At 35.7% G+C, this 144,179-nt stretch overlaps 1 non-coding gene and 1 pseudogene across 1 annotated transcript; both read left to right on the forward strand.

Moving 5' to 3' along the window:
- The first annotated feature begins 91,352 nt into the window (after positions 1-91,352).
- LOC136386995 (small nucleolar RNA U3) lies at positions 91,353-91,425 on the forward strand (annotated as a pseudogene).
- Positions 91,426-94,940: 3,515 nt separating this feature from the next.
- On the forward strand, positions 94,941-95,014 carry TRNAV-CAC (transfer RNA valine (anticodon CAC)). The gene has a single exon. It is a non-coding gene; the product is annotated as a tRNA-Val (tRNA).
- Positions 95,015-144,179: the final 49,165 nt, after the last annotated feature.

The following is a 144,179-nucleotide window of genomic DNA, read 5'->3' on the forward strand; positions in this document are numbered from 1 at the left end:
TTTTAAGGTATATTGCAACTTGAATTGTGATTTTGAGCAGAAAGAGGTTATTTAGGAGTTAATTTCCTTACCTTCAAAAAAGGGATTTTTAGTTAATTTGTATTACTGTTTACAATATTAAGTGTGAGGACAACAGGAATTATACCTTATATAATTTCTAAAGTTAGAGGTAATAGAAACTCGCTTGAAAGAACATAAAGGATTATCTGTGGTAAATCTTTTCCAAGTGAGCTTCCCTGCTGCCACCTCGTGTTCACATTGGGAATAACAGCTCAGATAAGTTCATCTAGATAAATACATCATTGGGTTTTGTGTGTTATCTATCAGAGTTGAATCCAAGGCTATCTCTAAGAAAGTTTTGTAACTTCCAAATATAACGAATTTCTATTTACAGCTACTAATTTTTTCAACCTTAATTGTCATGCGAGCAAGAATTATTCTTGGTGTCATTTCAGTGCTCTGATTTTGGCTGGAATTTGCTCCATAGCACATACAATAATGGACTCTGTTACATGGGCTTTTCTGCTGCCACCTCATGTCCATCATTGGAAACAATCCTCAGTAGAGGTCCAAAGAATAGTTTGGTATAGAGCAATTTACATAAACATTGATTCCAATTTGCTATTTCTGTAAAGGTTTTGTGTATGCTTAGTGGTTTTTTTTTTTCTGAAAATCTCTCGGTTCAACTTATTTTTCTTCTTTACTTCAAGCCGTGCTTTCATAAAGCCTTTGAAAATGCCCATCTTATACCGGGAACTGCCCTAGGAATTCATATCAGTGCACTCAATGCCTTTCCAATCTACTCTCTTAATTTCTGTCTTTAGAACTTCTTTTACATAAATCAACTTCTTGTATTGTAAAATAGGATGTGCTTTGACTTGAAAAGTATTTGGAATTTTAACAGGTTTTTTATTATAAAAAAGGGTTCTTATAACAGATGTGCAAGAAAAATGATCACAAAAACAACAACAAATTTTCATACAGATATATCTACTGTTAATATTAGTACATTTCCTTTTCATATTCTTTGTGTACCTATTATATTTCTCTATGTATATATACTCAGGTACGTTGGGTGTATGTACATCTGTGTGCATAAATGTGTATTGCACATGAGCATAACTCTCTGGGTCAACAGTGTTTTGAGTAGTGGATATCAGTGTACATATGGAAATGACTATTTACTCTTTCATTAAGGAATCTCTTATTGTATATGATTAATTGCAAAAGACTGTGCTCGACACTGGTTGCCTATATTGAATGAGACAGTCTTTTAAATACTACAGTGTAATGGGGTAGACAGAAAGAGAAAAATATACATAAATAAAATAAACAAAAGTTTAATTAGCACTTAATTGGTAGTGCAATATCTTTGGTGCCATTATGATTTGTTGTGGTGAGGATCGGTATATCAGTTTCTCAGACGGAAGAGCTGAGACATAAGTCTCGGTTTTTAAGCAATGTGGGTTCTCAGTTATAAAATGGAGAAAATATTGAAGTATTGAACCAAAGACCCTGGGAGGTGTTCTCTGAGCAAAAGAACCTAGCTTCTATGTAGTGACCAATGCTCAGGTAAGTTAATGATGTCCAAAGCTACGGAGGTCTCTCAGTCTTGATTGCTGCCTCAGTACATGAGAAAGTGCATGTTAGGAAAGGGGTCACTTTGTGCTAAACAATTAGATATATTGATTATGCCATTGAATTTCAAGAGCTAATTAAAGTCTTGTGGTGTTGGCAACACAACAGACTAGATTGTCATTTTATTTTATTTACCTCTGGTTTTCTCCAGTAAATTTATTCACCAAGAGACAATGGCTTGCGCTCACCAGAGAGCTCAGTAATCAAAGCATCACACCGATACGGTAATATCATAGGTTTGCTCCTGCGTCAAGGCACATACAATAGCAGATTGATGTTTCTCACTGTGTTTCTGTCTTTCCCCCCCTTTATCCTGCCTCTAACATGAATAAATATATAAAAGAACAAATGAGAATGGATTTTTTGTTGTTTTTTTGCAGCTTAAATTTCATAGAAGAATGAATTATGTTTTACAAAATCTCACCCCAAGAGGAAATAAATTGTAAGGTTGTCAAATACCATATTTCCCCATGAATAAGAAGCTTCCCTTTATAAGACTCACCTTATTTGGGGGGCTCAAAGTTTGAGTAAATTATAGATAATGTGAATAAATTAGAAATGCAATAAAGATTCTACAACCACTGTATAAGACACACTTAGTTTTCTAACCCACATTTTTCAAAAAAGATGAGTCATATTCATGGGAAAATATGATATACACTCACCAAATGTCTCTGTGAACATTTCCTCTTTTTTTTTTCCAGAGACAGGGAGAGAGTTAGAGTGAGGGATAGATACCGACAGACAGACAGAGAGAGACTTCTTATTATGTGCCAAGTCACAGATCAATCATCAGTTTTTCATTGTGACCCCTTATTTGTACATTGACTCTTGTCTCATATGTGCCTTGACCACGGGCTCTTTGTCATAGACTGACCGCTTGCTCTAGATATCGATCTCGGGCTCAAGATGGTGAGCTCTGCTCAAACCTCATGAGCCCACGCTAAAGATGGCACCATTGGGATCACAAACCTTAGTCCACAACATTCCAGGCACTTGCTCTAACCACTGCACCATCGCCTGCTCACGCTGCGAACATTTTTTCTTTTACTTTCTCTGGATTTTATGTAGTATCCTGGTTATTAGTGTGGGAGGAAAGGCTGTGTGTTTTGAGGTTTTCTTGCCCCAATATAGATTCATCACTCCGTTTTTTCCATAGCTTTCCTTAAGTAGTTTTTATTTCCATTAATTTTAAGGTATTTTGCAACTTGAATTGTGATTTTGAGCGGAAAGAGGTTATTTAGGAGTTAATTTCCTTACCTTCAAAAAGGGATTTTTAGTTAATTGGTATTACTGTTTACTATATTAAGTGTGAGGACAACAGGAATCATGCCTTATATAATTTCTAAGGTTAGAGGTAATAGAAACTCGCTTGAAAGAACATTAAGGATTATCTGTGGTAAATGTTTTCCAAGTGCGTTTCCCTGCTGCCACCTCGTGTTCACCTTGGGAATAACGCACAGATCAGTTCATGTGGGTGTTGTGCGTTATCTATCAATGTTAAATCCAAGGCTATCTATAAGAAAGTTTTGTAACTTGTAAATATAACGAATTTCTAGTTACAGCTACTACTTTTTTCAATGTTAATTGTCGTGAAAGCAAGAATTATTCTTGGTATCATTTCAATGCTCTGATTTTGGCTGGTAAATGCTCCATAGCACATACAATAATGGTCTCTGTTACATTTGCTTTTCTACTGCCACCTCATGTCCATCATGGGAATCAAGCCTCAGTACAGGTCCAAAGAATAGTTTGGTATAGAGAAATTTCCATAAACGTTGAGTCCAATTTGCCATTTCTGGAAAGGTTTTGTGTATGCTTAGTGGATTTTTTTCTGAAAATCTCTCGGTTCAACTTATTTTTCTTCTTTACTTCAAGCCATGTTTTCATAAAGCCTTTGAAAGTACCCATCATTACCGGGCACTGTCCTAGGAATTTATATCCGTGCACTCAATGCTCTCCCAACCTATTCTCTTAATTTCTGTCTTTTGAAATTCTTTTACACAAAAGAACTTCTTGTATTGTAAAATAGGATGCGCTTTGACTTGAAAATTATGTTGAATTTTAACAGCTTTTTTATTATAAAAATGTATTCTTATAACAGATGTGCAAAAAAAATGATCACAAAAACAACAACAACAAATTTTCATACAGATATATCTACTGTTAGTATTAGGACATTTTCTTTTCATATTCTTTGTGTACTTATTATATTTCTGTATGTATACATACTCAGGTACATTGGGCGTGTGTACATCTGTGTGCATAAATGTGCATTGCACATAAGCATACCTCTCTGGGTCAACAGTGTCTGTGATTTGTAGACATCAGTGTACATACGCAAATGACTATTTATTCATTCATTCAGGAAACACTTACTGTACATGATTAATTGCCAGGGACTGTGCTCGACACTGATTGCCTATAGGGAATGAGACAGTCTTTATAAATAGTACAGTGTAATGGGGTAGACAGAAAGAGAAAAATATACATAAATAAAATAAACAAAAGTTTAATTAGCACTTAATTGGTAGTGCAATATCTTTGGTGCCATTATGATTTATTGTGGTGAGGTTCAGTATATCAGTTTCTCAAAGGGAAGAGCTGAGACATAAGTCTCGGTTTTTAGCAATGTGTGTTCTCAGCTATGAAACTGAGAAAATTTTCAAGCGCTGAACAAAGACCCTGGGAGTTTTTCTGTGAGAAAAGCACCTAGCTTGTAAGTGGTGACCCAGGCTTAGATAAATTCTGATGTCCAAATGTAAAGGGATCTCTTAGTCTGGACACTTTTGTTGCTCATTGACTGCTCTCTCATTGTGCTTTGACCAGGGAACTACAGCTGACCAAGTAACCTCTTGCTCGAGCCAGTGAGCCCATTGGGCTAAAGCTGGTGAGCTTTGCTTAAACCAGATAAGCCCACGCTCAAGCTGGCGACCTTGGGATCTCAAACCTGGGTACTCCGCATTCCAGTCAAATGCTCTATCCACCGCGCCACCGCCTCCTCAGGCTGTGAAAATTTTTATCTTTTACTTTCTCTGGATTTTGTTTAGTATCCTGTTTCATAGTATGGGTGGTAACATTGTGTATTTTAAGGTTTTTTTTTTCACTAAAATGTATTCATCACAACATTTTTCCATAGGTTTTCTTATGTAGTTTTATTTCCATTAGGTTTAAAGTATTTTGTAACTTGAATTTTGATTTTGAGCAGGGGTTATATAGGATTGAATTTCTTAACTTAAAAAAGGAAGGGTTTTTTAGTTAGTTTTTATTACTGATTTCTAGAGTAAGTGTAATGATAAAAAGAAACATGCTTTATATCATGTCAAAGGTTTGAGGTAGTTGAAATTTGTTTGAAAGAAAATAATATATTATCTGTTGGAAATGTTTTCCATGTGCGCTTTTCTGCTGCCACCTCGTGTTTACCTTGGGAGTAACAGCTCAGAGCAGTTCACCTGAAAATACACAGAATTTGGGATTTTTGCTTTATTTATCAATGTTGAAACCAAGACTATTTAGAAGATACTTTTATAACTTGTAAATATAAGAAATTTTCAGTTACTGTTTGCTACTTGTTTCAACGTTTACTCTAGTGAAAGCAATAGATATATTTGATATTATTTCATTTTTCTGAAGTTTGCTGAATCTTGCTGCATAGCGCATACAATAATGGTCTCTGTTGCATTGGCTTCTATGCAGCTACCTCTTGTGCATCTTTTGAATCATGCTTCAGAACAGATCCAAAGGAAAGAAATAGTAGAGAGGGTTGTCAACAAACGTTGACTCCAATTGGCCATTTCTGTAAATATTTTGTGTATTCTTAGTGATTTGATTTTTGTGAATCTATCAATTCACATTGTTTTTCTTCTTTCCTTCCAGCAATGCTTTCATAAAACCTTTGAATGTTCCCATCATATACCAGGCACTGTGCTAGGAACTGTATGAGTAGTTGGTGCACTCAATGTCTTCCCATTCTACTATTTTTACTTCTGCTTTTGGACTCCTTTATTTAAATATTCTTAATGTATTGTAAAATAAGATGTGCTTTGATTGGAAAAGTATGTTGAATGTAACTGCTTTTTTATTATAAAAACTGTATTCTTGTTACAGAAGTGCAAGAAAAAATGAAGAGAATACAAAACAACAAATTTTCATTCAGAGATAACTATTGTTAAGATGATGACATTATCTTTCCATATTCTTAGTGTACCTATTATATTTCTAAATCTATATGTACTAAGGTACATTGGGTGTGCATACACTTGTGTGTATATATGTGCATTGCATATGAGCATATCTCTCTGGGTCCACATTTTTTGTCATTTGTGGATACCTGTGTATGCATGTAAATTACTCTTTATTCTTTCATTCATTAAACACTTATTGTATTTCTATTATGTTCCATGCACTCTGCTCTACACTGGTTGTGTATAGTGAAAGAGAAGACTGTCTTTATGAATAATACACTGTCATGCTGTAGACAGAGGAAGAAAAATGTACATAAATAAAATAATTATAAGTTGTGAGAATCACTGGATATAGTAGTGCAATGTCTTGTTCCCAGTTTTCATTGATCGTGGCGATATTCTGTATGTCCGTTTCTCTAAAGGCAGTGCTGAGACCTAAGTCTCAGTTAATTCGCAATGCATGTTCTCAGCTATAAAACTGAGAAAATTCTCAAGGGCTGAACAAAGACCCTGGGAGGTGTTCTGTGAGCAAAAGAACCTAGCTTGGAAGTGATGACCCAGGCTCAGATAAATTTTGATGTCCAAAACTAAGGTGTTCTCTCAGTCTGGACTGCTGCAGCAGTACAAGAGAAAAGTGCATGTTAGGAAAGGGGTCACATTGTATTAAACTATCAGAAATATTTTTTATGCTCCTAACATTCAAGAGCCAAGAAGTCTTCTGGTGTTTTCAACACAGCAGACTAGATTATTGTTTCATTTTTAATTACCTCAGTTTTTCTCTAGTAATTTTTCCCCTAAATAGAATGGCTTGCTATCACCAGATATCTCAGTAGATAGAGCATCACACTCATACACTAATGTCATAGTTTTTGTCCTTGGTCTAATAACATACAGTAACACATTGATGTTTCTGACTATCTGTCTGTCTCTTTTCCCCCGTATTTTCCCTTTAACATTAAAAACTAAATAAAAGAAAAATGACAATGACTTTTTTGGCTGGTTTTGCAGCTTTAATTGCTTAGGGGAATGAATTATTTTTTTTCAAAATCTCACCACAGGAAGAAATAAGTGGTTCGGTTGTAAAGTACCAGATCTCCCCGTGTATAAGTAGAATCCCTCTATAAGTAGCACTTTAATTTTGGGTAACAAAATTTGAGAAAGTGATAGGAAATGTGAAGAAACAGAAAATGCAGTTAAAAATACAACAACCACTGAATAAGTTGCACTCAGAATTCAAACCCCACTTTTTTAAAAATGATGAGTTTTATACATAGGAAAATATGGATAGAAACTCTAAATGTCTCTGTGAACATTTCTTTTTTTCCTTTTTTTCTTTTATCCAGAGTCATAGAGAAAGTGAGGGAGAGGGATAGATAGGGACAGACAAGAATGGAGAACATTTTTTATTAGGTGCCAGGTCACATATCAATCATCATTTTTTCATAAGGACAACTTAGTTATTCATTGACTGCTCTCTCATATGTGCCTTGACCAGAGGGCTACAGCTGACCGAGTGACACCTTGCTCAAGCCAGCGACATTGGGAACAAGCTGTTGAGATTTGCTAAAACGAGATGAGCCCACACTCAAGCTGGCGAATTTGGGATCTCAAATCTGGGTACTGCGCATTCCACTCAAATGCTCTACCCACTGTGCCACTGCCTTGTCAGTCTGTGAATATTTTGTTTCTTTTACATTCTCTGGATTTTATTTAGTATCCTGGTTCTTAGTATGGGTGGAAAGGCTTTGTATTTTAAGATTTTATTCCTCTAAAATATATACATCATTATATGTTTTATAGATTATCTTATGTAGTTTTTCTTTTCATTAATTTTAAGGTATTTTGGAACTTATTGTGATTTTCAGGGGGGGGGTTATTTAGGAGTGAATTTCATTACCTAAAAAAAGGGATTTTAGTTAATTTCTAATACTGTTTCGTATATTAAGTGTAATGACGACAAGAAACATGCTTTATATCATTTCTAAGGTTAGAGGTAGTTGAAACATGCTTGAAAGAACATACAGAATTTACTGTGGAAAATGTTTTTCAAGAGCACTTCCCTTCTGCCACCTCGTGTGCACCTTGAAAATTACAGCTCAGTGGAGTTCACCAGGAAAAACACAGCAGTTGTGTGTTGTGCGTTATCTATCAATGTTGAATCAAAGGCTATCTAAAAGATACTTTCATAACTTGTAAATAGAAGGAAGTTGTAGCTACTGTTTGCTACCTGTTTCAATATTAACTGTAGTATAAGCAAGAGATACACTTCATATCATTTCAATTTTCTGAAGTTTGCTAGAACTTGTTCCATACCACATAAAATATTGGTCTCTGTTACATGTACTTCTCTGTTACCACATGGTTTGCATCTTGGGAATCACACTTCAGAACAGGTCCAAGGAAAACTTTTGGTAGATAAGATTGTCTACAACCATTGATTCCAATTAGCCGCTTCTGTGAAGTATTTCTGTATGTTTAGTGGTTTGTTTTCTGGGAATCTATCGTTTCATCTTGTTTTTTTTTTCCTTCCAACCATGCTTTCATAAAGCCTTTGAAAGTGCCATTTGTATACTCATGTCCCTGCACTCAGTCACTTCCCATTCTACTATTTTTCCATCTGTCTTTTGAACTTCTTTTATTTAAATCTACTTCATGTATTTTAAATTATGATGTGCTTTGATTTGACAAGCATATACTATTTAACAGCTATTTTTTATAAAAACCATATTCTTACTGCAGAAATGCAAAAAAAATGATAAGAAAACAAAACAACAAATTTTAATACATAGATATCAACTGTTAACTTTAGCCATTTTCTTTTAATATTCTTTGTGTACCAATTATATTTCTCTATGTATATGTAGTCAGGTACATTGGGTGCGTGTACCCAATGTGTGCATAGATGTGCATTGCACATGAACATACCTCTCTGTTTCAATAGTGTCTGTCATTTGTGGATATTTGTGTACATATGCTAATGAATATTTATTCACTCTTCCATTAAAAACTTATTAAATTTTCATTATATGCCAGGCATTGTGCTCGACACTGGTTGCCATAGTGAATGGGAGAGACTCACTTTCTGTCTTTATGGATATTACACTGTCATGGAGTAAAAAGAGGAAGAAAAAATATACATAAAAATTAAAAGTTGTGACAAACACTGGATTTGGTAGTGCAATACCTTTGGTCCCAGTGGTGATTGATCATGGCATGGTTAAGTATATCAGTTTCTTGGAAGACAGAGCTGAGTCATAAGTTTTGGTTCTTCAGGAATGCGTGATCTCAGATATAAAACTGAGAAAATTTACAAGTGATGCAACAAATACCCTGGGAGGTGTTCTGTGACCAAAAGAACCTAAATTGTAAGTGCTGACCAGGCTCAGATATATTCTGAAAACCAAAGCTTATGAGGTTTCTCAGTCTGGACTGCTGCCACGGCACAAGAAAAAGTGCACGTTAGGAAAGGTATCAATTCATGCTCAAAATCAGGAATACTGATTGTATATGCCCCTGACTAACAGGAGCCTAGAAAAGTCTTCTGATGTTGTCACCACAGCAGAATAGATTATTATTTTAGTTTTTATTTGCCTCAGGTTGTCTCTAGAAATTTTGTCCCCCTAGAGACAATGGCTTGCATACATCTGAGAGCTCAGTAGTTAGAGCACCACACTCATACAGTAATATCATAGCATTGCTCTCATTTCAAGGCACATACAGAAACAGATTTATGTTCCTGACTATCTGTCTGTCTTTTTCCTTCCACATCCTATCTCTAAATTTAAAAATTAAATAAAAGAAAAAATGACAATGGCTATTTTTCTGTTGTTTTCGCAGCTTAAATGGGGTAGAAGAATGAATTATGTTTTTCAAAATCTCACCACTAGAGAAAATAGGTAGTAAGTTTGTAAAGTACCATATTTCCCCATGCATAATATGCCTCCCTGTAGAAGACGCACCTTCATTTTTGGGCACAAAATTTGAGAAAATGATAACAAATGCGAGGAAACAGGAAATGCAAGTAAAATATACTACAACCACTCTATAAGACGTACCCAGTTTTCAAACCCCACATTTTTCAAAAAAGATGAGTCTTAAATGAGGGCAAATATGGTATACACCCGCCGAATGTCACTATGAACCCTTTATTTCTTTCTTTCTTTTCTTTTCTTTTTTTTTTCCAGAGACAGTGAGAGAGTCAGAGAGAGGGATAGATTAGGACACACAGATAGGAAGGTAAAGAGTATTTTTTTTATTATGTGCCAGTTCACAGATCAATCCTCATTTTTTGTTGTGACACCTTAATTCCTCATTGACTGCTCTCATTGTGCCTTGACCAGTGAACTAATGCTCTTGCTCGAGCCAGTGATCCCATTGGGCTAAAGCTGGTGAGCTTTGCTTAAACCAGAGAAGCTCACGCTCAAGCTGGCGACCTTGGGATATCAACCTGGGTACTCCGCATCCAGTCAAATGTTCTATTCACCTCGCCACTGCCTCCTTAGGCTGTGAAAATTTTTATCTTTTACTTGCTCTGGATTTTGTTTAGTAATCTGTTTCATAGTATGGGTGGTAACCTTGTGTATTTTAAGGTTTTTTTCTACTAAAATGTATTTATCACAACATTTTTCATAGGTTTTCTTATGTAGTTTTATTTCCATTAGGTTTAAAGTATTTTGTAACTTGAATTTTGGTTTTGAGCAGGGGTTATTTATAAGTGAATTTCTTAACTTAAAAAGGAAGTGTTTTTTAGTTAGTTTTTTTTACTGATTTCTAAAGTGTAATGACAAGAAGAAACATGCTTTATATCATTTCAAAGGTTTGAGGTAGTTGAAATCTGCTTGGAAAAAAAATAAAGGATTATCTGAGGGAAATGTTTTCCAAGTGCGCTTCTTTGCTGCCACCCCGTGTTTACCTTGGGAATAACAGCTCAGAGCAGTTCACCTGAAAAAACACAGCAGTTGGGAGTTGTGCTTTATCTATTAATGTTGAAACCAAGATTATTTAGAAGATACTTTTATAACTTGTAAATATAAGGAATTTCCAGTTACTGTTTGCTACTTGTTTCAACGTTAACTCTAGTGAAAGCAATAGACATATTTTATATTATTTCAATCCTCTGAAGTTGGCTGAAACTTGCTGCATAGCACATACAATAATGGTCTCTGTTAAATTTGCTTCTCTGCTGTTACTTCGTGTGCATCTTGGAAATCACGCCTCAGAACAGATCCAAAGGAAAGAAACAATAGAGAGGATTATCTACAAACGTTGATTCCAAATGGCCGGTTCTGTAAATATTTTGTGTATTCTTAGTGATTTGATTTTCGGAAATCTATCAGTTCACCTTGTTTTTCTCCTTTCCTGCCAGCAATTCTTTCATAAAACATTTGAATGTTCCCATCATATACCAGGCACTGTGCTAGGAACTGTATGAGTAGTTGGTGCACTCAATGTCTTCCCATTATTCTATTTTTACTTCTATATTTGGACTCTTTATTTAACTTTTCTTAATGTATTGTAAAATAGGATGTGCTTTGATTTGAAAAGTATGTTGAATGTAACTGCTTTTTTATTATACAAACTGTATTCTTATTGCAGAAGTACAAGAAAAAATGAATAGAATACAAAACAACAAATTTTCATCCAGAGATAACTACTGTTAATAATATGACATTATCTTTCCATATTCTTAGTGTACCTATTATATTTCTATATCTATACGTACTAAGGTACATTGGGTGTGCATACATCTGTGTGTATAGTTGTGCATTGCATATGAGCATATCTCTCTGGGTTCACAGTTTCTATCATTTGTGGATACCTGTGTATTCATGCAAATTAATATTTATTGTTTCATTCATTAAACACTTATTGTATTTCTATTATATCCAGGCACTGTGCTCTACACTGGTTGCCTATAGTGAAAGAGACAGATTGTCTTTATGAATAATACACGGTCATGCTGTAGACAGAGGAAGAAAAATGTACATAAATAAAATAATTATAAGTTGTGACAAGCACTGGATATAGTAGTGCAATGCCTTGTTCCCAGTTTTCATTGATCGTGGCGATGTTCAGTATATCAGTTTTTCGAAAGGCAGAGCTGAGACCTAAATCTCAGTTCTTCAGCAATGCCTGTTCTCAGCTATAAAACTGAGAAAATTCTCAAGCGCTGAAACAAATACCCTGGGAGGTGTTCTGTGAGCAAAAGAACCTAGCTTGTAAGTGGTGACCCAGGCTCAGATAAATTCTGATGTCCAAAACTAAGGAGGTCTCTCTGTCTGGACTGCTGCAACAGCAGAAGAAAAAAGTGCATGTTAGGAAAGGGGTCACATCATGGTAAACAATCAGAAATATTTTTTATGCTCCTAAGAGTCAAGAGGAAAGAAAAGTCTTTTGGTGTTGTCACCACAACAGACTAGATTATTGTTTTATTTTTAAATACCTCAGTTTCTCTCTAGTAATTTTTCCCTCTAAATACAATGGTTGCTATCACCAGATATCTCAGTAGATAGAGCATCAGACACATACATTAATGTCATGGGTTTGGTCCTTGGTCTAGTCACATACAGAAAGACATTGATGTTTCTGACTATCTGTCTGTCTGTTTTCCTTCCTCTTCTTCCCTCTAGCATTATTAACTAAATAAAATAAAAATGACAACGAATTTTTTTGGTGTTTTTGCAGTTTAAATTGCTTAGAGGAATAAATTATTTTTTTTCAAAATCTTACCCCAGGAAGAAATAAGTGGTAAGGTTGTAAAGTACCATATCTCCCCTTGTATAAGTAGCCTCCCTCTATAAGTAGCACCTTAAATATGGGGCACAAAATTTGAGAAAATGATAACAAATGCAAGGAAACAGGAAATACAATTAAAAATACAACATCAACTGTATAAGATGCACTCTGGACTCAAACCCCAGATTTTTAATAATGATGAGTTTTATACATAGTAAAATATGGATAGAAACGCCAAATGTCTCTGTGAACATTTCTTTCTTTACATTTTTTTCCCAGAGTCAGAAAGAGAGTGAAAGAGAGGGATAGATAGGGACAGACAGACAAGAATAGAGAAAATTTTTTTTATGCGCCACGTCACAGATAAATCATCATTTTTTGGTAAGGACACCTTAGTTGTTCATTGACTGCTCTCTCATATGTGCCTTTACCAGGGGGCTACAGCTGACCGAGTGACCCCTTGCTTGATCCAGCGACATTGGAAACAAGCTGTTGAGCTTTGCTAAAACGAGATGAGCCTATGCTCAAGCTGGCGAATTTGGGATCTCAAATCTGGGTACTGCGCATTCCAGTCAAATGCTCTACCCACTGGACCACTGCCTTGTCAGTCTGTGAACATTTGGTTTTCTTTACATTCTCTGGATTTTATTTAGTATCCTGGTTCTTAGTATGGGTGGAAAGGCTGTGTATTTTAAGGTTTTATTCCTCTAAAATATATTCATCACTACATTTTTTATAGATTTTCTTATGTAGTTTTTTTTCATTAATTTTAAGGTATTTTGCAACTTATTGTGATTTTGCGGGGGAGTTATTTAGTAGTGAATATCATTATCTTAAAAAAAGCGATTTTAGGTAATTTCTAATACTGTTTAGTATATTAAGTGTAATGACGACAAAAAACATGCTTTATATCATTTCTAAGGTTAGAGGTAGTTGAAACATGCTTGAAAGAACATACAGGAGTTACTGTGGAAAATGTTTTTCAAGAGTACTTCCCTGCTGCCACCTTGTTTGCACCTTGGAAATAACAGCTCAGAGCAGTTCACCTGGAAAAACACAGCAGTTGGGTGTTGTGCGTTATCTATCAATGTTGAATTGAAGGCTATCTAGAAGATACTTTCATAACTTGTAAATATAAGGGAGTTCTAGGTACTGTTTGCTACCTGTTTCAATGTTAACTGTAGTGTAAGCAAGAGATACACTTCATATCATTTCTATCTTCTGAAGTTTGCTGGAACTTGCTTCATACCACATAAAATATTGGCCTCTGTTACATGTGCTTCTCTGTTACCACCTCGTTTGCATCTTAAGAATCATGCTTCAGTACAGGTCCAAAGCAAAGTTTGGTAGATAAGATTGTCTACAACCATTGATTCCATTTAGCTACTTCTGTGAAGTATTTCTGTATCCTTAGTGGTTTGTTTTCTGGGAATCTATCGTTTCATCTTGTTTTTCTTTTTTTCTTTCAGCCATGCTTTCATAAAGCCTTGGAAAGGTCCCTTCATATTCTAGGCACTGTGCTAAGAACTCATGTCCCTGCACTCAGTCAATTCCCATTCTACTATTTTTACACCTGTTTTTGAACTTCTTTTATTTAAAGCTACTTAATGTATTTTAAATTGTGATGTTCTTTGATTTGACAAGTATATAGTATTTTAACAGTTTTTTTATTTTAAAGACCGTATTCTTATTGCAGAAATGCAAAAAAAAATGATAAGAAAAACAAAACAAAAAATTTTCATACATAGATATCAACTGTTAACTTAAGATATTTTTTTCCATATTATTTGTGGACCAATTATATTTCTCTATGTATATGTACTCAGGTACATTGGGTACATGTACCCAATGTGTGCAATGATTTGCATTGCACATGAGCATACCTCTCTGTTTCAATAGTTTCTGTCTTTTATGGATATTTGTGTAAGTATGCAAAAAAATATTTATTCATTCTTCCAGTAAAAACTTATTAAATTTTCATTATATGCCAGGCATTGTGATCAACACTGGTTGCCATAGTGAATGGTAGAGACTCATTTTCTGTCTTTATGGATATTACACTTTCATGGAGTAAAAAGAGGAAGGAAAAATATACATAAAAAATTATAAGTTGTGAAAAACACTGTATTTGTTAATGCAATACCTTTGGCCCCAGTGGTGATTGATCATGGCATGGTTAAATATATCAGTTTCTCAGAAGGCAGAGCTGAGACATAAGTCTCAGTTCTTCAGGAATGCCTGATCTCAGCTATAAAACTGAGAAAATTTACAAGTGATGCAACAAATACCCCGGGAGGTGTTCTGTGACCAAAAGAACCTAAATTGTAAGTGCTGACCATGCTCAGATAAATTCTGAAAACCAAAGCTTAGGAGGTTTCTCAGTCTGGACTGATGCTACATCACAAGAAAAAGTGCATGTTAGGAAAGGTGTCAATTCGTGCTCAAAATCAGGAAGACTGATTGTATATGCCCCTGACTGACAGGAGCCTAGAAAATTCTTCTGATGTTGTCACCACAGCAGAATAGATTATTATTTTAGTTTTTATTTGCCTCAGGTTGTCTCTAGAAATTTTGTCGCCCTAGAGACAATGGCTGGCTTACACCAGAGAGCTCAGTAGTTAGAGCATCACATTCATACAGTAATGTTATAGCATTGCTCCCCTTTCAAGGCACATACAGAAAGAGATTGATGTTTCTGACTATCTGTCTGTTTTTTTCCTCCCACTTCCTCTCTCTAACATTAAAAATTAAATAAAAGAAAAAATGACAATGGCTGTTTCTTTGTTGTTTTTGCAGCTTAAATTGCATAGAAGAATGAATTGTGTTTTTCAAAATCTCACCACAAGAGAAAATAGGTAGTAAGGTTGTAAAGTACCATATTTCCCCATGTATAATATGCCTCCATGTAGAAGACACACCTTCATTTTTGGGCACAAAATTTGAGAAAATGATAACAAATGCAAGGAAACAGGAAATGCAAGTAAAATATACTACAACCACTGTATAAGATGCACCCAGTTTTCAAACCCCACATTTTTAAAAATAGATCAGGCTTAAACAAGGGCAAATATGGTATACTCCCGTTGAATGTCTCTGTGAACTCTTTATTTCTTTCTTTCTTTTCTTTTCCTTTTTTTTTCCCGAGACAGTGGGAGAGTCAGAGAGAGGGATAGATAGGGACAGACAGACAGGAAAAAAAGAGTATTTTTTTTATTATATGCCAGGTCACAGATCAATCATCAGTTTTTTGTTGTGACACCTTAGTTGCTCATTGACTGCTCTCTCATTGTGCCTTGACCAGGGAACTACAGCTGACAGAGTAACCTCTTGCTTGAGCCAGTGAGCCCATTGGGGTAAAGCTGGTGAGTTTTGCTTAAACCAGATAAGCCCACGCTCATGCTGGCGACCCTGGGATTTCAAACCTGTGTCCTCCGCATCCAGTCAAATGCTTTATCCACCGCGCCACTGCCTCCTTAGGCTGTGAAAATTTTTATCATTTACTTTCTCTGGATTTTGTTTAGTATCCTGTTTCATAGTATGGGTGGTAACCTTGTGTATTTTAAGGTTTTATTCCACTAAAATGTATTTATCACAACATTTTTCATAGGTTTTTTTATGTAGCTTTTATTTCCATTAAGTTTAAAGTATTTTGTAACTTGAATTTTGATTTTGAGCAGGGGTTATATAGGAGTGAATTTCTTAACTTAAAAAAGGAAGGGTTTTTTAGTTAGTTTTTATTACTGATTTCTAGAGTAAGTGTAATGACAAGAAGAAACATGTTGTATATCATTTCAAAAGTTTGAGGTAGTTGAAATTTGCTTGAAAGAAAATACAGGATTGTCTGTGGGAAATGTTTTCCAAGTGCGCTTCTTTGCTGCCACCTCGTGTTCACCTTGGGAATAACAGCTCAGAGCAGTTTACCTGAAAAAACACAGCAATTGGGAGCTGTGCTTTATCTATCAATGTTGAAACCAAGACTATTTAGAAGATACTTTTATAACTTGTAAATATAAGGAATTTCTGTTTGCTACTTGTTTTAACGTTAATGCTAGTGAATGAATTAGACATATTTGATATTATTTCAATCCTCTGAAGTTGGCTGAAACTTGCTGCATAGTACATACAATAATGGTCTCTGTTACATGTCATTCTCTGCTGCCACCTCGTGTGCATCTTGGGATCCACCCCTCAGTACAGATCCAAAGGAAAAAAATTGTAGACAGGATTGTCTACAAACATTGATTCCAATTTGCCAGTTCTGTAAATATATTGTGTATTCTTAGTGATTTGATTTCTGGGAATCTATCCTTTCACCTTGTTTTTCTTCTTTCCTTCCAGAAATGCTTTCATAAAGCCTTTGAGTGTTCCCATCATATATCAGGCACTGTGCTAATAACTGTATGTGTAGTCAGTGAACTCAATATCTTCCCATTCTACTATTTTTACTTCTACTTTTGGACACCTTTATTTAAATCTTTTTAATATATTGTAAAATAAGATGTGTTTTGATTTGAAAAGTATGTTGAATGTAACTGCTTTTTATTATAAAAACTGTATTCTTATTGTAGAAGTGCAAGAAAAAATGAATAGAATACAAAAGAACAAATTTTCATCCAGAGATAACGACTGTTAATATTATGACATTATCTTCCATATTCTTAGTGTACCTATTATATTTCTATATCTATATGTACTGAGGTACATTGGGTGTGCATACATCTGTGTGTATAAATGTGCATTGCAAATGAGCATATCTCCCTGGGTCCACAGTTTCTCTCATTTGTAAATATTTGTGTATGCATGCAAATTACTATTTATTCTTTCATTCATTAAACACTTATTGTATTTCTATTATGTTCCAGGCACTGTGCTCTACACTGGTTGCCTATAGTGAAAGAGACAGACTGTCTTTATGAATAATACATGGTCATGCTGTAGACAGAGGAAGAAAAATGTATGTAAATAAAATAATTATAAATTGTGACAAGCACTGGATATAGTAGTGCAACGTCTTGTTCCCAGTTTTCATTGATCGTGGCGATGTTCAGTATATCATTTTTTCAAAATTCAGAGCTGAGACCTGTGTCTCAGTTCTTTAGCAATGCGTGTTCTCAGCTATAAAACTGAGAAAATTCTCAAGCGCTGAAACAAAGACTCTGAGAGGTGTTCTGTGTGCAAAAGAACCTAGCTTATAAATGGTGACCCAGGCTCAGATAAATACTGATGTCCAAAGCTTAGGAGGTCTCTCAGTCTGGACTGCTGCAACAGTAAAAGAAAAAAGTGCATGTTAGGAAAGGGGTCACATCGTGCTAAACAATCAGAAATATTTTTTATGCCCCTAACAGTCAAGAGGAAAGAAAAGTAATCCGGTGTTGTCACCACAGCAGACTAGATTATTGTTTCATTTTTCATTGCCTCAGTTTTTCTCTAGTAAATTTTCCCCCTAAAGACAATGGCTTGCTATCACCAGAGAGCTCAGTAGATAGAGCATCACAACATACACTAATGTTATAAGTTTGGTCCTTGGTCTAGGCACATACAGAAACACATTGATGTTTCTGACTGTCTGTCTGTTTCCACCACTCTTCCTCCCTCTAACATTAATAATTAAATAAAAGAAAAATGACAATGGCTTTTATTTCGGTGTTCTTGCAGCTTAAATTGCTTAGAGTAATAAATTATTTTTTTCAAAATCTCACAGTAAGAGGAAATATTTGGTAAGGTTTTAAATTACCATATTTCCCCATGTATAAGTAGCCTCCCTCTATAAGTAGTACCTTAATTTTCTGGCACAAAATTTGAGAAAATGATAACAAATATGAAGAGACAGGAAATGCAAGTAAAAATACAACAAACACTCTTTAAGATGCACCTAGGTTTTAAACTCCACATTTTTAAAAATGATGAGTTTTATACATAGGAATATATGGATAGAAACTCCAAATGTCTCTGTGAACATTTCTTTCTTTCCATTTTTTCCTTTTTCCAGAGTCATAGAGAGAGTGAGAGAGAGGGATAGATACAGACAGACAGACAAGAATGGAGGAAATTTTTTATTATGTGCCAGTTCACGATCAATCATCATTTTTTCCTAAGGACACTTTAGTTGTTCATTGACTGCTCTCTCATATGTGCCTTGACCAGGCTGCTACAGATGACCAAGTGACCCTTGCTCGAGACAGTGACATTGGGAGCAAGCTGTTGAGCTTTGCTAAAACAAGATGAACCAACACTCAAGCTGGCGAATTTGGGATCTCAAATCTGGGTACTGAGCATTCCAGTCAAATGTTCTACCCACTGCGCCACTGCCTTGTCAGTCTGTGAACATTTTGTTTCTTTTACATTCCCTGGATTTTATTTAGTATCCTGGTTCTTAATATGGGTGGAAAGGCTGTGTATTTTAAGGTTTTATTCCTCTAAAATATATTCATCACTACATTTTTTTATAGATTTTCTTATGTAGTTTTTTTTTTCATTAATTTTAAGGTATTTTGCAACTTGAATTGTGATTTTGTGGGGGGGTTATTCAGGAGTGAATTTCCTTACCTTTAAAAAAAGAATTTTTACTTAATTTCTATTACTGTTTACTATATTAATGTAATGATGACAAAAATGCTTTATATCATTTCAAAGATTAGAGGTAGTTGAAACCTTCTTGAAAGAACATACAGGATTATGTGTGGAAAATGTTTTCCAAGAGTGCTTCCCTGCTGCCACCTCGTGTGAACCTTGGAATTAACAGCTCAGAGTAGTTCACCTGGAAAAACACAGCAGTTGTGTTTTGTGCGTTAACTATCAATGTTGAATCGAAGGCTATCTAGAAGATACTTTCATAACTTGTAAATATAAGGGAGTTTTAGTTACTGTTGGCTACCTGTTTCAATGTTAACTGTAGTGTAAGCAAGAGATACACTTCATATCATTTCAATCTTCTGAAGTTTGCTGTAACTTGCTCCATAGCACATAAAATATTGGTCTCTGTTACATGTGCTTCTCTGCTGCCACCTCGTTTGCATCTTGGGAATCACACTTCAGTACAGGTCCAAAGGAACGGTTTTGTAGATAAGATTGTCTACAACCATTGATTCCAATTAGCCATTTCTGTGAAGTTTTTCTGTATCCTTAGTGATTTTTTTTTCTGGGAATCTATCGTTTCATCTTGTTTTTCTTTTTTTCCTTCCAGCCATGCCTTCTTAAAGCCTTTGAAAGTGCCCTTCATATACCAGGCACTGTGCTAAGAACTCATGTCCCTGCACTCAGTCACTTCCCATTCTACTATTTTTACACCTGTTTTTGAACTTCTTTTATTTAAATCTACTTAATATATTGTAAAATATTATTTGCTTTGATTTGACAAGTATTTAGAATTTTAACAGCTTTTTATTATAAAAATGGTATTCTTCTTGCAAAAATGCAAAAAAATGATAAGAAAAACAAAACAACATATTTTCATACATAGATATCAACTGTTAACTTTAGCCATTTTCTTTCCATATTCTTTGGGTGCCAATTATATTTCTCTTTGTATATGTACTCAGGTTCATTGGGTGAGTGTACCCCATGTGTGCATAGATATGCATTGCACGTGAGAATACCTCTCAGTTTCAATATTGTCTGTCATTTGTGGATATTTGTGTATGTATGCAAATGAATATTTATTCACTCTTCCAGTAAAAACTTATTGAATTTTTATTATATTCCAGGCACTGTGCTTGACCCTGGTTGCCAGTAATGAATGCGAGAGATACACATTCTGTCTTTATGCATATTACACTGTCATGGAGTAGAAAAATGAAGGAAAAATATACGTAGAAAAATAATATGTTATGACAAACACTGGATTTGTTAGTGCAATACCTTAGGTCCCAGTTGTGATTGATCGTGGCATAGTACGTATATCAGTTTTGCAGAAAGCAGAACTGAGACATAAGTCTCAGTTCTTCAGGAATGCGTGATCTCAGCTATAAAACTGATAAAATTTACATGTGATGCATTAAATATCCTGGGAGGTGTTCTGTGACCAAAAGAACCTAACTTGTAATTGCTGACCCAGGCTCAGATACATTCTGAAAACTGAAGCTCAGGAGGTTTCTCAGTCTGGACTGCTGTCAGGGCAAAAGTAAAAGTGCATGTTTGGGAAGGTGTGAATTCGTGCTCAATAATCAGAAATACTGATTGTATATGCCCCTGACTGTCAAGAGCCTAGAAAATCTTTTGGTGTTGTCACCACAACAGACTTGATTATTATTTTACTTTTTATTTGCCTCAGGTTTTCTCTAGTAATTTTGTCCCCCTAGAGACAATGGCTTGCTTACACCAGAGAGCTCTCTAGTTAGAGCATCACACTCATACAGTAATGTCATAGGATTGGTCCCGGTTCAAGGCACATACAGAAAGAGATTGATGTTTCTGACTATCTGTCTGTCTTTTTTCCCCCACTTCCTCTCTCTAACATTAAAAATTAAATAAAAGAAAAATGACAATGGCTATTTTTTGTTGTTTTCACAGCTTAAATTGCATAGAAGAATGAATTATGTTTTTCAAAATCTCACCACAAGAGAAAATAGGTAGTAAGGTTGTAAAGTACCATATTTCCCTATGCATAATATGCCTCCCTGTAAAAGACGCATTTTCATTTTTGGGCACAAAATTTGAGAAAATGATAACAAATGCAAAGAAACAGAAAATGCAAGTAAAATATACTAAAACCATTGTATAAGACGCACCCAGTTTTCAAACCCCACATTTTTCAAAAAATTTGAGTCTTAAACGAGGGCAAAGATGATATACACCCGCTGAATGTCTCTGTGAACCTTTTATTTCTTTCTTTCTTAATTTTTTTTTATAGAGACAGTGACCGAGTCAGAGCAAGGGATAGATAGGGACACACAGAAAGGAATGTAAGGAGTTTTTTTTTATTATGTGCAAGGTCACAAATCAATTATCAGTTTTTTGTTGTGACACCTTAGTTGCTCTTTGAATGCTCTCTCATTGTGCCTTGACCAGGGAACTACAGCTGACCGAGTAACCTCTTGCTCGAGCCAGTGAGCCCATTGGGCTAAAGCTGGAGAGCTTTGCTCAAACCAGATAAGCCCACACTCAAGCTGGTGTCCTTGGGATCTCAACCTGGGTCTTCCGCATTCCAGTCAAATGCTCTATCCACTGCGCCACCGCCTCCTCAGGCTGTTAAAATTTTCATCATTTACTTTCTCTGGATTTTGTTTAGTTTCCTGTTTCACAGTATGGGTGGTAACGTTGTGTATTTTAAGATTTTTTTTCCATTAAAATATATTCATCACAACATTTTTCAATAGGTTTTCTTATGTAGTTTTTATCTCCGTTAAGTTTAAAGTATTTTGTAACTTGAATTTTCATTTTGAGCAGGGATTATATAGGATTGCATTTCTTCACTTAAAACACGAAGGGTTTTTTAGTTAGTTTTTATTACTGATTTCTAAAGTAAGAGTAATAACAAGAAGAAACATGCTTTATATCATTTCAAAGGTTTGAGGTAGTTGAAACTTGCTTGAAAGAAAATACAGGATTGTCTGTGGGAAATGTTTTCCAAGTGCGCTTCTTTGCTGCCACCTCGTGTTCACCTTGGGAATAACAGCTCAGAGCAGTTCACCTGAAAAAACACAGCAGTTGGGAGTTGTGCTTTATCTATCAATGTTGAAACCAAGACTATTTAGAAGGTACTTTTATAATTTGGAAATATAAGGAATTTTCAGTTACTTTTGCTACTTGTTTCAACGTTAACTGTAGTGAAAGCAATAGACATATTTTATATTATTTCAATCCTCTGAAGTTGGCTGAAATTTGCTGCAACAACAACAAATTTTTATACAGATATATCTACTGTTAATATTAGGAAATTTTCTTACCATATTTTTGTGCAATTATTATATTTCTCTCTATATATATATATTCAGGAATATTGGATTTTTGTACTTCTGTGTGCATCGATGTGCATTGCACTTGAGCATATCTTTCTGTGTTCACAGTGTCTGTCATATTTGGATATCTGTGTATGTATGCAAATGATTATTTATTTTTTCATTAATTCAAGAGACACTTATTGTATTTCTGTCATGTGCCAGGCACTGTGCTTGAAACTTATTACCTGCAGTGAGTGGGACAGACTCATTTATGTCATTATGAATACTACACTGTCATTAGGTAGACAGAAAGAAAACAATATACATACATAAAATATTGGTAAGTTTAACAAGCACTGAATTTGGTAGTGCAATATCTTTGGTGTCACTTATGATTTATTGTGGCAAGGATCAGTATATCAGTTTCTCAGAAAGCAGAGCTGAGACATAAGTCTCAGTTTTTCAGCAATGCGTGTTCTCAGGTTTAAAACTGAGAAAATATAGAAGCTATGAAACAAAGACCCTGGGAGGTGTTCTGTGAGCAAAAGAACCTAGCTTGTATGTCATGACCAATTCTCAGATAAATTCTGATGTCCAAAATTAGGAGGTCTCTCAGTCTGGACTGCTGCCACTGCACAAGAGAAAGTGCATGTTAAGAAAGGGGTCATTGTGTGCTAAACAATTAGAAATAATGATTATGCCCCTGAATTTCAAAAGTAATAAAAAGTCTTCTGGTGCTGTCACCACAGCAGACTGGATTAAAATTTTGTTTTTTAATTACCTCTGGTTTTCTTTAGTATATTTTCCCCCCAAAATACAATGGCTTGCTCTCACCACAGAGCTCAGTAGTTAAAGCATCACACCCATACACTAATATCATAGGTTTGCTCTTGGGTCAAGGCACATACAAAAACAGATTGATGTTTCTGACTCTCTGTCTGTCTTTTTCCCCCTTCATCTTGCCTCTAAAATGAATAAATAAATAAAAGAAAAATGAGAATGGCTTTTTTGTTGTTGTTTTTGCAGCTTAAATTGCATAGAAGAATGAATTTTGTTTTTCAAAATCTCACCCCAAAAGGAAATAAATGGTAATGTTGTAAAGTACCATATTTCCCCAGGTATAAGAAGCCTCCCTGTATAAGACACACCTTAATTTTGGGGCACAAATTTTGACAAAATGATAACAAATGCGAATAAATGGGAAATGAAAGTAAAAAATACTACAATCACTGTTTAAGATGCACCCAGTTTTAGAACCCCAAATTTTTCAAAAGAGATGAGTCTTATACATGGGGAAATATGGTATACACTCTCCAAATGTCTCTGTGAATTTTTTTTTTTTACAATTATAGGGAGAGAACCAGAGTGAGGGATAAATAGGGACAGACATAAAGAAATGGAGAAATTTTTATTATGTGCCAGGACACAGATCAATCATCAATTTTTCTCTGTGACCCTTTACGTGATCATTGACTCCTATCTCATATGTGCCTTGACCAGGGGGATACAGCTCATAGAGTGACCGCTTGCTCGAGGCAGCGACCTTGGACTCATGCTGGTGAGCTTTGCTCATACCACAGAAGCCCATGATCAATCTGGCACCCTTGGGATCTCAAACCTGGTTCCTGCGCATTCCAGTAAAATACTCTAACCCATGCGTCATTGCCTGTTCAGGCTGTGAACATTTTTTTTTTTACTTTCTCTGAATTTTATTTATTATCGTGGTTCTCAGTATGGGTGGAAAAGCTGTGTATTTTAAGGTTTTCTTGCCCTAAAATATATTCATCACTACATTTTTTCATACGTTTTCTTATGTAGTTTTTATTTCCATTAATTTTAAGGTATTTTGCAACTTGAATTGTGATTTCAAAGGGAAGGTTATTTAGGAGTGAATTTACTTACCTTAAAAAAGGGATTTAAGAAAATTTCTATTACTGTTTAATATATTAAGTGTAATGATAACAGGAAACATGCTTTATATCATTTCTAACATTAGAGGTAGTTGAAACTTTCTTGAAAGAACAAACAGCATTATCTGTGGTTAATGTTTTCCAAGTGCGCTTCTCTGGGGCCACCTAGTGTGCACATTGGGAATAACTTCTCAGATCAGTTCACCTGGAAAAATACATCAGTTGTGTGTTGTGAATTATCTATCAATATTGAAGGCAAGGCTAACTAAAGTAAAGTATTATAACTTGTAAATATAAGAAATTAATAGTTACTGCTTGCTCATTCTTTTAACGTTTATTGTAGTGAAAGCAAGAGATACACTCATTATCATTTCCATCCTATGGAGTTGGCTGGGACTTGCCCCATAGCACATACAATAACGGTCTCTGTTAAATGTGCTTCCCTGCTGACATCTCGTGTGCACCTTGGGAATAACGCGTCAGTACAGGTCCAAAGGAATATTTTGTTAGAGAGCATTCTCTATAAACGTTGATTCCAATTTGCCATTTCTGTCAAGTTTTTGTGTATTTTTAGTGTTTTTTTTTTTTTTTAAATCTCTCGGTTCATCTTGTTTTTCTTTTTTCCTTCCAGCCATGCTTTCATAAAGCCTTTGAAAGTGCCCATCATATACCAGGCAGGGTTCTAGGAACTCATGTCCCTGCACTCAATGACTTCCCATTCTACTCTTTTAAATTTTGTCTTTTGAACTTCTTTTATATAAATCTACTTCGTGTATTGTAAAATAGGTTGTATTGATTTGACAAGTATGTTGAATTTTAACAGCTTTTTTATTTTAAAAAATGTATTCTTATTGCAGAAGTCAAGAAAAATGATCTCAAAAGTAACAACAACAAATTTTCATACAGATATATCTACTGTTAATATTAAGACATTTTCTTTCCATATTCTTTGTGTACCTATTATATTTCTTTATGTATATATACTCAGCTATATTGGGTGTGTGTACATCTGTGTGCATAGATGTGGATCACACATGAGCATATCTCTCTGTGTTTACAATGTCTGTCATTTGTGGATATCTGTGTACATATGCAAAATATTATTTATTAATTTGTTTGGGAAACACTTATTGCATTTCAATTATGTGCCAGGCACTGTGCTCGACACTTGTTGCCTATAGTGAATGAGACAGACTCACTTTCTGTCTTTATGAATACTAAACTGTCATGGGGTAGGCAGAAAGAAAAAATATACATAAATAAAATAATCATAAGTTTAACAAGCACTGAATTTGGTAGTGCAATATTTTTTATGTCAGTTATGATTTATTGTGATGAGGTTCAGTATATCAGTTTCTCAGAAGGCTGAGCTGAGACATAAAAGTTTCAGTTTTTTCAGCAATGCATGTACACAGATGTAAAATTGCGAAAATATAGAAATTATGAAACAAAACCCTGGGAGGTGTTCTGTAAGCAAAAGAACCCAGCTTGTATGTGGTAACCAATGCTCAGATAAATTCTGATGTCCAAGGCTTAGGAGGTCTCTCAGTCTGGACTGCTGCCATGGCACAAGAGCAAGTGCATATTAGGAAAGGGGTCACTTTGTGCTAAAGAATTAAAAATAGTGATTATGCACCTGAATTTAAAGAGCAAAGAAAAGTCTTCTGGTGTTGTCAACACAGCAGACTAGATTATCATTTTATTTATAATTTCCTCTAATTTTTTCTAGAATTTTTTTTTCAAAACACAGTGGCTTGCTCTCACCAGATATCACACCCATATGCTAATGTCATAGGTTTGCTCCTGGATCAAGGCACATACAGTAACAGATTGATGTTTCTGACTATCTGTCTGTATTTTCCCCACTTTATCCTGCATCTAACATGAATAAATAAATAAAAGAAAAAATGACAATGGCTTTTTTGTTGTTGTTTTTGCAGCTTAAACTGCATAGAATAATGAATTATATTTTTCAAAATCTCACCCCAAGAGGAAATAAATGGTAAGTTCCTAAAGTCCCATATTTCTCCATGTATAAGAAGCCTCCCTGTATAAGACGCACCTTAATTTTGGGGCATAAATTTTGAGAAAATGATAACAAATGTGAAGAAATGGGAAATGCAAGTAAAAAATACTACAACCACTGTATAAGGCACACCCAGTTTTCTAACCCCACATTTTTCAAAAAAGATGAGTCTTATACATGGGGAAATATGGTATACACCCTCCAAATGTCTCTGTGAACATTTCTTTTTTTCCTTTTTTTTATGGAGACAGGTAGAGAGTCAGAGAGAGAGATAGATAGAGAAGACAGACATAAATGGGCAGAGTTTTAATTATGGGCCATGTCACAGATCAATCATCAGTTTTTTGTTTGTTGGCCCTTACATGTTCACTGACTCCTGTCTCATATGTGCCTTGACAAGTGGGCTACAGCTGAACAAGTGACTGCAAGCTCCAGCCAGCGACCTTGGGCACAAGCTGCTGAGCTTTGCTCAAACCACATGAGCCCATGCTAAAGCTGGCGCCATTGGGATCTCAAGCCTGGGTCCTCCGCATTCCAATCAAATGCTCTAACTATTGCATCATCTCCAGCTCAGTCTGTGAACATTTTTTTTTTACTTTCTCTGGATTTTATTTAGTATCCTGGTTCTTAATATAGATAGAAAGGCTGTGTATATTAAGGTTTTCTTGCCATAAAATATATTCATCACTACATTTTTTCAATAGGTTTCCTTATGTAGTTTTTATTTCCAATAATTTTGAGGTATTTTGCAACTTGAATTGTGATTTTTAGGGGGGGGGTTATTTAGGAATAATTTCCTTACCGTCAAATAAGGGATTTTTAGTTAATTTCTATTACTGTTTACTATATTAACTGTAATGACAACAAGAAACATGCTTTATATCATTTCTAAGGTTAGAGGTAGTGGAAACTTGCTTGAAAGAACATTCAGGATAATCTGTGGTAAATATTTTCCAAGTGCGTTTCCCTGTCCCCACCTCGTGTGCAACTTTGGAATAACAGCTCAGTTCTGTTCACCTGAAAAATATATCTGTTGCTTGTTGTGCAGTATCTATCAATGTTGAATCTAAGGCTATCTAAAATAAACTTTTATAACTTGTAAATATAAATAAATTCTAGTTACTGCTTGCTACTTTTTCAATGTTAATTGTAGTGAAAGCAAGAGATATACTTGGTATTATTTCAATCCTCTGAAGTTGGCTGGAACTTACTCCATAGCACATACAATAATGGTCTCTGTTACATGTGCTTCTCTGCTGACACCTCGTGTGCATCTTGGGAATCACACCTCATTACTGGTGTAAAGGAATATTTTGGTAGACAGTGTTGTCTATAAACTTTGATTCTAATTTGCAGTTTCTGTAAAGATTTTATGTATCCTTACTGGTTTGTTTTCTGAAAATCTCTTGGTTCATTTGTTTTTCTCTTTTCCTTCCAGTCATGCTTTCATAAAGCCTTTGAAAGTGCCCATCATATACTAGGCACTGTGCTAGAAACTCATGTACATTCACTCAATGTCTTCCATTTCTCCGCTTTTAACTTCTGTCTTTTTAACTTATTTTTTTTCTGTATTTTTCTGAAGCTGGAAACTAGAGAGACATTCAGACAGACTCCTGCATGCGTCCGACCGAGATCCACTCGGTACGCCCACCAGTGGGCGATGTTCTGTCTACCAGAAGGCGATGCTCTGCAACCCCGGGTCGTAGACCTGTTGTGACCAGAGCAACTCTTGCGCCTGGGGAAGAACCAAGGAGTCATGTCCAGAGCCCGGGTTATCTTTGCTTTAATGGAACCTCTGCTACAGGAGGGGAAGGGAGAGACAGAAAGGAAGGAGAGGGGAAAGGTGGAGAAGCAGGTGGTCGCTTCTCCTGTGTGCCATGGCCGGGAATCAAACCCAGGACTTTTGCACGTGAGGCAGACACTCTAGCACTGTGCCAAACAGCCAAGGCTTAACTTATTTATATACATCTACTTCGTGTATTGTAAAATAGGATGTGTTTGATTTGAAAAGTATGTTAAATTTTAACATCTTTTTTATTATAAAAAATGTATTCTTATTGCAGAACTGCAAGAAAAATGATCTCTAAAACAACAACAACAAATTTTTATACAGATATATCAACTGTTAATATTATGACATTTTCTTTTCTTATTCTTTGTGTACTTCTTATATTTCTCTATGTATGTATACTCAGGTATATTGGGGTTGTGTACATCTGTGTGCATAGATGTGCATTGCACATGAGCATTTCTCTCTGTGTCCACTGTGTCTTTGATTTGTGGACATCTGTGTACATATGCAAATGATTGTTTATTCATTCATTCATTCAAAAAATACTTATTGTATTTCTATTATGTGCCAGGTACTGTCCTCAATGCTGGATGTTTATAGTGAATGAGACAGACTAACTTTCTGTCTTTATGAATACTACACTGTCATAGGGTAGACAGAAAGAAAAAAATATACATAAATAAAAAATCATAAGTTTAAGAAGCACTGAATTTGGTAGTGCAATATTTTTGGTGTCAGTTATAATTTATTGTGGCGAGGTTCAGTATATCAGTTTTTCAGAAGGCAGAGCTGAGACATAAGTCTCAGTTTTTCAGCAATGCTTGTTCTCAGGTATAAAACTGAGAAAATATAGAAGTTATGAAAGAAAGACCCTGGAAGGTGTTCTGTGAGAAATAGATCCTAACTTTTATGTGATGGCCAAAGCTCAGATAAATTCTGATGTCCAAAGCATAGGAGGTCTCTCAGTCTGGACTACTGCCAAGGCAGAAGAGAAAGTACATTTTAGGAAAGGGGTCACTTTGTGCTAAGCAAATAGAAATAGTGATTATGCCCCTGAAATCCAAGAGTAAAGAGAATTCTTCAGGTGCTGTCACCACAGCAGATTAGATTATCATTTTATTTTGTAATTACCTCTGGTTTTCTCTAGTAAATGTTTTCCCCAAAATACAATGGCTTGCTCTCACCAGAGAGCTCAGTAGTTAAAGCATAACACCCATACGCTAACCTCATAGGTTTGCTCCTGGGTCAAGGCATATACAGAAACAGATTGATGTTTCTGACTCTCTGTCTGTCTTTTTCTTCCTTTATGTTGCCTCTAAAATAAATAAATAAATAAAATAAAATGAGAATGGCTTTTTTGTTGTTGTTTTTGCAGCTTAAATTGCATAGAAGAATGAATTATGTTTTTCAAAATCTCACCCCAAGAGGAAATAAATGGTATTGGTGTAAAGTACCATATTTTTCCATGTGTAAGAAGCCTCCCTGTATAAGATGCACCTTAATTTTAGGGCACAAATTTTGAGAAAATAATAACAAATTCCAATAAACAGGAAATGCAAGTAAAAATGCAACAACCACTGTATAAGACACACCCAGTTTTCTAACTCCACATTTTTCAAAAGATATGAGTCTTATACATGGGGAAATATGGTACACTCTCCAAATGTCTCTGTGAACATTTCTTTTCTCTCTTTTTTTTTTAAATAAACAAGCAGAGAGTCAGAGAGAAGGATAGATAGGGACAGACAGACAGAAATTGAGAAATTTTTTATTATGTGCCAGGAAAAGATCAATCATCAGTTTTTCTTTGTGACCCTTTATGTGATCATTGACTCCTGTCTCATATGTGTGTTGACCAGGGAGCTACAGCTGATCAAGTGACCACTTTCTCAAGCCAGCGCCCTTGGACCAATGCTGGAGAGCTTTGCTCAAACCACAGGAGCCCATGCTCAAGCTGGCGCCCTTGGGATCTCAAACGTAAGACCTGCGCATTCCAGTTAAATACTCTAACCCCTGCGTCATCACCTGTTCAGGCTGTGAACATTTTTTTTTTTTTTACTTTCTCTGAATTTTATTTAGTATCATGTTTATCAGTATGGGTGGAAAAGCTGTGTATTTTAAGGTTTTCTTGCCCTAAAATATATTCATCACTATATTTTTACGTAGCTTTCCTTATGTAGTCTTCATATTCATTAATTTTAAGGTATTATGCAACTTGAATTATGATTTTAAAGGGAGGGTAAATAGCAGTGAATTTGCTGAAATTAAGAAAAGAAATTTTTCATTAATTTCTATTACTATTTACTATATTATGTGTAATGACAACAGGAAACATGCTTTATATCATTTCTAACGTTAGGGGTAGGTGAAACTTGCTTGAAAGAACATACAGGATTATGTGTGGTAAATGTTTTCCAAGTGTGCTTCCTTACTGCCACCTCGTGTGCACATTGGGAATAACAGCTCAGATCAGTTCACCTGGAAAAATACATCAGTTTTGTGTTGTGAATTATTTATCAATGTTGAAGGCAAGGCTAACGAAAGTAAACTATTATAACTTGTAAATATAAGGAATTACTAGTTACTGTTTGCTCCTTCTTTCAACGTTCATTGTAGTGAAAGCAAGAGATAAGCTCATTATCATTTACATCCTATGAAGTTGGCTGGAACTTGCTCCATAGCACATACAATAACGGTCTCTGTTAAATGTGCTTCCCTGCTGATATCTCGTGTGCACCTTGGGAATAACGCGTCAGTACAGGTCCAAAGGAATATTTTGTTAGAGAGCATGGTAGGAAAGGGGTCACTTTGTGGTAAACTAATAGAAATACTGATTATGCCCTTGAATTTCAAGAGCAAAAAATAGTCTTCTGGTGTTGGCACCACAATAGACTAGATAATCTTCTTATTTTTTAATTACCTCTGCTTTTCTCTAATAAATTTTTTCACGAAAAGACAATGGCTTGCTCTCATCAGTGAACTCAGTATTTAAAGCATCACACCCATATGCAAATATCATAGGATTGGCCCTGGTCAAGGCACATTCAAAAACAGACTGATGTTTCTGAACTGTCTGTCTGTCTTTTCTCCCCTTTATCCTGCAAATAACATGAATAAATATATAAAAGGAAAAATGAGAATGGATTTTTTGTAGTTGTTTTTTCAGTTTACATTACATAGAGAATGAATTATGTTTTAACAAATCTCACACCAAGAGGGAATTAATGGTAAGGTTGTAATGTACCATATTTCCCCATGTATTCGAACCTTCCTTGAGTAAGTTGCACCTTATTTGAGGGGCTCATAGTTTGAGTAAATGATAGCAAATGCAAATACACAAGAAATGCAAGTAAAGGTTTCTACAACCACTCTATAAGACGCACCAGAATTCTACCCTTACATTTTTCAAAAAAGATGAGTCTCAATCATGGGAAACTATGATATACACCCACCAAATGTCTCTGTGAACATTTCTTTTTTTCTTTTTTTTTTTTCAAAGACAGGGAGACAGTCAGAGAGAGGGATAGATAGGGACATACAGACAGAGAAAGAGTTCTTCTTATGTGCCATGTCACAGATCAATCATCAATTTTTCTTGTGACCCCTTATTTGTTCATTGCCTCCTCTCTCATATGTGCCTTGACCAGGGGTATATCTCATAGAGTGACCGCTTGCTATAGAAAGCGAACTTGGGCTCAAGCAGGTGAGCTTTGCTAAAACCACCTGTGCCCACGCTCAAGATGGAACCCTTTGGATCTCAAACCTGAGTCCACCACATTCCAGTCACTTGCTCTAACCACTGCACCATCGCCTGCTCACGCAGAGAACATTTTTTCTTTTTCTTTTTCTGGATTTTATTTAGTATCCTGGTTTTTATTGCGGGTGGAAACGCTCTGCGTTTTAATGCTTTCTTGCTCTAAATTAGATTCATCGCTACATTTTTCTGTAGGATTTCTTATGCAGGTTTTATTTCCGTTAATTTTAAGGTATTTTGCAACTTGAATTGTGATTTTGAGCGGAAAGAAGTCATATAAGAGTTCATTTTCTTACCTTCATAAAAGGGATTTTTAGTTAATTTGTATTACTGTTTACAATATTAAGAGTGCAGAAAACAAGAAACATGCTTTATGTCATTTCTAAAGTTAGAGGTAGTAGAAACTTGCTTGAAACAACATACAGGATTATCTGTGGTAAAAGTTTTCCAAGTGCGCTTCCCTGTTGCCACCTCGTGTGCACCTTGGGAATAACAGCTCAAATTAGTTCATCTTAATAAACACATCACTTGGGTGTTGTGAGTTATCTATCAATTTTGAATCCAAGGCTATCTATAAAAACGTTTTATAACTTCTAAATATAACAAATTTCTAGTTAGAGCTACTACTTCTTTCTATGTTAACTGTCGTTAAAGTTAGAAATATTCTTGGTATCATTTCAATCCTCTCATATTTGCTGGAAATTGCTCCATAGCACATTCAATAATGTTTTCTGTTACATGTGCTTCTCTGCTGCCACCTCGTGTGCATCTTGGGAATCAAGCCTCAGTACAGGTCCAAAGAAATATATTGGTACAGAGCCTTTTGAATACACATTGATTCCAATTTGCGGTGTCTGTAAAGGTTTTGTGGATCCTTAATGGTTTGTTTTCTGAGAATCTCTCAGTTCAACTTATTTTTCTTCTTTACTTGCAGGCATCCTTTCAAAAAGCCATTGAAAGTGCCCAACATATACCAGGCACTGTGCTAGGAACTCATGTCCATGCACTCATTGCCTTCAAATTCTACTTTCTTAAGTTCTGACATTTGAACTTATTTTCAGTAAATCAACTTCGTGTATTGTAAAATAGGATGTGCTTTGATTTGACAAGTAGTTGATCTTCAACAGCCTTTTATTATAAAAAAAAGTATTCTTATAACAGATGTGCAAGAAAAATGATCTCAAGAACAACAACAACCAATTTTCATACAGATATATCTAATGTTAATATTAGGACATTTTATTTCCATATTCTTTGTGTACATATTATATTTCTGTATGTATATATACTCAGGTTCATTTGGTGTGTGTACATCTGTGTGCATAAATGTGAATTGCACATGAGCATACCTCTTGTGTCAACAGTGTCTGTGATTTGTGGATATCTGTGTACATATGCAAATGATTATTTATTCGTTCATTCAGGAAACACTTATTGTATTTGATTAATTGCCAGAGACTGTTCTTGACACTGTTTGCCTATAGTGAATGAGACAATCTCACTTTCTCTCTTTATAAATACTACACTGTGATGGGGTAGACAGAAAGAGAAAAATATACAAAATTAAATAAATGTAAGTTTAACAAACACTTAACTTGGTAGTGCAAAATCTTTAGTGTCAGTTAGGATTCATTGTTGTGTTGTTCAGTATATCACTTCCTCAGAAGGCACAGCTGAGACATAAGTCTCGTTTTTTCAGCAATGCATGTTTTCAGGTATAAAACGGAAAAAATATAGAAGTAATGAATCAAGGACCCTGTGACGTGCCCTGTGAACCAAAGAACGTAGCTTTTATGTAGTGAAATATTCTCAGTTAAATTAATGATGTCCAAAGCTTAGGAGGTCTCTCAGTCTGGATTGCTGCCATGGCACAAGAGAAAGTGCATGTTAAGAAAGGGGTCACTTAGTGGTGAACTATTAGAAATACTGATTATGCCCTTGAATTTCAAGAGCAAATAAAAGTCTTCTGGTGTTGGCACCACAACAGACTAGATTATCATTTTATTTTTTAATTACCTCTGGTTTTCTCTAGTAAATTTTTTCACCAAAAGACAATGGCTTGCTCTCACCAGAGAGCTCAGTAGTTAAAGCATCACACCCATATGTGAAATCATAGGTTTGGCCCTGCTCAAGGCACATACAAATACAGATTGATGTTTATGAACTGTCTGTCTGTCTTTTCCCCCCTATTTCCTGGCTCTAACTTTGAAAATATATAAAAGAAAAAATGAGAATGAATTTTTTGTTGTTGTTTTTGCAGCTTAAATTGCATAGAAGAATGAATTATGTTTTACCAAATCTCACCCCGAGAGGGAATAAATGGTAAGGTTGTAAAGTACCAAAATTTCCCACATACTAGAACCTTCCCTGAATAAGATTCACCTTATTTGGGGGGCTCAGATTATAAGTAAATGATAGCAAATGTGAATAAACTAGAAATGCAAGAAAAATATTCTACAACCACTCTATAACACGCACCAGAAATCTACCCCCATATTTTTAAAAAAGATGAGTCTCGTTCATGGGAATAAATGATATTCACCCTCCATATGTCTCTGTAGACAATTATTTTTTTTTCTAAGACAGGGAGACAGTCAGAGATAGGGATAGATAGTGACAGACAGACACAGAAAAAATTCTGATTATGTGCCATGTCACAGATCAATCATCAGTTTTTCTTCTGACCCTTAGTTATCATTGCCTCCTCTCTCATATGTGCCTTGACCAGGGGCTATATCTCATAGAGTGACTGCTTGCTCTAGAGAGAAACCTTGGGCTCAAGCAGGTGAGCTTTGCTCAAACCAAAAGAGCTCACGCTCAAGATTCAACCCTTTGGATCTCAAACCTGAGTTCACCACATTCCAGTCACTTGCTCTAACCACTTCACCATGACCTGGTCATGCAGAGAACATTTTTTCTTTTCCTTTTTCTGGATTTTATTTAGTATCCTGGTTTTTATTGCAGGTGGAAAGGTTCTGCGTTTTAATGCTTTCTTGCCCTAAATTAGATTCATCACTACATTTTTCTATAGGTTTCCTTATGTAGTTTTATTTCCATTAATATTAAGGTATTTTGCAACTTGAATTGTGATTTTGAGCGGAAAGAGTTTATATAGGAGTTCATTTCCTTACCTTCAAAAAAGGGATTTTTAGTTAATTTGTATTACTGTTTACAATATTAAGAGTGCGGACAACAAGAAACATGCTTTATGTCATTTCTAAAGTTAGAGGTAGTAGAAACTTGCTTGAAACAACATACAGGATTATCTGTGGTAAATGTTTTCCAACTGCGCTTCCCTGTTGCCACCTCGTGTGCACATTGGGAATAACAGCTCAGATTAGTTCATTTTAATAAACACATCACTTGGGTGTTGTGCGTTATCTATCAATGTTGAATCCAAGGCTATCTATAAAAACGTTTTATAACTTGTAAATATAACAAATTTTTAGTTAGAGCTACTACTTCTTTCAATGTTAACTGTCGTTAAAGCCAGAAATATTCTTGATATCATTTCAATCCTCTGATATTTGCTGGAAATAGCTTCATAGCACATTCAATAATGGTTTCTCTTACATGTGCTTCTCTGCTACCACCTCGTGTGCATCTTGGGAATCAAGCCTCAGTATAGGTCCAAAGAAATATATTGGTACAGAGCCTTTTGAATACACATTGATTCCAATTTGCGGTGTCTGTAAAGGTTTTGTGTATCCTTAATGGATTGTTTTCTGAGAATCTCTCGGTTCAACTTATTTTTCTTCTTTACTTCCAGGCATTCTTTCAAAAAGCCATTGAAAGTGCCCAACATATACCAGGCACTGTGCTAGGAACTCATGTCCATGCACTTATTGACTTTAAATTCTACTCTCTTAAGTTCTGACATTTGAACTTCTTTTCAGTAAATCAACTTCGTGTATTGTAAAATAGGATGTGCTTTGATTTGACAAGTATGTTGAATTTTAACAGCCTTTTATTATAAAAATAAGTATTCTTATAGCAGATGTGGAAGAAAAATGATCTCAAAAACAACAACAACCAATTTTCATAGAGATATATCTAATGTTAATATTAGAATATTTTATTTCCATATTTTTTGTGTACATATTATATTTCTGTATGTATATATAGTCAGGTATATTGGATGTGTGTATATCTGTGTGCATAAATGTGCATTGCACATGAGCATACCTCTGTGTGTCAACAGTGTCTGTGATTTGTGGATATCTGTATACATATGCAAATGACTATTTATTCGTTCATTCAAAAAACACTTATTGTATTTGATTAATTGCCAGGGTCTGTGCTCGACAATGGTTGCCTATAGTGAATGAGACAGTCTCAATTTCTGTCTTTATAAGTACTACACTGTGATGGGTTAGAAGAAAGGGAAAAATATACAAAATAATATAAACATAAGTTTAACAAGCACTTAATTTGGTAGTGCAAAATCTTTGGTGTCAGTTAGGATTCATTGTGGTGGTGTTCAGTATATCAGTTTGTCAGAAGGCACAGCTGAGACATAAGTCTCTGTTTTTCAGCAATGCGTGTTCTCAGGTATAAAACGGAGAAAATATAGAAGTAATGAATCAAAGACCCTGGGAGGTGCTCTGTGAATAAAAGAATCTAGCTTCTATGTAGTGACCAATGCTCAGTTAATTTAATGATATCCAAAGCTAGGAGGTCTCTCAGTCTGGATATCTGCCACGGCACAAGAGAAAGTGCATGTTAGTAAAGGGGTCACTTCATGGTAAACTATTAGAAATACTGATTATGCCCTTGAATTTAAGAGCAAATAAAATCTTCTGGTGTTGGCACCATAACAGACTAGATAAACTTCTTATTTTTTAATTAGCTCTGGTTTTCTCTAGTAAATTTTTTAACTAAAAAACAATGGCTTGCTCTCACCAGTGAACTCAATAGTTAAAGCATCACTCCCGTATGCTAAGATCATAGGTTTGGCCATGCTCAGGGCACATAAAAAACCGATTGATGTTTATGAACTCTCTGTCTGTCTTTTCCCCCCTTTATCCTGCCTATAACTTAAAGAAATATATAAAAGAAAAAATGAGAATGGATTTTTTGTTGTTGTTTTTGCAGCTTAAATTGCATAGAAGAATGAATTATGTTTTACCAAATCTCACCCCAAGAGGGAATAAATGGTAAGTTGTAAAGTACCATATTTTCCCATGTATTAGAACATTCCCTGAATAAGATGCACCTTATGGGGGGGCTGAGAGTTTGAGTAAATGATAGCAAATGTGAATAAATGAGAAATGCAAGTAAAATATTCCACAACCACTCTATAAGATGCACCAGAACTCTACCCCCACATTTTCCAAAAAATATGAGTCTCATTCATGGGAAACTATGATATACACCCTCCAAATGTCTCTGTGAACATTTATTTTATTCTTTTTTTTTTCAAAGACAGGGAGACAGTCAGAGAGAGGGATAGATAGGGACAGACAGACAGAGAAAGAGTTCTTATTATGTGCCAGATCAATCATCAGTTTTGTTGTGACCCCTTATTTGTTCATTTCCTCTTCTCTCATATGTGCCTTGACCAAGGGCTATATCTCATAGAGTGACTGCTTGCTCTAGAGAGCGACCTTGGGCTCAAGCAGGTGAGGTTTGCTCAGACCACATGAGCTCACCCTCAAGATGGAACCCTTTGGATCTCAAACCTGAGTTTACCACATTCCAGTCACTTGCTCTAACCATGCACCATTGCCTGCTCACGCAGAGAACGTTTTTTTTTTACTTTCTCTGTATTTTATTTAGTATTCTGGTTTTTAGTGTGGGTGGAAAAGCTCTTTTTTTTAGGTTTTCTTGTCCTAAATTAGATTCATCACTACATTTTTCTATAACTTTCCTTATGTAGTTTTTATTTCCATTAATTTTAAGGTATTTTGCAACTTGAATTGTGATTTTGAGAAGAAATAGGTTATATAGGATTTAATTTCCTTACCTTCAATAAAGGGATTTTTAGTTAATTTGTATTACTGTTTACTATATTAAGTGTGCGGTCAATAAGAAACATGCTTTAGGTCATTTCTAATATTAGAGGTAGTAGAAACTTGCTGGAAACAACATACAAGATTATCTGTGGTAAACATTTTCCAAGTACGCTTCCTTGCTGCCACCTCGTATGTACCTTAGGAATAACAGCTCAGATCATTTCATTTGGATAAACACATCACTTGGGTGTTGTGCATTATCTATCAATGTTGAATCCAAGGCTATCTATAAAAACGTTTTTTAACTTGTAAATGTAATGAATTTCTAGTTACAGCTACTAATTCTTTCAATGTTAATTGTTGTTAAAGCAAGAATTATTCTTGGTATCATTTCAATCCTCTGATATTGGCTGGAACTTGCTCCATAGCACATTCAATAATGGTCTCTGTTACATGTGCTTCTCTGCTGCCACCTCGTGTGCATCTTGGGAATCAAGCCTCACTACAGGTCCAAAGGAATAGTTTGGTACAGAGCATTTTGTATAATTGATTCCAATTTGCCGTTTCTGTAAAGGTTTTTTGGACACTTAATGGTTTGTTTTCTGAGAATCTCTCGGGTCAACTTATATTTCTTCTTTAATTCCAGCCAAGCTTTCATAAAGCCATTGAAAGTACCCATCATATACCAGGCACTGTGCTAGGAACTCATGTCCGTGCACTCAATGACTTACCATTCTACTCTCTTAACTTCTGTCTTTTGAACTTCTTCATAGTAAATCAACTTCGTGTATTGTAAAATAGGATGTGCTTTGATTTAAAAAGTATGTTGAATTTTAACAGCCTTTTATTATAAAAATAAGTATTCTTATAGCAGATGTGCAAGAAAAATAATCTCAAAAACAACAACAACCAATTTTCATACAGACATATCTAATGTTAATATTAGAATATTTTCTTTTCATATTCTTTGTGTACATATTATATTTCTGTATGCATATATTGTCAGGTACATTGGGTGTGTGTACATCCGTGTGCATAAATGTGCATTACACATGAGCATAACTCTCTGTGTCAACAGTGTCTGTGATTTGTGGATATCTGTGTACATATGCAAATGACTATATATTTGTTCATTCAGGAAACACTTATTGTATTTGGTTAATTGCCAGGGACTGTGATCGACACTTGTTGCCTATAGTGAAGAGACAGTCTCACTTTTTGTCTTTATAAATACTACACTGCGATGGGGTAGACAGAAAGAGAAAAATATACAAAATAAAATATACGTAAGTTTAACAAGCACTAAATTTGGTAGTGCAAAATCTTTGGTGTCAGTTAGGATTCATTGTGGTGGTGTTCAGTATATCAGTTTGTCAGAAGGCAGAGTTGAGACAAAAGTCTCGGATTTTCAGAAATGCGTGTTCTCAGGTTTAAAACAGAGAAAATATAGAAGTTATAATCAAAGACCTTGGGAGGTGCTCTATGAGCAAAAGAACCTAGCTTGTATGTAGTGACCAATTTTCAGTTTAATTAATGATGTCAAAAGCTTAGGAGGTCTCTCAGTCTGGATTGCTGCCACGGCAAAAGAGAAAGTGCATGTTAGGACAGGGGTCACTTTGTGGTAAACTATTAGAAATACTGATTATGCCCTTGAATTTCAAGAGCAAATAAAAGTCTTCTGGTGTTGGCACCACAATAGACTAGATAATCTTCTTATTTTTTAATTACCTCTGGTGTTCTCTAATAAATTTTTTCATGAAAAGACAATGGCTTGCTCTCATCAGTGAACTCAGTATTTAAAGCATCACACCCATATGCTAATATCATAGGCTTGGCCCTGCTCAAGGCACATACAAAAACAGATTGATGTTTCTGAACTGTCTCTCTGTCTTTTCTCCCCTTTATCCTGCCTCTAACTTGAATAAATATATAAAAGAAAAAATGAGAATGGATATTTTGTTGTTGTTTTTGCAGTTTAAATTTCATAGAAGAATAAATTATGTTTTACCAAATCTCACCCCAAGAGGGAATAAATGGTAAGGTTGTAATTTACCATATTTCCCCATGTATTCGAACCTTCCTTGAGTAAGTTGCACCTTATTTGAGGGGCTCATAGTTTGAGTAAATGATAGCAAATGCGAATACACGAGAAATGCAAGTAAAAGTTTCTACAACCACTCTATAAGACGCACCAAAATTCTACCCCCACAATTTTCAAAAAAGATGAGTCTCATTCATGGGTACTAGGATATACACCCACCAAATGTCTCTGTGAACATTTCTTTTATTCGTTTTTTTTCTAAGACAAGGAGACAATCAGAGAGAGGGATAGATAGGGACAGACAGACAGAAAAACTGTTCTTATTATAGGCCAGGTCACAGATCAATCATCAGTTTTTCTTGTGATCCCTTATTTGTTCAGTGCCTCCTCTCTCATATGTGCCTTGACCAGGGGCTATATCTCATAGAGTGATTGCTTGCTCTAGAGAGAAACCTTGAGCTCAACAGGTGAGCTTTGCTCAAACCAAATGAGCTCACGCTCAAGATGGAACCCTCTGGATCTCAAACCTGAGTCCACCACATTCCAGTCACTTGTTCTAAACACTGCACCATCATCTGCTCACGCAGAGAACATTTTTTCTTTTTTTTTTCTGGATTTTATTTAGTATCCTGGTTTTTATTGCGGGTGGAAAGGCTCTGCGTTTTAATGTTTTCTTGCCCTAAAATATATTCATCGCTACATTTTTCTGTAGGATTTCTTATGCAGGTTTTATTTCCATTAATTTTAAGGTATTTTGCAACTTGAATTGTGATTTTGAGCGGAAAGAAGTCATATAAGAGTTCATTTCCTTACCTTCAAAAAAGGGATTTTTAGTTAATTTGTATTACTGTTTACAATATTAAGAGTGCGGACAACAAGAAACATGCTTTATGTCATTTCTAAAGTTAGAGTTAGTAGAAACTTGCTTGAAACAACATACAGGATTATCTGTGGTAAATGTTTTCCAAGTGCGCTTCTCTGCTGCCACCTCGTGTGCACCTTGGGAATAACAGCTCAAATTAGTTCATCTTAATAAACACATCACTTGGGTGTTGTGCGTTATCTATCAATGTTGAATCCAAGGCTATCTATAAAAACGTTTTATAACTTCTAAATATAACAAATTGCTAGTTGGAGCTACTACTTCTTTCAATATTAACAGTCGTTAAAGCCAGAGATATTCTTGGTTTCATTTCAATTTTCTGATATTTGCTGGAAGTTGCTCCATAACACATTCAATAATAGTTTCTGTTACATGTGCTTCTCTGCTGCCACCTCGTGTGCATCTTGGGAATCAAGCCTCAGTACAGGTCCAAAGAATTATATTGGTACAGAGCATTTTGAATACACGTTGATTCCAATTTGTGGTGTCTGTAAAGGTTTTGTGGATCCTTAATGTTTTGTTTTCTGAGAATCTCTCGGTTCAACTTATTTTTCTTCTTTACTTCCAGCCATGCTTTCATAAAGCCATTGAAAGTGCCCATCATATACCAGGCACTGTGCTAGGAACTCATGTCCGTGCAGGCAGTGACTTCCCATTCTACTCTCTTAACTTCTGTCTTTTGAACTTCTTTTCAGTAAATCAAATCCGTGTATTTTAAAATAGGATGTGCTTTGATTTGACAAGTATGTTGAATTTTAACAGCCTTTTATTATAAAAATAAGCATTCTTATAGCAGATGTGCAAGAAAAATGATCTCAAAAACAACAACAACAAATTTTTATACAGATATATCTAATGTTAATATTAGGACATTTTATTTCCATATTCTTTGTGTACGTATTATATTTCTGTATGTATATATACTCAGGTACATTGGGTGTGTGTATATCTGTGTGCATAAATGTGCATTGCACATGAGCATATCTCTCTGTTTAAATAGTGTCTGTGATTTGTGGATATCTGTGTACATATGCAAATGACTATTAATTCGTTAATTAAAAAACAGTTATTGTATTTGATTAATTGCCAGGGTCTGTGCTCGACAATAGTTGCTTATAGTGAAGGAGACAGTCTCACTTTCTGTCTTTATAAATACTACATTGCGATGGGGTAGAAGAAAGAGAAAAATATACAAAATAAAATAAACATAAGTTTAAGAAGAACTTAATTTGGTAGTACAAAATCTTTGGTGTCAGTTAGGATTCATTGTGGTGTTCAATATATCAGTTTGTCAGAAGGCAGAGCTGAGACATAAGTCTCTGTTTTTCAGCAATGCATATTCTCAGGTATAAAACGGAGAAAATTATAGAAGTAATGAATCAAAGACCCTGGGAGGTGCTTTGTGAACAAAAGAATCTAGCTTCTATGTAGTGACCAATGCTCAGTTAATTTAATGATGTCCAAAGCTAGGAGGTCTGTCAGTCTGTATATCTGCCATGGCACAAGAGAAAGTGCATGTTAGTAAAGGGGTCACTTCATGGTAAACTATGAGAAATACTGATTATGCTCTTGAATTCAAGAGCAAACAAAAGTCTTCTCGTGTTGGCACCAAAACAGACTAGAGTATACTTTATTTTTTAATTACCTCTGTTTTTCTCTAGTTAATTTTTTCATCAAAAGACAATGGCTTGCTCTCACAAGAGAGCACAGTATTTAAAGCATCACTCCCATATGGTAATATTATAGGTTTGGCCCTGCGTCATGGCACATATTAAACAGATTGATGTTTCTGAACTCTCTGTCTGTCTTTCCCCCTCTTTATCCTGCCTATAACTTAAAGAAATATATAAAAGAAAAAATGAGAATGGATTTTTTGTTTTTGTTTTTGCAGCTTAAATTGCATAGAAGAATAAATTATGTTTTACCGAATCTCACCCCGAGAGGGAATAAAAGGTAAGGTTGTAAAGTACCATATTTTCCCACGTATTAGAACCTTCCCTGAAAAAGATGCACCTTATTTGTGGGCTCAGAGTATAAGTAAATGATAGCAAATGTGAATAAACTAGAAATGCAAGAAAAATATTCTACAACCACTCTATAACACGCACCAGAAATCTGCCCCCATATTTTTAAAAAAGATGAGTCTCATTCAATGGAATCTATGATATTCACCCTCCAAATGTCTCTGTAGACAATTATTTTTTTTCAAAGACAGGGAGACAGTCAGAGAGAGGTATAGATAGGGACTGACAGATAGAGAAAGAGTTCTTATTATGTGCCAGGTCACAGAACAATCATCAGTTTTTCTTGTGACCCCTTATTTGTTCATTGCCTCCTCTCTCATATGTGCCATGACCAGGTGCTATATCTCATAGTGTGAATGCTTGCTCTAGAGAGAAACCTTGGGATCAAGCAGGTGAGCTTTGCTCAAACCACATGAGCTCATGCTCAAGATGGCACCCTTTGGATCTCAAACCTGAGTCCACCACATTCCAGTCACTTGCTCTAACCACTGCACCATCGCCTGCTCACGCAGAGAACATTTTTTCTTTTTCTTTTTCTAGATTTTATTTAGTATCCTGGTTTTTTATTGCGGGTGGATAGGCTCTGCGTTTTTATGCTTTCTTGCCCTTAATTAGATTCATCACTACTTATTTCTATAGGTTTCCTTATGCAGGTTTTATTTCCATTAATTTTAAGGTATTTTGCAACTTGAATTGTGATTTTGAGCGGAAAGAGTTTATATAGGAGTTAATTTCCTTACCTTCAAAAAAGGGATTTTTAGTTAATTTGTATTACTGTTTACAATATTAAGTGTGAGGACAACAAGAAACATGCTTGATGTTATGTCTAAACTAAGAGTTAGTAGAAACTTGTTTGAAACAATATACAGGATTATCTGTGGTAAATGTTTTCCAAGTGTGCTTCCCTGTTGCCACCTCATGTGCACCTTGGGAATAACAGCTCAAAATAGTTCATCTTAATAAACACATCACTTGGGTGTTGTGCGTTATCTATCAATGTTGAATCCAAGGCTACGTATAAAAACCTTTTATAACTTCTAAATATAACAAATTTCTAGTTAGAGCTACTACTTCTTTCAATGTTAACTGTCGTTAAAGCCAGAAATATTCTTCGTATGATTTCAATCCTCTGATATTGGCTGGAACTTGCTCCATATCACATTCAATAATGGTTTCTGTTACATGTGCTTCTTTGCTGCCACCTCGTGTGCATCTTGGGAATCAAGCCTCAGTTCAGGTCCAAAGAAATATATTGGTACAGAGCATTTTGAATACACGTTGATTCCAATTTGCCTTTTCTGTAAAGGTTTTGTGGATCCTTAATGGTTTGTTTTCTGAGAATCTCTCGGTTCAACTTATTTTTCTTCTTTACTTCCAGCCATGCTTTCATAAAGCCATTGAAAGTGCCCATTATATACCAGGCACTGTGCTAGGAACTCATGTTCATGCACTCAATGACTTCCCATTCTACTCTCTTAACTTCTGTCTTTTGAACTTCTTTTCAGTAAATCAAATTCGTGTGTTTTAAAAATAGGATGTGCTTTGATTTGACAAGTATGTTGAATTTTAACAGCCTTTTATTATAAAAATAAGTATTCTTATAGCAGATGTGCAAGAAAAATGAACTCAAGAACAACAAAAACCAATTTTCATACAGACATTTTTACTGTAAATATTAGGACATTTTATTTCCATATTCTTTGTGTACATATTATATTTCTGTATGTATATATACTCAGGTACATTGGGTGTGTGTATATCTGTGTGCATAAATGTGCACTGCACATGAGCATACCTCTGTGTGACAACAGTGTCTGTGATTTGTGGATATCTGTGTACATATGCAAATGACTATTTTTTCGTTCATTCAAAAAACACTTATTGTATATAATTAATTGCCAGGGTCTGTGCTCGACACTGGTTGCCTATAGTGAATGAGAGAGTCTCAAGTTCTGTATTTATAAATACTACACTGCTAATGGGTAGACAGAAAGAGAAAAATATACCAACTAAAATAAACATAAGTTTAACAAGCTCTTAATTTGGTTGTGCAATATCTTTGGTGTCAGTTAGGATTCATTGTGTTAGTGTTCAGTATATCAGTTTTCCAGAAGCAGAGCTGAGACATAAGTCTCGGTTTTTCAGCAATGCTTGTTCTCAGGTATAAAACAGAGAAAATATAGAAGTAATGATTCAAAGACCCTGGGAAGTGCTCTGTGATTCAAAGAACCTAGCTTCTATGTAGTGACCAATGCTCAGTTAAATTAATGATGTCCAATACTTATAAGGTGTCTCAGTCTGGATTTCTGCCATGGCACAACAGAAAGAGCATGTTAGGAAATGGCTCACTTCGTGGTAAACTATTAAAAATATTGATTATGCCCTTGAATTTCAAGAGCAAATATAAGTCTTCTGGTGTTGGCACAACAACAGACTAGATTATCATTTTATTTTTTAATTACCTCTGATTTTCTCTAGTAAATTTTTTCACCAAAAGAAAATGGCTTGCTCTCAACAGAGAGCTCAGTAGTTAAAGCATCACACGCATATGCTAAGATCATAGGTTTGGCCCTGCTCAAGGCACATACAAAAACAGATTGATGTTTCTGAACTGTCTGTCTTTTACCCTCTTTATCCTGCCTCTAACATGAATAAATATATAAAAGAAAAATGAGAATGGATTTTTTGTTGTTGTTTTTCAGCTTAAATTGCATAGAAGAATGAATTATGTTTTAAAAAATCTCACCCCAAGAGGGAATAAATGGTAAGGTTGTAATGTACCATATTTGCCCATGTATTAGAACCTTCCCTGAATTAGATGCACCTTATTAGGGGCTCAGATTTTGAGTAAATGATTGCAATTGTGAATAAATGAGAAATGTAAGTAAAATATTCTACAACAACTCTATAAGACGCACCAGAAATCTACCCCCACATTTTTCAAAAAAGATGAGTCTCATTCATGGGAAACTATGATATACACCCACGAAATGTCTCTGTGAACATTTTCTTTTCTTTTTTTTTTTTTCAAAGACAGGGAGACAGTCAGAGAGAGGGATAGATAAGGACAGACAGACAGAGAAAGAGTTCTTATTATGTGCCAGGTCACAGATCAATCATCAGTTTTTCTTGTGACCACTTATTTGTTCATTGCCTCCTCTCTCATATGTGCCTTGACCAGGGGCTATATCTCATAGAGTTACTGCTTGTTCTAGAGAGTGACCTTGGGCTCAAGCAGGTGAGCTTTGCTCAAACCGCATGAGCCCACGCTCAAAATCGAACCCTTTGGATCTCAAACCTGAGTCCACCACATTCCAGTCACTTGCTCTAACCACTGCTCGATTGCTTGCTCATGCAGAGAATGTTTTTTCTTTTACTTTCTCTGGATTTTATTTAGTATTCTGCTTTTTAGTGCTGGTGGAAAGGCTTGTGTTTTAAGGTTTTCTTGCCCTAAATTAGATTCATCACTACATTTTTCTATAGGTTTTCTTATGTAGTTTTTATTTCCGTTAATTTTAAGGTATTTTGCACCTTGAGTTGTGATTTTGACCTGAAAGGTGTTCTATAGGAGATAATTTCTTTACCTTCAAAAAAGTGATTTTTAGTTAATTTGTATTTCTGTTTACTATATTAAGTGTGCGGAAAACAATAAAAATGCTTTATGTCATTTCTAAAGTTAGAGGTAGTAGAAACTTGCTTGAAACAACATACAAGATTATTTGTGGTAAATGTTTTTCAAGTGCGCTTCCCTGCTTCCACCTCCTGAGCACCTTGGGATTAACCGCTCAGATCAGTTCATCTGGATAAACACATCACTTGGGTGTTGTGCGTTATCTATCAATGTTGAATCCAAGGTTATCTATAAAAAAGGGTTTTATAACTTGTAAATATAACTCATTTCTAGTTACAGCTAATAGTTCTTTCAACGTTAATTTTCATTAACACAAGAATTATTCTTAGTATCATTTCAATCCTCTGATTTTGGCTGGATCTTGCTCCATAGCACATTCAATAATGGTCTCTGTTACATGTGCTTCTCTGCTGCCACCTCTTGTGCATCTTGGGAATCAAGCCTCACTACAGGTCCAAAGGAGTAGTTTGGTACAGAGCATTTTGTATAAACGTTGATTCCAATTTGCCATTTTTATAAAGGTGTTGTGGATTTTTATTGTTTTTTTTTCTGAGAATCTCTCGGTTCAACTTATTTTTCTTCTTTAATTCCAGCCATGCTTTCATAAAGCCATTGAAAGTGCCCATCATATACCAGGCACTGTGCTAGGAACTCATGTCCGTGCACTCAATGACTTCCCATTCTACTCTCTTAACTTCTGACTTTTTAACTTCTTTTCAGTAAATCAAGTTCGTGTATTGTAAAATAGGATGTGCTTTGATTTGACAAGTATTTTAAATTTTAACTGCTTTTTATTATAAAAATAAGTATTCTTATAGAAGATGTGCAAGAAAAATTATCTAAAAAACAACAACACATTTTCATACAGATATATCTCTTGTTAATATTAGGACATTTTATTTCCATATTCTTTGTGTACATATTATATTTCTATATGTATATATACTGAGGTACATTGGGTGTTTGTACATCTGTGTGCATAAATGTGCATTGCACATGAGCATACCTCTCTGTGTCAACAGTGTCTGTGATTTGTGGATATCTGTGTACATATGCAAATGATTATTTTTTCCTTCATTCAGGAAAAACTTATTGTTTTTGATTAATTGCCAGGGACTGTGCTCGACACTGGTTGCCTATCTTGAATGAGACCATCTCACTTTCTGTCTTTAAAAATACTACACTGCGATGGGGTAGACAGAAAGAGAAAAATATACAAAATAAAATAAACATAAGTTTAATAAGCACTTAATTTGGTAGTGCAATATCTTTGTTGTCAGTTAGGATTCATTGTGGTGGTTTTCATTATATCAGTTTGTCAGAAGGCAGAGCTGAGACATAAGTCTCTGTTGTTCAGCAATGCTTGTTCTCAGGTATAAAACGGAGAAAATATAGAAGTAATGAATCAAAGACCCTGGGAGGTGCTCTGTGATCTAAAAAACCTAGCTTCTATGTAGTGACCAATGCTCAGTTAAATTAAAGATGTCCAAAGCTTAGGAGGTCTCTCAGTCTGGATTGCTGCCACGGCACAAGAGAAAGTGCATGTTAGGTAAAGGTTCACTTCATGATAAACTATTAGAATTACTGATTATGCCCTTAAATTTAAAGAGTAAATAAGTCTTCTGGTGTTGGCACTACAACAGACTAGATTATCATCTTATTTTTTAATTACCTCTGGTTTTCTCTAGTAAATTTTTTCACCAAAAGACAATGGCTTGCTCTCACCAGTGAGCTCAGTAGTTAAAGCATCACATCCGTATGCTAATATCATAGATTTGGCCCTGCTCAAGGCACATACAATAACAGATTGATGTTTCTGAACTGTCTGTCTGTCTTTTCACATTTTTATCCTGCCTATAACATGAATAAATATATAATACAGAAAATGAGAATGGATTTTTTGTTGCTGTTTTTGCAGCTTAAATTGCATAGAAGAATGAATTATGTTTTACCAAATCTCACCCCAAGAGGGAATAAATTGTAAGGTTGTAAAGTACCATATTTCCCCATGTATTAGAACCTTCCCTGAATAAGATGCACCTTATTTGGGGGGCTCAGAGTTTGAGTAAATTATAGCAAATTTGAAGAAACCAGAAATGCATGTAAAATATTCTACAACCACTCTATAAGACGCACCAGAATTCTACCCCCACATTTTTCAAAAAAGATGAGTCTCATTCATGGGAAACTATGATATACACCCACCAAATGTCTCTGTGAACATTTCTTTTATTCTTTTTTTTTCAAAGACAGGGAGACAGTCAGAGAGAGGGATAGATAGGGACAGACAGACAAAGAGTTCTTATTATGTGCCAGGTCACAGATCAATCATCAGTTTTTCTTGTGACCCCTTATTTGTTCATTGCCTCCTCTCTCATATGTGCCTTGACCAGGGGCTATATCTCATAGAGTGACTGCTTGTTCTAGAGAGCGAACTTGGGCTCAAGCAGGTGAGCTTTGCTCAAACCGCATGAGCCCACGCTCAAGATCGAACATTTTGGATCTCAAACCTGAGTCTACCACATTCCAGTCACTTGCTCTAACCACTGAAAATCGCCTGCTCACGCAGAGAACTTTTTTTCTTTTACATTCTCTGGATTTTATTTAGTATCCTGGTGTTTAGTGCGGGTGTTAAGGCTCTGTGTTTTAAGGTTTTCTTGCCCTAAATTAGATTCTTCACTACATTTTTCTATAGGTTTCCTTATGTAGTTTTAATTTCCATTAATTTTAAGGTATTTTTCAACTTGAATTGTGATTTTGAGCGGAAAGCGGTTATATAGGAGTTAATTTCCTTACCTTCAAAATAGGGATTTTTAGTTAATTTGTATTACTGTTTACTATATTAAGTGTGCGGACAACAAGTAACATGCTTATGTCATTTCTAATTTTAGAGGTTGTAGAAACTTACTTGAAACAACATATAGGATTATCTGTGGTCAATGTTTTCCAAGTGTCCTTTCCTGCTGCCACCTCATGTGCACCTTGGGAATAACAGCTCCGATCAGATCATCTGGTTAAACACATCACTTGGGTGTTGTGCGTTATCTATCAATGTTGAATCCAAGGCTATGTATAAAAAAGTTTTATAACTTGTAAAGATAATGAATTTCTAGTTACAGCTAATACTTTTTTCAATGTTAATTTTTGTTAATGCAAAAATTATTCTTGGTATCATTTCAGTCCTCTGATTTTGGCTGGATATTGCTCCATAGCACATTCAATAATGGTCTCTGTTTCATGTGCTTCTCTGTTGCCACCTCGTGTGCATCTTCAAAATCAAGCCTCAGTGCAGGTCCAAAGGAATAGTTTGGTACATAGCATTTTGTATAAACGTTGATTCCAATTTGCCGTTTTTGTAAAGGTTTTGTGGATCGTTAATGGTTTGTTTTCTGAAAATCTCTCGGTTCAACTTATTTTTCTTTTTTAATTCCAGCCTTGTTTTCATAAAGCCTTTGAAAGTGCCCATCATATACCAGGCACTGTGCTAGGAACTCATGTCTGTGCACTCAATGACTTCCCATTCTACTCTCTTAACTTCTGACTTTTGAACTTCTTTTCAGTAAATCAACTTCGTGTACTGTAAAATAGGATGTGCTTTGATTTGACAAGTATTTTGAATTTTAACAGCTTTTTATTATAAAAATAAGTATTCTTATAGCAGATGTGCAATAAAACAATTTCTGATCTCAGAAACAACAACAACCAATTTTCATACAGATATATCTAATGTTAATATTAGGACATTTTATTTCCATATTCTTTGTGTACATATTATATTTCTGTATGTATATATACTCAGGTACATTGGTTGTGTGTACATCTGTGTGAATAAATGTGCATTGCACAAGAGCATACCTCTCTGTCATCAGTGTCTGTGATTTGTGGATATCTGTGTACATAAGCAAATGTCTATTTATTCATTCATTCAGGAAACACTAATTGTATTTGATTGATTGCCAGGGACAGTGCTTGACATTGGTTGCCTATAGTGAATGAGACAGTCCTAAGTTCTGTCTTTATAAATACTACACTGCGAAAGGGTAGACAAAATGAGAAAAATATACAAAATAAAATTAACATAAGATTAACAAGCACTTAATTTGGTAGTGCAATATCTTTGGTGTCAGTTAGGATTTATTGTGGTGGTTTTCAGTATATCAGTTTGTCAGAAGGCAGAGCTAAGACATAAGTCTCGGTTTTTCAGCAATGTGTGTTCTCAGGTATAAAATGCAGAAAATATAGAAGTAATGAATCAAAGACCCTGGGAGGTGCTATGTGAGCAAATGAACCTAGCGTCTATGTAGTGACCAATGCTCAGTTAAATTAATGATGTCCAAAACTTATAAGGTCTCTCAGTCTGGATTGCTGCAACGGCACAAGAGAAAGTGCATGTTACGAAAGGAGTCACTTCGTGGTAAACTCTTAGAAATACTGATTATTCCCTTGAATTTCAAGAGAAAATAAAAATCTTCTGGTGTTGACACCACAACAGACTAGATTATCATCTTATTTTAATTACCTCTGGTTTTCTCTAGTAAATTTTTTCACCAAAAATACAATGGCTTGCTCTCACCAGTGAGCTAAGTAGTTAAAGCACCAGATGCACATGCTAATATCATAGGTTTGGCCCTGCTCAAGGCACATAGAAATAGAGATTGATGTTTCTGAACTGTCTGTCTATCTTTTCCCCCCTTTATTCTGCCTCTAATATGAATAAATATATAAAAGAAAAATGAGAATGTATTTTTTGTTGTTGTTTTTCAGCTTAAATTGCATAGAAGAATGAATTATGCTTTAAAAAAACTCATTCCAAGAGGGATTAAATGGTAAGGTTGTAAAGTACCGTATTTCCCCATGTATTAGAACCTTCCCTGAATTAGATTCACCTTATTAGGGGCTCAGATTTTGAGTAAATGATTGCAATTGTGAATAAATGAGAAATGTAAGTAAAATATTCTACAACAACTCTATAAGACGCGCCATAATTCCACCCCCACATTTTTCAAAAAAGATGAGTCTCATTCATGGGAAACTATTATATACACCCACCAAGTGAACATTTCTTTTATTCTTTTTCTTTTTTTCAAAGACAAGGAGACAGTCAGAGAGAGGGATAGATAGGGACAGACAGACAGAGAAAGAGTTCTTATTATGTGCCAGGTCACAGATCAATCATCAGTTTTTCATGTGACCCTTATTTGTTCATTGCCTCCACTCTCATATGTGCCTTGACCAGGGGCTATATCTAATAGAGTTTCTGCTTGCTCTAGAGAGCGACCTTGGGCTCAAGCATGTGAGCTTTGCTCAAATAGCATGAGCCCACGCTCAAGATCGAACACTTTGGATCTCAAACCTGAGTCCACCACATTCCAGTCACTTGCTCTAACCACTGCACCATCGCCTGCTCACGCAGAGAACATTTTTTCTTTTACTTACTCTGGATTTTATTTAGTATCCTGGTTTTTAGTGTGGGTGGAAAGGCTCTGTGTTTTAAGGTTTTCTTGTCCTAAATTAGATTCATCACTACATTTTTCTATAGGTTTCCTTATGTAGTTTTTATTTCCATTAATTTTAAGGTATTTTGCAACTTGAATTGTGATTTTGAGCGGGAAGATGTTCTATAGGAGACAATTTCTTTACTTTCATCTTGTTTTTCTCTTTTCCTTCCAGTCATGCTTTCATAAAGCCTTTGAAAGTGCCCATCATATACTAGGCACTGTGTTAGAAACTCATGTACATTCACTCAGTGACTTCCATTTCTACGCTTTTAACTTCTGTCTTTTTAACTTCTTTTTTTCTGTATTTTTCTGAAGCTGGAAAGTAGAGAGACAGTCAGACAGACTCCCACAAGCGTCCGACCGAGATCCATTCGGCATGCCCACCAGGGGGCGATGTTCTGCCCACCAGGGGCCGATGCTCTGCAACCCCAGTTCGTAGACCTGTTGCGACCAGAGCCAATCTTGCGCCTGGGGCAGAACCAAGGAGCCATCTCCAGCGCCCGGGTTATCTTTGCTTTAATGGAACCTCTGCTGCAGGAGGGGAAGGGAGAGACAGAGAGGAAGGAGAGAGAGAGGTGCAGAAGCAGGTGGTCGCTTCTCCTGTGTTCTGATGCCGGGAATCAAACCCGGGACTTTTGCACGCGAGGCCGACACTCTAGCACTGTGCCAACCAGCCAGGGCTTAACTTCTTTTATATACATCTACTTCGTGTATTGTAAAATAAGATGTGCTTTGATTTGAAAAGCATGTAAAATTTTAACATCTTTGTTATTATAAAAAATGTATTCTTATTGCAGAATTGCAACAAAAATGATCTCAAAAACAACAACAACAAATTTTCATAGAGATATATCAACTGTTAATATTATGACATTTTCTTTTCCTATTCTTTGTGTACTTCTTATATTTCTCTCTATATATATATACTCAGGTACATTGGGTTTGTGTACATCTGTGTCCATAGATGTGCATTGCACATGAGCATATCTCTCTGTTTCCACAGTGTCTGTCATTTGTGGATATCTGTGTATGTATGCAAATGATTATTTATTCATTCATTCATTCATTCATTCATTCATTCAAGAAACACTTATTGTATTTTTATTATGTGCCAGGCACTGTCGTCGATGCTGGCTGTCTATAGTAAATGAGACAGACTAACTTTCTGTGTTCATGAATGCTACACTGTCATGGGGTAGACAGAAAGAAAAAATATATACATAAATAAAAAAAAATCGTAAGTTTAAGAAGCACTGAATTTGGAAGTGCAATATTTTTGGTGTCAGTTATGATTTATTATGGCGAGGTTCAGTATATCTGTTCCTCAGAAGTCAGAGCTGAGTTGTCGTTCTCAGTTTTTCAGCAATGCATGTTCTCAGGTATAAAACTGAGAAAATATAGAAGTTATGAATCAAAGCCCTGGAAGGTGTTTTGTGAGAAATAGATCCTAACTTTTATGTGATGGCCAAAGCTCAGATAAATTCTGATGTCCAAAGCATAGGAGGTCCCTCAGTCTGGACTACTGCCAAGGCACAAGTGAAAGTGCATTTTAGGAAAGGGGTCACTTTGTGCTAAGCAAATAGAAATAGTGATTATGCCCCTAAAATCCAAGAGTAAAGAGAATTCTTCAAGTGCTGTCACCACAGCAGATTAGATTATCATTTTATTTTTTAATTCCTTTGGTTTTCACTATTACAGTTTTTCCTCAAAAGACAATGGCTTGCTCTCACCAGAGAGCTCAGTAGTTAAAGCATCACATCCGTATGCTAACATCATAGGTTTGCTCCTGGGTCAAGGCATATACAGAAACAGATTGATGTTTCTGAATCTCGGTCTGTCCTTTTCCCCCTTTATGTTGCCTCTAAAATAAATAAATAAATAAAATAAAAAATGACAATGGCTTTTTTGTTGTTGTTTTTGCAGTTTAAATTGCATAGAAGAATGAATTATGTTTTTCAAAATCTTACCCGAAGAGGAAATAAATGGTAATGTTGTAAAGTACCATATTTCCCCATGTGTAAGAAGCCTCCCTGTAAAAGACGCACCTTAATTTTGGGGCACAGATTGTGAGAAAGTGATAACAAATTCCAATAAATGGGAAATCCAGGTTAAAAAACTACAACCACTGTATAAGATGCACCCAGTTTTCTAACTCCACATTTTTCAAAAGATATGAGTCTTATACATGGGGAAATATGGTATACACTCTCCAAATATCTCTGTGAACATTTCTTTTTGACGTTTTTGTTTGTTTTTTTTTTACAAAAACAGAGAGAGAGTCAGAGAGAAGGAGAGATAGGGACAGACAGACAGAAATGGAGAAAGTTTTTATTATGTGCCAAGACACAGATCAATCATCAGTTTTTCTTTGTGACCCCTTATGTGATCATTGACTCCTCTCTCATATGTGCATTGACCAGGGGGCTACCGCTGATCAAGTGACCACTTGCTGAATCCAGCGACCTTGGACCAAGGCTGGTGAGGTTTGCTCAAACCACAGGAGCCCATGCTCAAGCTGGCGCCCTTGGGATCTCAAACCTGGGTTTTGTGCATTCCAGTTAAATACTCTAACCCCTGTGTCATCTCCTGCTCAGGCTGTGAACAATTTTTTTTACTTTTTCTGAATTTTATTTAGTATAGTGTTTCTCAATATGGGTGCAATAGCTGTGTATTTTAAGGTTTTCTTGCCCTAAAATATATTCATCACTATGTTTTTACATAGGTTTCCTTATGTAGTTTTTATTTCCATTAATTTTAAGGTATTTTGCAACTTGAATTATGATTTTAAAGGGAGGGTTATTTAGGAGTGAATTTCCTGACATTCAAAAAAATTTTTTTCAGTAATTTCTATTACTATTTACTATATTATGTGTAATGACAACAGGAAACATGCTTTATATCATTTTTAACGTTAGAGGTAGTTGAAACTTGCTTGAAACAACATACAGGATTATCTGTGGTAAATGTTTTCCAAGTTTGCTTCTTTGCTGCCACCTCGTGTGAACATTGGGAATAACAGCTCAGATCAGTTCACCTGGAAAAATACATCAGTTGTGTGTTGTGAATTATCTATCAATGTTGAAGGCAAGGATAACTAAAGTAAACTATTATAACTTGTAAATATAAAAAATTACTAGTTACTGCTTGCTCCTTCTTTCAATGTTCATTGTAGTGAAAGCAAGAGATACACTCATTATCATTTCCATGCTATGAAGTTGGCTGGAACTTGCTCCATAGCACATACAATAACAGTCCCTGTTACATGTGCTTCCCTGCTGACATCTCTTGTGCATCTTGGGAATCATACCTCAGTACATGTCCAAAGAAATATTTTGTTAGAGAACATTCTCTATAAACGTTGATTCCCATTTGACGTTTCTGTCAAGATTTTGTGTATTTTTAGTGGTTTGTTTTCTGAAAATCTCTCGGTTCATCTTGTTTTTCTTTTATCCTTCCAGCCATGCTTTCATAAAGCCTTTAAAAGTACCCATCATATACCAGGCAGGGTTCAAGGAACTCATGTCCCTGCACTCAATGACTTCCCAATCTACTCTTTTAAATTTTGTCTTTTGAACTTCTTTTACATAAATCTACTTTGTGTATTGTAAAATAGATTGTTCTTTGATTTGACAAGAATGTTGAATTTTAACATCTTTTTTATTTTAAAAAATGTATTCTTATTGCAGAGGTCAAGAAAAATGATCTCAAAAGCAAAAAGAACAAATTTTCATACAGATATATCTACTGTTAATATTAAGACATTTTCTTTCCATATTCTTTGTGTACCTATTATATTTCTTTATGTATATATACTCAGCTATATTGGGTGTGTGTACATCTGTGTACATAGATGCATAGATGTGCATCGCACATGAGCATATCTCTCTGTGTTTACAGTGTCTGTCATTTGTGGATATCTGTGTACATATGCAAATGATTATTTATTAATTCATTTGGGAAACACTTATTGTATTTCAATTATGTGCCAGGCACTGTGCTAGAAATTTTTTGCCTATAGTGAATGAGTCAGACTCACTTTCTGTCTTTGTGAATACTAAACTGTCATGGTGTAGACAGAAGGAAAAAAATATACATAAATAAAATAATCATAAGTTTAACAAGCACTGAATTTGTTAGTGCAATATTTTTGGTGTCAGTTATTATTTATTGTGGTGAGGTTCAGTATATCAGTTTCTCAGAAGGCCGAGCTGACACATAAGTCTTAGCTTTTCAGCAATGCATGTTCACAGATGTAAAACTGAGAAAATATAGAAGTTATGAAACAAAGACCCTGGGAGGTGTTCTGTGAGCAAAAGAACCCAGCTTGTATGTGGTGACCAATGCTCAGATAAATTCTGATATCCAAGGCTTAGGAGGTCTCTCAGTCTGTACTGCTGCCAAGACACAAGAGAAAGTGCATGTTAGGAAAGGGATCACTTTGTTCTAAAGAATTAGAAATAGTGATTATGCACCTGAATTTCAAGAGCAAAGAAAAGTCTTCTGGTGTTGTCACCACAGCAGACTAGATAATCATTTTATTTTTAATTACCTCTGATTTTTTCTAGAAAAATTTTTCCCCAAAAGACAATGGCTTTCTCTCACCAGAGAGCTCAGTAGTAAAAGCATCACAGCCATACCCTAATGTTATAGGTTTACTCCTGGGTCAAGGCACATACAGTAACAGATTGATGTTTCTGAATCTCTCTCTGTATTTTTCCCTCTTTATCCTGCATCTAACATAAATAAATAAATAAAAGAAAAAATGACAATGGCTTTTTTGTTGTTGTTTTTGCAGCTTAAACTGCATAGAATAATGAATTATATTTTTCAAAATCTCACCTCAAGAGGAAATAAATGGTAAGCTCTTAAAATCCCATATTTCCCCATGTATAAGAAGCCTCCTTGTATAAGACGCACCTTAATTTTGGGGCACAAATTGTACGAAAATGATAACAAATGCCAAAAAATGGAAAATGCAAATAAAAAAATTCTACAACCACTGTATAAGACACAGCAAGATTTCTAGCCTTACATTTTTCAAAAGATTTGAGTCTTATACATGGGGAAATATGGTATACACTCTACAAATGTCTCTGTAAACATTTTGTTATTCTTTTTCTTTTCTTTTTTTACGGAGACAGTGAGAGAGTAAGAGAGAGGGATAGATAGGGACAGACAGACAGAAATGGAGAAAGTGTTTACAATTTGCCAGGACACAGATCAATCATCAGTTTTTCTTTGTGACCCCTGAGGTTTTTATTGACTCCTGTCTAATATGTGGCTTGAGAGAGGGCTAGAGCTGGTCCAGTTACAGCTTGCTCGAGCCAGCGACCTTGGGCTCAAGATGGTGAGCTTTGTTCAAACCACAGGAGCCCTCGCTCAAGCTGGCACCCTTGGGATCTCAAACCTGGGTCCTGACCATTCCAGTTAAATACTTTAACCCCTGCGTCATCGCCTGTTCAGGCTGTGAATATTTTTTTCTTTTACCTTCTCTGGATTTTATTTAGTATCCTGTTTCTTAGTATGGATGGATAGGTGGTGTATTTTAAGGTTTTCTTGCCCTAAAATATATTCCTCACTACATTTTTTCATAGGTTTCCTTATGTATTTTTTAGTTCCATTAATTGTAAATTATTTTGTAACTGGAATTGTGATTTTAAGGGGAGGGTTTTTTAGGAGTGATTTTCCTTACCTTCAAAAAGGGGATTTTTTGTTAATTTCTATTACTGTTTACTATATTATGTGTAATGACAACAGAAAACATGCTTTATATCATTTTTTACGTTAGAGGTAGTTGAATCTTGCTTGAAAGAACAAAAAAATATCTGTGGGAAATGTTTTCCAAGTACACTTCCCTGCTGCCACCTTGTGTGCTCCTTGGGAATAACAGCTCAGAGCAGATCACCTGGAAAAATACAGCAGTTGGGTGTTGTGCGTTATCTATCAATGTTGAATCCAAGGCTATCCAGAAGATACTTTTATAACTTGTAAATATAAAAGAGTTCTTGTTACTGTTTGCTACCTGTTTCAACGTTAACTGTAGTGAAAGCAAGAGATATACTTGATATCATTTCAATCCTCTGAAGTTGGCTGGAAATTGCTCCATACCACATACAATAATGGTCTCTGTTACATGTGCTTCTCTGCTGTCACCTCATTTGCATCTTGGGCATCCCGTTTCAATTCAAGTGTAAAGAAAAGTTTTGGTATATAAGATTGTCTACAACCGTTCATTCCAATTAACTGGTTCTGTGAAATTTTTATGTATCCTTAATGTTTTGTTTTCTGGGAATCTACCATTTCATTTTGTTTTTCTTCTTTCCTTTTAGTCATGCTTTCATAAAGCCTTTGAAAGTACCCATCATAAACCATGCACTGTGCTAAGAACTCATTTCCCTACACTCAGTAACTTCCCATTCTACTATTTTTACATCTGTCTTTTTAACTACTGTCATTTAAATCTACTAAATGTATTCTAAAATATGATGTGCTTTGATTTGACATGTATATTGAATTTAAACAGATTTTATTATATAAATGGTATTCTTATTGCAGAAGTGCAAAAAACTGATACAAAAAAACAAAACAACAAATTTTCATACATAGATATCAGCTGTTAACTTTATGCCATTTTCTCTTTATATTCTTTGTGTACCAATTATATTTCTCTATGTATATGTACTCATGTACATTGGGTGCATGTACCCAAAGTGTGCATAGATGTGCATTGCATATGAGCAAAACTCTCTGTTTCAATAGTGTCTGTCCTTTGTGGATATCTGTGTACATATGCAAATAACTATTCACTTTTTCAGTAAAATTTATTGTATTTTTTTATATGCCAGGCCTTGTTCTCGACACTGGTTGCCAATAGTGAATGAGACAGACTCACTTTCTGTCTTTATGCATATTACCCTGTTATGGAATAGACAGAGGAAGGAAAAATATACAAAAAAAAATTAAAGTTGTGACAAACACTGGAATTGGTAGTGCAATACCTATGGTCCCAGTTCTGATTGATTGTGGCATGGTTAAGTATATCAGTTTCTCACAAGGCAGACCTGAGACATAAGTTTCAGTTCTTCACCAATCCTTGATATCAGCTATAAAACTGAGAAACTTTACAAGTGATGAAACAATGAACCTGGGAGGTGTTCGGTGACCAAAAGAACCTAACTTGTAAGTGCTGACCCAGGCTCAGATAAATTCTGAAAACAAAAGTTTAGGAGGTTTCTCATTCTGGACTGCTGCCATGGCACAAGAAAAATTGCATGTTAGGAAAGGTATCAATGCTTGCTCTACTATCAGAAATACTGTTTATCACTGTTTATGCCCTTGACTATCAAGAGCATAGAAAAGTATTCTGTTGCTGTCACCTCAGCAAACTAGATTATTATTTTATTTTTTAATTGCCTTAAGTTTTCTCTAGTAATTTTGTCCCCTAGAGAGAATAGCTTGCTTACACCAGAGAGTTCAGTATTTAGAGCATCTCACCCATATAGTAATGTCATAGGTTTGGTCCTGTTTCAAGGCACATAGAGAAACAGATTGATGTTTCTGACTATCTGTCTGTTTCCCCCCACACACTTCCTTTCTCTACCATTAATAATTAATTTAAAAAATGACAATGGCTTTTTTTGTTGTTTTTGCAGCTTATATTGCATAGAAGAATGAATTATGTTTTCTAAAATCTCACCACAAGAAAAAATAGGTAGTAGGTTTGCAAAGTATCATATTTCCCCATGCATAACCTGTCTCCCTGTAGAAGACACACCTTCATTTTTGGGCACAAAATTTGAGGAAATGATAACAAATGCGAAGAAACAGGAAATGCAAGTAAAAAATACTACAACCACTGTATAAGACGCACCCTGTTTTCAAACCGCACATTTTTCAAAAAAGATGAGTCTTAAATGAGAGGTAATATGATATACACCCGCCGAATGTCTCTGTGAACATTTGATTTCTTTCTTTCTTTCTTCTTCTTTCTTTCTTTCTTTCTTTCTTTCTTTCTTTCTTTCTTTCTTTCTTTTCTTTTTTTTTTACAGAGACAAGGGAGAGAGTCAGAGAGAGGGATAGATAGGGACACACAGACAGGAATATAAAGTGTTTTTTTATTATTATGTGCCAGGTCAAAGATCAATCATCAGTTTTTTGTTGTGTCAACTTAGTTGTTCCTTGACTGCTTTCTCATTGTGCCTTGACCAGGGAACTACAGCTACCGAGTGACCTCTTGCTCAAGTAGTGAGCGCATTGGGCTAAAGCTGGTGAGTTTTTCTCAAACTAGATAATCCCACGCTCAAGCTGGCAACCTTGGGATTTCAAATCTGGGTCCTTCGCATTCCAGTCAAATGCTCTATCCACTGCGCCACTGCCTGCTCAAGCTGTGACAAGTTTTTTCTTTTACTTTCTCTGAATTTTGTTTAGTATCTTGTTTCATAGTATTGATGGAAAGGCTTTGTATTTTAAGGGGTTTTGTACTAAAATATATTCATCACAACATTTTTCCATAGGTTTTCTTATGTAGTTTTTCTTTTCATTAAGTTTGAAGTATTTTGTAACTTGAATTTTGATTTTGAGCAGGAGTTATTTATGACTGAATTTCTTAACTTAAAAAAGGAAGGGTTTCTCAGTTAGATTTTAGTTCTCATTTCTATAGTATGTGTAATGACAATAAGAAACATGCTTTATATGATTTCAAAGGTTTGAGGTAGTTTAAACTTGCTTGAAAGAATATACAGGATTGCCTGTGGAAAATGTTTTCCAAATACGCTTCTCTGCTGCCACCTCGTGTTCAACTTGGGAATAACAGCTCAGAGCAGTTCACCTGGAAAAATACAAAAGTTAGGTGCTGTGCGTTATCTATCAATGTTGAAACCAAGACTATTTAGAAGATAATTTATAACTTGTAAATATAAGGAATTTCTAGTTATTGTTTGTTACTTGTTTCAACATTAACTCTAGTGAAAGCAATAGACATACCTGATATAATTTCAATCCTCTGAAGTTTGCTGAAACTTACTGCACAGTACATACAATAATGGTTGCTCTTACATTTGGTTCTCTGCTGCCACCTTGTGTGCATCTTGGGAATCACGCCTTAGTACAAATCCAAAGGTTAGGAATGGTAGTGAAGATTATCTAAAAATGTTGATACCAAATTGCCGTTTCTGTAAATGTTTTTTGTATTCTTAGTGATTTGATTTCTGGGAATTTATCGGTTCATCTTGTTTGTTTTCTTTCCTTCCAGCAATGCTTACATAAGATCTTTCAATGTCCCTATCATATACCATGTACTGTGCTAGGAACTACATGAGTAGTTGCTGCACTAAATGTCTTTCCATTCTACTATTTTTACTTCTGTCTTTTGAACTCCTTTATTTAAATCTTCTTAATGTATTGTAAAATAGGTTGTGCTTTGATTTGACAAGTATATTCAATTTAACTACGTTTTTATTTTATTTTATTATATTTATTTATTTTTGTATTTTTCTGAAGCTGGAAATGGGGAGAAACAGTCAGACAGACTCCCGCATGCACCCGACTGGGATCCACCTGGCTAGCCCACCAGGGTCGATGCTCTGCCCACCATGGGGCGATGCTCTGCCCCTCCGGGTTGTCGATCAACCGCGACCGGAGCCACTCTAGCGCCTGGGGCAGAGGCAAAGGAGCCATCACCTGCGCCCGGGGATATATGCTACAATGGAGCCTTGGCTGCGGGAGGGGAAGAGAGAGACAGAGAGGAAGGAGGGGGGTGAAGAAGCAAATGGGTGCTTCTCAAACGTGCCCTGGCTGGGTATCTAACCCGGTTGCCCTGCACGCCAGTCCAACGTTCTACTGCTGAGCCAACCGGCCAGGGCCTAACTACATTTTTATTATAAAAACTGTATTTTTATTTCAACTGCAAAAAAAATTATAAGAAAAGGAAACAACAAATTTTCATACAGAGATATCTACCGTTAATATTATGACATTATCTTTCCATATTCTTAGTATACCTATTATATTTCTCTATCTACACATTCTAAGGTGCATTGGGTGTGCATACACCTGTGTGCATAGATATGCATTGCACATGAGCATATCTCTCTGTGTACACAGTGTCTATCATTTGTGGAAACCTGTGTATGCATGCAAATTACTATTTATACATTCATTCATTAAAAAATTATTGTATTTCTATTATATACCAGGCACTGTGCTCGACACTGGTTGCCTATAGTGAAAAAGACAGAATAACTTTCTGTCTCTATGAATAATAGACTGTCATGCTGCAAACAAAGGAAGAAAAAATATACATAAATAAAATAATTATAAGTTGTGACAAGCACTGGATATGGTAGTGCAAAGTCTTGTTCCCAGGTTTCATTGATCGAGGCTAAGTTAAGTATATCAGTTCCTTGAAAGGCAGAGCTGAGACATAAGTCTTACTTCTTCAGCAATGCATGTTCTCAGGTATAAAACTCAGAAAATTCTCAAGTGCTGAAACAAAGACCCTGGGAGTTTTTGTGTTACCAAAAGAACCTGGCTTGTAAGTGGTGACCCAGGCTCAGATAAATTCTGATGTCCAAAGCTTAGGAGGTCTCTCAGTCTGGACTGCTGAAACAGCACAAGAAAAAAGTGCATGTTAGGAAAGAAGTCACGCCGTGATAAACAATCAGAAATATTTTTATGCCCCTGACTGTCAAGAGCAAAGAACAGTCTTCTGGTGTTGTAACAACAGCAGCCTAGATTATTATTTTCCTTTTTAATTACCTCAGGTTTCTTTAGTAATTATTACCCCCTAAAGACAATGGCTTGCTATTACCAGAGAGCTGAGTAGATAGAGCATCACAGCCATACACTAATATCATAGGTTTGGATCTGGGTCTAGGCACATACAGAAACACATTGATGTTTCTGACTATCTGTCTGTGTGTTTTCCCCCTTCTTCCTTCCTCTAACATTAAGATGTAAATGAAAGAAAAATGACAATGGGTTTTTTTTTGCTAATTTTGCAGCTTAAATTTCTTAGAGGAATGAATTATGTTTTTCAAAATCTTATCCCAAAATGAAATAAGTGGTAAGATTCTAAAGTACCATATTTCCTCATGTAAAGTAGCCTCCCTGTATAAGAAGCACCTTAATTTTGGGGCACAAAATTTGAGAAAATGATAACAAATGCGAAGAAACAGGAAATGCAAGTAAAAATTCTACAACCACTTTATAAGACACACCCAGTTTTCAAACCCCACATTTTTAAAAATGATGAGTTTTATAATAGGAAAATATGAATAGAACCTCCATATGTCTCTGTGAACATTTTTCTTTCTATTTTCTTTGTTTTTTACAGAGACATAGAGAGAGTCAGAGAGAGGGATAGATAGGGACAGACAGACAGAAATGGAGAAAGATTTTATTATGTGCCATGTCACAGATCAATCATCGGTTTTTCATTGGGACACCTTAGTTGTTCATTGACTGCTCTCTCATATGTGCCTTGATCAGGAGGCTACAGCTGAACAAGTGACCCCTTGCTTGAGCCAGCGACCTTGGGCTCAGCTGTTGAGCTTTGCTAAAACAAGATGAGCTCACACTCAAGCTGGCGACCTAGGAAACTCAAAACTGGGTACTGCTCATTCCAGTCGAATGCTCAACCCCCTGTGCCACTACCTTGTCACTCTGTGAACATTTTTTTTTACATTCCCTGGATTTTATTTAGTATACTGGTTCTTAGTATGCATGGAAAGACCATGTATTTTAAGGATTTTTTCCCCTAAAATATATTCATCAATACAATTTTCCATAGATTTTTTTATGTAATCTTTACTTTCATTAATTTTAAAGTATTTTGTAACTTGAATTGTGAGTTTGAGGGGAGATTATTTAGGATTGAATTTCTTAACTTAAAAAAGAAAGGGTTTTGGCCCTGGCCCATTGGCTCAGTAGTAGAGCATTGGCCTGGCATGCAGAAGTCCTGGGTTTTATTCCTGGCCAGGGCACACATGAGAAGCGCTCATTTGCTTCTCCACCCCTCCTCTTCTCCTTTCTCTCTGTCTCTCTCTTCCCCTCCCGCAGCCGAGGCTCCATTGGAGCAAAGATGGCCCAGTCGCAGGGGATGTATTCTTGGCCTCTGCCCCAGGCACTAGTGTGGCTCTGGTTGCAACAGAGAGACGCCCCAGAGGGGCAGAGCATCGTCACCTGGGAGGCAGAGGGTCGACCCTGATGGGCATGCTGGGTGGATCCTGGTTGGGTGCAAGCGGGAGTCTGTCTGACTCTCTCTGCCCGTTTCCAGCTGCAGAAAAATTAAAAAAAAAAATTATATATATATATAATGTAAAAAAGAGAAAAAAAAGTAAAAAAAAGGGTTTCTATGAATGATTACTAGAGTAAGTATAATGACTACAAGAAATATGATTTATATGATTTCAAAGGTTTGAGGTAGTTAAAACTTGATTGAATGAACATACAGGAATGTCTGTGGTAAATGTTTCCCAAGTGCGCTATTCTGCTGCCACCTCGTGTGAACCTTGGGAATAACAGCTCAGAGCAGTTCACCTTGAAAAATACAGCAGTTGAGTGTTGTGCGTTATCTATCAACGTTGAATCCAAAACTATCTAGAAGATACTTTTATAACTTGTAAATATAAGGGAGTTCTAGTTACTGTTTGCTACCTGTTTCAACATTAACTGTAGTGTAAGGAAGAAATATACTTGATATCATTTCAATCCTCTGAAGTTGGCTGGAACTTGCTGCATAGCACATACAATAATGGTCTCTGTTTCATGTGCTTCTCTGCTGCCACCTCGTGTGCATGTTGGGAATCATGCCTCAGTACAGATCCAAAGGAAAGGAATGGTAGAGCGGATTGTCTACAAACGTGGATTCCAATTTGCCTTTTCTGTAATGTTTTTGTTTATTCTTTGTGAGGTTTTTTCTGGGAGTGTATCATTTTATCTTGTTTTTCTTCTTTCCTTCCAGCCATGCTTTCATAAAGCCTTTGAAAGTGCCCATCATATACCAGGCTCTGTGGTAAGAACTCATGTCTCTGCAATCAGTCCCTTCCCTTTATACTATTTTTACATCTGTCTTTGGAACTTATTTCATTGAAATCTACTTAATGTATTGTAAAACATGATGTGCTTTGATTTGACAAGTATATATAATTTTAACACCTTTTTATTATAAAAATGGTACTCTTATAGCAGAAGTACAAAAAAAAATAAGAAAATCCAAACAAAAAATTTTTATACATAGATATCAACTGTTAACATTATGCCATTTTCTTTCCATATTCTTCGTGTACCAATTATATTTTTCTATGTATATGTACTCAGGTACATTGGGTGATTGTACCCAATGTGTGCATAGATGTGCATTGCACATGAGCATACCTCTCTGTTTCAATAGTGTCTGTCATTTGTGGATATTTGTGTATGTATGCAAATGAATATTTATTCACTCTTCCAGTAAAAACTTATAGAATTTTTATTATATGCCAGGCACTGTGCTCGGCACTGGTTGCCAATAGTGAATGGGACAGACTCACTTTCCATCTTTATGGATATTACACTGTCATGGATTAGAAAGAGGAAGGAAAAATACACATAAAAAATTATAAGTTGTGACAAACACTGGATTTGGTAGTGCAATAACTTTGTTCCCAGTTGTGATTGATCATGGCATGGTTAAGTATATTAGTTTCTCAGAAGGCAGAGCTGAGACATAAGTCTCAGTTCTTCAGAAATGCGTGATCTCAGCTATAAAACTGAGAAAATTTACAAGTGATGCAACAAATATCCTGGGAGGTGTTCTGTGACTTAAAGAACCTAAATTGTAAGTGCTGACCCAGATTCAGATAAATTCTGTAAACCAAAGCTTAGGAGGTTTCTCAGTCTGGACTGCTGCAACGGCACAAGAAAAAGTGCATGTTAGGAAAGGTGTGAATTCGTGCTCAACAATCATAAATACTGTTTATGCCCCTGACTGTCAAGAGCATATAAAAATTTTCTGATTTTGTCAGCACAGAGACTCGATTATTATTTTATAACTTAATTACCTCAGGTTTTCTCAAGTAATTTTGTCCCTCAAGTGAGAATTTCTTGCTTACACCAGAGAGCTCAGTAGTTAGAGCATCACACCCAAACAGTAATATCATAAGTTTGGTCCTGTTTAAGGCACATACATAAACAGATTGATGTTTCTGACTGTCTGTCATTTTCCGCCCAATGCCTCCCTCTAACATTAATAATTATATAAAAGAAAAAATGACAATGGCTATTTTTTGGCTGTTTTTGTAGCTTAAATTGCATAGAGAAATGAATTATGTTTTTCAAAATCTCAATGCAAGAGGAAATAGGTAGTAAGTTTGTAAAGTACCATATTTACCCATGCATAATATGCCTCCCTGTAGAAGATGCACCTTCATTTTTGGGCACAAAATTTGAGAAAATGATAACAACTGATAAGAAACAGGAAGTGCAAGTAAAAAATACTACAACCACTGTATAAGAAGCACCCCGTTTTCATACCCCACATTTTTCATTAAAGATGAGTCTTAAACGAGGGGAAATATGCTATACAGCCACCTAATGTCTCTGTGAACCTTTTATTTCTTTCTTATCTTTTTTTTGAACAGAGACAGGGAGGGAGTCAGAGAGATGGATAGATAGGGACACACAGACAGGAATGTAAAGAGTTTATTTTTTATTCTGTGGCAGATAAAAAATTAATCATCGGTTTTTTGTTGTGACACCTTAGTTATTCATTGACTTGTGTCTTATATGTTCCTTAACCAAGGGGCTACAGATGATCGAGTGACCACTGGCTCAAGTCAGCGACATTGAGCTCAAGCTGGTGAGCTTTGCTCAAACCGCATGATCCCACGCTCAAGCTGGTAAGCTTGGGATCTCAAAACTTGGTATACTTATTCAAGTCAAATGCTCTAACCACTTCATCATTGCCTGCTCAGTCTATGAACATTTTTTCTTTTACATTCTCTGGATTTTATTTAGTATTCTGGTTCTTACTATTGGTGAAAAGTTTGTGTATTTTAAGGTTTTCTTGCCCAAAAATATTTTCATCATTACATTTTTCAATAGGTCACTCTATGACAAAGAGCCCCCAGGTCAAAGCACATATGAGACAAGAGTCAATGAAAAAATAATGGGTCACAATGAAAAATTGATGATTGATCTGTGACTTGGCACATAATAAGAACTCTCTCTCTGTCTGTCTGTCCCTATCTATCCCTCTCTCTGACTTTCTCCCTGTCTCTGGAAAATAAAAAGAAAAAATGTTCACAATGACATTTGGTGAGTGTATATCATATTTTCCCATGAATAAGACTCATCTTTTTTGAAAAATGTGGAGCTAGAAAACTGGGTGCGCATTATACAGTGGTTGTAAAATTTTTTACTTGCATTTCTCATTTATTCGCATTTGCTATCTTTTACTCAAACTTTGAGCCCCCCAAAAAAGGTGCGTCTTAGAAAGGGAAGCTTCTTATTCATGGGGAAATATGGCACTTGACAACCTTGCTTCTTATTCATGGGGAAATATGGCACTTGACAACCTTACCATTTATTCCCTCTTGGAGTGAGATTTTGTAAAACATAATTCATTCTTCTATGAAATTTAAGCTGCAAAAAAAACAACAAAAAAATATTCTCATTTCTTCTTTTATATATTTATTCATGTTAGTGCAGGAAAAAGGGGGGGGAATACAGAAACACAGTGAGAAACATCAATCTGCTATTGTATGTGACTTGAAGCAAGAGCAAACCTATGATATTAGCATATGGGTGTGATGCTTTGACTGCTGAGCTCTCTGGTGAGCGCAAGCCATTGTCTTTTGGTGAATAAATTTACTAAAAAAAAACAGAGGTAAATAAAAAATAAAATGATATTCTAGTCTGTGGTGGTGACAACACCAAAAGACTTTTATTTGCTCTAGAAATTCAAGGGCATAATCAGTATTTCTATTTGTTTAGCACAAAGTGACCCCTTTCCTAACATGCATTTTCTATTTTACCATGGCAGCAATCAAGACTGAGAGACCTCCGAATCATTGGATATCATTAACTTACCTGAGCATTGGTCGCCACATAGAAGCTAGGTAATTTTGCTCACATAACCCCTCCCAAGGTCTTTGGTTCATTACTTCAATATTTTCTCTGTTTTATACCTGAGAACACACATTGCTGAAAAACTGAGACTTATGTCACAGCTCTTCCATCTGAGAAACTGATATACTGAACCTCACCACAATAAATCATAATGGCACCAAAGATATTGCACTACCAATTAAGTGCTAATTAAAGTTTTGTTTATTTTATTTATGTATATTTTTCTCTTTCTGTCTACCCCATTAAACTGTAATATTTATAAAGACTGTCTCATTCACTATAGACAACCAGTGTCGAGCACAGTCCCTGGCAATTAAACAAATACAATAAGTGTTTTCTGAATGAAAGAATAAATAGTCATTTGCATATATACACTGTTATCCACAAATCACAGACACTGTTGATCCAGACAGGCATGCTCATGTGCAATGCACATTTAGGCACACATATGTAAACACGCCCAACGTACCTGAGTATATATACATTCAGAAATATAATAGGTACACAAAGAATATGGAAAGAAAATGTCCTAATATTAACAGTAGATATATTTGTATGAAAATTTGTTGTTGTTGTTTTTCTGATCATTTTTCTTGCACATCTGCTATAAGAACACTTTCTTATAATAAAATGTTGTTAAAATTCAACATACTTTTCAAGTGAAAGCACATCCTATTTTACAATACAAGAAGGTGATTAGGTAAAAGAAGTTCAAAAGACAGAAATTAAGAGAGTAGATTGGGAAGGCATTGAGTGCACGAATATGAATCCCTAGGACAGTGCCCGGTATATGATAGGCACTTTCAAAGGTTTTCGAAAGCATGGCTTGAAGTAAAAAAGAAAAATACATTGAACCAAGAGATTTTCAGAAAAAAAATCCACTTAGCATATACAAAACCTTTACAGAAATGGCAACTTGGAATCAACGTTTATGGAAATTGCTCTATACCAAACTATTCTTTGGACCTGTACTGATGCTTGATTCCCATGATGGACATGAGGTGGCAGCAGAAAAGCACATGTAACAGAGACCATTATTGCATGTGCTATGGAGCAAATTTCAGCCAAAATCAGAGCATTGAAATGATACCACGAATAATTCTTGATTTCACGACAATTAACGTTGAAATAAGTAGTAGCTGTAACTAGAAATTCGTTATATTTACAAGTTACAAAACTTTCTTATAGATAGCCTTGGGTTCAACCTTGATAGATAACGCACAACACCCACCTGATGCATTTATCCAGATGAACTGATCTCAGCTGTTATTACCAAGGTGAACAGGAGGTGGCAGCAGGGAAGCGCACTTGGAAAACATTTACCACAGATAATCCTTTATGTTATTTCAAGCGAGTTTCTATTACCTCTAACATTAGAAATTATATAAGGCATGATTCCTATTTTCCTCACACTTAATATAGTAAACAGTAATACAAATTAACTAAAAATCCCTTTTTTGAAGGTAAGGAAATTAACTCCTAAATAACCTCTTTCCCCTCACAACCACAATTCAAGTTGCAAAATACCTTAAAATTAATGGAAATAAAAATTACATAAGGAAACCTATAGAAAAAAGGGAGTGATGAATCTATACTAGGGCAAGAACACCTTAAAACACAGAGCCTTTCCACCCATATTAATAACGAGGATACTACATAAAATCCAGAGAAAGTAAAAGAAAAAATGTTCGCAGCGTGAGCAGGTGAGGGTTCAGTGGTTAGAGCAAGTGCCTGGAATGTTGTGGACTAAGGTTTGAGATCCCAATAGTGCCATCTTGAGCAGGGGCTCATGTGGTTTGAGCAAAGCTCACCATCTTGAGCCCAAGGTCGCTACATAGAGCAAGCGGTCACTCTATGACAAAGAGCCCCCTGGTCAAGTCACATATGAGACAGGAGTCAATGAACAAATAAGGGGTCACAATGAAAAACTGATGATTGATTTGCACTAGCACATAATAAGAACTCTCTCTCTGTCTGTCCGTCTCTATCTATCCCTCTCTCTGACTCTCTCCCTGTCTCTGTAAAAGAAAAAGAAAAAATGTTCACAGAGACATTTGGTGAGCGTATATTATATTTTCCCATGAATAAGACTCATCTTTTTTGAAAAATGTGGGGTGAGAAAACTGGGTGGGCCTTATACAGTGGTTGTAGAATTTTTTTACTTGCTTTTCTCATTTATTCGCATTTGCTGTCATTTACACAAACTTTGAGCCCCATAAATAAGTTGCGTCTTAGAAAGGGATGCTTCTTATTCATGGGGAAATATGGCACTTGACAACCTTACCATTTATTCCCTCTTGGGGTGAGATTTTGTAAAACATAATTCATTCTTCTATGAAATTTAAGCTGCAAAAACAACAACAACAAAAAACATTCTCATTTGTTCTTTTATATATTTATTCATGTTAGATGCAGGAAAAAGTGGGGAAAAGACAAACAGACAGTTAGAAACATCAATCTGTTTTTGTTTGTGCCTTGACGCAGGAGCAAACCTATGATATTAGCGTATAGGTGTGATGCTTTGAATACTGAGATCTCTGGTGAGAGCAAGGCATTGTCTCTTGGTGAATAAATTTACTAGAAAAAACAAGAGGTAAATAAAAAATAAAATAATAATCTAGGCTGTTGTGGTGCCAACACCACAAGACTTTTATTTGCTCCTGAAATTCAAGGGCATAATCAGTATTTCTAATTGTTTAGCACAAAGTGACCCCTTTCCTAACATGCACTTTCTATTGTACCGTGGCAGCAATCAAGACTGAGAGACCTCCGAAGCTTTGGACATCGTTAACATACCTGAGCATTGGTCACTACATAGAATTTAGGTTCTTTTGCTCACAGAACAGCTCCCAGGGTCTTTGGTTCATTACTTCAATATTTTCTCCATTTTATACCTGAGAACACACATTGCTGAAAAACTGAGACTTATGTCTCAGCTCTTCTGTCTGAGAAACTGATATACTGAACCTCACCACAATAAATCATAATGGCACCAAAGATATTGCACTACCAATTAAGTGCTAATTAAACTTTTGTTTTTTTATTTATGTATATTTTTATCTTTCTGTATACCAGATTACACTGTAGTATTTATAAAGACTGTCTGATTCACTATAGGCAACCAGTGTCGAGCAAAGTCCCTGGCAATTAATCATATACAATAAGTGTTTCCTGAACGAATGAATAAATAGTCATTTACATATGTACACTGATATCCACAAATCAGAGAGATTGTTGACACAGAGATGTATGCTCATGTGCAATGGACATTTATACACACAGAGGTACTCAAGCCAAACGTACTTGAGTATATATACATACAGAAATATAATAGGTACACAAAGAATATGGAAAGAAAATGTCCTAATATTAACAGTAGATATATCTGTATGAAAATTTGTTGTTGTTGTTTTTCTGATCATTTTTCTTGCACATCTGCTTTAAGAACACTTTCTTATAATAAAATGTTGTTAAAATTCAACATACTTTTCAAGTGAAAGCACATCCTATTTTACAATACAAGACGGTGATTAGGTAAAAGAAGTTCAAAGACAGAAATTAAGAGAGTAGATTGGGAAGGCATTGAGTGCACGTATATGAATTCCTAGGACAGTGCCCGGTATATGATAGGCACTTTCAAAGGATTTATGAAAGCATGGCTTGAAGTAAAGAAGAAAAATACGTTGAACTAAGAGATTTTCAGAAAAAAAACCACTTAGCATACACAAAACCTTTACAGAAATGGCAACTTGGAATCAACGTTTATGGAAATTTCTCTATACCAAACTATTCTTTGGACCTGCACTGAGGCTTGATTCCCATGATGGAGATGAGGTGGCAGCAGAAAAGCACATGTAACAGAGACCATTATTGTATGAGCTATGGAGTAAATTCCAGCCAAAATCAGAGCATTGAAATGATACCAAGAATAATTCTTGCTTTCACGACAATTAACATTGAAAAAAGTAGTAGCTGTAACTAGAAATTTGTTATGTTTACACGTTACAAAACTTTCTTATAGATAGCCTTGAATTCAACCTTGATAGATAACGCGCAACACCCACCTGATGTATTTATCCAGATGAAATGATCTGAGCTGTTATTCACAAGGTGAACACGAGGTGGCAGCAGGGAAGCGCACTTGGAAAACATTTACCACAGATAATCCTTTATATTCTTTCAAGCGATTTTCTATTACCTCTAACCTTAGAAATTATATAAGGCATCATTCCTGTTGTCCTCACACTTAATATAGTAAACAGTAATACAGATTAACTAAATATCCCTTTTTTGAAGGTAAGGAAATTAACTCCTACATAACCTCTTTCCCCTCAAAACCACAATTCATGTTGCAAAATACCTTAAAATTAATGGAAATAAAAACTACATAAGGACACCTATAGAAAAAATAGAGTGATGAATCTATACTCAGGCAAGAAAACCTTACAACACACAGCCTTTCCACCCATACTAATAACCAGGATACTACATAAAATCCAGAGAATGTAAAAGAAAAAATGTTCGCAGCGTGAGCAGGCGATGGTTCAATGGTTAGAGCAAGTGCCTGGAATGTTATGGACTCAGGTTTGAGGTTCCAATGGTGCCATCTTGAGTGTGGGCTCATGTGGTTTGAGCAAAGCTCACTGTCTTGCCCAAAGTCGCTATCTAGATCAAGCGGTCACTCTATGACAGAGAGCCCCCTGGTCAAGGCACATATGAGACAGGAGTCAATGAACAAATAAGGGGTCACAATGAAAAACTGTTGATTGATCTGTGACTTGGCATATAATAAGAACTCTCTCTCTGTCTGTCTGTCCCTATCTATCCCTCTCTCTGACTCTCTCCCTGTCTCTGGAAAAGAAAAATAAAAAATGTTCACAGAGACATTTGGTGAGTGTATAACATATTTTCCCATGAATAAGGCTCATCTTTTTTGAAAAATGTGGGGTTAGAAAACTGGGTGCGTCTTATACAGTGGTTATAGAATTTTTTACTTGCATTTCTCATTTATTCACTTTTGCTATCATTTACTCAAACTTTGAGCCCCCCAAATAAGGTGCGTCTTATAAAGGGAAGCTTCTTATTCATGGGGAAATATGGTACTTTACAACCTTAACATTTATTCCCTCTTGAGGTGAGATTTTGTAAAACATAATTCATTCTTCTATGAAATTTAAGCTGCAAAAACAACAACAAAAAAAAACATTCTAATTTGTTATTTTATATATTTATTCACGTTAGAGGCAGGAAAAAGGGGGGAAAAGACAGACAGACAGTCAGAAACATCAATCTGTTTTTGTATGTGCCGTGACGCAGGAGCAAACCTATGATATTAGCGTATACGTTTGATGCCTTGACTACTGAGCTCTCTGGTGAGAGCAAGGCATTGTATCTTGGTGAAAAAATTTACTAGAGAAAACCAGAGGTAAATAAAAAATAAAATGATAATCTAGTCTGTTGTGGTGCCAACTCCACAAGGCTTTTATTTGCTCTTGAATTTCAAGGGCATAATTAGTATTTCTAATTGTTTAGCACAAAGTGACCCCTTTCCTAACATGCACTTTCTCTTGTACCGTGGCAGCAATCAAGACTGAGAGAGCTCCAAAGCTTTGGACATCGTTAACGTACCTGAGCATTGGTCACTAAATAGAAGCTAGGTTCTTTTGCTCACAGAACATCTCCCAGGGTCTTTGGTTCATTACTTCAATATTTTCTCCGTTTTATACCTGAGAACACACATTGCTGAAAAACCGAGACTTATGTCTCAGCTCTGCCTTCTGAGAAATTGATATAATGAATCTCACCACAATAAATCATAACTGACACCAAAGATATTGCACTACCAAATTAAGTGTTTGTTAAACTTATGTTTATTTTATTTATGTATATTTTTCTCTTTCTCTCTACGCCATTACATTGTAGTATTTATAAAGACAAAAATTGAGACTGTCTCCTTCACTATAGGCAACCAGTTTCGAGCACAGTCCCTGGCAATTAATCAAATACAATATGTGTTTTATAAATAAATGAATATATAGTCATTTGCATATTTACACAGATATCCACAAATCAAACATACTGTTGACACAGAGAAAAATGCTCATGTGCAATTCACATTTATGCACATAGATGAACACACACCCAATGTACCTGAGTATATATACATACAGAAATATAATACGTACACAAAGTATATGGATAGAAAATGTCCTAAAATTAACAGTAGATATATCTGTATGAAAATTTGTTGTTGTTGTTTTTGAAATCATTTTTCTTGCATTTCTGCTATAAAAATACTTTTTAAAAAAAAATGGTGTTAACATTAAACATACTTGTCAAATCAAAGCACATCCTATTTTAAATATACGAAGTTGATTTATGTAAAAGAGGTTCAAAAGATAAAAATTAAGAAAATAGAATGGGAAGTCATTGAGTGCACGAACATGAAGTCCTAGGACAGTGCCCTGTATATGATGGGCACTTTCAAAGGCTTTATGAAAGCATGGCTTGAAGTAAAGAAGAAAAATAATTGAACCGAGAGATTTTCAGAAAGCAAACCAATCAGCGGATTGAAATGATACCAAGAATAATTCTTGCTTTCATGACAATTAATGTTGAAAGAAGTAGTAGTGTAACTAGAAATTCGTTACATTTACAAGATATAAACTTTGTTATAGATTGCCTTTGATTCAACATTGATAGGTAACGCACAATATTCAACTGATTTATTTATCCAGATGAACTGATCTGAGCTGTTATTCCCAAGGTGCACACGAGGTGGAAGCAGGGAAGCGCACTTGGAAAACATTTACCACAGATAATCCTGTATGTTCTTTCAAGCAAGTTTCTACTACCTCTAACATTAGAAATGATATAAAGCTTGTTTCTTGTCCTCAAACGTAATATACTAAAGAGTAATACAAATTAACTAAAAATCCCTTTTTTTAGGTAAAGATATTAAATTCTAAATAACCTCATTCCGCTCAAAATCACAATTCAAGTTGCAAAACACCTTAAAATTAATGGAAATAAAAACTACATAAAAATCTATGGAAAAATGTAGTGATGAATCTATTTTAGGGCAAGAAAACCTTAAAACACACAGCCTTTTCACCCGTTCTAATAACCAGGATACTAAATAAAATCCAGAGAAAGTAAAAGAAAAAAATGCTCAAAGAGTGAGCAGGCGATTGTTCAGTGGTTAGAGCAATTTACTAGAATGTTGTTGATTCAGTTTTGAGATCTTAAGGGCGCCATCTTGAGCGTGGGCTCATGTGGTTTGAGCAAAGCTCACCATCTTCAGCCCAAGGGTGCTGTCTAGAGCAAGCGGTCACTCTATGAGATATAGCCCCCTGATCAAGGCACATTTGAGACAGGAGCCAAAGAACTAATAAGGGGTCAGAATGAAAAACTGAAGATTGATCTGTGACGTGGCACATAATCAGAATTCTCTATTTGTCTTTTTTTCTCTTTCTATCCCTCTCTCTGACTCTCTCCCTGTCTCTGGGGAAAAAAAAGTGATGTTCACAGAGACATTTGGTGGGTGTATATCATATTTTCTCATGAATGAGATTCATCTTTTTTGAAAAATGTGGGGTTAGGAAACTGGGAGCATCTTATACCATGGTTGTAGAATATTTTACTTGCATTTTTCGTTTATTCGGATTTGCTATCATTTATTCAAACTTTGAGCCCTTCAAATAAGTTGCGTCATACACAGGGAAGCTTCTTATACATGGGAAATATGGTTCTTTACCATATTTCCTCTTGGATTTATGGTTCTTTACCTTACCATTTATTTCCTCTTGGATTGAGATTCTATAAACCATAAGTCATTCTTCTATTCAATGTAAGCTGCAAAAACAGCAAGAAAAAAGCCATTCTCATTTTTCTTTTATATATTTATTCATTTTAGAGGCAGGATAAAGGGGGGGAATAGGCAGACAGACAGTCAGAAACATCCATCAGTATTGTATGTGCCTTGACGCAAGAGAAATCCTATGATATTAGCGTATGGTTGTGATGCTTTGACTACTGAGCTCTCTGGTGAGAGCAAGCCATTGTCTTTTGGTGAATAAATTTACTAGAGAAAACCAGAGGTAATTAAAAAATAAAATGATAATCTTGTCTGTTGTGGTGTCAGCACCACAAGACTTATATTTTCTCTTGAAATTCAAGGGCATAATCAGTATTTCTAATTGTTTAGCACAAAGTGACCCCATTCCTATCATGCACTTTCTCTTGTGCCGTGGCAGCAATCCAGACTGAGAGACCTCCTAATCTTTGGACATCATTAATTTAACTGAGCATTGGTCACTAAATAGAAGCTAGGTTCTTTTGCTCACAGAACACCTCCCAGGGTCTTTGTTTCATTACTTCAATATTTTCTCCGTTTTATACCTGAGAACATGCATTGCTGAAAAACCAAGACTTATGTCTCAGCTCTGCCTTCTGAGAAAATGATATACTGAACCTCACCACCATAAATCATTATTGACACCAAAGATATTGCACTACCAAATTAAGTGCTTGTTAAACTTATGTTTATTTTATTTATGTATATTTCTCTCTTTCTGTCTACCCCATTACATTGTATTATTTATAAAAACAGAAAGTGAGACTGTCTCATTCACTATAGTCATCCAGTGTCAAGCATAGTCCCTGGAAATTAATCAAATATAATAAGTGTTTTCTGAATGAACAAATATATAGTCATTTGTATATGAGAGAGCAGTCAATGAACAAGTAAGGGGTCACAACAAAAAACTGATGATTGATCTGTGACCTTGCACATAATAAGAACTCTCTCTCTTTCTGTCTGTTCCTATCTTTCCCACTCTCTGACTCTCTCCCTGTCTCTGGGAAAAAAAAGAATAAAAGAAATGGTCACAGCGACATTTGATGGGTGTATATCATATTTCCTCCTGAATAAGTCTCACTTGTTTTGTAAAATGTGGGGTTAGAAAACTTGGTGCCTTTTATACAGTGGTTGTAGAATTTTTTACTTGCTTTTCTCATTTATTCATTTTTGCTATCATTTTCTCAAACTTTGAGCCCCCAAATAAGGTGTGTCTTATACAGGAAAGCTTCTTATACATAGGGATATATGTTACTTTATAAATTTAACATTCATTTCCTTTTGAGGTGAGATTTTGAAAGAACATAATTCATTCTTCTATACAAATGAAGCTGCAAATACAACAACAAAAAAGCCATTTTTATTTTTTCTTTTCTGTATTTATTCATGTTAAATGCAGGATAAAGAGGGGAAAAGACAGACAAACAGTCAGAACCATCAATCTGTTTCTGTATGTGCCTTGACCCAGGAGCAAACCTATGATATTAGCGTATGGGTGCTATGCTTTAACTATTGTGCTCAATGTTTATAGCAATGCTCTCTACCAAACTATTTCTTTGGATCTTTACTGAGGCATGATTTCCAAGTTGCACATGAGGAGGCAGCAGAGAAGCACATATAACAGAGAACATTAGTATATGTGCCATGGAACAAGTTACAGCCAAATTCAGAGGATTGAATTGATAACAATTATATCTCTTCCTATAACTGCAATTAACATTGAAAGAAGTAAGAAGCAGTAACTAGAAATTCCTTATATTTACAAGTTATAAAAGCTCCTTTTAGATAGCTTTCGTTTCAACATTGATAGATAACGTACAACACCCAACTGATGCATTTTTTCAGGAGAATTTATCCGAGCTGTTATTCAAAAGGTGCACATGAGGTGGCATCAAGGAACCGCACTTTGAAAACATTTACCACAGATTATCCTGTAAGTTCTTTCAAGCAAGTTTCAACTACCACTAACCTTAGAAATGATATAAAGCATGTTTTTTGTTGTCATTACACTTAATGTAGTAAACTGTAATAGAAATTAACTAAAAATCCTTTTTTTGAAGGTAAGGAAAATCACTCCTAAATAACACCCCCCTCAAAACTACAATTCCAGTTGCAAAATACCTTAAAATTAATGGAAATTAAAACTACATAAGGAAAACTATGGAAAAAGGTAGTGATGAATATATTTTAGGGCAAGAAAACCTTAAAATACACAGCCTTTCCACCCACACTAAGAAACATGACACTAAATGAAATCTAGAAAAAGAAAAGAAAAAAATGTTCACAGTCTGAGCAGGTGATAGTGCAGTGGTAAGTGCATTTGCCTGGAATGCGGAGGACCCAAGTTTGTGATCCCAAAGGACCCAGCTTGAGTGTGGGCTCATATGTTTTAACAAAGCTCACCAGCTTGAGCCTAAGTTTGCTGGCTCGAGCAATTGGTTTCTTGATCAGCTGTAGCCCCCTGGTCAAGGCACATGTGAGACAGGAGTCAATGAACACATAAAGAGTCACAATGAAAAACTGATGATTGATTTGTGACCTGGCACATAATATAAACTCTCTCCATTTCTGTCTGTATGTCTTTATCTATCCCTCTCTCTGACTCTCTCCCTGTCTCTAAAAAAAAAAAAGGAAAAGAAAAAAATAAATGTTCAAAGAGACTTTTGGCGGGTGTATACCATATTTCCCCATGTATAATATTCATCTTTTTTGAAAATGTGGTGTTAGAACACTGGGTTCGTCTTATACAGTGGTTTTAATATTTTTTACTTACATTTTTCATTCATTCGCATTTGTTATGAATTTCTTGAAATACGTGCCCCAAAATTAAGGTGCTTTTTATACAGGGAGGCTTCTTTTACATGGGGAAATATGGTATTTTACAAATTTACCATTTATTTCCCCTTGGGGTGAGATTTTGAAAAACATAATTCATTCTTCTATGCAATTTAAGCTGCAAAACAACAACAAAAAAGCCATTGTCATTTTTTTCTTTTATTTATTTATTCATGTTAGAGGCAGGATAAAGAAGGAAAAAGACAGACAGATAGTCAGAAACAGCGATCCTTTTCTGTATGTGCCTTTACCCAGGACCAAACCTATGACATTTGCATATGGGTGCGATGCTTTAACTATGGAGCTCTCTGGTGAGAGCAAGCCATTCTCTTTTGGAGATGAAATTTACTAGAGAAAAACAGAGGTAATTAAAAAATAAAATGAAAATCTAGTCTGCTGTGGTGACAACACCAGAAGACTTTTCTTTGCTCGTGAAATTCAGGGGCATTATCACTATTTCTAATTGCTTCGCCACAATGTGACCTTTTTTTTGTAACATGTACTTTCTCTTGTGCCTTGACAGAAGTCCAGACTGAGAGACCTCCTAAGTTTTGGACATCAGAATTTATCTGAGCATCGGTAACCACATAAAAGCTAGGTACTTTTGCTCACAGAACACCTCTTAGAATCTTTGTATCATAACTTCTATATTTTCTCAGTTTTATACCTGAGAACACACATTGTTGAAAAACTGCAACTTATTTCTTAGCTCTGCCTTCTGAGAAACTCATATACTGAACCTCACCATAATAAATCATAACTGACACCAAAGATATTGCACTACCAAATTCAGTGCTTGATAAACTTATGATTATTTTATTTATGTATATTTTTTTCGTTCTGTCACCCCATGACAGTGTAGTATTCATAAAGACAGAAAGTGAGTCTGTCTCATTCACTATAGGCAATCACTGTTGAGCACAGTGCCTGGCACATAATTGAAATACAATAAGTGTTTCTTGAATAAATGAATGAATAAATAGTCATTTGCATACAATCACAAGTATCCACAAATGACAGACACTGTGGACAAAGAGAGATATGCTCATGTGCAATGCACATCTATGTACACAAATGTACACAAACCCAATGTACCTGAGTATATATACATAGAGAAATATAATAGGTACACAAAGAATATAGAAAGAAAATGTCCTAATATTAACAGTAGTTATATCTGTATGAAAATTTGTTGTTGTTTTTGGGATCATTTTTCTTGCTCTTCTGCAATAAGAATACTTTTTTTATAATAAATAAGCTGTTGAAATTCAACATACTTGTCATATCAAAGCACATTCCATGTTAAAATAAACGAAGTAGATTTATATAAAGAAGTTAAAAAGACAGTGGTTCAAAGAGCAGATGGGAAGTCATTGTGTGCAGGGACATGAGTTTCTAGCACAGTGCCTGGTATTTGATGGGCACTTTAAAATGCTATATAAAAACATGGCAGGAATGAAAGAAGGAAAATAAAGTGAACTGATAGGTTTTCAGAAAGCAAAGCACTAAGTGTAAACAAAAATGGCATATTGGAATCACCATTTATAGACAATCTTTTCTACCAAACTTTTCCTTTGGACCTGTACTGCGGCTTGATTTACAAGATGCACACGTGGTGCCATAAGAGAAGCATATGGAAAAGAGACTATTATTGTATGGAGCAAGATTCACAAAACTTCAGAGTATTGAAATGATACCAAGTATATCTCTCTTTTTTTACTACAGTTAACGTTGAAAGAATTAGCAAGCAGTAACTACAAATTCTTTATATTTAGAAATTATAAAAGTTTCTTTAGGATAGCCTTGGATTCAACATTGATAGATAATACACAGCAGACAACTGATGTATTTTTTCAGGGGAACTGATCTAAGCTGTATTTCCCAATGTGCACATAAGGTGGCAGCAGAAATCCGCACTTCGAAAATATTTACCACATATAATCCTGTATGATCTTTCAAGCAAGTTTCAACTACTACTAACCTTAGAAATGATATAAAGCTTGTTTCTAATTGTCATTACTCTTAATATGGTAAACAGTAAGAGAAATTAACTAAAAATCCCCTTTTTAAGGTAAGAAAATTAACTCCTAAATAATCCCCCCTTTCAAAATCACAATTCAATTTACAAAATACCTTAAAATTAATGGAAATAAATCTACATAAGAAAACCTATTGAAAAAATGTAATGATGAAAATATTTTTGGGCAAGAAAACCTTAAAATACACAGACTTTTCACCAATAGTAAGAACCAGGATACTAAATAAATTCCAGAGAAAGTAAAGAAAAAAATGTTCACAGCCTGAGCAGGCGATGGTGCAGTGGTTAGAGCATTTGACTTGAATGCGTAGGACCCAGTTTTGAGATCCCAAGGGTGCCAGCTTGTGCGTGGGATCATTCGGTTTGAGCAAAGCTCACCAGCTTGAGCTCAATGTCGCTGATTCGAGCCAGTGATCACTCAATCAGCTGTAGCCCCCTGGTCAAGGCACATATAAGACAGAAGTCAATGAATAACTAAGGTGTCACAACAAAAAACTGATGATTGATCTTTGATCTGCCACAGAATAAAAAAAAAAAAACTCTTCACATTCCTGTCTGTGTGTCCCTATCTATCCATCTCTCTGACTCTCTCCCTGTCTCTGTAAAAAAAAAAAAGATAGAAAAGAAATAAAAGGTTCACAGAGACATTCGGTGGCTGTATAGCATATTTCCCCTTGTTTAAGACTCATCTTTTTTGAAAAATGTGGGATATGTAAATGGGGTGCGTCTTAAACAATGCTTGTAGTATTTTTTACTTACATTTCCTGTTTCTTTGCAGTTATTATCATTTTCTCAAATTTTGTGTCCAAAAATGAAGGTGCATCTTCTACAGGGAGGCATATTATGTATAGGGAAATATGGTACTTTTTAAACTTAACCTATTTCCTCTTGTGGTGAAATTTTGAAAAACAATTCATTCCTCTATGCAATTTCAGCTGCAAAAACAGCAAAAAAATAGCCATTGTCATTTTTTGTATTATTAATTATTAATGTTAGAGGGAGGCATTGGGGGGGAAAGACAGACAGTCAGAATCATCACTCTGTTTATGTATGTGCCTTAAACAGGACCAAACCTATGATATTACTGTTTGGGTGTGATGCTCTAACTACTGAGATCTCTGGTGTAAGCAAGCCATTGTCTCTTGAGGGAGAAAATTACTTGAGAAAACCTGAGGCAATTAAGTAATAAAATAATAATCGAGTCTTCTGTGTTGACAAAGCCAGAAGACTTTTATATGCTCTTGACAGTCAGGGGCATAAACAGTATTTCTGATTGTTGAGCATGAATTGACACCTTTCCTAACATGCACTTTTTCTTGTGCTGTTGCAGCAGTCCAGACTGAGAAACCTCCTAAGCTTTGGTTTACAGAATTTATCTGAGTCTGGGTCAGCACTTACAATTTAGGTTCTTTAGGTCACAGAACACCTCCCAGGGTATTTGTTGCATCACTTGTAAATTTTCTCAGTTTTATAGCTGAGATCACGCATTCCTGAAGTACCGAGACTTATGTCTCAGCTCTGCCTTCTGAGAAACTGATATACTTAACCATGCCATGATCAATCACAACTGGGACCAAAGGTATTGCACTACCAAATCCAGTGTTTGTCACAACTTATAATTTTTTATGTATATTTTTCCTTCCTCTTTCTACTCCATGACAGTGTAATATCCATAAAGACTGAAAGTGAGTCTGTCCCATTCACTATTGGCAACCAGTGCTGAGCACAGTGCCTGGCATATAATAAAAATTCAATAAGTTTTTACTGAAGAGTGAATAAATATTCATTTGCATATGTACACAAATATCCACAAATGACAGACACTATTGAAACAGAGAGGTATGCTCATGTGCAATGCACATCTATGCACACATTGGGTACACTCACCCAATGTACCTGAGTACATATACATAGAGAAATATAATTGGTACACAAAGAATATGGAAAGAAAATGGCATAACGTTAACAGTTGATATCTATGTATAAAAATTTTTTGTTTGGTTTTTCTTATCATTTTTTTGTACTTCTGCTATAAGAGTACCATTTTTATAATAAAAAAGGTGTTAAAATTATATATACTTGTCAAATCAAAGCACATCATGTTTTAAATACATTAAGTAGATTTAAATGAAAGAAGTTCCAAAGACAGATGTAAAAATAGTAGAATGGGAAGGGACTGAGTGCAGAGACATGAGTTCTTAGCACAGTGCCTGGTATATGATGGGCACTTTCAAAGGCTTTATGAAAGCATGGCTGAAGGAAAGAAGAAAAACAAGATGAAACGATAGACTCCCAGAAAAAAACCACAAAGAATAAACAAAAACATTACAGAAAAGGCAAATTGGAATCCACGTTTGTAGACAATCCGCTCTACCATTCCTTTCCTTTGGATCTGTACTGAGGCATGATTCCCAACATGCACACGAGGTGGCAGCAGAGAAGCACATGAAACAGAGACCATTATTGTATGTGCTATGCAGCAAGTCCCAGCCAACTTCAGAGGATTGAAATGATATCAAGTATATCTCTTGCTTACACTACAGTTAATGTTGAAACAGGTAGCAAACGGTAACTAGAACTCCATTATATTTACAAGTTATAAAAGTATCTTCTAGATAGTTTAGGATTCAACGTTGATAGATAACGCACAACACTCAAATGCTGTATTTTTCAAGGTGAACTGCTCTGAGTTATTATTCTGTAGGTTCACACGAGGTGGCAGTAGAGTAGCACACTAGGGAAACATTTACCACAGACATTCCTGTATGTTCATTCAAGCAAGTTTTAACTACCTCAAACCTTTGAAATCATATAAAGCATGTTTCTTGTTGTCATTATACTTACTCTAGTAATCATTCATAGAAACTAACTAAAAAACCCTTTCTTTTTTATTTTTTTTATGTTTTTATATTATATATATATATATTTAATTTTTCTGCAGCTGGAAACGGGGAGAGAGAGTCAGACAGACTCCCACATGCGCCCAGCCAGGATTCACCCAGCATGCCCACCTGGGGGCAACGCTCTGCCCCTCCAGGGTGTAGCTCTGTTGCAACCAGAGCCACACTAGCACCTGGGACAGAAGCCAAGGAGACATCTCCTGCGCCCGAGCCATCTTTGCTCCAATGGAGCCTCGTCTGTGGGAGGGGAAGAGAGAGACAGAGAGAAAGAAGAGGAGGAGGGGTGGAGAAGCATATGGGCGCTTCTCATGTGTGCCGTGGCCGGAATCAAACCCAGGGCTTCTGCATGCCAGGTCGATGCTCTACTACTAAGCCTACTGACCAGGGCCAAAACCCTTTTTTTTTAAGTTAGGAAATTCAATCTTAAATAACCCCCCTCAAACTCACAATTCAAGTTACAAAATACTTTAAAATAAATAAAAATAAAGACTATATAAAAAATCTATGGAAAATTGTAGTGATGAATATATTTTAGGAGAAAAAAATCCTTAAAATATATGGTCTTTCCACCCATACTAATAACCAGGATACTAAATAAAATCCAGGGAATGTAAAAAAAAATGTTCACAGAGTGACAAGGCAGTGGCACAGTGGGTAGAGCATTTGACTGGAATGTGCAGTACCCAGTTTTGAGATACCTAGGTCGCCAGCTTGAGTGTGGGCTCATCTTGTTTTAGCAAAGCTCAAGAGCTGAGCCCAAGGTCGCTGGCTCGAGCAAGGGGTCACTTGTTCAGCTGTAGCCCCCTGGTCAAGGCACATATGAGAGAGCAGTCAATGAACAACTAAGGTGTCCCAACAAAAAACTGATGATTGATCTGTGACATGGCACATAATAAAAACTTTCTCCATTTCTGTCTGTCTGTACCTATCTATCTCTCTCTCTGACTCTCTCTATGTCTCTGTAAAAAGAAAGAAAATAGAAAGAAAGAAATGTTCACAGAGACATTTGGAGGTTCTATCCATATATTCCTATTTATAAAACTCATCATTTTAAAAAATGTGGGTTTGAAAACTGGGTGCGTCTTATACAGTGGTTGTTGAATTTTTACTTGCATTTCCTGTTTCTTCACATTTGTTATCATTTTCTCAAATTTTGTGCCCCAAATTAAGGTGCTTCTTATACAGGGAGGCTACTTTACATGAGGAAATATGGTACTTTACAACCTTACCACTTATTTCATTTTGGGGTAAGATTTTGAAAAACATAATTCATTCCTCTAAGCAATTTAAGCTGCAAAAACAACAAAAAAAAAAGCCATTGTCATTTTTCTTTCATTTACTTCTTAATGTTAGAGGGAGGAAGAGGGGGGAAAACAGACAGACAGATAGTCAGAAACATCAATGTGTTTCTGTATGTGCCTAGACCCAGATCCAAACCTATGACATTAGTGTATGGGTGTGATGCTCTATCTACTCAGCTCTCTGGTAATAGCAAGCCATTGTCTTTAGGGGAAATAATTACTAAAGAAACCTGAGGTAATTAAAAAGGAAAATAATAATCTAGGCTGCTGTTGTTACAACACCAGAAGACTGTTCTTTGCTCTTGACAGTCAGGGGCATAAACAATATTTCTGATTGTTTACCACGGTGTGACTTCTTTCCTAACATGCACTTTTTTCTTGTGCTGTTGCAGCAGTCCAGACTGAGAGACCTCCTAAGCTTTGGACATCAGAATTTATCTGAGCCTGGGTCACCACTTACAAGCCAGGTTCTTTTGGTAACACAAAACCTCCCAGGGTCTTTGTTTCAGCACTTGAGAATTTTCTCAGTTTTATAGCTGAGAACATGCATTGCTGAAGAAGTGAGACTTATGTCTCAGCTCTGCCTTTCGAGAAACTGATATACTGAATGTCGCCTCAGATCAATGAAACCTGGGAACAAGACATTGCACTACCATATCCAGTGCTTGTCACAACTTATAATTATTTTATTTATGTATATTTTTTCTTCCTTTGTTTGCAGCATGACAGTCTATTATTCATAGAGACAGAAAGTTATTCTGTCTCTTTCACTATAGGCAACCAGTGTCGAGCACAGTGCCTGGCACATAATAGAAATACAATAATTTTTTAATGAATGAAAGTATAAATAGTAATTTGCATGCATACACAGGTATCCACAAATGATAGACACTGTGGACACAGAGAGATATGCTCATGTGCAATGCATATCTATGCACACAGATGTATGCACACCCAATGTACCTTAGAATGTGTAGATAGAGAAATATAATAGGTACACTAAGAATATGGAAAGATAATGTCATAATATTAACGGTAGATATCTCTTTATGAAAATTTGTTGTGTCCTTTTCATATATTTTTTTTTGCACTTGCAATAAGAATACAGTTTTTATAATAAAAATGTAGTTAGGCCCTGGCCTGTTGGCTCAATGGTAGACCATCCGACTGGCGTGCGGGGGAACCGCGTTGGATTCCCGGCCAGGGCATGTAGAAGAAGCGCCCATTTGCTTCTCCACGCCCCTCCTTCCTCTCTGTCTCTCTCTTCCCCTCCCGCAGCCAAGGCTCTGTTGGAGCATATATGGCCTGGACACAGGTGATGGCTCCCTGGCCTCTGCCCCAGGCACTAGAGTGGCTCTGGTCATGGCAGAGCGACACCATGGAGGGGCAGAGCATCGCACCCTGGTGGGCAGAGCATCGCCCCTGGTGGGCTTTCCGGGTGGATCCTGGTCGGGCGCATGTGGGAGTCTGTCTGACTGTCTCTCCTTGTTTCCAGCTTCAGAAAAATACAAAAAAATATAAATATAATAAAATAAAATAAAAACGTAGTTAAATTGAATATACTTGTCAAATCAAAGCACATCCTATTTTACAATACATTAAGAAGATTTAAATAAAGGAGTTCAAAAGACAGAAGTAAAAATAGTAGAATGGGAAGACATTTAGTGCAGCAACTACTCATGTAGTTCCTAGCACAGTGCCTGGTATATGATGGGGACATTGAAAGATCTTATGAAAGCATTGCTGGAAGGAAAGAAAAAAAACAAGATGAACCGATAAATTCCCAGAAATCAAATCACTAAGAATACACAAAAGATTTACAGAAATGGCAATTTGGAATCAACATTTTTAGACAATCCTCACTACCATTCCTAACCTTTGGATCTGTACTAAGGCATGATTCCCAAGATGCACACGAGGTGGCAGCAGAGAAGCACATGTAAGAGCAACCATTATTGTATGTGCTATGCAGTAAGTTTCAGCCAACTTCAGAGGATTGAAATTATATCAGGTATGTCTATTGCTTTCACTAGAGTTAACGTTGAAACAAGTAGCAAACAGTAACTAGAAATTCCTTATATTTACAAGTTATAAATTATCTTCTAAATAGTCTTGGTTTCAACATTGATAGATAACGCACAGCACCCAACTTTTGTATTTTTCCAGGTGAACTGCTCTGAGCTGTTATTCCCAAGTTGAACACGAGGTGGCAGCAGAGAAGCGTATTTGGAAAACATTTTCCACAGGCAATCCTGTATATTCTTTCAAGCAAGTTTCAACTACCTCAAACCTTTGAAATCATATAAAGCATGTTTCTTGTTGTCATTACACGTACTATAGAAATCAGAACTAAAAACTAACTGAAAAACCCTTCCTTTTTTAAGTTAAGAAATTCAGTCCTAAATAACCCCCACTCAAAATCAAAATTCAAGTTACAAAATACTTTAAACTTAATGGAAAGAAAAACTACATAAGAAAACCTATGGAAAAATGTTGTGATGAATATATTTTAGTGCAAAAAACCTTAAATACAAAGCCTTTTCACCAATACTATGAAAGAGGATACTAAACAAAATCCAGAGAAAGTAAAAGAAAAAACTTGTCACAGCCTGAGCAGGCGGTGGTGCCGTGGATAGAGCATTTGACTGGAACGCGAAGGACCCAGATTTGAAATCCCAAGGTTGCCAGCTTGAGCATGGGATTATCTGGTTTGAGCAAAGCTCACCAGCTTTAGCCCAATGGGCTCACTACTCGAGCAGTAAGTCACTCGGTAGCTGTAGTTCCCTGGCCAAGGCACAATGAGAAAGCAGTCAAGGAACAACTAAGTTGACACAACAAATAACTGATGATTGATTTTTGACCTGGCACATAATAAAAAAAACTCTTTACATTCCTGTCTGTGTGTCCCTATCTATCCTTCTCTCTGACTCGCTCCCTGTCTCTGTAAAAAAAAAAAAAAAAAAAAAAAAAAAAAAAAAAGAAAGAAATCAAATGTTCACAGAGACATTCGGCAGGTGTATATCATATTACCCCTCATTGAGACTCATTTTTTTTTGAAAAATGTGCGGTTTGAAAACAGGGTGCGTCTTATACAGTGGTTGTAGTATTTTTTACTTGCATTTCCTGTTTCTTCGCATTTGTTATCATTTCCTCAAATTATGTGCCCAAAAATGAAGGTGTGTCTTCTACAGGGAGACAGGTTATGCATGGGAAAATATGGTACTTTACAACCCTACTACCTATTTTTTCTTGTGGTGAGATTTTAAAAAACATAATTCATTCCTCTATGCAATATAAGCTGCAAAAACAACAAAAAAAAGCCATTGTCATTCTTTCTTTTATTTAATTATTAATGGTAGAGGAAGAAGTGTGGGGGGAACAGACAGATAGTCAGAAACATCAATCTGTTTCTCTATGTGCCTTAAAACAGGACCAAACCTATGACATTACTATATGGGTGAGATGCTCTAACTACTGAACTCTCTGGTGTAAGCAAGCCATTCTCTCTAGGGGGACAAAATTACTAGAGAAAACCTGAGGCAATTAAAAAATAAAATAATAATCTAGTTTGCTGAGGTGACAGCAACAGAAGACTTTTCTATGCTCTTGATAGTCAAGGGCATAAACAGTGATAAACAGTATTTCTGATTGTAGAGCACGCATTGATACCTTTCCTAACATGCAATTTTTCTTGTGCCGTGGCAGCAGTCCAGACTGAGAAACCTCCTAAGCTTTGGTTTTCAGAATTTATCTGAGCCTGGGTCAGCACTTACAAGTTAGGTTCTTTTGGTCACAGAACACCTCCCAGGTTCATTGTTTCATCACTTGTAAATTTTCTCAGTTTTATAGCTGATATCAAGGATTGGTGAAGAACCGAGACTTATGTCTCAGGTCTGCCTTCTGAGAAACTGATATACTTAACCTTGCCACGATCAATCACAACTGGGACCATAGGTATTGCACTACCAAATCCAGTGTTTGTCACAACTTTAATTTTTTATGTATATTTTTCCTTCCTCTGTCTACTCCATGACAGGGTAATATGCATAAAGACAGAAAGTGAGTCTGTCTCATTCAATATAGGCAACCAGTGTCGAGAACAGTGCCTGGAATATAAAAAAATACAAGTTTTTACTGAAAAAGTGAACAGTCATTTGCATATGTACACAGATATCCACAAAAAACAGTAACTATTGAATCAGAGAGGTATGGTCATGTGCAATGCACATCTATGCACACTTTTGTTACATGCACCCAATATACATTAGTACATATACATAGAGAAATATATTTGGTACACAAAGAATATGAAAAGAAAATGGCATAAAGTTAACAGCTGATATCTATGTATGAAAATCTGTTGTTTTGTTTTTCTTATCCGTTTTTTGCACTTCTGCAATAAGAATACCATTTATATAATAAAATCTGTTTAAATTCAATATACATGTCAAATCAAAGCACATCATATTTTAGAATACATTTAGTAGATTTAAATAACAGTAGTTAAAAAGACAGATGTAAAGATAGTAGAATGGAAGTTACTGAGTGCAGGGAAATGAGTTCTTAGCACAGTGCCTGGTATATGATGGGCACTTTCAAAGGCTTTATGAAAGCATGGCTAAAAGGAAAGAAGAAAAACAAAATGAAATGGTAGATTCCCAAAAACAAACCACTAAGGATACATAAAAACTTCACAGACCAGTTAATTGGAATGAACAGTTGTAGACAATCTTATATACCAAAATTTTCCTTTAGACTTGTATTGAACCATGATTCCCAAGATGCAAACGAGGTGGCAGCAGAGAAGCACATGTAACAGAGACCATTATTGTATATGGTATGGAGCAATTTCCAGCCAACTTCAGAGGATGAAATGATATCAAGTATATCTCTTGCTTTTACTACTACCGTTAACATTGAAACAGGTAGCAAACAGTAACTAGAACTCTTTTATATTTACAAGTTATAAAAGTATCTTCTGGATAGCCTTGTATTCAACATTGATAGAAAACGCACAACACCCAACTGCTGTATTTTTCCAGGTGATCTGCTGTGAGTTGTTATTCTCAAGGAGCACACAAGGTGGCAGCAGGGAAGCGCACTTGGAAAACATTTCCCACAGATATTTTGTATGTTCTTTCAAGCAAGTTTCAACTACCTCAAACTTAAAAAAATGATATAAAGCATGTATTCTGTTGTCATTACACATAATATAGTAAACAGTAATAGAAATTAAGGAAAAATCCCCTTTTTGAAGGTAAGGAAATTCACACCTAAAAAACCCTCCGCTTAAAATCACAATTCCAGTTACAAATACTTTACAATTAATGGAGATAAAAAATACATACGAAAACTTATGAAAAAATGTAGTGAGGAATATATTTTAGGGCAAGAAAACCTTAAAATACATAGCTTTTTCACCCATACTGAGAAACATGATAATAAATAAAATTCAGAGGAAGTAAAAAAAAAAAATGTCCACAACCTGAACAGGCGATGACGCACGGGTTAGAGTATTTTACTGCAATGCGGAGGACCCAGGTTTGAGATCCCACGGTGCCAGTTTGATCATGGGCTCATGTGGTTTGAACAAAACTCACCAGCATGAGTCCAAGGTCGCTGCCTCGAGCAAGCGGTCACTCTATGGGCTCTATCCCCCTAGTCAAGGCACATATGAGACAGGAGTCAATGATCACGTAAATGGTCACAGAGAAAAAATGATGATTGTTTAGTTTCATGGCACATAATAAAAACTTGCTCCATTTCTTTCTGTCTGTCTCTATTTATCCCTCACTCTGGTTTTCTCCCTATGTTTGTAAAAAAAAAAGAAAAAAGAAATGTTCACAGAGAGATTTGGAGAGTGCATACCATATTTTCCCGTGTATAAGACTTATCTCCTTTGAAAAATGTGGGGATAGAAAACTGGGTGCATCTTATACAGTGATTGTAGTATTTTTTACTTGCATTTCCCATTTATTAAAATTTGTTATCATTTTTTCAAAATTTGTGCCCCAAATTTAACGTGCTTCTTATACAGGGAGGCTTCTTATACTTGGTGAAATATGGTTCTTTACAACCTTACCATTTATTTCCTCTTGGGATGAGATTTTGAAAAAGATAACTCATTCTTTTATGCAATTTAAGCTGCAAAAACAACAAGAAAAAAGCCATTCTCATTTTTTCTTTTATTTATTTATTCATTTTAGGGGCAAGGTGAAGGGTGAAAACAACAGACATAGAGTCAGAAACATCAATCTTTTTCAGTATGTGCCTTGACCCAAAGCAAACCTATGACATTAGCGTATGTGTGTGATGCTTTAACTACTGAGCTCTGTGGTGAGAGCAAGCCATTGTATTTTGGGGGAAAGACTATACTTTCAGGGATCATTTCTATAGTTTGTATTTTGGGGGAAAAATTTACTAGAGAAAACCAGAGGTAATTAAAAAATAAAATGATTATCTAGTTTGCTGTGGTGAAAGCACCAGAAGACGTTTCATTAATTATGAAATTCAGGGGCATAATCATTATTTCTAATTGTTTAGCACACCATGCCCCTTTTCTAACATGCACTTTCTCTTGTGCCATGGCAGCAGTCCAGACTGAGAGACCTCCTAATTTTGTACATCCGAATTTACCTGAGAATAGGTCATGACATACAAGCTAGGCTCTTTTGCTCACAGAACACCTCCCAGGGTCTTTGTTTCATAGCTTCTATATTTTCTCAGTTTTATACCTGAGAACACGCATTGCTGAAAAACTGAGGCTTATGTCTCAGCTCTGCTCTCTCAGAAACTGATATACTGATCCTCACCACAATAAATCATAAGTGACACCAAAGATATTGCACTACCAAATTCAGTGCTTGTTAAACTTACCAATATTTTATTTATGTATATTGTTTTCTTTCTGTCTACCCAATGACAGTGTAGTATTCATAAAGACAAAAAGTGAGTCTGTCTCATTCACTATAGGCAATAAGTTTTGAGCACAGTGCCTGGCACATAATAGAAATACAATAAGTGTTTCTTGAATTAATGAATGAATAAATAATCATTTTCAAACATACACAGATATCCACAAATGACAGACACTGTGAACACAGAAAGATATGCTCAAGTGCAGTGCACATCTATGCACACAGATGTACACAAATCCAATGATCCTGAGTATATATACATAGAGAAATATAATAATTAAATGAAGAATATGGTAAGAAAATGTCCTAATATTAACAGTAGATATATCTGTATAAAAATTTGTTGTTTTTTTCAGATAATTTTTCTTGCACTTCTGCAATAAGAATAAAATTTTAAAATAATAAAGAAGCATTTTAAATTGAACATACTTGTCAAATCAAAGCACATTCTATTTTACAATACATGAGGTAGATTTATATAAATAAGTTAAATAAAACAGAAATTAAAAGAGTAGAATGGGAATTCATTGAGTGCAGGAACATGAGTTCCTAGCACAGTGCCTGGTATATGATGGGCACTTTTTAAGGCTTTATGAAAGCATTGCTACAAATAGAGAAGAAAAACAAATGAACCGAGATATTTTCAGAAAACAAACAACTAACGATATATAAAATCTTTACAGAAAAGGCAAATTGGAATCAAAGTTTATAGACAATGCTCTCTACCAAATTATTCTTTTCGACCTGTAATTAGGTGTGATTCCCAAGATGCACACTAGGTGGCAGCAGAGAAGCACACTTGGAAAACATTTACCACAGTTAATCCTGTATGTTCTTAAAAGCAAGTTTCCACAACCCCTATCCTTAGAAATGATATAAAGCATGTTTTTTGTTGTCATACACTTAATATAGTAAACAGTAATAGAAATTAACTAAAAATCCCTTTTTCGAAGGTAAGAAAATTCACTCCTAAATAACACCCACCTCAAAATCACACTTCAAGTTGCAAAATACTTTAAAATTAATGGAAAGAAAAACTACATATGGAAACCTATGGAAAAATGTTGTGATGAATATATTTTAGGGTAAGAATACCTTAAAATACACAGCTTTTCCACCCATACTAAACACCAGAATACTAAATATTCCTGAGAATGTAAAAGTAAATGATCTTCACAGCCTGAGCAGGCAATGTCAAAGTGGTTAGAGCATTTGACTGGAATGTGAAGGACACAGGTTTGAGATCCCAATGGCGCCAGATTGAGCATGGGCACATATGCTTTGAGCAAAGCTCACCAACATGAGCCCAAGGACGCTGGATCGAGGAAGCGGTCACTTGATCAGCTGTAGGCCCCTGGTCAAGGCACATATGTGACAGGAGTCAATGAACATGTAAGGGGTCACAAATAAAAAGAAATGATTGATCTCTGACCTGGCACATAAAAAACTCTCTCCATTTTTGTCTGTCTGTCCCTATCTATCCCTCTTTCTGACTCTCTCCCTGTCTCTTAAAAAAAAGGATAAAGAAATGTTCACAGAAACATTTGGAGGGTATATACCATATTTCCCAATGTATAAGACTCATCTTTTTTGAAAAATGTGGGGTTAGAAAACTAGGAGCGCCTTATACACTGGTTGAGTATTTTTTACTTGCATTTCTCATTTATTCACATTTGTTATCACTTTTTCAAAATTTGTGACCCAAAATTAAGGTGCGTCTTATACAGGGAGGATTCTTATACATGGGGAAATATGGTACTTTACAACTTTACCATTTATTTCCCCTTTGGGTGAGATTTTGAAAAACATAATTCATTCTTCTATGCAATTTAAGCTGCAAAAACAAGAACAAAAAGCCATTGTCATTTTTTCTTTTATTTATTTATTCATGTTAAAGGCAGGATAAGGAGGGAAAAAGACAGACAGAGAGTCAGAAACATCAATCTGTTTCTGTATGTGCCTTGACCCAGGAGCAAACCTATGACATTAGCGTATGGGTGTGATGCTTTCACTACTGAGCTCTCTGGTGAGAGCAAGCCTTTGTTTTTTGAAAAAAAAAATTCTGATAAAAAACAGAGGTATTATAAAATAAAATGATCATCTATTCTGCTGTGGTGACAACACCAGAAGATTATTCTTTGCTCTTGAAATTCAGGTGCATAATCACTATTTCTAATTTTTTAGCACAAAGTGACCCCTTTCCTAACATGCACTTTCTCTTGTCCAATGGCAGCAGTCCAGACTGAGAGACCTCCTCTGCCTTGGACATAAGAAGTTATCTGAGCATTGGTCACCACATACAAGCTAGGTTCTTTTGCTCACAGAACACCTCCCAGGGTCTTTGTTTCAAAACTTCTATATTTTCTCAGTTTTATATCTGAGAATACACATTGCTGAAATACGACACTTAAGTCTCAGATCTGCCTTCTGAGAAACTGATATACTGAACCTTGCCACAATAAGTCATAAATGACACCAAAGATATTGCACTACCAAATTCAGTGATCAATAAACTTACAATTATTTTATTCATGTATATATATTTTTTTCTGTCTATGCCATGACAGTGTAGTATTCATAAAGACAGAAAGTGAGTCTGACTCATTCACTATAGGCAACCAATGTTGAGCACAGTGCCTGGCACATAATAGAAATACAATTAATGTTTCCTGAATGAATGAATAAATAGTCATTTGCATACATACACAGATATCCACAAATAACAGACACTGTGGACACAGAGAGATATGCTCATGTGCAATTAACATCTATGCACACACCAATGTACCTGAGTATATATACATAGAGAAATATAAGAGGTACACAAAGAATATGGAAAGAAAATGTCCTAATATTAACTGTAGATATAGCTGTATGAAAATTTGTTGTGATTGCTTTTGAGATCATTTTTCTTGCACTCCTGCAATAAGAATACATTTTTTATAATGCAAAAGCTGTTAAAATTCAACATTGTTTTCAAATCAAAGCACATCCTATTTTACAATACACGAAGTAGATGTATATAAAAGAAGGTAAGCCCTGGCTGGTTGGCTCAGTGGTAGAGTGTCGGCCTCACGTGCAGATCCCGGGTTCGATTCCCGGCCAGGGCACACAGGTGAAGACTCTTCTGCTTCTCCACCCCTCCCCTTTTCCTTCCTCTCTGTCTCTCTCTTCCCCTCCCGCAGCTGAGTCACCATTGGAGCAAAGATAACCTGGGAGCTGCATATGGCTCCTTGGCCTCTGCCCCAGGTGCTAGAGTGGCTTTGGTCACAACAAGGATACGACCCAGGGGTGCAGAGCATCGACCCCTGGTGACAGAGCTTCGCTCTCTGGTGGGCGTTCCGAGTGGACCTGAGTCAGGCACATGCGGGAGTCTGTCTGACTGTCTCTCTTGTTTCCAGCTTCAGAAAAATACAGAAAAAAAAGAAGTTAAAAAGGCATAAGTAAAAAGCGTAGAAATGGAAGTCATTGAGAGCACGTACATGAGAGTTCCTAGCACAGTGCCTGGTATATGATGGGCACTTTCAAAGGCTTTATGAAATCATGGCTGGAAGGAAAAGAGAAAAACAAGATGAACCGAGAGATTTTCAGAAAACAACCACTAAGGATACATTAAATTTTAAAGAAACTGCAAATTAGAATCAAAGTTTATAGACAACGCTGTCTACCAAAATATTCCTTTGCACCAGTAATGAGGCGTGATTCCCAAGATGCACACGAGGTGTCAGCAGAGAAGCACATGTAACAGAGACCATTATTGTATGTTCTATGGAGCAAGTTCCAGCCAACTTCAGAGGATTGAAATGATACCAAGTATATCTCTTACTTTCACTACAATTAACATATAAAGAAGGAGCAAGCACTAACTAGAAATTCCTTATATTTACAAGTTATAAAAGTTTCTTTTTAGATAGCCTTGGATTCAACCTTGATAGATAACCCAACTGATACATTTTCTAAGGTGAATGGAGCTGAGCTGTTATTCCCAAGGTGCACACGAGGTGGCAGCAGGGAAGCGCACTTGGAAAACATTTACAACAGATAATCCTGTATGTTCTTTCAAGCAAGTTTCAACTACCTCTAACCTTAGAAATAATATAAAGCATGTTTCTTGTTGTCATTACACTTAATATAGTAAACAGTAATAGAAATTAACTAAAAAATTTTTTGAAGGTAAGTAAATTCACTCTTAGATAACCCCCCCTCAAAATCACAATTCAAGTTGTAAAACACCTTAAAATTAATGGAAATATAAACTACAAAAAGAAATCTATGAAAAAAGGTAGTGATAAATATATTTTAGGACAAGAAAACCTTAAAATACTCAGCCTTTCAACCCATACTAAGAACCAGGATATTAAATAAAATCCAGAGATAATAAAAGAAAAAATGTTCACAGGCTGAGCAGGCGATTGCATAGTGGATAGACCATTCGACTGGAATGCAGGGAACCCAGGTTTGAGATTCCAAGGGCGCCAGCTTGACCATGGGCTCATATGATTTGAGCAAAGCTCACCAGCTTAAGACCAAGGACACTGGCTCAAGCAATCGGTCACTCGATCAGTTGTAGTCTCCTGGTCAAGTCACATATGAGACAGAAGTCAATGAACATGTAAGGGATCACAACCAAAAAATGATGATTGATATGTGACCTAACACATAATAAAAAATCTCCATATTTTCTGTTTGTCCGTATCTATACCTGTCTCTGACTCACTCCCTGTTTCTGTAAAAGAAAATAAAGAAAAAGAAAGAAATAATCACAGAGACTTTTCAAGGGTATATACCATATTTCCCCATGTATAAGAACCATCTTGTTTGAAAAATGTGGGGTTAGAAAATTGTTTGCATCTTATAAAGTTGTTGTAGTATTTTTTACATGCATTTTCCATTTATTGGCATTTGTTATCATTTTCTCAAATTTTGTGCCCCCAAATTAAAGTGCGTCTTATGAAGGCAGGCTTCTTATACATGGGGAAATATGGTACTTTAAGACCTTACCATTTATTTCTTCTTGGGGTGAGATTTTGAAAAACATAACTCATTCTTCTATGCAATTTAATCTGCAAAACAACAAAAAATCCATTGTCATCTTTTATTTATTTATTCATGTTAGAGACAGGATAAAGGGGAGAAATGACAGACAGATAGTCAGAAACATCAATTTGTTACTGTATGTGCCTTCACCCAGGAGCACACCTATGACATTAAAGTATGGGTGTCATGCTTTAACTAATGAGCTCTCTGGTGAAAACAAGCCATTGTCTTTTTGGAAAAAATTTACTAGAGAAAACCAGAGGTAATTAAAAAATAAAATGATAATCTGGTCTGCTGTGGTGACCACACCAGAAGACTTTTCTTTGCTCTTGAAATTGAGGGGCATAATCACTATTACTAATTGTTTAGACAAAATGACCCCTTTGCTAACATGCACTTTCTCTTGTCCAATGGCAGCAGTCCAGACTAATACAGCTCCTAAGTTTTGGACATAATAACTTATCTGAGCATTGGTCACCACATACAAGCTAGGTCTTTTGCTCACTTAACACCTCCCAGGGTCTTTGTTTCATAACTTCTATATTTTTGTAGTTTTATAACTGGGAACACGCATTGCTGAAAAACCGAGACTGATTTCTCAGCTCTGCCTTCTGAGAAACTGATATACTGAACCTCACCACAATAAATCATAACTGACACCAAAGATATTCTACTACCAAATACACTACTTCATAAATTTATGATTATTTTATTTATGTATATTTTTTTCTTTCTGTCACCCCATGACGGTGTAGTATTCATAAAGACAAAAAGTGAGTCTGTCTCATTCACTATAGGCAAACAGTTTCGAGCAGAGTGCCTGGCACATAATAGAAATACTATAAATGTTTCCTGAATGAATGAATATATATTCATTTGCATATAAACACAGATATGCACAAATGACAGACACTGTGGACATAGAGAGATATGCTCATGTGCAATGCACATCTATGCACACTGATGTAAACACACCCAATGTACCAGAGTATATATACATAGAGAAATATAAGAGGTACACAAAAAATATAGGAAAAAATGTCCTAATTTTAACAGTAGATATATCTGTATAAAAATTTGTTGTTGTTGTTTTTGAGATCATTTTTCTTGCACTCCTGCAATAAGAATACATTTTTTACAATGAAAAAGCTGTTAAAATTCAACATACCTGTCAAATTAAAGTACATCCTATTTTACAATACATGAAGTAGGTGTATATAAAAGAAGTTAAGCCCTCGCTGGTTGGTTCAGTGGTAGAGCATTAGCCTCGCGTGCAGAAGTCCAGGGTTCTATTCCTGGCCAGGGCATACAGAAGAAGCACCCATCTGCTTCTCCACCTCTCACCTTCTCCTTCCTTTCTGTCTCTCCCTTCCCCACCTGCAACCAAGGCACCATTGGAGCAAAGAAAACCAGGGTGCTTCAGTAGCTCTGGTCGAAACAGGGCTATGCCTGGGGGTGCAGAGCATCCTCCCATGGTTGGCAGAGCTTTGCCCCCTGGTGGGCGTGCTGAGTGGATAACGGTCTGGCACATGCGGTAGTCTGTCAGACTGTCTCTCTCGTTTCAAGCTTCAGAAAAATACAGAAAAAAAAAGAAGTTAAAAAGGCAGAAGAAAAATGCGTAGAAATGGAAGTCATTGAGTGCACGTACATGAGTTTCTAGCACATGCCTGGTATATGATGGGCACTTTCAAAGGCTTTATGAAAGCATGGCTGGAAAGAAAGGAGAAAAACAAAATGAACCAAGAGATTTTCAGAAAACAAACCACTAAGGATACATAAAATCTTTACAGAAACTGCAAATTAGAATCAAAGTTTATAGACAACGCTGTAAACCAAAATATTCCATTACACCAGTAATGAGGTGTGATTTCCAAGATGCACAAGTGGTGTCAGCAGAGAAGCACATGTAACAGAGACCATTATTGTATGTGCTATGGAGCAAATTTCCAGCCGACTTCAGGGGATTGAAATGATACCAAGTAAATCTCTTGCTTTCATTACAATTAACATTGAAAGAACTAGCACCCAGTAACTAGAATTTATTTATATTTACAAGTTATAAATGTTTCTTTTAGATAGCCTTGGATTCAACACTGATAGATAACGAACAACACCCAACTGATGTATTTTTCCAGGTGAACTCATCTAAGCTGTTATTCCAAATGTGCACACGAGGTTGAGCCAGGGAAGCGCACTTGGAAAACATTTACCACAGATAATCCTGTATGTTTTTTCAAAGAAGTTTCCACTACCTCTAACCTTAGAAATGATATAAAACATGTTTCTTGTTGTCATTACACTAAATATAGTAAGCAGTAATAGAAATTAACCAAAAATTCCATTTTTTGACAGTAAGGAAATTATTCCTAAATAACCCCCCTCAAAATCACAATTCAAGATGCAAAATACCTTAATATTATTGGAAATATAATCTACAAAAAGAAACCTATTGTGAAATGTAGTGACCTATATATTTTACGGCAAGAAAACCATAAAATACACAGCCTTTCTACCTATATTAAGAACCAGGATACTAAATAAAATCCAGAGAAAGTAAAATAAAAACTGTTCACATCCTGAGCAGGCGATTGCACAGTGGTTAGAGCCTTCAACTGGAAGGCAGAGAAGCCAAGTTTGAGATTCCAGGGTGGCCAGCCTGACCAAGGGCTCATATGATTAGAGCAAAGCTCACCAGCCTAAGCCCAAGGTCACTGGCTCAAGCAATCGGTCACTCGATCAGTTGTAGTCCCTTGGTCAAGTCACATATGAGACAGGAGTCAATGAACATGTAAGAGGTCACAACAAAAAATTGATGATTGATCTGTGACCTGGCACATAATAAAAACTCTGTCCGTTTCTGTCTGTCTGTACCTATCTATTCCTTTATCAGACTCTCTCTCAATCTCTGTAAAAAATAAAAAAAAGAAATGTTCACAGAGACATTTGGAGGGTGTATACCATATTTCTCCATGTACAAGACTCATCTTTTTTGAAAAATGTTAGGTTAGAAAAATGCATGCGTCTTATATAGTGGCAATCAATGTAGAGCACAGTGCCTGGAACATAATAGAAATACAATAAGTGTTTAATAAATGAAAGAATAAATAGTATTTTGCATGCATACACAGGTATCCACAAATGATAGATACTGTGGACACAGAGAGATATGCTCATATGCAATGCACATTTATACACACAGATGTATGCACACCCAATGTACCTTAGTAAATATAGATATAGAAATATAATAGGTACACTAAGAATATGGAAAGATAATGTCATAATATTAACAGTAGTTATCTTTGTATGAAAATTTGTTGTTTTGTTTTCTATTCATTTTTTCTTGCACTTCTGCAATAAGAATAGAGTTTTTATAATAAAAAAGCAGTTACATTCAACATACTTTTCAAATCAAAGAACATCTTTTTTAAAAACATTAAAAAGATTTAAATAAAAGAGCCCAAAAGCAGAAGTAAAAATAGTAGAATCGGAAGACATTGAATGCACCAACTACTCATGTAGTTCCTAGAACAGTGCCTGGTATATGATGAAAACATTCAAAGGCTTTATGATAGCATTGCTGGAAGGAAGGTGACAGCAGAGAAGCACATGTAAAAGAGACCAGTATTGTATGTGCTATGCAGCAAGTTTCAGCCAAATTCAGAGGAATTAAATAATATCAAATATGTCTAATGCTTTCACTAGAGTTAACGTTGAAACAAGTAGCAAACAGTAACTAAAAAATCCTTATATTTACAACTTATAAAAGTATCCTCTAAATAGTCTTGGTTTCAACATTGATAGACAAAGCTCAACTCCCAACTGCTGTGTTTTTTCAGGTGAATTCCTCTGAGCTGTTATTCCCAAGGTGAACAAGAGGTGGCAGCAGACAAGCGCACTTGGAAAACATTTCGCGCAGACAGTCCGGTATTTTCTTTCAAGCAAGTTTAAACTACCTCAAACCTTTGAAATGATATAAAGCATGTTTCTTCTTGTTATTACTCTTACTCTAGAAATCAGTAATAAAAACTAACAAAAAAACCCTTTCTGTTTTAAGTTAAGAATTTTACTCCTAAATAACCCCTGCTCAAAATCAAAATTCAAGTTACGATATACTTTAAACATAATGGAAATAAAAACTACATAAGAAATCCTATGGAAAAATGTTGTGATGAATACATTTCAGTGGAAAAAAAAACTTAAAATACACAACCTTACCACCCATACTATGAAACAGGATACTAAACAAAATCCAGAGAAAGTAAAAGATAAAAATTTTCACAGGCTGAGTAGGCGGTGGCGCGGTGGATAGAGCATTTGACTGGAATGCGGAAGACCCAGTTTTGAAATCCCAAGGTCTCCAGCTTGAGGTTGGGCTTATCTGGTTTAAGCAAAGCTCACCAGCTTTACCCAATGGGCTCACTGGCTCAAGCAAGAGGTTACTCGGTCAGCTGTAGTTCCCTGGTCAAGGCACAATGAGAGAGCAGTCAATGAGCAAATAAGGTGTCACAACAAAGATCTGATGATTGATCTGTTACCTGGCACATAATAAAAAAAAAAAAAACTCTTTACCTTTTTGTCTGTGTGTCCCTATATATCTCTCTCTCTGACTCTCTCTCTGTGTTTGTAAAAAAATAAAAAAGAAAAGGAAAGAAAGTAATAAAGGGATCACAGGGACATTTGCTGGGTGTATACCATATTTGCCTTTGTTTAAGACTCAATTTTTTTGAAAAATGTGGGGTTTGAAAACTGGGTGCATTTTATACTTTGGTTGTAGTATATTATACTTGCATTTCCTGTTTCTTCGCATTTGTTATCATTTTCTCAAATTTTGTGCCCAAAATGAAGGTGCGTATTCTACAGGGAGGCATATTATGCATGGGGATATATGGTACTTTACAAAATTACTATATATTTTCCTCTGTGGTGAGATTTTGAAAAACATAATTCATTCTTTTATGCAATTTAAGCTGCGAAAACAACAAAAAATAGCCATCATTTTCTCTTTTATTTAATTTTTAATGGTAGAGAGAGGAAGTGGGGGAAAAAGACAGACAGATAGTCAGAAACATCAATCTGTTTCTGTATGGGCCTTGAACCAAGACCAATCCTATGACATTACTGTATGAGTGTGATGTTCTAACTAGTGAGCTGTCTGGTGTAAGCAAGCCATTGTCTCTAGGGTGACAAAATTACTAGAGACAACCTGAGGCAAATAAGAAATAAAATAATAATATAGTTTGCTTTGGTGACAACATCAGAAGAATTTTCTAGGCTCTTGTCAGTCAGGGGCATATAAAATCATTATTTCTGATTGTTGAGCACGAATTCACACCTTTCCTAACATGCACTTTTTCTTCTGCCATTGCAGCAGTCCAGACTGAGAAACCTCCTAAGCTTTGGTTTTCAGAATTTATCTCAGCCTGGTCAGCACTTACAGTTTAGGTTCTTTTGGTCACAGAACACCTCCCAGTGTATTTGTTGCATCACTTGTAAATTTTCTCAGTTTTATAGCTGAGATCACGCATTCCTGAAGAACCAAGACTTATGTCTCAGCTCTCCCTTTTGAGAAAATGATATAATTTACCATGCCACGATCAATCATTAAATAAGACAAAAGGTATTGCACTACCAAATCCAGTGTTTGTCACAACTTATAATTTTTATGAATATTTTTTCCTTTCTCTTTCCACTCCATGACAGTGTAATATCCATAAAGACAGAAAGTGAGTCTCTCCCATTCCCTATGGCAACTAGTGTCGAGCATAATTTCTGGCATATAATAAAAATTCAATAAGTTTTTACTGGAAGAGTGAATAAATATACATTGTCATACATACACAAATATCCACAAATGACAGACACTATTGAAACAGAGAGGTATGCTCTCATGCAATGCACATCTATGCATAAATTGGGTACATGCACCCAATGTACCTGAATACATATACATAGAGAAATATAACTGGTAAACAAAGAATATGGAAAGAATATGGCTATAGTTAACAGTTGATATCTATGTATGAAAATTTGTTGTTTTGTTTTTCTTAATATTTTTTTTCATTTCTGCATTAAGAATATGGTTTTTATAATAAAAAGCTGTTAAGATACCATATACTTGTCAAATGAAAGCACATCATAATTTACAATACATTAAGTAGATTTAAATAAAAGAAGTTCAAAAGACAGATGTTAAAATAGCAGAATGAGAAGTGACAGAGTGCAGAGACATGAGTTCTTAGCACAGTGCCTGGTATATGAAGGGCACTTCAAAGGCTTTATGAAAGCATGGCTGGAATGAAAAAAGAAAAACAAGATGAAACGATAGATTCCCAGAAAACAAACCACTAAGGATACAGACATAATTTAGAGAAGCAGGCTAATTGGAATCAATGGTTGTAGACAATCTTATGTACCAAAACTTTCCTTTGGACCTGCACTGAAGTGTGATTCCCAAGATGCAAATGAGGTGGTAGCAGAGAAGCACATATAACAGAGACCAATATGTTATGTGGTATGGAGCAAGTTCCAGCAAACTTCAGAAGATTGAAATGATATGAAGTGTATCTCTTACTTACACTACAGATAACATTGAAAGAGGTAGGAAACAGTAACTAGAACTCCCTTATATTTACAAGTTATAAAAGTATCTTCAGGATAGCCTTCAATTCAACATTGATAGATAACGCACAACATGCAACTGCTGTGTTTTTCCAGGTGAACTGTACTGACCTGTTATTTCCAAGGTGCACACGAGGTGGCAGTATGTAAGCGTTCTTGAAAAACATTTTCCAAAGTTAATCCTGTATGTTCTTTCAAGCATGTTTCAAATACTTAGAAATAATATAAAGAATAATACTTAGAAATAATAATAATTTCAAACCTTAGAAATAATATAAAGCATATTTCTTGTCATCATTACACTTAATATACTAAACAGTAATAGAAATTAACTGAAATCCCTTTTTTTAAAGTAATGAAATTCACTCCTGAATATCCCCACTTCAAAATCAAAATAAGTTGCAAAATACCTTAAAATTAATGAAAATAAAAACTACAAAAGAAAATCTATTAAAAAATGTAGTAAGGAATATATTTTAGAGGAATAAAACCTTAAAATACACAGCCTTTCCACCCATACTATAAACTAGGATACTAAATAAAATCTAGAGAATGTAAAAGAAACAAAATGTTCACAGACTGACAAGCAGTGCACAGTGGGTAGAGCATTTGACTGGAATGCGCAATACACAGTTTTGAAAATCCCAATTCACCAGCTTGATCGTGGGCTCATCCTGTTTTAGCAAAGCTCAACAGCTTGTTCCCAATGTCCCTTGCTCGAGCAAGGTGTCACTTGGTCAGCTGTAGCCCTCTGGTCAAGGCACATATGAGAGAGCAGTCAATGATTAACTAAGGTGTCCTTACGAAAAAATGATGATTGATCTGTGACCTGGTACATAATAAAAAATTTTCTCCATTCTTGTCTGTCTCTCCCTATCTATCTGTCTCTCTGACTCTCTTTATGACTCTGGAATAAGGAAAAAATGGAAAGAAAGAAATGTTCACAGAGACATTTGGAGTTTCTATCCATATTTTCCTATCTATAAAACTCATTATTTTTAAAAATGTGGTGTTTGAAACCTTGGTGCATTGTATACAGTGGTTGTTGTATTTTACTTGCATTTCCTGTTTTTTCACATTTGTTATCATTTTCTCAAATTTTGTGCCCCAAAATTAAGGTGCTACTTTTAGAAGTATGCTATTTATACACGGGAAGATATGATTCATTACAACCTTACCACATATTTTCTCTTGGGGTGATATTTTGAAAAAAATAATTAATTCCTCTAAGCAACTTAAGCTGCAAAAACACCAAAAAAAAAGGACATTGTCATTTTTATTTTATTTAGTTATTAATATTAGAGGGAGGAAGAGGGGGAAAACAGACACACAGATAGTCGGAAAAATCAATGTGTTTCTTATGTGACTACAACAAGGACCAAACCTATGACATTTGTGTATGTGTGTGATTCTCTATCTACTGAACTCTCTGGTGAAAGCAACCCATTGTTTTTAGGGGGAAAAATCACTAGAGAATAACTGAGTTAATTAAAATAAAACAATAATCTAGTCTGCTGTGTGACAACACTACAAGAATTTTTTTTCTCTTGACTGTTAGGGGCATAAAAATATTTCTGATTGTTTACCACGATGTGACCACTTTCCCAACATGCACTTTTTTCTTGTGCTGTTGCAGCAGTCCAGACTGAGAGACCTCCTTAGTTTTGGACATCAGAATTTATCTGAGCCTGGGTCACCACTTAGAAGATAGGTTCTTTTGCACACAGAACAATGCAAAGGGTCTTTGTTTCACCGCTTGAGAATATTCTCAGTTTTATTGCTGAGAACACGCATTGCTGAAGAACTGAGACTTAGGTCTCAGCTCTGCCTTTTGAGAAACTTTTATACTGAACATCGCCACAATCAATGATAACTGGGAACAAGACATTGCACTACTATATCCAGTGCTTGTCACAACTTATAATTATTTTGTTTATGTACATTTTTCTTCCTCTATCTAGAGCATGACAGTGTATTATTTATATAGAAAGTCTGTCTCTTTCACTATAGGCAACCACTGTAGAGCACTGTGCCTGGAACACAATAGAAATACAATCAGTGTTTAATGAATGAAAGAATAAATAGTAATTTGCATGCATACACAGGTATCCACAAATGATAGAAACTGTGGACCCAGAGAGATATGCTCATATGCAATGCACATCTATCCACACAGATGTATGCACACCCAATGTACCTTAGTATGTATAGATATAGAAATATAATAGGTACACTAAGAATATGGAAAGATAATGTCATAATATTAACAGTAGTTATCTCTGGATGAAAATTTGTTGCTTTGTATTCTATTCATTTTTTCTTGCACTTCTGCAATAAGAATAGAGTTTTTATAATAAAAAGCAGTTACATTCAACATACTTTTCAAATCAAAGCATATCTTATTTTACAATACATTAAGAAGATTTAAATAAAGGAGTCCAAAAGCAGAAGTAAAAATAGTAGAATGGGAAGATATTGAGTGCACCAACTACTCATACAGTTCCTAGCACAGTGCGTGGTATATGAATGGAACATTCAAAGGCTTTATGAAAGCACTGCTGGAAGGACTGAATAAAAACACGGTGAACCGATAGATTCCTAGAAATCAAATCACTAAGTATAAAAAAAATTTTTACAAAACTGGCAAATTAAATCAACGTTTGTAGAAAATCCTCTCTACTATTTCTTTCCTTTGGATCTGTTCTGAGGTGTGATTCCCAAGATGCACACGAGGTGGCAGCAGAGAAGCACATGTAACAGAGACCATTATTGTATGTGCTATGCAGCAAGTTTCAGCCAACTTCAGAGGATTGAAATAATATCAAATATGTCTATTGCTTTCACTAGAGTTAATGTTGAAACAAGTAGCAAACAGTAACTGGAAATTTCTTATATTTACAAGATACAAAAGTATCTTCTAAATAGTCTTGGTTTCAACATTGATAGATAAAGCACAACTCCCAATTGCTGTGTTTTTTTATGTGAACTGCTCTGAGCTTTTATTCCCAATGTGCACACTAGGTGGCAGCAGAGAAGCGCACTTGGAAAACATTTCCCACAGACAATCCTGTATTTTCTTTAAAGCAAGTTTCAACTACCTCAAACCTTTGAACTTATATAAAGCATGTTTCTTCTTGTCATTACACTTACTCTAGAAATTGGTAATAAAAACTAACTAAAAAACCCTTCCTTTTTTAAGTTAAGAAATTCATTCCTAAATAACCCCTGCTCAAAATCAAAATTCAAGTTACAAAATACTTAAAACCTAATAGAAATAAAAACTACATAAGAAAACCTATGGAAAAATGTTGTGATGAATATATTTTAGTGGAAAAAAAACTTTAAAATACACAATGTTACCACCCATACTATGAAACAGGATACTAAACACAATCCAGAAAAAGTAAAAGATAAAAATTTTCACAGCTTGAGGAGGTGGTGGCACGGTGGATAGAGCATTTGATTGGAATGCGTAGGACCCAGGTTTGAGATTTCAAGGTCGCCAGCTTGAGCGTGGGCTTATCTGGTTTAAGCAAAGATCACCAGCTTTAGCCCAATGGGCTCACTGGCTCGAGCAAAAGGTTACTCGGTCAGCTGTAGTTCCCTGGTTATGGCACAATGAGAGAGCAGTCAATGAGCAACTAAGGTGTCACAATAAAAAAACTGATGATTGATCTGTGACCTGGCACCTAATAAAAAAAAAAAAAAACTTTTTACCTTCCAGTCTGTGTGTCCCTATCTATCCCTCTCTCTAACTCTCTCACTGTCTCTGTAAAAAGAGAAAATAAAGAAAGAAAAAAAATAAAAAAATAAAAGGTTCACAGAGACATTCGGTGGGTGTATATCATATTTGCCCTTGTTTAAGACTCATCTTTTTTGAAAAATGTGGAGTTTGAAAACTGGGTGCGTCTTATACAGTGGTTGTAGTATATTTTACTTGCATTTATTGTTTCTTCGCATTTGTTATCATTTTCTCAAATTTTGTGACCAAAAATGAAGGTGTGTCTTCTATAGGGAGGCATATTATGCATGAGGAAATATGGTACTTTACAACCTTACTATCTATTTTCACTTGTGATGAGATTTTGAAAAACATAATTCATTCTTCTATGCAATTTAAGCTGCATAAACAACAAAAAAATAGCCATTGCCATTTTTTCTTTTATTTAATTTTTAATGTTAGAGAGAGGAAGTGGGTGAAAAACACAGACAGATAGTCAGAAACATCAATCTGTTTCTGTATGTGCCTTGAACCGGGACCAATCCTATGACATTACTGTATGAGTGTGATGCTCTAACTAGAGAGCTCTCTGGTGTAAGAAAGCCATTGTCTTTAGGGGGACAATATTACTAGATACAACCTGAGGCAAATAAGAAATAAAATAAAAATCTAGTCTGCTGTGGTCACAACATCAGAAGACTTTTCTAGGCTCTTGTCAGTCAGGGGCATATACAATCAGTATTTCTGAGTGTTGAGCACGTATTCACTACTTTCCTAACATTCACATTTCTTGTGCTGTGGCAGCATTCCAGACTGAGAAACCTCCTAAGCTTTCATTTTCAGTATATATCTGGGCCTGGTCAGCACTTACAATTTAGGTTCTTTTTCTCACAGAACACCTCCCAGGGTATTTGTTGCATCACTTGTAAATTTTCTCAGTTTTATAGCTGAGATCACGCATTCCTGAAGAACCGAGACTTATGTCTCACCTCTGCCTTCCGAGAAAGTGATATACTTAACCATGCCACGATCAATCACAACTGGGATAAAAGTTATTGCATTACCAAATCCAGTGTTTGTCACAACTTATAAATTTTATGTATATTTTTTTCTTCCTCTTTCTACTCCATGACAGTGTAATATTCATAAAGACAGAAAGTGAGTCTATCCTATTCACTATTGGCAACCAATGTCGAGCACATTTCCTGGAATATAACGAAAATTCAATATTTTTTGCTGGAAGAATGAATAAAAATTTATTTGCATACGTACAGAAATATCCAGAAATGACTGACAATATTGAAAGAAAGAGGTATGCTCACGAGCGATGCACATCTATGCACACATTGCGTACATGCAACCAATATACCTGAGTACATATACACAGGGAAATATAATTGGTACACAAAGAATATGGAAAGAAAATGGCTAAAGTTAACAGTTGATATCTATGTATGAAAATTTGTTGTTTTGTTTTTCTTATCAGTTTTTATGCATTTCTGCAATAAGAATACCGTTTTTATAATAAAAAGCAGTTAATATACTATATACCTGTCAAATAAAGCACATCATAATTTACAATATATTAGGTTAATTTAAATAAAAGAAGTTCAAAAGACAGATGTAAAAATAGTAGATTGGGAAGTGACTGAGTGCAGGGACAGGAGCCCTTAGCACAGTGCCTGGTATATGCAGGGAATTTTCAAAGGGTTTATGAAAACATGGCTGGAAAAAAAAAGAAAAAAAAGATGAAACAATAAATTCCCAGAAAAAAAACCACTAAAGATACAGAAATACTTCACAGATGTGGCTAACTGGAATCAATGGTGGTAGATCATCTTCTCTACCAAAACTTTCTTTTGGACATGTACTGAAGTGTGATTCCCAAGATGCAAATGAGGTGGTAGCAGACAAGCACATGTAACAGAGATCAATATTTTATGTGCTATGGAGCAAGTTCCAGCAAACTTCAGATAATTGAAATGATGTGAATTGTATCTCTTACTTACACTACAGATAACATTGAAAGAGGTAGGAAACAGTAACTAGAACTCCAATATATATACAATTTATGAAAGTATCTTCTAGATAGCCTTCGATTCAACATTGATAGATAACGGACAACACCCAACTGCTGTGTTTGTCCAGGTGAACTGCTCTGACATTTTATTTCCAAGGCACACACGAGGTGGCAGCAGGGAAGTGCTCTTGGAAAGCATTTTCCACAGATAATTCTGTATGTTCTTTATAGCAAGTTTCAACTACCTCTAAACTTAGAAATGATATAAAGCATGTTTCTTGTCGTCATTACACTTAATATACTAAACAGTAATAGAAATTAAATAAAATCCCCTTTTTTAAGGTAATGAAATTCACTGCTAAATAACCCCCCTCAAAAATCACAATTCAAGTTGCAAAATACCTTAAATTTAATGAAAATAAAAACTATATAAGAAAGTCTATAAAAAATGTAGTGATGAATATATTTTAGAGGAATAAAACCTTAAAATACACAGTTTTTCCACCCATACTAAAAATCAGGATACTAAATAAAATCCAGAGAATGTAAAAGAAACAAAATGATCACAGACTGACAAGGCAGTGGTGCAGTGTGTAGAGCATTTGACTGGAATGCGCAGTACACAGTTTTGAGATCCCAAATTCGCCAGTTTGAGCATGGGCTCATCTCGTTTTAGCAAAGCTCAACAGCTTGATTTCAATGTTGCTGGCTCGAGCAAGGGGTCACTCTGTCAGCTGTAGCCCCCTGGTCAAGGCACATAAAAGAGAGCAGTCAATGAACAACTAAGGTGTCCTTACGAAAAAATGATGATTGATCTGTGACCTGGCACATAATAAAAAATTTTCTCCATTCTTGTCTGTCTGCCCCTATCTCTCCCGCTGTCTCACTCTCTCTATGACTCTGGAAAAATAAAAAAAATTAAGGAAGAAATGTTCACAGAGACATTTGAAATTTCTATCCATATTTTCCTATGTATAAAACTCATCATTTTTAAAAATGTGGGGTTTGAAACATGGATGCATCTTATACAGTGGTTGTTGTATTTTTACTTGCATTTTCTGTTTCTTTGCATTTGTTATCATTTTCTCAAATTTTCTGCCCCAAAATTAAGGTGCTACTTATAGAGGGAGGGTACTTATACATGGGGAGATATGGTATTTTACAACCTTACCACTTATTTTCCCTTGGAGTGAGATTTTGAAAAAAATAATTCATTCCTCTAAGCAATTTAAGCTGCAAAAACACCACAGAAAAGCCATTGTCATTTTTCTTTTATTTAGTTATTAATGTTAGAGAGAGGAAGAGGGGGAAAACAGACACACAGATAGTCAGAAACATCAATGTGTTTCTGTATGTGACTAGACCAAGGACCAAACCTGTGACATTAGTGTATGTGTGTGATGCTCTATCTACTGAGCTCTCTGGTGATAGCAAGCCATTGTGTTTAGGGGGAAAAATTACTAGAGAAAAACTGAGGTAATTAAAATAAAACAATAATCTAGTCTGCTGTGGTGAAAACACCAGAAGACTTTACTTTGCTCTTGACAGTTAGGGGCATAAAAAATATTTCTGATTGTTTACCACGATGTTACCCCTTTCCAAACATGCACTTTTTTCTTGTGCTGTTGCAGCAGTCCAGACTGAAAGACCCCATAACCTTTGGACATCAGAATTTATTTGAGCCAGAGTCACCACTTACAAGCTAGGTTCTTTTGCTCACAGAACACCTCCCAGGGTTTTTGTTTCAGCGCTTGAGAATTTTCTGTTTTATAGCTGAGAACACACATTGCTGAAGAGCTGAGACTTAGGTCTCAGCTCTGCCTTTCGAGAAACTGATATACTGAACATCGCCATGATCAATGAAAACTGGGAACAAGACATTGCACTACTATATCCATTGCTTTTCACAACTTATAATTATTTTATTTATGTACATTTTCCTACCTCTGTCTACAGCATGACAGTGTATTATTCATAAAGATAGTCTGTCTCTTTCACTATAGGCAACCAGTGTAGAGCACAGTGCCTGGAACAAAATAGAAATACAATAAGTGTTTAATGAATGAAAGAATAAATAGTAATTTGCATGCATACACAGGTATCCACAAATGATAGAAACTGTGGACCCAGAGAGATATGCTCATATGCAATGCACATCTATACACACAGATGTATGCACACGCAATGTACCTTAGTACAAATAGATATAGAAATATAATAGGTACACTAAGAATATGGAAAGATAATGTCATAATATTGACAGTAGTTAGCTCTGGATGAAAATTTGCTGTTTTGTGTTCTATTCATTTTTTCTTGCACTTCTGCAATAAGAATACAGTATTTATAATAAAAAACAGTTATATTCATCATACTTTTCAAATCAAAGCACATCTTATTTTACAATACATTAAGAAGATTTAAATAAAGGAGTCCAAAAGCAGAAGTAAAAATAGTAGAATGGGAAGACATTGAGTGCACCAACTATGCATACAGTTCATAGCACAGTGCCTGGTATATGATGGGAACATTCAAAGACTTTATGAAAGCATTGCTGGAAGGAAAGAAGAAAAACAAGGTGAACCGATAGAGTCCCAGAAATCAATCACTAAGAATACACAAAATATTTACAGAACCGGCAAATTGGAATCAACATTTGTAGACAATCCTCTCTACTATTTCTTTCCTTTGGTCTTTTCTGAGGCATCATTCCCAAGATGCACACGAGGTTGCAGCAGAGAAGCACATGTAACAGAGACCATTATTGTATGTGCTATGCAGCAAGTTTCAGCCAATTTCAGAGGATTGAAATAATATCAAATATGTCTATTGCTTTGAGAAAAGTTAACATTGAAACAAGTAGCAAACAGTAACTGGAAATTTTTTATATTTACAAGTTATAAAAGCACTTCTAAATAGTCTTGGTTTCAATATTGATAGATAAAGCACAACTCCCAAGTGCTGTGTTTTTTCAGGTAAACTGCTCTGAGCTGTTATTTCGAAGGTGAACACGAGGTGGCAGCAGAGAAGTGCACTTGGAAAACATTTCCCACAGACAATCCTGTATTTTCTTTCAAGCACGTTTCAACTACGTCAAACCTTTGAAATGATATAAAGCATGTTTCTTCTTGTCATTACACTTACTCTAGAAATCAGTAATAAAAACTAACTAAAAAACCCTTCCTTTTTTAAGTTAAGAAATTTACTCCTAAATAACCCCGCGCTTTCACTGTGAGAAAGCCTTCCCCCACCCTCAGGGATGGAGCAAAAGCCAATTCCAACGCTGGAACTTTTCCATGCGAGTGGAGGGCTTTCTCAGAGTGATAGTCGGCCAGCCTGATATCCAGGTTGTTGTGCACGGAGAGTGTGGAAGATGTTCCTCCGAATTTTTTAGGGGTGAGCACCCGTGCTTTCCCACGGAGGAGCAGAGTCAGAGGCCTATGAGCGGGCCAGGAGCGGAATCTCCCAGCTGCCTCAGCACCCTGAATGGGCCGCCACAGGGAGAGATCGAGAGCCAATCCAACGCTGGAACTTTTTCGTGTGGGCAGAGGTTTCACCCAAAGTGTGATGTGGCTGGTCTGACATCCTGGTCAGCACGCACTCAAAATCAAAATTCAAGTGACAAAATACTTTAAACTTAATGGAGATGACGTCAGAGTGATGGCGCGGTAGAAAGCGATACCGATAAATCTCCTCATAAACTCAAAAAGATATTCAACTAGAAACAGAAAAACCTATCCTTGGAGCCTTCAAATACTTTGAAACACACCAGAGGGTATGGTCACGTGAAAGATTGGCTAGATATATGATCAAATCCCGGGGGAAATAGGGAGTAAGAAATGCTCCGCCTTCCTCTCTAGCCCAAACAGGATGGCTTTCACTGAGAACTGAGAATATAGAAACTAAGGCAGTCATAGGGAGTGAATAGATCCAGGCCACGGTACAAACAGCCAAACCAGGCTGTGGCACCGAGATCCAAGCCGAGAAAAAACCTGGGCAATTTAAGGTAACACGCGCGCCAAACCCAGACAAAGAAAGACAAGTGGGGGAGCCATTTTCCGCATCTCCTGGTTGGTGCGCGTGGATAGTGGGTGAGAGATTTTCATGAACACTTCAGGGGTGGGTGCCACCTGTGCTAACCCACAGAGAGGCAGAGTCAGAGACCTCTGTGTGGACAAAAAGAGAAATCACCGAGGAGCCCCAGCACCCTGAGGGGACCGGGAATGGGGAGGGAGCTGGAGCCAATTCCAATGCTGGAACTTTTCTGTGCAGGAGGAGGACTTTCTCGGTGTGAGAGTCAGCCAGCCTGATATCCTTGTCAGCGCGCATGGAGAGTGGGCAGGTGATTCCTCCAAACTCCTCAGTGGTGGGTGCCCATGTTTTCCCACAAAGAGGCAGAGTTAGGGACCTGAGTGTGGGCTGAAACCGGAATCTCATGACCACCCCAGCACCCTGGGATAGCCTCGCACGGGGATGGGATGAAAGCCAATTCCAATGCTGGAACTTTTCCGTGCGGGTGGAGGGCTTTCTCGGAGTGAGAAGTGTCCAGCCTGATATCCAGGTTGGCATGCACAGAGAGTGGGCAAGAGATTCCTCCAAATTTCTCAGGGGTGAGCGCCCCTGTTTTCCCACAGAGGAGCAGAGTCAGAGGCCTGTGAGAAGGCCAGGAGCGGAATCTCCAAGCTGCCCCAACACCCTGAGGGGGCTGCCACAGGGAGAGAGTGAGAGCCAATTCCAACGCTGGAACTTTTCCGTGCGGGCAGAGGTTTCACCCAAAGTGTGACGTGGGTGGTCTGACATCCTGGTCAGCACGCATGGAGAGTGGGCAAGAGATTCCTCCGAACACCTCAGGAGTGGGCACCCATGTTATCCCACAGAGGGGCAGAGCCAGAGGTCTTTGATTGGGTGGAAGCCCCGCCTGATTATGCTAGCAGCTCTGACTGACTGAGCCTTACCCAGTGCCCTGTGCTGAGTGGGAATAGAGTGGGGAGTGGCTAGCTCTTTGAGCCTCTTACTATCCAGGAAGAGGCAGTAGCAACCCAATAGATGGATTATCAGGCTTCTAATTGTGAAAGAAAAGACTAGGAGAGAGGCTCCAGGAACACTTGCACCGTGAGAGACCCTTTCACTGTTGGAGCCTATAAACGCTAATAAGCCTTGACTGCCAACAAGACTGAAGCCCAATACATGACATCACCATAGAGAATTATCAACTGCAAAACTCTACCAGAGCGTGCCACAGGGGCAGAACCCGGTGTACAAAGTCATTGACCAGGAAGAGAGATAGAAAAGAAAAAGCAAGATGATAACCTCTCAAAATCAAGAATAATCTGCAGACTTTATAACCTATCCCATTTTATTATATTTGTTTGTCTGTGTCTCTTTTCTTCATTCTTGATTTTTTTTCCTATTACAATTTGGTCATTTAATTCTCTCTCAGTCTTACTCTTGCCTCTCTTTGAACTACACTACCCATAAGTGTTACATCTCCCATTATCTTTTCTTTCCTCCTCCTTTCTCTCTATGAGGGTTGCAATCCAAAACCCCTAACTCTCTCTCTCTCCTCCTTTTTCTTTTTTCTTCTTTTAGTAGTTCTGTCTTTTCTCTCTCTCTCTCTCTCTCTCTCTCTCTCTCTCTCTTTCTCTTCTTCCTCTATATTAGTCTCTTCCTTTCTCCTTTACGTCTTCTCTCATTCAAACCTCAATAATGAACAAATTATCTTATCTGAAACTCAAACTTAAGTTTGTGGCATTTTGACGGGTTTTTACTTCACCTTTTTAACTCATTAGCAGTGCTCCCATCTCTGGCTCTCCATTTTATCTAGTTTTTGTTCCACTAAATACAATAGTAATTTTTTAATTTTCCACCCCTTTTTCCTGTTTCTCTCTTATTGTTCTCATCATAACTCATAGTCAGCCAACAATTAAAGCAAATCATTTTATTCTTGACCCAAATTTTTTCATTATTTGTTTTTTGTGGGTCTATACCACCCCCTTTTATCTCTCTCTCTCTATATATCTCTCTCTCTCTCTCTCTCTCTCTCTCTCTATATATATATATATATATCTTTCTCTCTCTCTTTATATATATATATATAATTTATTTTTTTCTTTTTCTGTTTTTCTTCTTCTTTACCCCTTCATTACTTCACCCCAATTCAGGCACTCCACTACAGGTATTGTTTGTTCTATTTAGTACAATATAACTCACAGTTGACCACAACATTTTCTCAAGAAAAAGGAGAGAGGAGAGGAGAGGAAAAAAAGAGGGGAAGTAATAATTCCCTTTTTTCTCAAATTTTTATTTTATTTTTCTTTATTTAATGATTAATTTTAAAAAAAAACCTCAATTTTTTATTTTTATTTTTTTTAACTTTTTATTCCTTATTAAATCTCATTAATACTATAAACAAAACCACCCTCAGATGCCATTAAAGAACAGAAAATCGAATATCATGGATACAAAAGAAAGAGAGTTAACACAGAGACATGAGGAAAAATCTATGGAGAAAAAATTTAAGATATTGGAAACCTTGGAGTTAAACGACAGAGAATTTAAAATAGAAATTCTAAAAATACTCAGAGATATACAAGAAAACACAGAAAGGCAATTTAGGGAGCTCAGAAAACAACTCAATGAACACAAAGAGTATATCTCCAAGGAAATTGAAACTATAAAAACAAATCAAACAGAGATGAAAAACTCAATTTACGAGCTGAAAAACGAGGTAACAAGCTTAGCTAATAGAACAGGCCAGATAGAAGAGAAGATTAGTGAAATAGAAGACAAGCAACTTGAGGCACAACAAAGAGAAGAAGAAAGAGACTCAAAAATTAAAAAAAATGAGATAGCCCTACAGGAATTATCTGACACCATCAAAAAGAATAACATAAGAATAATAGGTATATCAGACGGAGAAGAGAGAGAAAATGGAATGGAGAACATACTCAAACAAATAATAGATGACAACTTCCCAAGCCTGTGGAAAGAACTAAAACCTCAAATTCTATAAGCAAACAGAACTCCAAGTTTTCTTAACCCCAACAAACCTACTTCAAGGCACATCATAATGAAATTGGCATAAACCAACTGCAAAGAAAAAATTCTCAAGGCAGCCAGGGAAAAGAAGAATACAACATATAAAGGAAGGCTCATTAGATTATCATCAGATTTCTCAACAGAAACTCTACAAGCTAGAAGAGAGTGGACCCCAATATTTAAAGTCTTGAAAGAGAGGAACTTTTAGCCACAAATACTATACCCATCAAAGCTATCCTTCAAATATGAAGAAGAAATAAAAACATTCACAGATACAGAAAAGATGAGGGAATTTATCACCAAAAAACCCCTACTCCAGGAAATACTAAAGGGGGTTCTCCAATCAGATACAAAGAATAAAAAAAAAAACAAAAAAACAAAGCCACAAGTAAAAGCTCCAAGAAGAACACAATAAAACCAACTTTAAACTGTGACAACAAAAAGAAAGGGGGGGAGAGGATAGAGATTAACAGTAGCAAAGGGCGATGGAGTGCAAAAGTACTCACAAAATAGTGCACTACAATGGACAGGGTAGGAATACTTTTCATTACTTAATGGTAACCACCATTGAAAAAACCACCACAGAAGCACATGATTTAAAAAAGATAGCAACAGAGGAAAGATGTATGAAACACAACCAAATAAAAACAAAAGATAGAAAAACAAAAGAGAAGGATCAAACAAGACAAAAAACTAACAGAAAGCAAACTATAAAATGGCAATAAGGAACTCACAAGTGTCAATAATTACACTAAATGTAAATGGTGTAAACTCACCAATAAAAAGGCACAGAGTAGCAGAATGGATCAAAAAAGAAAATCCAACTGTATGCTGCCTACAAGAAACTCATTTAAGTAACAAGGATAAAAACAAATTCAAAGTGAAAGGCTGGAAAACAATACTCCAAGCAAATAACATCCAAAAAAAAGCATGCGTAGCAATACTCATATCTGATAATGCTGACTACAAGACAACAAAAGTACTCAGAGACAAAAATGGCCATTTCATAATGGCTAAGGGGACACTGAATCAAGAAGACATAACAATTCTTAATATATATGCACCAAACCAAGGAGCACCAAAATATATAAGACAACTACTTATTGACTTTAAAAAAAAAACTGACAAAAATACAATCATATTGGAGACCTCAGTACACCACTGACGGCTCTATGTCGGTCATCCAAACAGAGAATCAACAAAGATATAGCGGCCTTAAACAAAACTCTAGAGCACCTGGATATGATACACATCTACAGGACATTTCATCCCAAAGTGACTGAGTATACATTATTCTCCAATGTACATGGATCATTCTCAAGAATTGACCATATGTTGGGTCACAAAAACAACATCAGCAAATTCAGAAAAATCGAAGTTGTACCAAGCATATTTTCTGATCATAAAGCCTTGAAACTAGAATTCAACTGCAAAAAAGAGGGAAAAAATCCCACAAATATGTGCAAACTAAACAACATACTTTTAAAGAATGAATGGGTCAAGAAAGAAATAAGCGCAGAGATCAAAAGATATATACAGACAAATGAAAATGAAAATATGACATATCAGAATCTATGGGATGCAGCAAAAGCAGTGATAAGAGGGAAGTTCATATCACTTCACGCATATATGAACAAACAAGAGAGAGCCCGAGTGAACCACTTAACTTCACACCTTAAGGAACTAGAAAAAGAAGAACAAAGACAACACAAAACCAGCCGAAGAAAGGAGATAATAAAAATCAGAGCAGAAATAAATGAAATAGAGAACAGAAAAAGTATAGAAAAAATTAATAGAACAAGGAGCTGGTTCTTTGAAAAGATCAACAAAATTGACAAACCTTTGGCAAGACTTACCAAGGAAAAAAGAGAAAGAACCCATATAAACAAAATCCAAAATGAAAGAGGAGAAATCACCACGGACATCATAGATATACAAAGAATTATTGTAGAATACTATGAAAAACTTTATGCCACTAAATTCAACAACCTAGAAGAAATGGATAAATTCCTAGAACAATACAACCTTCCTAGATGGAGTCAAGAAGAAGCAGAAAGCCTAAACAGACCTATTAGTAGAGAAGAAATAGAAAAAACCATTAAAAACCTGCCCCCAAGAAAGTCCAGGCCCAGACGGCTATACAAGCGAATTTTATCAAACCTTCAAAGAAGACTTGTTTCCTATTCTACTGAAAGTCTTCCAAAATTCGAAGAAGAAGCAATACTTCCAAATATATTTTATGAGGCAAACATAACCCTTATAACAAAACCAGGCAAGGATGGCACAAAAAAAGAAAACTACAGACCAATATCTCTAATTAATACAGATGCTAAAATACTAAACAAAATACTAGCAAATCGAATACAACAACATATTAAAAAAATAAAACATCATGATCAAGTGGGATTCATCCCAGAATCTCAAGGATGGTTCAACATACGTAAAACGGTTAACATAATACTCCATATCAATAAAAGAAAGAACAAGAACCACATGATATTATCAATAGATGCAGAAAAGGCTTTCAATAAAATACAACACAATTTTATGTTTAAGACTCTCAACAAAATGGGTATAGAAGGAAAATAACTCAACATGATAAAGGCCATATATGATAAACCATCAGCTAACATCATACTAGATGGCACAAAACTGAAGTTTTTCCCCCTTAAATCAGGAACAAGACAGGGTTGTCCAGTCTCTCCACTCTTATTTAATGTGGTACTAGAGGTTCTAGCCACAGCAATCAGACAAGACAAAGAAATAAAAGGCATCCATATCGGAAAAGAAAAAGTAAAGGTATCACTTTTTGCAGATGATATGATCCTATACTTCGAAAACCCCAAAGAATCCACAAATAGACTACTAGAAAAAATAAACCAATATAGTAAGGTTGCATAATACAAAATTAACATACAGAAGTAAATAGCATTTCTATATGCCAACAATGAAACATTTGAGAATGAACTCAAAAGAATAATCCCCTTCATGATTGCAACAACAACAAAAAAATACGTAGGAATCAACATAACAAAGAATGTAAAGGACTTATTCATTGAAATCTATAAACCATTGTTAAGGGAAATCAAAAAAGATATTATGAGATGGAAAAGTATTCCTTGTTCTTGTTTACATAGAATAAATATAATCAAGATGGCCATATTACACAAAGCAATATACAAATTTAATGCAATTCCCATCAAAATTTCAATGACATTTTTTAAAAAACGGAGAAAAAAATAATTAGATTTATATGGAACTATAAAAAGCCACGAATAGACAAATCAATCCTAAAGAAAAGGAATGAAACTAGGGGCATTACAATACCTGACTTCAAACTATAATATAGGGCCACGACAATCAAAACAGCATGGTACTGGCAGAAAAATAGACACTCAGACCAAGAGAACACAATAGAAAACCCAGAAATAAAGCCACATATATATAGTCAAATAATTTTTGATAAAGGGGCCAACAACACACAATGGAGAAAAGAAAGCCACTTCAACAAATGGTGCTGGGAAAACTGGAAAGCCACATGCAAAAGAATGAAACTGGACTACACTTTGTCCCCCTGTACTAAAATTAACTCTAAATGGATCAAAGACCTAAACATAAGACCTAAAACAATTAAGTACATAGAAGAAGACATAGGTACTAAACTCATGGACCTGGGCTTTCAAGAGCATTTGATGAATTTGACTCCACAGGCAAGAGAAGTGAAAGCAAAAATTAATGATTGAGAACACATCAGACTCAGAAGTTTTTGCTCAGCAAGAGAAACTGATAACAAGATAAACAGACAGCCAACTAATTGGGAAATTATATTTTTAAACACCTGCTCAGATAAGGGCCTAATATCAAAAATATACAAAGAACTCTTAAAACTCAACAACAAACAAACAAACACTCCAATAAAAAAATGGGAAGAGGATATGAACAGACACTTCTCCTAGGAAGAAATACAAATGGCCAACAGATATATGAAAAGATGCTCATCTTCTTTAGTTATTAAAGAAATGCAAATCAAAACTGCAATGAGATACCACCTCACACATGTTAGATTAGCTATTATTAACAAGACAGGTAATAGCAAATGTTGGAGAGGCTGTGGAGAAAAAGGAACCCTCATACACTGTTGGTGGGAATGTAAATTAGTACTACCATTATGGAAGAAAGTATGGTGGTTCCTCAAAAAACTGAAAATAGAACTACCTTATGACCCAGCAATCTCTCTACTGGGTATATACCCCAAAAACTCAGAAACATTGATTCATAAAGACACATGCAGGCCCATGTTCATTGCAGCATTGTTCACAGTGGCCAGGACATGGAAAAAACCAAAAAGCCCATCAACAGATGACTGGATAAAGAAGATGTGGCACATATACATTATGGAATACTACTCAGCCATAAGAAATGATAACATCGGTTCATTTATAGCAAAATGGTGGGATCTTGACAACATTATATGGAGTGAAATAAGTAAATCAGAAAAAACCAGGAACTGCATTATTCCATACGTAGATGGGACATAAAAGTGAGACAAAGAGACAATGATAAAAGTGTGGTGGTTACAGGTGGAGGGGGGAGAGGGAGATTGAGGGGGAGAGGGAGGGACACAAAGAGAACTAGAAAAAAGGTGACAGAGGACAATCTGACTTTGGGAAATGGGTATGCAACATAATTCAAAGACAAGATAAGCTGGACATGTGATCTTTGAATATATGTATCTTGATTCACTGATGTCACCCCATTAAAAAAAAACCTTAATGAAAATAAAAACTACATAAGAAAATCTATGGAAAAATGATGTGATGAATACATTTTAGTGGAAAAAAACCTTAAAATACACAAGGTTACCACCCATAAAATGAAACAGGATACTAAACAAAATCTAGAGAAAGTAAAAGATAAAAATTTTCACAGCCTGAGGAGGTGGTGGTGCGGTGGATAGAGCATTTGACTGGAATGCGGAGGACCCAGGTTTGAGATCTCAAGGTCGCCAGCTTGAGCATGGGCTTATCTGGTTTAAGCAAAGCTCATCAGCTTTAGCCCAATGGGCTCGCAGGCTCGAGTAAGAGGTTACTAGGTCAGCTGTAGTTCCCTGGTCAAGGCACAATGAGAGAGCAGTCAATGAGCAACTAAGGTGTCACAACAAAAAACTGATGACTGATCTGTGACCTGGCACATAATAAAAAAAAAAAAAAAAAACTCTTTACCTTCCTGACTGTGTGTCCCTATCTATCCCTCTCTCTGACTCTCTCACTGTCTCTGTAAAATAAAAAAATAAAAGAAATAAAAAAATAAAGGGTTCACAGAGATATTCGGTGGGTGTATACCATATTTGCCCTCGTTTAAGACTCATCTGTTTTGAAAAATGTGGGGTTTGAAAACTGGGTGCGTCTTATACAGTGGTTGTAGTATATTTTACTTGCATTTTCTGTTTCTTCACATTATCATTTTCTCAAAATTTGTGCCCAAAAATAAAGGTGCGTTTTCTCCAGGGAGGCATATTATGCATGGGGAAATATGGTACTTTACAACCTTACTACCTATTTTCTCTTGTGGTGAGATTTTGAAAAACATAATTTAGTTTTCTATGCAATTTAAGATGCTAAAACAGCAAAAAAAAACATTTTCATTTTTTCTTTTAATTAATTTTTAATGTTAGAGAGAGAAATTGGGGGGGAAAAAGACAGAAAGATAGTCAGAAACATCAATCTGTTTCTGTATGTGCCTTGAATGGAGACCAATCCTATGACATTACACTATGAGTGTAATGCTTTAACTAGTGAGCCCTCTGGTGTAAGCAAGTCATTGTCTCTAGGGGGACAAAATTACTAGAAACAGCCTAAGGCAAATAAAAAATAAAATAATAATCTAGTCTACTGTGGTGACAACATCAGAAGACTTTTCTAGGCTCTTGTCAGTCGGGGGCATATAAAATCAGTATTTCTGATTGTTGAGCACAAATTCACACCTTTCCTAACATGCACTTTTTCTTCTGCCATGGCAGCAGTCCAGACTGAGAAACCTCCTAAGCTTTGGTGTTCAGAATGTATCTGAGCCTGGTCAGCACTTACAATTTAGGTTCTTTTGGTCACAGAACACCTCCCAGTGTATTTGTTGCATCACTTGTAAATGTTGTCAGTTTTATAGCTGAGATCACGCACTCATGAAGAACCGAGATATATGTCTCAGCTCTGCCTTCTGAGAAAATGATATACTTAACCATGTCACAATCAATCAAAACTGGGACCGAAGGTATTGCACTACCAAATCCAGTGTTTCTCACACTTATAATTTTTTATGTAGATTTTTCCCTTCCTCTTTCTACTCCAAGACAGTGTAATATTCATAAAGACAGAAAGTGAGACTCTCCCACTCACTATTGCAACCAGTGTTATGCACAGTGCCTGCCATATAGTGAAAATTCAATAAGTTTTTACTGAAAGAGTGAATAAATATTCATTTGCATACGTACACAAATATCCACAAATGACAGACACTATTGAAACAGAGAGGTATGCTCACGAGCAATGCACATCTATGCACACATTGGGTACAAGCACCCAATGTACCTGAGTACATATACATAGGGAAATATAATTGGTACACAAAGAATATGGAAAGAAAATGGCTAAAGTTAGCAGTTGATATCTATGTATAAAAATTTGTTGTTTTGTTTTTCTTATCTTTTTTTTTGAATTTCTGCAATAAGTATACCGTTTTATAATAAAAATCTGTTAAAATACTATATACTTGTCAAATTAAAGCACATCATATTTTACAATACATTAAGTAGATTTAAATAAAAGAAGTTCAAAAGACAGATGTAAAAATAGTAGAATGGGAAGTGACTGAGTGTAGGGACATGAGCTCTTAGCACAGTGCCTGGTATATGAGGGCACTTTTAAAGGCTTTATGAAAGCATGGCTGGAAGGAAAAAAGAAAAACAAGATGAAACAATAGATTCCCAGAAAAAAAAAAAAAAAAACACTAAAGATAAAGAAACACTTCACAGAAGCCAACAATTGGAATCAATGGTTGTAGACAATCTTATCTAACAAAACTTTTTTTTGGACCTGTACTGAAGCGTGATTCCCAAGATGCAAACGAGGTGGTAGCAGAGAAGCACATGTAACAGAGACCAATATTTTATGTGCTATGGAGCAAGTTCCAGCAAACTTCAGATGATTGAAATGATATGAAGTGTATCTCTTGCTTACGTTACAGTTAACATTGAAACAGGTAGCACACAGTAACTGGAACTCCCTTATATTTACAAGTTATGAAAGTATCTTCTAGATAGACTTCGATTCAACATTGATAGATAACGGATAACACCCAACTGCTGTGTTTTTCCAGGTGAACTGCTCTGAGCTGTTATTTCCAAGGTGCACACGAGGTGGCAGCAGGGAAGCGCTCTTGGAAAACATTTTCCACAGATAATCCTGTATAATCTTTCAAGCAAGTTTCAACTACCTCTAACTTTAGAAATTATATAAAGCATGTTTCTTGTCCTCATTACACTTAATATAGTAAACAGTAATAGAATTTAACTATAATCCCCATTTTTAAGGTAATGAAATACACTCCTAAATAACCTTCCCTCAAAATCACAATTCAAGTTGCAAAATACTTTAAAATTAATGAAAAGAAAAACTACAGAAGAGAATCTTTAAAAAAATGTAGTGATGAATACATTTCCGAGGAATAAAACCTTAAAATGCACAGCCTTTCCACCCATACTAAGAACCTGGATACTAAATAATATCCAGAGAATGTAAAAGAAAAAAAATGTTCACAGACTGACAAGGCAGTGGCGCAGTGTGTAGAGCATTTGACTGGAATGCGCAGTACCCAGATTTGAGATTCCAAATTTGCAAGCTTGAGCATGGGCTCATCTCGTTTTAGCAAATCTCAACAAATAGATTCCAATGTCGCTGTCTCGAGGAAAAGGTCACTTGGTCAGCTGTAGTCCCCTGGTCAAGGCACATATGAGAGAGCAATCAATGAACAACTAAGGTGTCCTTACGAAAAAATGATCATTGATGTGAGGCCTGGCAATTAATAAAAAATTTTCTCCATTTTTGTCTTTCTGTCAATATCTAACCTCTCTATGACTTTGGAGAAAAAAGAAAATGAATGAAAGATATGTTCATAAAGATGTTTTTAGTTTCTATCCATAATTTCCTATGTATAAAACTCCTCATTTTTGAAAATGTGGGGTTTGAAATATGCGTGCATCTCATACAGTGGTTGTTGTGTTTTTACTTGCATTTGTTGTTTCTTTGCATTTGTTTTCATTTTCTCACATTTTGTGCCCCAAAATTAATGTTCTACTTATAGAGGGAGGCTATGTATACTTGGAGAGATATGGTACTTTACAATCTTACCACTTATTTTCTCTTGGGGTGAGATTTTGAAAAAATAATTCATTCCTCTAAGCAATTTAAGCTGCAAAAACGCCAAAAAAAGGCATTGTCATTTTTCTTTTATTTATTTATTAATGTTAGAGGGAGGAAGAGGGGGGAAAACAGACACACAGATAGTCAGAAACATCAATGTGTTTGTGTATGTGCCTAGACCAAAGACCAAACCTATGACATTAGTGTATGTGTGTGATGCTCTATCTACTGAGCTCTCTGGTCATAGCAAGCCATTGTATTTAGGAGAAAAATTACTAGGAAAAAGCTGACGTAATTAAAAATAAAACAATAATCTAGTCTGCTGTGGTGACAACACTAGAAGTCTTTTCTTTGCTCTTGATTGTTAGGGGCATAAAAATATTACTGATTGTTTACCACGATGTGACCCCTTTCCTAACTTGCACATTTTTCTTGTGCTGTTGCAGCCGTCCAGACTGAGAGACCTCCTAAGATTTGGAAATCAGAATTTATCTGAGCCTGGGTCACCACTTACAAGCTAGGTTTTTTTGCTCACAGAACACATCCCAGGGTCTTTGTTTCAGCGCTTGAGAATTTTCACAGTTTTATAGCTGAGAACATGCATTGCTGAAGAACTGAGATTTAGGTCTCAGCTCTGCCTTTAGAGAAACTGATATACTGAACATCGGCACGATCGATGAAAAGTGGAAACAAGACATTGCACTACTATATCCAGTGCTTGTCACAACTTATAATTATTTTATTTATGTACATTTTTCTTCCTCTGTCTACACCATGACAGTGTATTATTCATAAAGACAGTCTGTCTCTTTAACGATAGGCAAACAGTGTAGAGCACAGTGCGTGGAACATAATATAAATAAATATGTGTTTAATAAATGAGAAAAAATAGTAATTTGCATGCATACACAGGTATCCACAAATGATAGAAACTCTGGACCCAAAAGATAGGCTCATATGCAATGCACATCTATACACACAGAAATATGCACACCCAATGTACCTTAGTATGTATAGATATAGAAATATAAAAGGTACACTAAGAATAAGGAAAGATAAAATCATAATATTAAGAGTAGATATCTCTGAATGAAAATTTGTTGTTTTGTCTTCTATTCATTTTTCTTGCACTTCAGCAATAAAAATACAGTTTTTATAATAAAAAAGAGGTTACATTCAACATACTTTTCAAATCAAAGCAGATCTTATTTTACAATACATTAAGAAGATTTTAATATAGGAGTCCAAAAGCAGAAGTAAAAATTGTAGAATGGGAAGACATTGAGTGCACCAACTACGCATACAGTTCATAACTCAGTGCCTGGTATATGATGGGAACATTCAAAGGCTTTATGAAAACATTGCTGGAAGAAAAGAAGAAAAACAAGGTGAACCAATAGATTCCCAGAAATCAAATCACTAAGAATACACAAAATATTTACAGAACCGGCAAATTAGAATCAAAGTTTGTAGACAATTCTCTCTACTATTTCTTTCCCTTGGATCTGTTCTGAGGCATGATTCCCAAGATGCACACGAGGTGGCAGCGGAGAAACACGTATAACAGAGACCATTTTTTTATGAGCTATGCAGCAAGTTTCAGCCAACTTCAGAGGATTGAAATAATAACAAAAATGTCTTTTGCTTTCCGTAGATTTAATGTTGAAACAAGCCGCAAACAGTAACTGGAAATTCCATATATACACAAGGAATAAAATTTTCTTCTAAATAGTCTTGGTTTTGAAATTGATAGATAAAGCACAACTCACAACTGCTGTGTTTTTTCAGGTGAACTGCTCTGAGCTGTTATTCCCAAGGTGAACAAGAGGGGGCAGCAGAGAATGCTCTTGAAAAACATTTCCCAGAGATAATTCTTTATTTTCTTTCAAGCACGTTTCAACTACCTCAAACTTTTGAAATGCTATAAAGCATGTTTGTTCTTGTCATTACACTTACTCTAGAAATCAGTAATAAAAACTAACTAAAAAACCTTTCCTTTTTTAAGTCAAGAAATTCACTCCTAAGTAACCCCTGCTCAAAATTAAAATTCAAGTTACAAAATACTTTAAACCTAATGGAAATAAAAACTCCAGGAGAAAACCTGTGGAAAAATGTTGTGATGAATACGTTTTAGTGGAAAAAAACCTTAAAATACACAACGTTACCACCCATACTATGAAACAGGATACTAAACAAAATCCAGAGAAAGTAAAAGATAAAAGTTTTAATAGCCTGAGGAGGCGGTGGCATAGGTGGATAAAGCATTTGACTTGAATGCGGAGGACCCAGGTTTGAGATCCAAAGGTCGCCAGCTTGAGCATGGTCTTATCTGGTTTAAGCAAAGCTCACCAGCTTTAGCCCAATGGGTTCCCTGGCTAGACCAAGAGTTTACTCAGTCAGCTTTAGTTCCCTGGTCAAGGTACAATGAGAGAGCAGTCAATGAGCAACTAAGGTGTCACAACAAAAATCTGATGATTGATCTGTGACCTGGCACATAATAAAAAAAAAGTCTTTACCTTCCTGTCTCTGTGTTCCTATCTATCCCTATCTCTGACTCTCTCACTGTTTCTGTAAAAAAAAAAAGAAAGAAAAGAAAAGAAAGGAAGTAATAAAGGGTTCACAGAGATATTCGGCGGGTGTATACCATATTTGCCTTCATTTAAGACTCATCTTTTTTGAAAAATGTGGTGTTTGAAAACTGGGTGCGTCTTATACAGTGGTTGTAGTATATTTTACTTGCATTTCCTGTTGCTTCGCATTTGTTATCATTTTCTCAAATTTTTGCCCAAAAATCAAGGAGCAACTTCTACAGGGAGGCATATTATGCATGGGGAAATATGGTACTTTACAAACTTACTACCTATTTTCTCTTGTGGTGAAATTTGAAAACATAAATCATTCTTCTATGCAATTTAAGCTGCGAAAACAACAAAAAAATAGGCATTGTCATTTTTTCTTTTATTTAATTTTTAATGTTAGAGAGAGGAAGTGGGGGGAAAAAGACAGATAGATAATCAGAAACATCAATCTGTTTCTGTGTGTGTCTTGAACCGGGACCTATCCTATGACATTACTGTATGAGTGTAATGCTCTAACTAGTGAGCTCTCTGGTGTAAGCAAACCATTGTCTTTAGGGGGACAAAATTACTAGAGACAAGCTGAGGCAAATAAAAAATAAAATAATAATCTAGTCTGCTGTGGTGACAACATCAGAAGACTTTTCTAGGCTCTTGTCAGTCAGGGGCATATACAGTCTGTATTGCTGATTGTTGAGCACGAATTCACACCTTTCCTAACATGCACTTTTTCTTGTGCCATGGCAGCATTCCAGACTGAGAAACCTCCTAAGCTTTGGTTTTCAGAATTTATCTGAGCCTGGTCAGCACTTACAATTTAGGTTCTTTTGGTCACAGAACACCTCCCAGGGTATTTGTTGCATAACTTGTAAATTTTCTCAGTTTTATAACTGAGATCACGCATTCCTGAAGAACCGAGACTTATGTCTCAGCTCTGCCTTCCGAGAAAATGATACACTAAACCATGCCACAATCAATCACAACTGGGAGCAAAGTTATTGCACTAACAAATCCAGTGTTTTTCACAACTTATAATTTTTTATGTTTATTTTTTCCTTCCTTTTTCTACTCCATGACAGTGTAATATCTATAAAGAAAGAAAGTAGGTCTCTCCCATTCACTATGGCAACCACTGTCGAACACAGTGCCTGGCATATAATTAAAATTCAATAAGTTTTTACTGGAAGAGTGAATATATATTCATTTGCATACGTACACAAATATCCACAAATGACAGACACTATTGAATCAGAGAGGTATGCTCACGTGCAATGCACATCTATGCACCCATTGGGTACACGCATCCAATGTACCTGAGTACATATACATAGGGAAATATAATTGGTACACGAAGAATACAGAAAGAAAATGGCTAATGTTAACAGTTGACATCTATGTATGAAAATTTGTTGTTTTGTTTTTGTTATCAGTTTTTTTTGCATTTCTGCAATAAGTATACCTTTTTTTAATAAAAAGCTGTTAAAATACTATATACTTGTCAAATCAAAGGACATCGTATTTTACAATACATTAAGTATATTTAAATAAAAAAAGTTCAACAGACAGATGTAAAAAATAGTAGAATGGGAAACCACTGAGTGCAGGGACATGAGCTCTTAGCACAGTGCCTGATATATGACGGGCACTTTCAAAGGCTTTATGAAAGAATGGCTGGAAGAAAAAAAGAAAAACAAGATTAAATAATAGATTCCCAGAAAAAAAAAAAAACACTAAAGATACGGAAACACTTCACAGAAGCGACTAATTGGAATCAATGGTTGTAGACAATCTAATCTAACAAAACTTTCCTTTGGACCTGTACTGAAGCGAGATTCCCAAGATGCAAACGAGGTGGTAGCAGAGAAGCACATGTAACAGAGATTAATATTTTATTTGCTATGGAGCAAGATCCAGAAACCTTCAGAAGATTGAAATGATATGAAGTGTATCTCTTGCTTACGTTACAGTTAACATTGAAACAGGTAGCACACAGTAACTGGAACTCCCTTATATTTACAAGTTATGAAAGTATCTTCTAGATAGCCTTCAATTCAACATTGATAGATAACGTACAACACACAAATGCTGTGTTTACCCAGGTGAACTTCTCTGAGCTGTTATTTCCCAGGTGCACACGAGGTGGCAGCAGGGAAGAGCTCTTGGAAAACATTGTCCACAGATAATCCTGTATGAGTTTCAAGCAAGTTTCAACTACCTCTAACTTTAGAAATTATATAAAGCATGTTTCTTGTTCGTCATTACACTTAATATACTAAACAGTAATAGAAATTAACTAAAATCTTCTTTTTTAAGGTAATGAAATACACTCCTAAATAACCCCCCTCACAATCACAATTCAAGCTGCAATATACCTTAAACTTAATGAAAAGAATAACTACAGAAGAAAATCTATAAAAAAAATGTAGTGATGAATATTTTTTAGAGGAAAAAAACCTTAAAATACACAGCCTTTCACCCATACTAAAACCAGGATACTAAATAAAATAAAGAGAATGTAAAAGAAAAAAAATGTTCACAGACTGACAGGGGAGTGGCGCAGTGGGTAGATCATTTGACTAGAATGTGCAGTACCCAGATTTGAGATCCCAAATTTGCTAGCATGAGTGTGGGCTCATCTCGTTTTAGCAAATCTCTTCAAATAGATTCCAATGTCGCTGTCTCGAGCAAGGGGTCACTCGGTCAGCTGTAGTCCCCTGGTCAAGGCACATATGAGAGAGCAGTCAATGAACAACTAAGGTGTCCTTACGAAAAATGATGATTGATCTGAGACCTGGCACATAATAAAAAATTTTTTACATTCTTGTCTGTCTATCACTATCTATTCCTCTCTCTCACTCTCTCTATGACACTGGATAAAAGAAAAAAGGAAAGAAAGAAATGTTCACAGAGACATTTGTAGTTTCTATCCATATTTTCCTATGTATAAAACTCATCATTTTTATAAATGTGGGGTTTGAAACCTGGGTGAATCTTATACAGTGATTGTTGTATTTTTACTTGCATTTGTCGTTTCTTCACATTTGTTATCATTTTCTCAAATTTTGTTTTCCAAAATTAAGGTGCTACTTATAGAGGGAGGCTACTTATACATGGGGAGATATGGTACTTTAAAAACTTACCACTTATTTTCTCTTGGGGTGAGATTTTGAAAAAAATAATTCATTTCTCTAAGCAATTTAAGCTACAAAACAGCCAAAAAAGCCATTGTCATTTTTCTTTTATTTAGTTATTAATGTTAGAGGGAGGAAGAGGGGGGAAAACAGACACACAGATAGTCAGAAACATCAATGTGTTTCTGTATGTGCCTAGACCAAAAACCAAATCTATGACATTAGTGTATGTGTGTGATGATCTATCTACTGAGCTCTCTGGTAATACCAAGACATTTTATTTAAGGGGTAATTACTAGAGAAAAACTGGTAATTAAAAATAAAACAATAATCTAGTCTGCTGTGGTGAAAACACCAGAAGAATTTTCTTTGCTCTTGACTGTTAGGGGCATAAAAACTATTTCTGATTGTTTACCACGATGTGACCCCTTTCAAAACATGCACTTTTTTTTGTGCTGTTGCAGCAGTCCAGACTGAGAGACCTCCTAAGCTTTGGACATCAGAATTTATCTGTGACTGGGTCACCACTTACAAGCTAGGCTCTTTTGCTCACCGAACAGCTCCCAGGGTCTTTGTTTCAGTGCTTGAGAATTTTCTCAGTTTTATAGCTGAGAACACGCATTGCTGAAGAACGGAGACTTAGGTCTCAGCTCTGCCTTTCGAGAAACTGATATAGGAACATCGCCATGATCAATGAAAACTGGGAACAAGATATGGCACTACTATATCCAGTGTGTGTCACAACTTATAATTTTTATATTTATGTACATTTTTCTTCCTCTGTCTGCAGCATGACAGTGTATTATTCATATAGACAGTCTGTCTCTTTCACTATAGGCAAACAGTGTAGAGCACAGTGCCTGGAACACAATAGAAATACAATCAGTGTTTAATGAATAAAAGAATAAATAGTAATTTGCATGCATACACAGGTATACAAAAATCATAGAAACTGTGGACCCAGAGAGATATGCTCATATGCAATGCACATCTATACACACAAGGTACCTTTGTATGTATAGATATAGAAATATAATAGGTACACTAAGAATATGGAAAGATAATATCATAATATTAATATTAGTTATCTCTGGATGAAAACTTGTTATATTGTATTTTATTAATTTTTTCTTGCACTTTGGCAATAAGAATAGAATTTTTATAATAAAAAAGCAGTTATATTCAACATACTTTTCAAATCAAAGCACATCTTATTTTACAATACATTAAGAAGATTTAAATAAATGAGTCCAAAAGCAGAAGTAAAAATAGTAGAATGGGAAGACATTGAGTGCACCATCTACTCATACAGTTCCTAGCACGGTGCCTGGTATATGATGGGAACACTCAAAAGCTTTATGAAAGCATTGCTGGAAGGAAAGAAGAAAAAGAAGGTGAACTGATAGATTCCCAGAAATCAAATCACTAAGAATACACAAAATATTTACAGAACCTGCAAATTGGAATCAACATTTGTGGACAATCCTCTCTACTATTACTTTCCTTTGGATCTGTTCTGAGGCGTGATTCCCAAGATGCACACGAGGTGGCAGCAGAGAAGCACATGTAACAGAGACCATTATTGTATGTGCTATTCAGCAAGTTTCAGCTAACTTTAGAGAATTGAAATAATATCAAATATGTCTATTGCTTTCACTAGAGTTAACGTTGAAACAAGTAGCAAACAGTAACTAGAAATTCCTTATATTTACAAGTTATAAAAGCATCTTCTAAATAGTCTTGGTTTCAACATTGATAGATAATGCACAACTCCCAACTGCTGTGTTTTTTCAGGTGAACGGCTCTGAGCTTTTATTCCCAAGGTGAACACGAGGAGGCAGCAGAGAAGCACACTTGGAAAACATTTCCCACAGACAATCCTGTATTTTCTTTCAAGTAAGTTTCAACTACCTTAAACCTTTGAAATGATATAAAGCATGATTCTTCTTGTCATTACACATACTCTAGAAATCACTAATAATAACTAACTAAAAAACCCTTCCTTTTTTAAGATAAGAAATTCACTCCTAAATAACCCCTGCTCAAAATCAAAGTTCAAGTTACAACATACTTTAAACTTAATGGAAATAATAACTCCAGGAGAAAACCTCTTGGAAAAATGTGTTGATGAATACATTTTAGTGGAAAAACACCTTAAAATACACAACGTTACCACCCATACTATGAAACAGGATACTAAACAAAATTGAGAGATAGTAAAAGATAAAAATTTTCACAACCTGAGGAGGTGGTGACGCGGTGGATAGAGCATTTGACTGAAATGCGGAGGACCCAGGTTTGAGATCCCAAGGTCGAAAGCTTGAGTGTGGGATTATCTGGTTTAAGCAAAGCTCACCAGTTTTAGCCCAATGGGCTCACTGGCTCGAGCAAGAGGTTACTTGGTCAGCTGTAGTTTCCTGGTCAAGGCATAATGAGAGAGCAGTCAATGAGCAACTAAAATGTCACAACAAAAAAATGATGATTGATATGTGAACTGGCACATAAAAAAAAAAAAAACTCTTTACCATTCTGTCTGTGTGTCCCTATTTATCCCTCTCTCTGAATCTCTCACTGTCTCTGTCAAAAAATAAAAAAAAGAAAAGAAAGAAAGAAATAAAAAGTTCACAGAGATATTCGGTGGGTGTATACTATATTTGCCCTCATTTAAGACTCATCTTTTTTGAAAAGTGTGGGGTTTGAAAACTGGGTGCGTCTTATACACTGGTTGCAGTATATTTTACTTGCATTTCCTGTTTCTTCGCATTTGTTATCATTTTCTCAAATTTTGTGCCCAAAAATGAAGGAGCGTCATCTACAGGGCAGCATATTATGCATGGAGAAATATAGTACTTTATATCCTCATTACCTATTTTCTCTTGTGCTGAGATTTGGAAAAACATAATTCACTCTTCAATGCAATTTAAGCTGCGAAAAAAAAACAAAAAAAAAGGCCATTGTCATTTTTTCTTTTATTTAAATTTTAATGTTAGAGAGAGGAAGTGGGAGGAAAAAGACAGACAGTCTTTTGTTTCTGTATATCAATCTGTTTCTGCATATGCCTTGAACCAGGATCAATCCTATGACATTACTGTATGACTGTGATGCTCTAACTAGTGAGCTTTCAGGTGTAAGCAAACCACTGTCTCTTGGGGGACAAAATTACTAGAGACAACCTGAGGCAAATAAAAAATAAAATAATAATCTAGTCTGCTGTGGTGACAACATCAGAAGACTTTTCTAGGCTCTTGTCAGTCAGGGGCATATACAATCAGTATTTTTGATTGTTGAGCACGAATTCACAGCTTTCCTAACATGAACTTTTTCTTGTGCCATGGCAGCAGTCCAGACTGAGAAACCTCCTAAGCTTTGTTTTTCAGAATTTATCTGAGCCTGGTCAGCACTTACAATTTAGGTTTTTTTGGTCACAGAACACCTCCCAGGGTATTTGTTGCATCACTTGTAAATTTTCTCATTTTTATAGCTGAGATCACACATTCCTGAAGAACCGAGACTTATGTCTCAGCTCTGCCTTTGGAGAAAATGATATACTTAACAATGCCACGATCAATCACAACTGGGACCAAAGATATTTCACTACCAAATCCAGTGTTTGTCACAACTTAAAATATTTTATGTATATTTTTTTCTTCCTGTTTCTACTCCATGACAGTGTAATATCCATTAAGACAGAAAGTGAGTCTCTCCCATTCACTTTTGGCAACCAGTGTCGAGCAGAGTGCCTGGCATATAATGAAAATTCAATAACATTTTACTGGAAGTGTGAATAAATATTCAATTGCATATGTATACAAATATCCACAAATGACAGACACTATTGAAAAAGAGAGGTATGCTCACGTACGATGCACATCTATGCACACATTTAGTACATGCACCCAATGTACCTGAGTACATATACATAGGGAAATATAATTGGTACACAAAGAATATGGAAAAAAATGGCTAAAGTTAACAGTTGATATCTATGGATGAAAATTTGTTGATTTGTTTTTCTTATCAGTTTTTTGCATTTCTGCAATAAGAATACAGTTTTTATAATAAAAAGCTGTTAAAATACTATATACTTTTCAAATCAAAGCACATCATAATTTACAATACATTAAGTAGATTTAAATAAAAGAAGTTCAAAAGACAGATGTAAAAATAGCAGAATGGGAAGTGACTGAGTGCAGGTACATGAGCTTTTAGCAAAGTTCCTGGTATATAAAGGGCTCTTTCAAAGGCATTATGAAAGCATGGCTGGAAGGAAAAAAGAAAAACAAGATGAAAGGTTAGATTCCCAGAAAAATAACCACTAAAGATACAGAAAAACTTCACAGAAGAGGCTAATAGAAATCAATGGTTGTAGACAATCTTATCTACCAAAACTTTTCTTTGGACCTGTACTGAAGTCTGATTCCCAAGATGCAAATGAGGTGGTAGCAGAGAAGCACATGTAACAGAGACCAATATTTTATGTGCTATGGAGCAAGTTCCAGCAAACTTCAAATGATTGAAATGATATGAAGTGTATCTCTTGCTTATGCTACTTTTAAAATTGAAACAGGTTGCAAAAAGTAACTAGAACTTTCTTATATTTACAAGTCATGAATGTATCTTCTAGATAGCATTCGATTCAACATTGATAGATAATGCACAACACCCAACTGCTGTGTTTTTCCAGGTGAAATGCTCTGAGCTGTTATTTCCAACGTGCACACGAGGTGGCAGCAGGGAAGCGCTCTTGGGAAACATTTTCCACAAATAATCCTGTATGTTCTGTCAAGCAAGATTCAACTACCTCTAACCTTAGAAATGATATAAAGCATGTTTCTTGTCGTCATTACACTCAATATAATAAACAGTAATAGAAACTAACTAAAATCCCTTTTTTAAGGTAATGAAATACACTCCTAAATAACCCCCCTCAAAATCACAATTCAAGCTGCAAAATACCTTAAAATTAATGAAAATAAAAACTACATAAGAAAATCTATTAAAAATGTAGTGATGAATATATTTTAGAGGAATAAAACCTTAAAATACACAGTTTTTCCACCCATACTAAGAACCAGAATACTAAATAAAATCCAGAGAATGTAAAAGAAACAAAATATTCACAGACAGACAAGTCAGTGGTGCAGTGGGTAGAGCATTTGACTGGAATGTGCAGTACCCAGATTTCAGATCCCAAATTCTCCAGCTTGAGTGTGGGCTCATCTCATTTTAGCAATGCTCAACAACTTGATCCCAATGTCGCTGTTTCGAGCAAGAGGTCACTCGGTCAGCTGTAGCGGCCTGGTCAAGGCACATATGAGAGAGCAGTCAATGAACAACTAAGGTGTCCTTATGAAAAATGATGATTGATTTGTGACCTGGCACATAATAAAAAATTTTCTCCATTCTTTTCTGTCTGTCCCTATCTATCCCTCTCTCTCACTCTCTCTTTGACTCTGGAAAAAGAAAAAAAGGAAAAAAGGAAATGTTCACAGAGATATTTGGAGTATCTATCCATATTTTCCTATGTATAAAACTCATCATTTTTAAAAATGTGGGATTTGAAACCTGGGTGCATCTTATACAGTGGTTGTTGTATTTTTACTTGCATTTCCTGTTTCTTCGCATTTGTTATCATTTTCTCAAATTTTGTGCTCCAAAATTAAATTGATACTTGTAGAGGGAGGCTACTTATACATGGGGAGATAAAGTATTTTACAACCTTACCATTTATTTCCTCTTGGGGTGAGATTTTGAAAAAAAATAATATATTCCTCTAAGCAATTTAACCTGCAAAAACACCAAAAAAAAGCCATTGCCATTTTTTTTATTTAGTTATTAATGTTAGAGGGAGGAAGTGGAGGGAAAACAGACACACAGATAGTCAGAAACATCAATGTGTTTCTGTATGTGCCTAGACCAAGGACCAAACCTATGACATTAGTGTATGTGTGTGATGCTCTATCTACTGAGCTCTGTGGTGATACCAAGCCATTGTATTTAGGCGGAAAAATTACTAGAGAAAAACTGAGGTAATTAAAAAAAAATCTAGTCTGCTGTGGTGACAACACCAGAAGATTTTCTTTTACTCTTGACTGTTAGGGGCATAAAAAATATTTCTGATTGTTTACCACGATGTGACCCCTTTCCTATCATGCACATTTTTCTTGTGCTGTTGCAGCAGTCCAGACTGAGAGACCCCTAAATTTTGGACATCAGAATTTATCTGAGCCTGGGTCACCACTTAGAAACTAGGCTCTTTTGCTCACAGAACACATCCCAGGGTCTTTGTTTCAGCGCTTGAGAATTTTCTCAGTCTTATAGCTGAGAACACGCATTGTGGAAAAACAGAGACTTAGGTCTCAGCACTGACTTTCGTGAAACTGATATACTGAACATCGCCACGATCAATGAAACCTAGGAACAAGATATTGCACTACTATATCCAGTGCTTGTCACAACTTATTTTATTTATGTACATTTTTTTTCCTGTGTCTACAGCATGACAGTGTATTATTCATATAGACAGTCTGATTGTTTCACTATAGGCAAACAGTGTAGAGCACAGTGCCTGGAACATAATAGAAATACAATCAGTGTTTAATGAATGAAAGAATAAATAGTAATTTGTATGCATACACAGGTATCCAAAAATGATAGAAACTGTGGACACAGAGAGATATGCTCATGTGCAATGCACATCTATACACAGAGATTATGCACACCCAAAGTACCTTAGTACATATAGATATAGAAATATAATAGGTACACTAAGAATATGGAAAGATAATGTCATAATATTAACAGTAGTTATCTCTGGATGAAAATTTTCTGTTTTGTATTCTATTCATTTTTCTTGCACTTCTGCAATAAGAATACTGTTTTTACAATAAAAAGCAGGTTCATTCAACATACTTTTCATATCAAAGCAAACCATATTTTCCAATACATTAAGAAGATTTCAATAAAGGAGTCCAAAAGCAGAAGTAAAAATAGTAGAATGGGAAGACATTGAGTGCACCAACTATACATAGAGTTCCTGGCACAGTGCCTGGTATATGATGGGAATATTCAAAGGCTTTATGAAAGAATTGCTGGAAGGAAAGAAAAAAAAAACAATGTGAACCGATAGATTCCCACAAATCAAATCTCTAAGAATACACAAAATATTTACAGAACCGGCAAATTGGAATCAACATTTGTAGACAATCCTCTCTACTATTTCTTTCCTTTGGATCTCTTCTGAGGCATGATTTCCAAGATGCACAAGAGATGGCAGCAGAGAAGCACATGTAACAGAGACCATTACTGTATGTGCTATGCAGCAAGTTTCAGCCAATTTCAGAGGATTGACATAATATCAAATATGTCTAATTCTTTCACAAGAGTTAACGTTGAAACAAGTAGCAAACAGTAACTGGAAATTCCTTATATTTACAAGTTATAAAAGTATCTTCTAAATAGTCTTGATTTCAACATTGATAGATAAAGCACAATTCCAAACTGCTGTGTTTTTTCAGGTGAACTGCTCTGAGCTGTTATTCCCAAGGTGAACACGAGGAGGCAGAAGAGATGCACACTTGGAAAACATTTCCCACAGAGGATCCTGTATTTTTTTTCAAGCAAGTTTCAACTACGTCAAACCTTTGAAATGATATAAAGCATGATTCTTCTTGTCATTACACTTACTCTAGAAATCAGTAATAAAAACTAACTAAAAATCCTTCCTTTTTTAAGTTAAGAAATTCACTCCTAAATAACCCCTGCTCAAAATCAAAATTCAAGGTACAAAATACTTTAAACCTAATGGAAATAAATACTCCATAGAAAACCTATGAAAAAATGTTCATGAATAAATTTTAGTGGAAAAAAAAAACTTTAAAATACACAACGTTACCACCCATACTATGAAACAGGATACTAAAAAATATCCAGAGAAAGTAAAAGATAAAAATTTTCACAGCCAGAAGAGGCGGTGGTAGGATGGATAGTGCATTTGACAGGAATGCGGAGGGCCTAGGTTTGAGATACTACGGTCGCCAGCTTGAGTGTGGGCTTATCTGGTTTTAGCAAAACTCACCAGCTTTAGCCCAATGGGCTCACTGGCTCGAGGAAGAGGTTACTCGGGCATCTGCAGTTCCCTGGTCAAGGCACAATGAAAGAGCAGTCAATGAGCAACTAAGGTGTCACAACAAAAAACTGATGATTGATCTGTGACGTGGCACATAATAATAATAAAAAAAACTCTTTACCTTCCTGTCTGTGTGTCCCTATCTATTGCTCTCTCTGACTCTCTCACTGTCTCTGTCAAAAAAAAAAATAGAAAAGGAAAGAAAGAAATAAAGGGTTCACAGAGATATTCTGCGGGTGTATACCATATTTGCCCTCATTTAAGACTCATTTTTTGAAAAATGATTGGATTGAAACCTGGATGCGTCTTATACAGTGGTTGTAGTATATTTTACTTGAATTTCCTGTTTCTTCGCATTTGTTATCATTTTCTCAAATTTTGTGCCCAAAAATGAAGGTGCGTCTTCTACAGGGAGGCATATTATGCATGGGGAAATATGGTACTTTACAAACTTATTACATATTTCCTCTTGTAATGAGATTTTGAAAAACATAATTCACTCTTCTATGCAATTTAGCTGCGAAAACAACAAAAAAATAGCCATTGTCATTTTTTCTTTTATTTAATTTTTAATGTTGGAGAGAGAAAGTGGGGGGAAAAAGACAGACAGTCAGAAACATCAATCTGTTTCTGTATGTGCTTGAACCGGGACCAATCTTATGACATTACTGTATGAGTGTGATGCTCTAACTAGTGAGCTCTCTGGTGTAAGCAAGCCATTTTCTCTAGGAGGACAAAATTACTACAGAAAACTTGAGGCAAATAAAAAATAAAATAATAATCTAGTCTGCTGTGGTGACAACATCAGAAGACTTTTCTAGGCTGTTTTCAGTCAGGGGCATATACAATCAGTGTTTCTGATTGTTGAGCATGAATTCACACCTTTCCTAACATGCACTCTTTTTTGGTGCCGTGGCAGCAGTCCAGATTGAGAAACCTCCTAAGCTTTGGTTTTCAGAATTTATCTGAGCCTGGTCAGCACTTACAATTTAGGTTCTTTTGGTCACAGAACAACTCCCAGGGTATTTGTTGCATCACTTGTAAATTTTCTCAGTTTTATAGCTGAGATCACGCATTCCTGAAGAACTGAGACTTATGTCTCAGCTCTGCCTTCCGAGAAAATGATATACTTAACCATGCCACAATCAATCACAACTGGGATCAAAGTTATTGCACTACCAAATCCAGTGTTTGTCACAACTTATAATTTTTATGTATATTTTTTCCTTCCTGTTTCTACTCTATGACACTGTAATATCCATAAAGACAGAAAATGAGTCTCTCCCATTCACTATTGGCAACCAGTGTCGAGCAGAGTGCCTGGCATATAATGAAAATTCAATAAAATTTTACTGGAAGAGTGAATAAATATTCATTTGCATATGTACACAAATATCCACAAATGACAGACAACATTGAAACACAGAGGTATGCTCACGTGCGATGCACATCTATGCACACATTGGGTACACACACCCAATGTACTTGAGTACATATACATAGGGAAATATAATTGGTACACAAAGAATATGGAAAGAAAATGGCTAAAGTTAACAGTTGATATCTATGTATGAAAATTTTTTGTTTTGTTTTTCTTATCATTTCTTTGCATTTCTGCAATAAGAGTACCGTTTGTATAATATAAATCTGTTAAAATACTATATACTTGTCAAATCAAAGCACATCATAATTTCCAATACATTAAGTAGATTTAAATAAAAGAAGTTCAAAAGACAGATGTAAAAATAGTAGAATGGGAAGTGACTGAGTGCAGGGACATGAGCTCTTAGCACAGTGCCTGGTATATGAAGGGCACTTTCAAAGGCTTTATGAAAGCATGGCTGGAAGGAAAAAAGAAAAAACAAGATGAAAGGTTAGATTCCCAGAAATAAAACCACTAAAGATTCAGAAACACTTTACTGAAGTGGCTAATTGGAATCAATGGTTGTAGACAATCTTATCTACCAAAATTTTCCTTTGGACCTGTACTGAAGTGTGATTCCCAAGATGCAATCGAGGTGGTAGCAGAGAAGCACATGTACCAGAGACCAATATTTTATGTGCTATGGAGCCAGTTCCAGCAAACTTCAGATGATTGAAATGATATGAAGTGTATCTCTTGCTTACACTACAGTTAACATTGAAAGAGGTAGCAAACAGTAACTAGAACTCCCTTATATTTACAAGTTATGAAAGTATCTTCTAGATAGCCTTGGATTCAACATTGATAGATAACGCACAACACCCAACTGCTGTGTTTTTCCAGGTGAACTGCTCTGAGCTGTTATTTCCAAGGTGCACATGAGGTGGCAGCATGGAAGGGCTCTTGGAAAACATTTTCCACAGATAATCCTGTATGTTCTTTCAAGCAAGTTTCAACTACCTCTAACCTTAGAAATGATATAAAGCATGTTTCTTGTCATCATTACACTTAATATACTAAACAGTAATAGAAATTAACTGAAATCCCTTTTTTAATGTAATGAAATACACTCCTAAATAGCCCCCCCTCAAAATCACAATTCAAGCTGCAAAATACCTTAAAATTAATGAAAATAAAAGCTGCATGAGAAAATCTATAAAAAAATGTAGTGATGAATACATTTTAGAGGAATAAAACTTTAAAATACACAGTGTTTCCACCCATCCTAAGAACCAGAATACTAAATAAAATCCAGAGAATGTAAAATTAACAAATTATTCACAGACAGACAAGTCAGTGGCACAATGGATAGAGCATTTGACTGGAATGCGCAGTAAACAGATTTCAGATCCCAAATTCGGCAGCTTGAGCGTGGGCTCAACTCAATTTAGCAAAGCTCAACAGCTTGATCCCAATGTCGCTGTTTCGAGCAAGGGGTCACTCGGTCAGCTGTAGCCGCCTGGTCAAGGCACATATGAGAGAGCAGTCAATGAACAACTAAGGTGTCCTTATGAAAAATGATGATTGATCTGTGACTTGGCACATAATAAAAATTTTTCTCCATTCTTGTCTGTCTGTCTTTATCTATCCCTCTCTCTCACTCTCTCTTTGACTGTGGAAAAAAGAAAAAAAGAAAAAAAGAAATGTTTACAGAGATATTTGCATTTTCTATCCATATAATCCTATGTATAAAACTCATCATTTTAAAAAATGTGGGATTTGAAACGTGGGTGCATTGTATAAAGTGGTTGTTGTATTTTTACTTGCATTTCCTGTTTCTTCACATTTGTTATCATTTCCTCAAATTTTGTGCCCTCAAATTAAGGTGCTACTTATACATGGTGAGATATGGTACTTTACAAACTTACCACTTATTTCCTCTTGGGGTGATATTTTGAGAAAAATAATTCATTCCTCAAAGCAATTTAAGGTGCAAAGATACCCAAAAAAAGCCATTGCCATTTTCTTTTATTTAGTTATTAATGTTAGAGGGAGGAAGATGTGGGAAAACAGACAACCAGATAGCCAGAAACATCAATGTGTTTCTGTATGTGCCTAGACCAAGGAAATAAACCTATGACATTAGTGTATGTGTGTGATGCTCTATCTACTGAGCTCTCTGGTGATAGCAAGCCATTGTATTTAGGGCAAAAAATTACTAGAGAAAAACTGAGGTAATTAAAAATAAAACAGTAATCTAGTCTGCTGTGTTGACAACACCAGAAGACTTTTCTTTGCTCTTGACTGTAGGGGCATAAAAAATATTTGTGAATGTTTACCATGATGTGACCTTTTTCCAAACATGCACTTTTTTCTTGTGCTGTTGCAGCAGTCCAGACTGAGAGAACTCCTAAGCTTTGGACATCAGAATTTATGGGAGTCTGGGTCACCTCTTTCAAGCTAGGCTCTTTTGTTCACAGAACACCTAACTAGGGTCTTTCTTTCAGCACTTGTGAATTTTCTCAGTTTTATAGCTGAGAACATGCATTGCTGAAGAACTGAGACTTAAGTCTCAGCTTTGCCTTTCAAGAAACTGATATACTGAACATCGCCACGATCCATGAAACCTGGGAACAAGACATTGCACTACTATATCCAGTGTTTGTCACAACTTATAATTATTTTATTTATGTACATTTTTCATCCTCTGTCTTCAGCATGACAGTGTATTATTCATATAGACAGTCTGTCTCTTTCACTATGGACAACCAGTGTAGAGCACAGTTCCTGGAACATAATAGAAATACAATAATTGTTTAATGAATGGAAGAATAAATAGATATTTTCATGCATACACAGGTATCCAGAAATACTAGATATTGTGGTCCCAGAGAAATATGCTCATACGCAATGCACATCTATACACACAGATTTATGCACATCCTATGTACTTTAATACGTATAGATAAAAATATAATAGGTACACTAAGAATATGGAAAGATAATGTCATAATATTAACAGTAGTTATCTCTGGATGAAAATTTGCTGTTTTGTATTCTATTCCTTTTTTTTGCACTTCAAATGAAAGCCCATCTTATTTTAAAATATATTAAGAATATTTTAATAAAAGAGTCCAAAAGCAGAAGTAAAAATAGTAGAATGGGAAGACATTGAGTGCACCAACTACTCATAGATTTCCTAGCACAGTGCCTGGTATATGAAGGAAACATTCAAAGGCTTTATTAAAGCATTGCTGGAAGGAAAAAAGAAAAACAAGATGAAACAATCGATTCCCAGAAAACAAATCACTAAGAATACACAAAATATTTACAAAACCAGCAAATTGGAATCAACATTTGTGGACAATGCTGTTTACTATTTCTTTCCTTTGGATCTGTTCTGTGGTGTGATTCCTAAGATGCACACGAGGTGCAGCAGAGAAGCACATGTAACAGAGAACATTATTGAGTGTGCTATGCAGCAAGTTTCAGCCAACTTCAGAGGATTGAAATAATATCAATTATGTCTATTGCTTTCACTAGAGTTAATGTTGAAAAGAGTAGCAAACAGTAACTGGAAATTTCTTATATTTACAAATTATAAAAGTATCTTCTAAATAGTCTTGGTTTCAACATTGATAGATAAAGCAAAACTCCCAGCTGCTGTATTTTTTCAGGTAAACTGCTCTGAGCTGTTATTCCCAAGGTGAAAAAGAGGTGGCAGCAGAGATGCACACTTGAAAAATATTTTCCACAGACAATCCTGTATTTTCTCTCAAGCAAGGTTCAACTACCTCTAACATTAGAAATGATATAAAGCATGTTTCTTGTTGACCTCACACTTAATACAGTAAACAGTAATACAAATTAACTAAAAATACCTTTTTTAAAGGTAAGGAAATTAACTCCTTTATAAACTCTTTCCACTCAAAATCACAATTCAAGTTGCAATGTAACTTAAAATCAATGACAACAGAAAATACAAAAGGAAACCTACGGAAAAATGTAGAGATGAATCTATTTTAGGGCAAGAAAACCTTAAAACACAGAGACTTTCCACCCGTTCTAAGAACCAGGATACTAAATAAAATCCAGAGAAAGTCAAAGAAAAAATATTCACAGCGTGAGCAGGCGACGGTGCAGTGGTTAGACCAATTGAATGAAATGTGGTGGACTCAGGTTTGAGAACCCAAGGGAGCCATCTTGAGCGTGGTATCATGTGGTTTGAG

Source organism: Saccopteryx leptura, unplaced genomic scaffold, assembly GCF_036850995.1.
Source record: "Saccopteryx leptura isolate mSacLep1 unplaced genomic scaffold, mSacLep1_pri_phased_curated manual_scaffold_37, whole genome shotgun sequence".
In the NCBI taxonomy this organism is placed as follows: Eukaryota; Metazoa; Chordata; class Mammalia; order Chiroptera; family Emballonuridae; genus Saccopteryx; species Saccopteryx leptura.